Source organism: Ictidomys tridecemlineatus, chromosome 9 (genome assembly GCF_052094955.1).
Source record: "Ictidomys tridecemlineatus isolate mIctTri1 chromosome 9, mIctTri1.hap1, whole genome shotgun sequence".
Taxonomy (NCBI): Eukaryota; Metazoa; Chordata; class Mammalia; order Rodentia; family Sciuridae; genus Ictidomys; species Ictidomys tridecemlineatus.
In genome coordinates, this window is record NC_135485.1 from 129,973,806 (window position 1) to 130,117,984 (window position 144,179).

General features: G+C 38.2%; 2 protein-coding genes and 1 pseudogene across 3 annotated transcripts; 2 read left to right on the top strand and 1 right to left on the bottom strand.

Annotated features, from left to right (window-relative positions):
- Window positions 1-13,617: 13,617 nt before the first annotated feature.
- Window positions 13,618-76,080, top strand: Frem3 (FRAS1 related extracellular matrix 3). Of its 2 annotated transcripts, XM_005327583.4 has the most exons (8): window positions 13,620-19,502; window positions 20,887-20,976; window positions 50,310-50,456; window positions 53,823-54,053; window positions 56,983-57,108; window positions 63,633-63,884; window positions 73,528-73,677; window positions 75,530-76,080. In XM_005327583.4, exons 1-8 carry the CDS (start codon window positions 14,324-14,326, stop codon window positions 75,739-75,741), a joined length of 6,387 nt encoding a protein of 2,128 aa, XP_005327640.2. In that variant the 5' UTR covers window positions 13,620-14,323; the 3' UTR covers window positions 75,742-76,080. The 2 variants fall into 2 exon arrangements, with proteins under 2 accessions (XP_077878199.1, XP_005327640.2); XM_078022073.1 differs by lacking the exon at window positions 50,310-50,456 and having other exon boundaries at window positions 13,618-19,502.
- Window positions 76,081-83,499: 7,419 nt separating this feature from the next.
- Window positions 83,500-115,890, bottom strand: Smarca5 (SNF2 related chromatin remodeling ATPase 5). Its single transcript, XM_005327556.5, has 24 exons — window positions 115,249-115,890; window positions 111,623-111,697; window positions 107,288-107,454; window positions 105,006-105,106; window positions 103,597-103,697; window positions 102,710-102,889; window positions 101,507-101,662; window positions 101,295-101,426; window positions 100,316-100,384; window positions 98,531-98,640; window positions 96,414-96,640; window positions 94,949-95,070; window positions 94,716-94,868; window positions 93,715-93,847; window positions 92,209-92,357; window positions 91,882-92,001; window positions 90,850-90,960; window positions 90,416-90,529; window positions 89,942-90,064; window positions 89,236-89,368; window positions 88,291-88,409; window positions 87,664-87,876; window positions 85,361-85,468; window positions 83,500-84,778 (listed from the first exon to the last, which is right to left on the bottom strand). Exons 1-24 carry the CDS (start codon window positions 115,426-115,428, stop codon window positions 84,713-84,715), a joined length of 3,162 nt encoding a protein of 1,053 aa, XP_005327613.1. The 5' UTR covers window positions 115,429-115,890; the 3' UTR covers window positions 83,500-84,712.
- Window positions 115,891-138,883: 22,993 nt separating this feature from the next.
- Window positions 138,884-139,271, top strand: LOC101954646 (transcription initiation factor IIA subunit 2 pseudogene; annotated as a pseudogene).
- The last annotated feature ends 4,908 nt before the right edge of the window (window positions 139,272-144,179 follow it).

Here is a 144,179-nt window from a genome sequence, read left to right on the forward strand (position 1 = left end):
ACGGTCATAACCAGAGCATCACACCTTCCTTCACCTACTGTGCTAATTAGCTTTCTGTCCCTGTGACAAAATACCTGAGATAAGCAACATAGGTTATGATTTGGATCTGGCATGTTCCCAAATGGCTCTTGTGTTAAAGGTTTCATCTCCAGTGCAGCAATGTTCAGAGGTGGGGCTCTGGGAAATCAATTGGTTCCTAAGGGCTCTGATCAGATCTGTGGATTAATCCATGATTAGATTCATAATTTTATGGCATTATTGGGAGGTGGTGGGGGCTAGCTGGAAGAAGTAGGTCACTAGAGGCATATCCCTGGTGCCTCCCCCCCCACCTCTTTCTCTCTCTGCTTTCTGGCTGACATGCTGATGTGGGGTAAAAGCTCTCCTCCATCATTCCCTTCCACCATAATGTTCTGCCTCCCCTCATTCCCAAAGCAGTGGAGCCAGCTGGCTGTGCACTGAAGCCTCTGAAAGCATGAGCCAAAGTGAATTTTTCCTCTTCTAAGTTGTTTTCCTTGGGTATTTGTCACAGCAACGAAAAGTTGACTAACACAATGCATAAGGAGGAATGATTTACTTTGGCTCAGGGATTCAGAGGTCTTCATCCATGGTCACTTGGCACTGTTGCATCTAGGCCTGTGGAAAGACAGTACGTGGTGTACGAAACCTGCTTTGTGCAGTCAGAAAGCAAAGAGAGACGGGGTAGGAACCCAGCATCTCCTTCAAGGGTACAACTCCAGTGACCTACAACCTTTCATTAGGCCTTACCCCCTAAAAGTTCCACCACCTCCAAGAGCACCACAGGCTGCTGACCAAGGTTTTAGCACTTGATCTTTGAGGGATAGCTAAAATTCAAACCAGAACATTCGACCCCTAGCCACCAAAGGCTCATATTCATCTCACAATGGGAAATTCATTCAGTCCATTTCCAAGAACCCCCGAAAATTGTAATTGTTCTAGAATTGATGAAAAGTCCAAGACTAGGGTCTTCTCTGAGACTCAGGATAAATTGTTGGCAATAAGCTCCTGTAAAAATTTAAAAACAAGTTATATACTTCCAAGATATCATAGCACTGGGTAAACATTCCCATTCTAAAGCAAAGGAATAGGAAAATAGCAAGAACAAAACGAAACTGAAACCCAGTGAGCCAAACGTTAAATCTTCTAGCTCTCTGTCCAGCATCTGGGGCACCCGGTGGAATGATGTGAGCCTTGATTTAGGCAGCTCTGCCCTTTGGACCTTGGAAGCTGCAGCACACACAACCTCTCTGTTGAGCTGGCTCTGCTTATGGCCTACAGCTCCCCTTGGCAGATATTTCAAGTTCCTGGCATCTCTAATTTCCTGGGGTCTCTACTGCAGCATCAGCTCCACTGTCATAATTTTGCTTTTCACCCTATCAAGGGCTTCCTGTAGGGAATTCAACCCTGGCTCAAACTGTAAAAGCCAGTTACCCAAGCTTTCCTTTGACATCTCAGTGGAAGCTTCCACGACCACACAACTCTCGAGATCTGCATGCCTGCAAAATCAGCATGAGAGGGAAATTGCTCTGTCTTCCACCAGCTTCTGCAGTGGCCAGACTTACTTGTACCATGGCTGCAGCAGCCTCTGAGCATCTAGAAAGCTAAACACAGAAATGAATCCCAAACACGTCCTTCATTGGCTCTCCCTGAGTGAGCTGGGTATCATGGGTTCTCTTTTCAAACAAAGTCTTTGAGCTGTGATGAGTAGGATCTTGCTAATTCCTGATCTGCCCCCCTGTCATCTTTCCTACCATCCTCGTTCAATGTACTTAGCTTCTTTTGAATTGCACTAATCTCTTTAGCAACCATACCCACCTTGGCCATAAGTTTACACAAGTTCTTCTTATGTCCAAACTGCAAGTTTTCTAATTTTTTCCACTGTTCCTCTTTGCTCCTGATTCATACAGTAAATTCAGCTAAAAGCAACCAACAATACCCATATCACTGCCTTGCTACCTTGACATCTCCCCTGACAGATAAATTAGTCCATTACTTTTTTTTTTTTTTTTTTGGTACCAGGGATTGAACCCAGAGGTGCTTAACCATTGAGCCTCAGCCTCAGCCCTTTTTTATTTTTTATTTTGAGACATGGGATCACTAAGTTGTTGCTGAGGCTGGCTTTGAACTTGCAAACCTCCTGCCTCAGACTCCTGAGGCACTAGAAACTACCAGCATGTGCCACACTCAGCAGTCCATCACTTTTAAACTCAGTCTCACACAACACACAGTTGTCTTAGGGAATGGACAAAATGTAGACATGGTTCTATCCAAAGATTGTCATCTTTAGCCCAGTTCTGAGTAGAGTTCCCTTTCCATCTGAGACCTCATGAGCACAGTTTTTACTGCTCTCATTCCTCTCAGCATTCTGGTGTTCTGTGTTCTCACCACAACCACCCATTAAGCTATTCACAGCATTCTAGGATTTCTCTAGCTTGCTTCTCTACATTTTTCCAAAGTTCCTCCCACAAACCTAATTCCAGATGCTTCTGAAACACATCATCCCTTATAGTCATTATAGTGACTCACTTCTCAGTACAAATTTTCTGTGTTAGTCAGCTTATCATTATTGTGACAAATTACCTGAGAAAAGCAACTTAAAAGAAGGAAAAATTTATTTGAGCTCATGGTTTCAGAGGTTTCAATCCATGGTCACTTAGCCCTGTTTCCTTGGGTCCTGAGATGAGGTAGTACATTATAGTGGAGGGCATGTCACAGATGAAACTCATCACCCCATGGTCAACAAGGAGCAAAGAGAGGAAGAGGAAGGGACAGTGGTTCCAATATTCAGTCAAGGGCACACCCCCCCATGACCTAACTTCCTCCAACTAAACCCCATCTCCTAAAAATTCCGCCATTTCCAATAGTCCCATAGCTGGGTACCAAGCCTTCAACATATGAGCTTTTAAGGGACATTTAAGATCCAAACCATAACACTGAACAAATAAATTTTAGCATATTTCCTCGGTTTAGAATTCAGTTTCTTAAAATTTTGCTTTGATTGCAAAGTATGTAAGAAATCTAATTCAAACCGACACACAGTTGTAAATGATAACTGTTTTCAAAATAGCTTTTCTTGCAACTTCAGAAAAACACCAATTAAACAAGGATACCAGGAAAACCACTTTCTAATAACTGCACAAAAAAGAGTTAACCTGGCAACACAAACTATAGCATCGACAGTCTCTGATATGTTAAGTACAGAATTCAATTCCATGTGCCTGTTATTTTTATGGCAGAGTTTAAGTAGTGCATGTGTGTGTGTGAGTGTGTGTGTGTGTGTGTGTGTGTTTCTAGCATCCATTAAAAACATATTAGTCCATGAGGTAATTAAACTGGCAAAGAAAAAGATGCACTGATTGTACTTTGTCTGAAACTGCAGAATCAGAAGTCTCATAAGGCAGGAACACCATTTGGTCATGTTAAACATCCAGAGGAATAAAAAACATCCCGGCAATGGCGCCTCAGACCTCAGATTCCAAGGACGGGTAACCATGCCAGACATAAAACATGGAGACACCTTAAACTGTGTCACAATACAGAGAAACAGGAACCGAGCTGTTACCCAAGGATTACTACTCATTGATTTAGCTATTTTAAGATTTTAAAAATATATATTCCAAAATCAGATTATTTTGTTAGAATTGATCTACCAATTTTTCACCATTTTTTTTCCTAATGCTCCTGTGGGCTTTTTTAATAGAACATTCTCTAGTTCTGCCAAGTCTGAAAATGGTATCCATTTCTTTCTCAGACTGCAGTTTGCAAACTTAGCTTGCAAATGCAAATAACTAACTATGTAATTAACCAACCACATCTTAATTTACAGCATCTGATATTCTTAGGCACATTTGTGAACGAAACAGTATTGGACGCTATAAATGTCTTTATAACAAATAAACTGATAAAAATGTTACTCAAGATAATGTGCGCACTATGAAGACTCACAGAAGATTTAAGATATGCATAAAGCATCTACCCAAAACTTGCTTTTACAGTCACTATAAATGAATAATAAACAGGTTACATCACTAAAAATAAACTCATTCAACTATAACCACCCAGAGAGCAGCTGGGAAGGAATGCTCAGCTCTCACTACAGCTGTTTTCTATTATTAAAATTCACATTTTGCAAACAAAACTAAAGCAATCTAGACTTCTTAAAATGCTTAATTGGTTTGAGCTACTATACAATTTTCTCTCATAACTCAAAAGTATAACATTTTAAACTTAAAAACATGAATTTTAATCTCCATCTCATGATGGTTGTATGCGCTCAAATGAAATGAATAGTCAAAAGCTCAATAAACTTTACATGCTGCATACTCAAATCTGTTTACAAGACTTCTGTTGCAAGAAGTCTCCAAGTGAGTCAACAAAAATCTTCAAAATACAAGCTGTGTTCCTCTACATATTATATAGAAAATAAGGTCAAATCTAGAAAGATCTATACACAAAATAACAGATGATTATGTAAAACAGGATAACTGAATATAAACTATGGAAAAATTTGATCTTAAAAAAATCTTAGTAGACACCTGTATGTGTTGGGCCCCAGGGGAACACATAAAATTTTAAAGCCAATTCTTGCCCAAGCAAGATTGCCTGGATGCCTAGACACCAGGAACTTCCTGTGAATCATTCTATTTCTCACTCTGAGTGTTCTGTCCTGGAACCTTCTTCCTGCCTGTGATCTTTCTTTTTCTTTTAGTTGTGTCTTCCCCTCCAATTATCCATCTCTGTTTTCCTTTCCCTCTCTTTTTGTTCCCCTAAAATGTGCTAATTTTTCCCACACATCCTCCACAATAGAATGATAAAGCTCTGAGGAGACAGAGGTCCAAGTAGATGGCTTATATACTCTATTGAAGACGAATCCATGTGCCACAGCCCTGTGGAGCCCATTCTGGCTGACTGCATACCTTCGTGGCTTCTTTGCTACCCCTACTATGGAATCAGTACACACAGCTCTATGCAAATGGTCATTTCTGATGATTCCTATTTAAAATAAAATTGAACACGTATGAAGTTCCTTTCTCCCTGTACCGTGTTACAACATACACGCGAGTGTGCTAAATACTACCTTAATTCCTTAAAAAAGAACCATCCTCCAAAAACTCTCATATCTTGGAAAGAAAAAGTTACACTGTGAAACAATATTGTGTCCTTCAGATATGAAAACCACAACTGAATGTAAAGCGTTCACTTTATGTTAACTCAATAGAGACTGATACGTAATCTCTCTCCTTTAGTTTCTTTCACCCAGAGGCTTAATTAATATGTGCTATCTGTGTTACCCTGTAAGTAGTTGAAATTAGAGCCTTTTCAAATTCTCAAAAGACAGAACGAACATATCCATTAATCTTGGAAACCCTCCAAATTCCCAGTGTCACTTGATTTTAATGACTCAAAAATTAATTTCTTTCCTAAATCAAGATTTGTTTTGTTTTATTTGTTTGTTTGTTTTAGGTTTTGGTGTTTTTGTTTGTTTATATTATTTTTGTTTTATTTTATGTTTTTTTTTTTTTTTTTTTTTTTTTTTTACTCTAGTGCTGGAAATTGAACCCAGGGAAGCTCTTCCACTGAGCTACATGCCCAGCCCTTTTTAAAAGTTTTAAATTTTGAAATAAGTTTTCACTATGTTGCCCACGATGGCCTCAAATTCACCATTCTCTAGACTCAACCCCCCCAAGTCATTGGGATTACAGGCATGCACCACTGCACCTGGCCTAAGACAAGTTTTCAAAGTAACTCCAAAGCACCCACACCTATCCTTTAGGGAGGTAGGGAAGATGTCTGTTTGTGCTTGCCCCTCTTCCTGCCTTCATCAGGCCCAATATTCTTGTCCCCGAACCAGAAAAAGGAATGTGCACACATACCCACGTGCAAATTTAATCTCATTTGATCATCCTACTGCTCTTAGCATCTTCTTTGGAAAAATACTTTTGTCATGGCAATTATAAATTAATTTAACACATGATTAAATCAGTTCCCTGTGGAAACCTTAATAGAAAAATGTTTAATAAAACTTGTTCAAGTTTACTGAATGTATTATAAGTGCTCTTGAAATAAATTCACCATTCAGATTAATCAGAGTTCTCCAGAGAAACAGAACAAAGAGATTTCGTTCATTTTAAAAGATAGAAGGAATTGACTTATGCGATCATGGAGGCTGAGAAGTCCCATGATCTACTGTCTGCCAGCTAGAGATGCAGGAAAGCCGGTGTATAACCCAGTCTGAGTCAGAAGCCCTGAGAACCAGCAGCCCCAAAGGCAGGGCAAGATTGATGTCGCAGCTCAAGCAATCAGGCAGAAAGGGAAAGCGGTAACTTCCTCCACCTTTTTTTCTATTCATTCCTTCGACAGAGGGTATGATATCCAGCTCCATCGGGAAGAAAATCTATCAATTCAACTGCTGACTTCATTCCATGAAGAAACACGTTCAAAGCCACACCCACAAGTACTGTTTATTGAATCTGGGTACCCATGGTGAAGTCAACACAGAAAATTAACCATCATGTGGTTTTTAAAATATTCTGAACATCATGGTTAAAATTTCTTCGCAGCTACTCCAGATGACATTTCAAAATCAACATTCTAGGACACCTCCTCACCATTATCACTGGAATAGTTTATATGGAAAAATTACACTTGCTTTTAGTCCAACTCAGTGAGAACACATATATCTATAACTTGAGAATTTTCAATATGTCAACTTGGAATTGCTTAATAATTTGATTCTGTATAAGGAAATCATGGTAAAAATAAATGTGACTACAAGCCATACTAATGATAATTCTTATTGTCATTATTTCTGGAATGAGCCTAATAATAAATAATAAATTGCTCTCCTATACAAAGGCTTCAGAGTTGATTTCCTACCTGACCACTGAAACAGGAATTTATAATAAGGCTTAACTCTACACATAAGCAAATCAGCCAATTATTGGGTAGAATTCAAATTAGTTTTTTTTTTTCTCCTTCAACTTGCCTGGCAAAAGTTTTCCTACCATGTTAGAATTCTTTATATAACTATTTCAGAATATGGTCACATGCACAGTTTTGCATTTATATTTGCATGTGAATATTCTTTGGGGTATATATTTATGAAATATCAATAGTCAGTTTTGCTAACTATGTAAAATAAACTGGGAAAATTTCCCATTAAAAAAAAGAAGAAGAATATTGTCACATGCCCAACCAGGGCTCAGGGCAGAGGAAGTCTGGAGAAAGGGGCAGATTGAATACCCAAACAAAGAGGATTAGTCTCAAAACTTAAAATCTAATGGAGTTTTCTCCATCAAGTTCAGACTTGCTGGAGACCATGACCTCTTTTTTCTTTTTTATGTTGTCCTTTCAGAATGAAAAATACCTACTCTATGTCTTTCCACCATTACATTTTGGAAGAAGGTAACTTGTCTGGTTCCACAGGTGCAGAGCTGGAAAGAAATTTGGCCCAGAGTGAATCATAGCCCAAGTCTTATCCACCATTTTTTTTTCAGAGTAGAGATTAGAAATTTATTAAAGGACAGAAGAAAAGACTTCTCCCGGAGGAAGAAGGGGACCCAAGAGGTGGAATCCCTCCACCATTGATTTAAGTGATTTAGGGAAGATATTTCACACTTAGAGTTGATTTTGCATCTATTTAAGACTTGGGGTGAATGTATACTACATGTGAAGAGGATGACTTTTGAGGAGCCAGTGCAAGAGTGTCAGGGATTAAATTCTGTATCCCCCAAATTCATCTATTGAATGAAGTCCTAATCCCGAGTTTTTCAGAATGTGACCTTACGGATAAAAAGGGTCTTTATAGAGGGAGTCAAGATAAAATGGTGTCACCAAAGTAGGCCTAAATCAACATGAGTGATGTCCTTAGGAAAAGGAGAAATTTGGCCACAGAGATGCACATGGCAGGAAGACAAAGTGAAGAGGCAGAGGGAAGAGACCACCATCTACAACCCAGGGAGACAGCCCTCAGAAGGAACCAGCCCTGCTAAGACCTTGACTTTGGACTTCAAGCCTCCAGGACTGTGAGACAATAAATTTCTATTGTTTAACCATCCAGTCTTGGCATTGCTACGGGAGCTCTAGCAAGCTAACACAGCTTCATTTAAAAATGACAATTCAAACAAAGCACAGTGGCACACATCTGTATCCCAGCGGCTCTGGAGGCTGAGGCAAGAGGACCATGAGTTCAAAGCCAGTCTCAGCAAAAGTGAGGCCCTAAACAACTCAATGAAACCCGGTCTCTAAATAATATACGAAATGGGGCTGGGGATGTGGCTCAGTGTTCAAGTGTCCCTGAGTTCAATTCCCGGTACCCCACCTCAAAAAAAAAAAATGACAATTTAATACTAAAAAGTTGGTATTTTCCAGCTCTATTGAGATATAATTGACAAAGTCATATATACTTAAGATAAACAACATGATGTTTTGATGTACAGACTGTGAGAGACCAACTTTGCATGTGATTGAGTCACACTCCCCGGCTGGGTGCTGAGGCGCTCAGTCACAGAAATATGGCAGAGCTTTCCCACCCTTCTTGGGTTCCAGGGTCGGTGTCTTGTGTATGGGTGTGTCTTGCTACAGCCCCCTGGGTGAAGCTATGCTCACCTGTTCCTTTGTAATATAACCCCTTGCCCTGTTTAGAATCTTCCATGGAAGTGCCTTGTGTGTGTCCCCTCCTCTTACTGTGCCCTTGGGTGTGGCCTACCCAGGTGTCAGTCCACCTGCTGACAGTGGACATCATGAAGATACTCAGCCCCCTGAAACCTGACCCCTTGCCTCATTTGAATAGCTTCTCCTCAATAAAAGGGGTCAGCGTGTGCTCTCGCTCTCTCTTCCTGCAGACCCTTAAGGACAGAGGAGCCATCACAGCAACCCCAAAGAAAAAGGTCTTTGTGTCTCTTGTGTGGTTATTTTGCACAGCCCAGTTAGCCCAGTTTACCTGGAGTGACCCCTGAGCCTTTTAGTCTTGAGAACAGAAACCCGGCAACAGATATTATAAAGTGATCATCATAGTCAAACTAATTACCACTCCCATCATCTCACTTAGCTAACATGTGTGGTGAAAATATTTAAAATCTATTTTCTTAGCAAATTTACAGTATACAAGATTATTAACAACATGCTGTACATTAGATCTCCAGAACTTATTCATCCTACATAACTGACTCTTTGTATCCTTTAACTAACATCTTCCAAAAATATGCTAATACTTAAACCATAAAATTTATGTGATATTTAAACATCTATTCAACAGCTATCAATCATATTTTCCAGTAAGATATTGCAGAAAGTTTCATTTTCTTATAAAACATATGTAAAGAAGGTAGAATCATATACTCATGTTGTCCTTACTCATATTCTGCACTTTTATTTTTGATCAAAAATGGAAAAAAAAATCAAAGTAGAATACTCTGAATGGATATGCAAAAGAAAAAATAAACTGAGAAGATACTGAGCTTTTCTATTTGACAAATATACAAACAAGTCATTTTCAGAATTTAGTTGAACTCAATTTCAGAGCTAAAGTCATGACTGGAATATGCAACAAGTCCAATAAACATAATTCTTAATCAGATAAAACTTTTACACAAGAAAATAGACCCTAACAGCCAGGTTTCCATTTGAGTGACTCAAATTGGATTCATGGAAACTTCAGATACCAAGCAAAATTGTGTCATTTAAAAGTCATTCTGAGTTCAGATTCAACTAAGAGTTCTCCAAAAAAATACAATGACAATTACACAATATCACTATTCATCACAAGAGGTTTTACTGCCAATACTTATAACAATATTACAAGAAATAAACACTGTACCTATACATACAATAAATAGAGCAAAGCATTTCAGGTGGGTTAGAAAAACTCTCAACTTATTAATTTTGATTCTGGCTTACGTTTGTTCCTAGTGCCTCTCTTTGAAATAAAAAAAGTTACTTCTTTTATATGTTGTATGATTTAAAGTAAGATGATCGATTATCATGTCATAAATTAGTTCTGAAGAATCCCTTTCATTCTCCCAAGGTCTTATTGCAACCAGGAATGAGGGAGCTTGAATCGACTCTTTGTATTGATGCAGAGCAGCAAAAAAACCTCTTCTCCATCTGCCTCCCACCTGCTTCCCTGTTCTTGCTACCTGTCATTTTCCCTGAGCAGTGAGAGCCTGAGGAGATGCTCTGGAAATCAGGGATCATGCACCCAACAGCCTCAAGGATGACTCTCTCTTCCCGACGCCAGCTGATCTCTCAGAAGGACAGGCAAAGCATTGATTTCCCTTCTCCCTCTCCTTTTCCACACCATCTAGTCCCAAAACACTCTGACAGCATCAGTGTACCTTGATTAAACCACTTCTTTAAAGGGAATAGTTACAATTTCATTGGGAAATATTGGGGTACATACTGTGTGGTTATTCCCATTGGGGATCTTCTGTTGGCCCCATTGGATGGAGCCTGCCCTTAATAATGTCCTGTCACATACACAGGCACAGAGAACAAGGGTGCCATCCTGAAGTGCGTGGAGAACCTGGTCTAGATCTAGACAAAGACATGACCCTGAGATACAGTGACTGAAGTGCAGCTGTAGCCATTGCATTCTTCAGACTGGGAGAGACTAATCAGAAGCAGGTGTCCCCTTGGTTATGCGTGTAATGGGGATAAAGCAGATAGGCTGTGTGACTTGACTTAGCTACCTTCCCTTCATGCTGCAGTCCTGACAATGACCTACACAGCTCACAGATGCCATTGTAAGGTTTCACTTTGTTTTGTGTTTTACTCATCTCCTCCCTGGAGCACATGCTTCAATGTTTCAGAGTCCATTGGGGGGCCCAAGGCCAATTACAGCAAAGCCTCCAGGTGTAGCTTAAGCCAATTCAAGGTGATCGTCCTCTGATAATCAGGGTATAAGAACTTAACCTTCTTCCCCCTGGGAGAGAAAAAAATGACTTCATAGATGATCAGGTTGATTAGCTGGTGGTGGCTGCTTTCGCTTGGGGAGGTAAGAATCGCTGTTGTAGGTGTCCTCATTCCTGAGGCAGGAACGTTTCCCACCTGTTCTGTCACTTTCCAGAAAGCTGAATATGACTTTGCTAAAAATGGATCATCACTCTGCCAAAGCACATGCAGAATATTTGGACACATAGTCCCTTTTTTATTACCTCCTGAATGTCATTTATTCTGTGAACTTCAGGGCAAAGCCAATTATTTAAAAAATGGGACAAGACAGAAAGTCCCCCTGGACTGTCAAGGGCATGGAGGAATCCTTCCCTCTAGGTTACAGTTTTAGTGATAGTGGGATTAATTTTCAAGGTAAAATTTTTCTACTTATCTCCTATAAATCTCAATTTAGTACTTATCAACTTTCTACTTATCTCCTGTAAATCTCAATTTTCCATCTATAATTATAATAGTAACTTACATTTATTGAGTGCTGACTCTATGCCAGACACTATTCAAAGTCTTTTATGTGTAGTAATCCATTCAATTCAGCTACATAGAGTGTAGCTCTATTATTGCATATAAATTACGAATAAGACCCATAACCACCTTGCAGGGATTTTTCAAGGATCACTTGATGTAGAGCTTATGAAAACCCTGGGCACAGAGCATAGTTTATAGTTCTTTTCCTTCCTGCTTTCTGATACACTTGTAATGCAGCTCAGGCTTAAAAGATAAATTTGGGGTGGTGAGCTATATAAGAGCAATATGGGTAAATAAACTGCTCCTTGGAAAGAAGAGATTGATTATATAAATTTTGTCTAGAAATCAAATTTGCATTCTCTAACCAGAGCTGACAGCAACCCTAAAGAACTGGCATATTCTAAGGATGAAAGGAAGTTAAGCTTCACCTGCATCAATCCCTTCACTTGGCACCTAGACTGCATGATGTCAGTGATTATTTCTTATGCTCTTGCATCTATTCATTCAGTCAACACATATTTATTACATTCCTGCTACATGTATGCTACATGCCAGTCATTAGCATAAGTTCTGGGCATTGATGGTGAGCATTGCATATTCTCTGTTCTCAGAAATGACTCAAGACCAGCCCAAAAGTTTTCAGACCACTGCATGAATGGATATGAAATTAAACAGAAATTTAGTAACATGCCTCAGGGACCACATGGAAAAGTCTTCTTGAAGCAGTGGGACTTAACTGGAACATAGGAGAAAACCAGAAGGGTGCAGTAATATGGATCAGAGGAGAGGGTATCATAGTGTTTTGCTACATGTAGGTTAATAACTCGAGAAAGAATTTTGTTGGTGTGTCACATGTAGAAATCAGATGAGAGTGTCCTCAGAGGCAAGTGAAGAAATGGATACATTATGGGGTTGGGGGATCCTTTGAAGACATTAGATGGTCATGAAGGGGAGAGGGAATTATGCCAAAAAAGGCAAGCCAGAAGACCAAAATATAAATATAGCAATTTAGCAATTTTCTGTCTTAGCTGCTACCTCAATTTCTGTCTCTAATGAAAACAGCACATGAACAAGGTACTGTCCCAAAGTAAGTGGTGCTGGTTTCAGAAACAAAAACTACACTCACACAGGAAAATTTACTTGGCAAAGAATATGCGGACTAACAAATGTTCTTTCGTAAAAACTCATCCTTGAGCAAAGCAGTAGCTTTATGAAATAGCAATGCCTCTTTCCTTTGTAAGGGAATTTTACCTGTGTTTCAATTAAAAATATTTTAAAATAATATATTCTGGACACACTGGACTAACTAGGTTAAACATACTTTATTTCAAATATACTAGCTCTTAAAATTCTGTTATGTGAACAAATTTGTGTGCTAAAGAGTTGTACTAGCATTCTACTTTAGTGGATTATATAGAGCACGGCAATTCACTGGCTGATTAAATTTAATATTTAAGAGAAGATTAACTCTTTCAAGGTACTAGCACATTATTCTTGGAGAATTGGCAGCAGCTGCTGCTGCTACTACTAAAGCTACTACAGTGAATAAAACAGGCATCTGCAACATTGTTTTTAAAAAAAGGAATAAAATTTAGGGAGGATTTTGTATTCCTCTTGAAACCATTTTTATCAGTACAATTTTGTATGCCTCCATTTTTACTGTGACCAAAAAGTAGCCCTCGTTCATATTAATTGCATGAGAAAACACATTACCTAATACTTTTTTGTAAAGGAAAAGAGTGTTCTGCACAGTGACCAGACACTTCTAATACTTAAAAAATTAAGATGAATCTGTACCTAATAAGACACCCACAGAGGGTCTGAGAGTCCGATTACGGGTGTTAAATGGATTGATTCATAGAGATGAATGCAAGTGTCTGTGGTATTTTCTCTGCTACTGTTTCTCTTGATATCTTCCCTTCTGGCTACTGTATATTTTTTTTATACAAAGAAAGTAATTAGGAAACAACACGTCTAATAAACGGTCTCTGATGATCAGAGTTAGAAACCACATGCTGAAAAATGGACAAAAAGTGACCTGTACACTGGACTGCTTTATGTGAGACCCACTGATTAGAAACAATTACAAGCTATTCAAGTTTGCCAGCCTGAAGGTTGTTCCCTTTTCCCAAAAGCTGAGCAGGAAAAAAAAAAAAAAATGGCAGGGTTGTTTTGGAAACAGGGAATTACAAAACCTGGAATAAACTGCTTCATCAGACAGCTACAAAATCCTATTTGCAAAATAGCTCCCGCCAGCTTTTTTGAGGTCCAAAGTGAGACTCAATTTTGGCAAGAAAATGCACTCCTGTCAGCGATAAGGAAGAGGAATGGTGTCTCTCCGCTCTTCAGAAACACCATTCCCTGAATGAATGGACCACGCCACAAGAGCGGTGTCTCCCACGCGTAGGACTGACCCAGCTATAGTCTCTCTCCCTTTCTCTCCGACCCCTGAGGGACAACCCCTTTGTGGCACTCACTGAAGAGAGTATCCGGACCAGCTGGCCCGACGCAGGCAGTCTGGGGCTGCACCCTGGCCGGTCACCCTTCTCCGCGCCAAGGTCTGTAAGGTAGCGGGTAAAGCCACCCGGAGCCGAGGACGGAGCGCCTGCACCCTCTCTAGGTCTCCCGCGCTGGGGAATATCTGGGCGGTCCCTGGCGCCAGCAGAGGAGAGTCTTGGGACCCGGGCTGAGCAGGAGGTGACAGACCCCCCTTCCCCCGCTACTACCTGCCGCAGCCAAAAGGCAGCCGCTGGCTCTTGCTGGATCCGCGCATCTGCACCTGACCTGACAGCAGCCACCGCCTCCGCCTCCTGCACCTGCGGCTGAGTGGAACCCCTATTTGGAGAGGGCACCCTCCAGGCATCCAAAAGCCAGGGTCTCATCTCTGGTTATGGCTGGAGATTCTCGGACCCCCTCCGGGACGCCCCAAAAGCTTGTCGTGGCGCTCTCCTGCCTGCTGCTGAGTTGTGGAGCGCTGCAGAGACAGGCACCCTCTCCGGACAACGAGACGCAACCGGTGTTCTACCTGCCTGCCTGGGGAGCACTGGATGGCAGCAACCAGGAGGGCCCCAGCGTCCTGATTGCCAACCCCGGGCTCCGGGTGCCCCTGGGCCGCTCGCTTTGGCTCGACCCACACCGAGACCTGGAGATCCAGGTGCAGCCGGGAGATGGGTGCGAGGTAACAGTACTGGACGTCCTGCCGCCGTTCCAAGGCTCGCTCTCTCCTCGCCGCTTCCCCTGTGCTTTTGGGGCTCGCCAGGTCCAGTACACTCACTTCGGCGCGCGGAGCCCCAGACGCGCTCGGGTCCGGCTGCAGCTGCACTACGACGCCGGTACTCACGCGCTGGTGCTGCCCTTCACGCTGGCTGTGGACGTGGTCTTCTCCCAGCTGGAGCTGGTGACGCGCAACAGGCCTTTGACGGTGTTCAAACTGCGGGGCTGGAGTCAGAACATTGACAGGACAGTGCTGGACTTTGCCTCCCCCAAGTCTGGAGGCCCGGCCACCCGCAGGTGCCGGCTCACCCCGCTTCCTCACGAGGGTGACCCATTGCCCAGGTCCGGGCGCTTGGTGGATGCCACGGGAGATCCGCTCCCCAGGAGCAAGCCGATAGACTGTGAGGCGTTCCTCCTGGCTGGAGTGCGCTACCAGCACACCCCAACCACCTCCGGGCCCAATCGGGACTATGTGCCAATGATGGTGGAGCTGCTAGGACGAGAGGGCCCAGGTGCTGGCTCGGTGGAAGTGCTGATCCGTGAGCACTTTCATCTTCTAGTGAGGATCCAGAAGGGAGCGGAGAACACGGCGCCCAGGCCCAGCTTAGCGGCCCTGATGATGGTGGAAGTTGACCAGTTGGTGCTAACAGCCCTGACACCGGATGCCTTGGCAGCAGAGGACACTGAGTCAGACCCTGATGACCTGGTCTTCCACATTCTCAATGCCCCCACAGCCCCACCAGGGCACCGGAACCAGCAGGGCTACGTGGTCAGCACTGACGACCCCCTGGGAGTTCCAGTCTCCTTCTTCACTCAGCAGGAGCTGCGGGAGCTGAAAATCGCCTACCAGCCCCCGACAGAGAGCTCTGACCAGGAGCGCATCTTCCAGCTGGAGCTGGAGGTGGTGGATGAAGATGGCGCTACCTCAGACCCTTTTGGCTTCATGGTGGTAGTGAAGCCCATCAATGCCCTGGCCCCAGTGACTAGCTATAACAGGGGATTGCTGCTTTTTGAAGGTCAGTCAAAGTCCCTGTCCAGTAACCACAACCTTCAGATTAGTGATGGAGATAACATGGAAGAGGTGAAATTGACTGCAGTCAGAGGCTTGAGACATGGACAGCTGGTGATACTTGGGGCACCTGCAGGATACAAGTATTTCACACCGGTCGACCTGGCAATGGGGCGAGTGGTGTACCAGCATGATGGCAGCAACACCTACAGTGACAACATAATCTTCCGGATGGAGGATGGGCACCACCAGGTGGAATTCCTCTTCCCCCTCACCATTATACCTGTGGATGATGAGCCCCCAGTGGTCAGTGCCAACACAGGACTCTCACTGACCAAACAGCAGATGGTCCAAATCTCCCCCTTTGTCCTAAGTGCCAAGGATATTGATTCTGAAGATTCAACCATCCGCTTTGTGCTGGATGAGCATCCTCCGGAGGGAGAAGAGGAAGAGAGAGAATGGGATCTAGCCTCTGGTTCCTCAAGTCAGTACCTTGGGGAGATGTTGCTGCAGCAGGCTGAACCACCTCTGTCCCCTCTAGATGACTGGTACTATGTGGAAGAAGAAGGACTTTATGAGAAGGTTGTGACTGAGTGGCTGCAGAAAGACATAACAGAAGGGAAGCTCTTCTTCCGCCATCTTGGACCACACAGCCCTCAATCTGCAATAGTACGGCTGCCTTTCCATGTGCAGGATGACCACGACCCACCAAATCTATCCAAGCAGCACTTCTTCACCATAAATGCCCTGCCAATGGATAGGCTAAGTCCAGAGCTATATCCAGGAACTACCTTGAAAATGACTATACACGAATACCAACTCACACACTTTCAGAAGAAATTCCTCCAATACATTGACCAGAACTTAGATGATCAGAAACTTTGGTACACCTTACTTACACCCCCAACTGATACAGACAGCAACCACCAAGTCCAGGCTGGAGAAATTGTGCTTGCTGATTCACCAGATATTCCCATCATGCACTTCACCCAGGCCCAGGTAAATCACCACAAGATTGCTTACCGGCCCCCACAGGAGAAGCTGGGTATTGCACCTCGAGTTGTGCAGTTTACCTACCAGGTAGAAGATGCTGCGGGCAATAGTGTACCAGGCACATTCACGTTGTTCCTGCAGCCTTTGGACAACCAGCCTCCAGAAGTCATCAACAGAGGCTTTGCTATCTTAGAGGGAGAGAGCTTTATCCTCAGCAGTAATGAGCTGGATATTATAGATCCTGACACAGATATTGACCAAATTGTTTTCACACTAGTCTGGAGTCCCCAACATGGACATTTACAGTATTGTAAAAAACATATGGTCCCAGGGGAATCTTTCATGAGAGCTGATATCATTAATGGGAGTGTCTCTTACCAGCATAGCAAAGACTCGAGTACCAGTGATATCTTCCATCTGGAGGTAAGTGACGGGGTACACAGTATACCCATCACTGTCCAGATTTCTGTACATCCTATTGTAGCTAGTAAAAGTTCCAGGATCTCAATCCCAGGTAGTCCATTTTTGGATATTTCCATAGATGTACTGGAGAATAGTGCCACAGAAATCACCACAGGTGTTATTCATGTCAGAAAAGACATGAACAACTCAATGCTGTCTTTCATTGTGGAGAATGGTCCCAAATTGGGCATTATTCTGGTGAATGGTTTGCCCACAGAACAATTCACCCTAGAGAACCTCATCAGTGGGGCAGTAGCCTATGTCCACACTGGAGGTGAAGTTGGTTTCCAAAAGCAGCTTGATGTCTTCAGCCTCCTCCTCTCCAAGGGTTCTTATCACTCATTAGTGGGAGACGGCATAGTTGAGAGGATGCAGGTTCAAGTGACTGTGCTTCCAGTGGACAATGTGGCCCCCAAGGTCTTGGTGGGGGAGTCCTTCGTTGTCTATGAAGGTGGGAAGGTCCCCTTAACCTTGCAACATCTCAAGATTGCAGACGTGGACACACCCCATGATAAAATCCTGTGCATAATAACTGGTCAGCCAGCCTCGGGCTACCTGGAAAACATTGCACCAGCTCCTGGTTCAGATGTGTCACGGGTGGGTAGTCCCATCAGTGCCTTCTCCATCAGGGATGTCCAAGTGGGGCATATCAATTATGTACAGAGTATCCACAAGGGGGTCGAGCCACAAGCTGACAAATTAACCTTGTATTGCTCTGATGGCATCAACTTCTCCCCCAAAGTCTTCCTCCCTGTGATCATCTTACCCACCAATGAGGAGCAGCCTCAACTTTTTACCCAAGAGTTTGTGGTATTAGAGGGGATGAGCTTAGTCATAGACACCCTACTGCTCAATGGAGCAGATGCTGACCTGCCACCAAACAAGCTCCACTTTCAACTCACAGCCCTCCCTCGGCATGGACGAATCATACAGCAGCTGGCCACAGGGAACCAGCCTGTCTACAGCTTCACATTACAGGAGATCCAGGAGGCCTCCACCATTGTGTATGAGCATGATGACTCAGAGACCACCGAGGACAGTTTTGAGGTCTGGCTGAGTGATGGCAAGCATACCGCCCATAAGAAGGTCCCCATTGTGGTGATCCTGGTGAATGATGAAACCCCACAGCTGACCATCAACAGGGGCCTGGGGGTGGAGACTGGACACTCTAAGGTCATCACCAAGCAGGTCCTCAAGGCCACAGATCTTGACTCAGATGATAAGAGTCTCAGTTTTGTCCTCCATTCTGGACCACGACAAGGACTTCTCCAGAGACTAAGAAGGCCCAAAGGAGAAGTGAGGAGCAACCTCACTCTGGGGATGAACTTTACCCAGGATGAAATTAACAGAGGCCTCATCTGCTATACTCACACAGGCCAAGAAGGGGTGGTTGACCTTTTCAAGTTTGATGTGACTGATGGGGTTAACCTTCTGATAGACCGCTACTTCTATGTCACCATTGGCAGCTTAAACAGGGTCTTCCCTGAAGTGGTCAGCAAAGGGGTCACTTTACCGGAAGGTGGCAGAGTGGCTCTTACCACTGAAGTGCTTAACACCAGTGACATCCACAGCCCTGATGAACAGCTTCACTTTAGCATTACCGTGGCTCCTAGCCTGGGTCACCTGGAAAGCTCTCACCAACCTGGGGAGCCCATTGTCTCTTTTACTCAGCTACAATTGACTGACAACAAAATATCTTATGTCCACACTTCCGCTGACGGGATAAAGACAGATAGTTTCGAGTTGAGAGTGACTGATGGACACAACCCTGTGTTCAGAACCTTCAGGATCTTCATCAAGGATACGGACAGTAAGAGACCTATCTTGACCATCTATAAACTAACGCTCCAGAGAGGAGACAGGAAGCTGCTCACCCCTTCTGAGTTAACAGTGGAAGACGAAGATACCCCAGATGATCTTCTTCTCCTAACCATCATCCAGGTCCCCACCCACGGCAGGATTTTGTACAACGGTAGCCATCCTGTGACCACTTTTACCAAGAAGGACCTGAACGAGAATCTGATTAGCTACTGGCACGATGGCAGTGTGAACCCTGAAGATAGTTTCTCCTTGACTGTGACGGATGGCACTCACACTGACTTCTGTGTCTTCCCAGACACTGCCCAGGAGACACACAAACCCCAGGTGATGAGGATTCAGATAAGCTCCGGCAACGGCAGCCTCCCCCAGATTGCCATTAACAGGGGAGCCCCAGCCTTGAAACGCCTTCACACTGGACACACGGGCTTCCTCCTTACCAGCAAGTCTCTAACGGCAGAAGATCAGGACAGTCCCCACAGACTCCTGAAATATGAAGTGACCAGAGGACCAAAGAATGGCTTCCTCATCAATACTGGCCTTGGACACAAGAGCACGCGTGTGTTTACACAAGGTTAGTCACATCCTTCCCTGATTCTTCTGTCTGTCTCCTTCGGTGCATCAGATCTCTCAGCCCTGAGTAAAACTGTTCTGACCTCAGCTCATTTGCAGTAAGACTCTGGTTCTAATAAAACACAGTGGGATGCAAAATTATTCTGAAAACAAAACAAAAAAAAAGGCAACAAAGCTTGTAATTATACCTTAAAATTATGAAACACAGGAGAAGGCATTAGCTTCCGAAATATTGTAAGATAAAGCTGCATTCATTTCAATAATATCAGAATGGTTTTGAATGTTAAGAAGACATATTGAGAAATCCTTTGCATCATTTATTAGCAAGTTCAGATTTTTTTGTCTGCTATCTGGAGTTTGGATATAAATCATTATATTGCATTTTTAGTGTAGTGAATGTTATTTCTGCCTCTTAAAAACAAAGGATAGAACCAAGTCCCTCTGCTTTTCTAGGTGATGTGACACCTGGTGTCTTTTGGATATTCTTTGCGTTGTCCTACATCTTCTTTAGGTACCCCTGTGCATAAAGATGCATAAAATTTCCCAAGTATAATGCATTTAAGCCTGGATTCAGTATCAGTAAATTTATGGAAGGTGTTTAAAACACCATTTGGTTACATTTGCAGAATTGCTTCTAAAGCAAATGAAATCATGTATGGTTCCCTAAGAATTGTTCTCATAAATAAATTCCCCCTAAAAGAAAATTGTCCTTAAAATATTAATAATTGGAGCTGGGATTGTGGCTCAGGGGTAGAGCACTCAACTAGCATGTGTGAGGCACTGGGTTTGATCCTCAGAACCACACAAAAATAAAAATAAATTAAAAAAAGGTATAGTATCCAACTACAACTAAAAAAAATTTCTAAATATGAATAATTACCAATATGAAAAAATACAACTACTGATCCAAGGAATATGTTTTTTAAAAATTCAAGAAAATCAATAATAGGAAAAAACATGATTTTATTCTCATTTTCTGTTTTCTTTGAATATAACTGTTACTCTTATTTCAATTCATTTTGACAAATAGTTAATGCGTATCCACCATGATGCCAAGTTCTATATTCATGCTGAAAACTTAAAACCCAACAGATCTGACTTTCCACTGAGCCAGGATGCTATAAAGCATGCCAACTATAATGTCCTCCTTTTTGACATTATGCCAAAGATCATACACATAGTAGGTCTTTAAAAATTCTAAAGCTTTGTTTTTGTCATTGTAACTTTAAGAAACAGATTCATGTTCATTTTATTGTTACTTCAAATTTTATTTATTGTAATATATAATATTACAATATTATTTCTGCTGAAACACTGAAGTTGTTAAAATCCCCATTTTCTGTTGTGCGAGTGTGACTAAGTGTGATGTTTGCTCTGTCTTCAAGCTGACATTGATGAGATGCATGTCTACTACATCTTGAACGAGGGCAGCAATGCAGCAGAGGACATCTTCTACTTCTCTGTTGAAGACAATGGTAAGTCAACAGTATAACCTTAAAAGAGACCCATCATGAATTTGAAATCAAGACAAAGTGGAAAAAAAAAAACTATGTCTTTTATATAGGCAAAACAGCCAACGATGTCATACCTCATACCAACAAAGGAATTCTTTTGGTTTTATTTGTGGTCCTGTGCCCAATGCTTCTTGAAAAATCAATGTTTCAGAGGAGAAAGCAATGAGGAATTTGATGAAGGAAATGTGAAGAATGTTTCCTGGTAGCTGTCCTGGATTATGTGTGACATTCTAAAGGCAACTGAATCCTATCTTCAGGGGACTCTGAGAAACAGCTACTGGTTTCTATCATTTTGAAATAAATTAGAAAATCTACCTTTAGATTTCATTCAGATTTCAGCTGCAGAAATGAATCTTAGGGCTTCCTGACCTTAGAATCGTAATCTTGGGTGGGATAAAAAATGTGTTTATTGGCATAGAGGAGAATATGCAAAAAAGATGCCTGTTTCTGCTGTAGCGTGTCTGTCCACTGTATCTTGAAAGTCACATAATGGGTAGCAACTGGTTAACAAAAAATTCTTTCTTTCAACAGCTAAGGATAGGATAATTATGTGGTCAGAAGAAAAATCATTTTTCAGTATGACAGGATAACAGCAGAAATTATGTTCATGTGCTGCTCACCACTCAATAACCTCTTTCAGTATAAATCATTACCCAGTCCCTGCAGCAAGGAACAAGTGTTTTCTGCCTAAATCATGTAATCAGTCAAGAACTGATTTATTGCAAATAACCCTATGGGAGAAGCCAGATGGTATGCTGCATTTGAATCCTAACTTGCTCTATGTGACCTTGAATGAGTTACTTTGACCTCTTTGTCATTCATTCCCCATCTATAAAATGATGGTCTTCATGCCTAATTCAAGGGGTTCACTAAGAGGATCAAGTGAGATGATTTTATTAATGGCCCAAAGCAGGAAACCCTGATCCCCCTCTCCATCTTCTCACTTAAACTTGAAAACAAATCTTTCTTCCCTTCCCCAATTTCTCAAGAATCAGAGTTTTAAAGTGATGAATTTATGCATTTAAAATTGAATCAAAAGGAAATAAGAATATTTTATAGTGAATATTTTCCTTTCTGTTTTTGAGGATGACACCTTCAAAAATTCTGATGCTGCTTTGTGGGCAGTGCCAGGAGCAAGAATGATCTGTGATGATATTGTAATGTGAGTTGTGTACATTTTTTAGTGTTTTCTAGGAGGCTAATTTTGTGTGTGTGTGTGTGTGTGTGTGTGTGTGTGTAAAGTGACTTTTAATCCCTATGATACTGTGATGTGAATTGGAATCCTATTTTCACATAAAGGCACTAAGGTTGAATAACTTATCTGAAGTCATACAGGTAATAAGCAAATGAGCTGGAATCAAATCCAGGTCTCGCCAGTTCCAAAGCTGGGACTCTTCATTATTAATGCTACAATACCACTGCTTCAGGAATCTGAAATCTTGGAAAGTCAGTGAACATGTCAAAGGTGGCACTTTCTAATCCAACAAAGAAGCACTTTGTAAATAAAAATGATAAAAATGATCAAGAACAGACTCAAAAATATTTGAGGATCCATCTGTTAATAGTTGGTCTTAAAACAGATAGATCCTTAAGTATTGCACAACCATGAGTTAATTAAATATGTGTGCATTCATTTATTTGGGGGATTTTTAAATTTACTCTTAATGCCTCTTAACTAAGATCTATGTCTGCTACTGATGAGCATTCTTAAAACAGCTTCCACCAACTGATGAAAAACTCCCTTTAAACATTTTTTATCTGATATTTTCAAGTGTGAATTCATCTCTTAACAGTAGCCAACTTAACCTTTTTTATCCCTTTTAAGATATCCCCACTTTTAGATGATGATTCCCTACATGGAATGTTTCATGAAAATTACAATTTGACCTATTAAAAAGTACATAGCACTAACAGAAGGTACATTTCAGTCATTTAAGCTATTTTAGCTGGACAGACTTCTAGGGATGAATTTTTTACAATTAGGTGGAAGTAGAATATGGTGGTATTATTGTTGTTGTTTTCAGTACCAATACTCAAACTCTGAAGAGGTTATAAACTTTCTCCACGCCTGTGCATCAGGCTTATGTCTCGGGTGAGCTCAGGGACCCTACAGGTGAGGGTCCTGGCAAGATGATCCTAGAGCTGCAATTTTACCAAAACTCCTAGCTTGATACTCCAAAGGCTTCCAGTTCATAGGTCCTGAAGCCAGGCAGCCTGCATTCAAATCCCAGCTTCACCCCCACAGTAGTGGCTTAGCTTTGAGAAAATGTCTGTGCTTAGTGATCTGTGAACTGGAATCCTAAGCTCTCCATGGAATTATCAGAAGGGTTCTGTTAGTTTCCCATTGCTGAAGTATAACAAGGTATCACAAATGCAGAGGCTTAAAACAAAATCTGGCATCTTTCTGTTCTGGAGACTGGAAAAGCAAAATGGCTCTCGCTGCACTAAAACCAAGGTTTGGGTGAGGCTGCGTTTCTTTGTGGAGGTTTTCGAGGGGGGAGCCTTTCCTTGCCCTTTCCAGCCTCTGGAGGCTGCACCCTCCCCTATCCCCAGGGCCAGCTTGTTCATGCTGCACGACTCTGGCACCCACTCACTGTCTCTTTCACTTCTCTGTAGACCTGTGATTCCATTGGGCTCGCTCTGATAATCCAGAATAATTCCCCATCTTGAAATCTTTGAATCACATCTACAAAGTCCTTCTCGGTATGTAATGTGACATTCACAGATGCCAGGGATTATGCTGTGGATATTTTTAGGGGCACATTATTCTGCCTACCACAGTGCTAACAGAATCGACACACACCAGACACTTAGAAGTGTCCAGAACACAGCAATCACTCAATAAATACCATCTTTAGCATTTTCAGCTGGGTTATATGAGACTAGCATGAATCAATTGAATCAATTGCTCAATGAACTTCTGCTCTCTCCTTTCCTCTCACATGCTCTGAACACAACTATCCTCATTTGGAGAGTTTAGCAATTTAAATGAAAGATTTTGCCAATGTGACTGATTTGTAGGTTCCATCAATTTGTGCAGTTTTAAGTAATCTAGACTCAGGCTATTCCAGCGTAAACTCTCAGTCTTCTTTTTAACTTTGGAGGCAGATTTCATTATATTCAAGGTTACCATAAAAGCCACACGCAGAACGGGGAGTACATCTTAGACTTCTAAAGTTCTGAACTGTGCCAATTAAATCTACTGTCAGGTTCGTTAATCTTCCTCTCCCTGGGTCATCATGCTCAAAGATTCATAGATTTGAATTGAAATTTTGCCTATCTCTACTATACCTACACCAAATGGGTCTTTTCCACTTACCATATAATATTATCTTAAACCTGTACAGCACTTAATATTTCTATAAAGTGTTTTACAGTTTTCTATTAGTTTTATCCCATTGATCTCTTACCACAATCTCCAAGATAGAGATAGGAGTTATTATCTCAAATTTTAAGATTAAGAAATTAAAATGATAGACATGAAGGAATGACCTAAAGGGACCAAGTAAGTTCTTTTTAATAAGCCTCAGTGAATAGTTAAATACAAGTAAGATAATATTAATTTTTGATGTACTACAGATATTTAACTTTCTTTGTAAGACTTGAAACAATATTTTTAAAATTTTCTCTTATATTATTCAGTCTCTAAAGCCAATTCAATTAATGCTATGCATTTTGATATTTGAATCTCACCTGATACTTGCCTCATGGTCAATAAGAATATCAATTTTCTGTTCAGGAGAAAAGTATGAAAATATAATAATAAGACCCAAAGAAGTGTTAGGACTGACCATAAATCCAGTGAGTATGCCCATATAGTTAAGTGTCACAGTTATTTAGAATTTTTAACTCTCTAGAACACATCTGAGAATTCAAAGGCAAGACAGAAATGTCTCTCAGTAATCAAATTATCAGATCCATGGCCTAATGTTTTCACACTTGACCCAAAGAAGCCCTACCTTGGAGTCTGTCTACTATTATTTTCCTCATAGTTTTAATTTTAAATTAAAAACAATGGTAGAAAAGCATTTAAGTTATACCACAAAGATTATCTGTATGTATGAATATGTAACAAATCCCATTGTTATGTACAACTATAATGCACCAATTTTAAAATGTGGGAAAAGAAAAAGTATATAAGTTAAAAACAGAGAATTCTGGAGATGAATAGAAATGAGCAGATACAGCTTTAAAGAAGAATGAAACTGTGGCATTTACGGGTCAGTGGATAGAGATGGAGAATATTGTGTAAGTAAGCCAATCCCAAAAAACCAAAGGCCAAATGTTTTCTCTGATAAATGGATGCTGATCCATAGTGGGGGGAAGGGGCGAGGGAAGAATGGAGGAACTCTGGATTGGGCAGAAGAAAAGGAGGGGAGGGGAGAGGGCGTGGGGAGAGAGTGGAATGAGATGGACATCATTGCCCCATGTAGCGGTAGGATTGCACAAATGGTGTGACTCCACATCATGTACAAGTGCAATGATAGAAATGAAAAGATGTGCTCCACCTGTGTAAAAAATAAAATAAATTTTTTAAAAAAGAAATGAGCAGATAAACAATTAAAATGCATTAGAATCCAAGAGACGGTGTAATTAGTGGTGGGACAAAGTGCTCAATGTATTTCCCTCGCTCCTTTTAACGTGGGGGAAGGTGTAACTTTATTAAGATTCTAAAACATTCTTTGGGCCTTTGAAGATGATATCATAGTAAATCTGTGTGTGCAAATGTGGAAAGAGGTCCTCAGAATGTTACTAAATGAAGAAAAACACTTAGAAAGCATTGTGTAAAGGTGTAAGGAGATTACATGAAAACATAAGTGCACATATATGTATATGCATAGAAAAAGGTCTACAGCATCTATATAGCAAGACAGTAAAATTGACTTTTAATGTCAATGATGGCTTATAAGTTGTTTGTATTTTTTTTACTTTTTAAAAAATTCTTGTGTAAATGCTTTATAATAGCCACTCTTATTATTAGAAAAAAGCAATTTCCATTTAAGAAAAAAGGAGGGCTCAAATACTTCACATCCAACTTGGTTCAATAATATTGATTACTATGACTAACCACATTCTCCTGACTTGTATGAACCTCAGAAATGTCTCCCATTAATGATGTAATGGATTCCTTAACTTAAACACAGGCAAATCAGGATAGATTCTTTTCAGGCAGAAAGGAATCAACAATTATACTTGTTGCTGACACTTTCCTTCATAAAATAAAACATGGGGTTCTATTGTCACTATAATTTAGTTTTCTTAGTCATGTAATTCTATGTATGAAAATAATCAGCTTGAGCATGCAGTAACCTAAGAAAGTGCTGATACAAGAGAAAAAAAAATCTCATTTCCAAAAGTCATTAATGAAAAGAGAAAATAGTTTTGAAAGAAAAAGAAATATTGTGAATGATGTTCTTTTAATATTCTTTATTAGTAAATCAGTACATATTATGCCTAGATTGCCTGGTTGTGTTATCTTCTGCCTTTGTCTTCTACTTTCTAAATATCCTGACTACCATATGCATGAATTTAGGAACCATGGTGCTGCTTGAAAACAGAGCTTATTGCTTGAAAAACTCAAATTTATTCTTATTTTGAATTACATAGGCAGGATATTAAATAATCACTTCAGGGATGAATTTAAAATTAAACTTTGCAGGCCAGGCACAGTGGTGCATGCCTGTAATCCCTTGGGAGGCTGAGACAGGAGGATCACAAGTTCAAAGCCAGCCTCAGCAATGGCAAGGTACTAAGCAACTCAGTAGGATCCTGTCTCTAAATAAAATACAAAATAGGGCTGGGGATGTAGCTCAGTGTTCAAGTGCCCCTGAGTTCAATCCCTGGTACCAAAAAAAAAAAAAATGAAAAAAAAAATTAAACTTTGCAACTACAATATTAAGTCCGAAATTCCATGTACATACACATGTGCCAAGTAAATAATTATAAATAAGTAAATATGTGAGTGTGTACATGCAATATATGTGTGTATATTAATATTTAGTAATGTGTATACATACAATTCTCTTAAAAATAGGAAAAAAATGAACTCACTTGGAATGGCTAGTTAACATATATCAGTCTTCCTGATAATAAGGTAAAATACTGTTAAATTGAGGCTCAGTACTTCCTGAACACTTATCTCAGATGCTATGCCTTCCTTCTTGGTTATACCTTACTTCCATGATACATTGTGACGTGGGTGTTAGCCCCCACCTTATAGAGAGAAACCAATATTGATGAGGTTGAATAAAATGGTTATTATTCAAGGGATCTGCACTTAATCCAGGAAGGAATGTGGAAGGATAAGAAAATTATAAAATCTTTTTAAAAAAAAACATTTATTTTTTAGTTGTAGGTGGACACAATATCTTTATTTTATTTTTATGTGGTGCAAAGGATCAAACCCAGTGCCTCATGCAAGCTAGGCGAGCACTCTTTCCTCTGAGCCACGACCCCAGCCCAAAATCTTAATCCTTCTGAAATTAGGTCAATATTTAAAGTATCCTTCAATGTGCTGATGTACTACTAGCTCAAAAGTGGCATGCTTCTCTGGAATTCAAAAAGATAATTTAAAGCAAAAACTACAGGCATGCTGATGTTTGTATGTAGTACATGCACAAATTCAAGTCCTTGGGTAACGTTTTTTGGGGCAACAAACTGAACCAGGAAGGTAATTGGGTACATTCACTGGTGTTACATAAATCTTCCCATGAAATTAATTAAGAACTGAAAGAATAGAATCATAATCTGTATAAGAGAATTCACCATCATGCACCCCAGTCTCTAATATAGTTAGTTTTTCTATTTCATTAGCCTCTCAGCCTTAGTTTTTTTTTTCCTTAAAAAAAAAAATGAAGCCATTCCTGAGTTCTTGCCCCAATAGGCAAGTCACACAGATGCCACTGAAGGATGCCACTGTTTCCAATTAGTGTGGGTGACTTACCCTCAGCCTTGATTGTATGGCTTCGCTGGAAATGGTGTTTTTAATGAGAAAACTATTTGCGCATTGCATTCCGGCTGAGCTTCCCCTCAGTCCGCTGCTGGGCATTTTGCTTGTCATTCTTAATCAAGACAGACAGTGTGTTGTCCCCATGCATGACAATGATTCAGGCTCTGTTAAAGTAATTTATAAAAAGTTGGAATGAATATACATGTATCCATCTACATATTTTCCCTCAATATTTATGAGAAGGTAGTAGAGAAATTGAAGATGTGTAAGATGCTCAGAGTGGATATCAAGCCCCGGTCTCATCCGCAGCAGATAATATAGTAAGATATGCACACCTGGCGCTTCAGGATGGTCAGATTTCCAGAGGCCCATGCACTAGCAATAGTGCAATAAGGGGAAGCCAGTCAGCCACTGGAGAAAGCTCAAAACAGTGTTGAGGGAAGGCAGGGCCTCATCCAGTGGTCAAGGACACAGAGAAGGCGTGGCCTGACCCAGTGGTCAAGGACACAGAGAAGGCGAGGCCGGACCCAGTGGTCAAGGACACAGGGAAGGCAGGGCCTCATCCAGTGCTCAAGGACACAGGGAAGGCGTGGCCTGACCCAGTGGTCAAGGACACAGGGAAGGCGTGGCCTGACCCAGTGGTCAAGGACACAGAGAAGGCATGCCCTGATCAAGTGTCAAGGACACAGGGAAAGCATGGCCTGACCCAGTGGTCAAGGACACAGGGAAGGCGTGGCCTGACCCAGTGGTCAAGGACACAGGGAAGGCATGGCCTGACCCAGTGGTCAAGGACACAGGGAAGGCGTGGCCTGATCAAGTGGTCAAGGACACAGCACTTCGTTAATTAGGCTTGTTGTTAAATACCACATGCAAGTAAGTAGTTGCTTTTGCTTCTGAAAGTTGTTTGGAAAGTGAATTCAAGCATGGACTGTCATGCAGTGTGGCATGAGCAGTGGGCAGTGGAAAACTCATGGCCTCCAGATTTTTTTTTTCTTCTCCTTTTTATTTGGTACCATGGATTTAACCCAGGGGTGCTTAAACCACTGAGCCACATCCCCAGCCCTTTTTTAATCTTTTTTTTAAATTTAGAGACAGGGTCTTGCTGAGTTGTTTAAGGGCCTCACTAAATTGCTGAGTCTGGCCTCGAACTCATGATCCTCCTGCCTCAACCTCCCAGTCTGCTTCCTCTGCTTTTGATTCCGTTGGTCTGGCTTGTAGAAGTAGCCGTGCATGTTCATCACATTTATCCTGTCCCTTGGTTCTTCATTCTCTTTCCCACAACACACTCCACTGTGACTTTATTTACCTTCTGAATGCCTACTTAGGTCTTATTCTTTCATTCTGCAGAATAGTTGTTAGAAAATATAAAATCCCTTGATGTATTTATTAAAAAATATCTCTATAGAGGTAAGAGTTCTACTCTTAAAGCAGTCTCCATGTCATATACTCAACTACTTTTATTATATCTAGCCATAAATGTGCTGAGGAAGGTGTGCCATTATATTATTTCTAGAAATAAAAATTCTTTGAGTCAGAATGACTTGACATGATGTTTGCTTTAGAAAAGCTGAGTCCATAGGAAAAAACTCTACAGAAAAGAAATCCTACTGAAGGGAAGAAAATGGAATTCCCTTTGAGACGGGTCATGTGAAATGTTCATTCTCACAGTGAGTTTGCAGGAGCCAGACACCCTGTTTCTTCCCTTCATGCGGGAAGGTGCTCAGCTACCCTGGCAAGGGCACTGGGTAGCACTGGCTTTGTCACAGCTGGAAGGAGCCCGGCATGGGACAGCCAAATGAGTTACTCAACCAAAAAAGTTATGACATTGAAAATGGCCCATGGTCTCTGAATATGCGCCAGTTGGCCAGAAATCAGGAGGAAAGAAAATGAGTTTCTTAAGATGATGACTTTATAGTCTTTTTAAGTGACTGGATAGAAGTACAGGAGTTAAACCATTATTTGGGGGAAGACTGGCAATGGGTTTCCCATTTCCTTGTTTAAAGGTAGTTTGATTTAATAGCAATATTAAATATGTAAGTGCCACCCACTACTAGAGTGTCAGTTACCAAGATTATTTATGGAGATAAATTACAGAGAATAAAGGCAAATCAGTTTCCCGCTAAGTCTTTATTTTTAGTACAATGAATCTGAAAATCTTAATCCAAGAGATCTGTAGATAGACTTGAGGAAGGCGGTGAACCCGGATGAAATAACGAATATTTTTATTAACCTCCATTTAAAATGCAGCATTTCCCCTAATTATATATAAACATAGGTAACAAATGACAGTACTACCAAGAGCACCTTGACTTTGCAACCAGTAGAAATATCAAATTACAGGCACCATGGAGATGTCAAAATATCTATTCTCTTCATCATTACTTTGAAATTTTGGTAAGTACTCCATCATAAATTTATTTTTTTAAAGCTTGCGATATAATTCAAATACCATACCATTCATCTATTTAAATTATAAAATTTTATTTTTTTTAGTATATTAAGTCATTGTTTAATTGGTAGTAACCCTATATAACATAAATTTTCCCATTTTAATCATTTTTATACAATGTATATAACCATCTGGGTGTATCTCTTTTCAAAACTTTTCATCACCCCAAACAGAAATTCCGTAATAGTATGAATAGTAGTAACTCCTGGGCTAGGGATGTAGCTGGCCGGTAGAGCCTTTGTCCAGCATGTGTGATGCCCCAGGTTCCATCCCACAGAATAAACATAAACACAAACAGTACCTCCCTGCTCCTTCTCTCCTGGTAACCTCTATATACTTTATGCCTCTATAAATTTTCCTCCCTAGATAGGTCCACAGATGGACTCATGGCAACACATGTCCTTTTCATCTGACTAATTCACTTTGCACAGTGTCTTCAAGGTTTTTTAATTTGTAGCATGTGTCAGTACTTCATTTATTTCTGTGGTTAAACAATATTCCTTCCTATGTACACGCTATATTGTGTTGATCCATTTATCTCTTGGTAGACATGTGGGTCATTTCCACATTTCTGGCTACTGCGAATGATGTTATCATGCACATTAGTGCACAAATATCTTCACATCCTTGCATCCAATTCCTTTGGGAATATACCTAAGAGTGGAATTGCTGGATCTCATTTGGTAATTCTGTCTAGCTTTTCTGAGGAACTGCCAAACTGATTTCCATGACAGTCACAGAAATTCCTTTTAAAAGATTCTGACCTGTGTTATCATTGTTTTTGTATGGTTGGTTGGTTGATTGGTTGTTTGGTTGTGTTTTTTGTTTTTTTTTTTTTTTGTGTGTGTGTGTGTGTGTGTGTTTTACACAATCCTGTGCATTTTCTTTAGCATTTAGAAACATGCTTCCAACAAGGGGACCATAGGCTTTCCCAGGCTGCCAAAGGGCTCCATCCCACACAAAAGATCCAGAACCTCTGCACATTATTTTCTCTTTCATCTAAGTCAAAATAATTTAGATCTGAAAAACTCTATCAGTATTTACAGTCTTAAATTAAAAGGGGCAATCACTATAAATATAGAAATTTGGCATAATCTTGAAAGTTCAGAATAAGTAATCTATGCTAATCACAGAGCCAGCAGGCAGCAGAGCTGGGCCTGTCCCTTAGGGCTCCAGGTTCCCAGGCCGATACATACCCACTAGGCCTGTCTCTTGATAAATCATGTCAGCTGTGATGATCATGAAGGAAGTTTTCATTCATCACTGGAGTAGCAATCGCTACCGAAGCACTTTCCTGTTGTACAGTGGTTAGCAGTTCATAAAGGGTTTCCCTGTACACCATTTAATCAGTGCCTCCTCACTATGGACTGAGCAGGAATTAGCATCTCTATTTTGTAAAGGTGTTCAAAAGGGTTGTATGATTTGCCCAAGGCCACAGAGCTAGAAATGACTAGATCTGGAATGAGAACTTCATGCTCAACTTGTCCAAGCTGAACGTATTATTCTCTGTCACTTTGTCATCCAGTGCCCTTGCCAGGAACCTGGGGGCCACTCTTTGCTGAGGGCCATTGCCAAGTAGGAATGATGCATCGAAATTTCCTTGCCAACATACCCCATGTTAAATGGAAATTTGCTATGGCATTGCATGTATCTTTGAGAAAGGTGACCCTGCTCAAGGACCAGGGTGGATCCAGGTTTAAGGTGTATCCTGCAGGTTTTAGGAAGTATCCAGGTTTAAGACAATCTGGGTTTAGGGAAGTTCCAGGTTTAAGGTTATTGCTGCTGGGTATAGGGCGTTCCTGCTGCCTGAGTTCCCGTTGAGTTCTCGTGGAATTGAGAAAGTATTTTGGCTTGAATTGGTGGGCAGAACGGGGATTTCCCCAGAACGTGTTTGTACAGGGCTGGTGTGAGTTCGGGAATTAAGAATTGCTGTTTGAATCTACAAGGTGTGAGTGGCTCATGATCTTGTGCCCAGCCAAGACTGTGGCAACTCTTGACTCCCTCTTTTTCTTTATTTAAACTCAAAATCTTTTGATTCCAATTCCTGTAATTAAAATAAAACCCATCCTCTTCTCTCACCTCTCATTTTATTCTACACTTCATCTCCCTTTTTCTAACTTTGCCTCTGTCAGCAATCTATTCTTCATACTGCAAAAAAAAATATATATATATATATATATGTGAACAAAGTATAATGAGTGCTACAGTCTGAATGTTTGTACCTCTCCGAAATTCAGATGTTTAAATCCTGACCCCTAAGGTGATGGTGTTGGGAGGAGGCCTTCAAGAGGTGATTAGTTTATAAGGACAGAGCCCTCGCTAATGGGATTAGTGCCCTTATAAAAGGGGCCAGAGACCCCTCACATCTTGCACAATGTGAGGATATAGAGAGAAATCACCACCCATGAACCAGGAAATCGGCCTTTACCAGACACCAAATATGCCAGTGCCTTGATCTTGGACTTTCCAGTCTACAGAACTATGAGGGATAAATTCCTGTTGTTTCTAAGCCCATGTTTATTATCTTTTGTTATAGCAGCACGGACAGACTGAGAATGTCTAAACCTTTCCACTGGTCCTTCAGTGCCCTCAGGTGAAGTCTGCTGACAGCATTTGTAACATCACTGATGTTCTGAAGCCCGCTCACTCCCTCAGCTCCTGCCAGACCTCTGCTCTTGATCTATGCAGTCAGAGTGAATTCAAGCAGTTCCCCTAATTTCCTGTGCTCTTTCTCCCTTTATTCCTCTGCACTCATCTTTTTCTTTGGCTTCTGTTTGGCTAACTCCTACTCATTCGGGTTGTGTCCAATTTGGGGATATTAGAAATCATGCTGTTCAGAATAATCATGCTCAGATTTTTGTGTAGAGGTGAGTTTTACATGGATTTATTTCTCTTGGGGATACACTTGGAGTGGAAGGCTTCCTCTCAATTTTAAGATCCCAGGACTTCTTGATGTCTACTGTCATGGCTGCCCTGGGCAACCTTTCATTCCAGTGAGAAGAATAATAAGAGTCAATTGATAGAAAATCAAAATTGGATTTCTTTTGAAAACACATTTAGACTTGAGCCCTTTTTTAAGTTTATAACTATAATGAGATGAGAAATTGTTAGTGCTGTGCATTGGATGGGTTTCCTAGGAAACTTCATAGCTTCATTACCAAGTCTTCTAAGGAATATTGGTCATTTCATATAGGGGTTTTATCCATGAGATGGTGACTGTGGGAAGACTCAGTAAATCTGACACATATTCCCTAAGAAGAGTTTTACTTTCATGTTAATACAAATGCTTATATTATGAAACAGAATACAGAATTCACAGGGAATTTTTAAGGTATCTCTGAGACTTCAAAGCTCAGAGCCTCCGGCTGTGCTTCAAGCCCCTAGGACTCGCCCCTCCTCGGGACAAGTTCACTCTCACTTGCTCTTAGCAGTATTTCAATTTAGGGTTGGAGAAGCTCTGATGGAACGAATCTTTTTTTCACATAGTTTTGATATGAATTCCAAATAATTTAAGTGCTGTTTCCTAAATGGAGCGCTATGGAACTAGCAGTTGCAGAGGTATTATACTAAAAGAAAAAAAGAATCTTGTGTTTATGCAACTTTGAGGAATATTGGTCTCTCAGAGTTTCTTTAATTTGAAATTTGTGGTTTTCTTAACTTAGAAATTTCTCAGACACCAGAGTTCTCTCATCTACTGCTCAAAATGAAAGATCTAGAACTATCTTCTACAATCTTCAATCTGTGACCTCTGTCCATGGGTACTTAAGCATATAGAGTGTTTTGGCAAAATTGCATTTTAATCTCCAAAATTAAATTGTGAGGTGATCAAAACAATCAATTAGGAATCATCCTAATGTTAGTTTTAGAGACTGAGAAGAAATTCCTGAGAGGGCTCTCTCTGGGGGCAAAACACTCCTGTTTTGTTAACCACTGAATACAGCGGCATAGGCCTGCATGGTTTTCCTCTCACTTTCTCAAGTGTAGCTGAGTTGGCTGGGCAACCTTGTGTCCCTGGCTGTTTAATCTGAGTTGTTTTCTGATCAAATGGCTTCTTTCTGGCAGATATATTTTCCGTGATTAATTAAGCATGAATAGGTGATATTTTTCTACGTAATTTCACCTTTGATGTTTTTAATTGACTTTTCTCTGCAACCTCAGTTTTTTCCTCCTGTGAGCTCATTTGTAGGAGAAAGGACTCCTAGGCAGGACACTGAGCAGGTGGAGATATTTGGATCTGGCTGTCAGATTTCTACTGGGGCTTCAGGTCCTTTCCACAAGCTTGCTCCCACCACCCCACCCCTCCTCGCTGCCTCTCCAGCTCTGTGAGGCTCCTCCCGTCAGCCACTTGTCCTCTGTGCCCACGCTGATCTCTTCACTTGCTGTCAGCTCTTTAACTTGTTTTCTTTCTAGACTCAGTGTTCCCTCACTTCCCAGTTCCCTACAAAGTAGGATGACATAATAGAAAAAAAACCCACAAGTTTGGAAACCCAGTTTAAGGGTCATTGTATGGCAAGGGGAGTCTTTTCTGTCTTTGGCAGGAGTTCTAATTGCCAAGGAAAATGGAGATATTCGAGTGCAGTGGGTGCCACTGCTTCATTCTCAGAAGTTGAGTCTGCCGCACGACCAGCACACTAGCTTCATACCAGAGGTTCCAAACATAGAAGTTAACTAGTGAGATCAAAATAAAGACACATAAAACTCAATTTACCCTCTTCTTGCCCAGCTCAGAGACGGCTTCTCCCGGCTCCTGCCTCCAGCCACCTGGCGGTAGCCAGGTTCACACAAGAGACCAGCAGGAGAGAGGAAGAAGCACGCCAGAGGGTGGGCTTTTACAGGGGAACAAAAAATTCAGGGGAAAATTCCATCCAATGAAGGTCGAGGGGAACAGCATTCCAAGGTCAGGGTCAGTGATTGGTTTCCAGGTCAATGGTCAGTCACACCCCCACGCGGACAGGCCCTCGCACCTGGAAAAGGTGGGGAAAGCTCTGACAGCTGGCCTGAGCGCCTCACACCCAGTCAGGGAGGTACCCAATCACATGTGAGAACAGCTTCCCACAGTTTAGGAAGGAACTTGGGATGTGTGTGTGTGTGTGTGTGTGTGTGTGTGTGTGTGTGTGTGTTAGAGCAAGAAGTGCACACTGCGTTTAATGGAAAGTTAGTGTGGCTAGGAGATGTATGAGTCAGCCTTTGGTAGAGAAGCCCTGAATGAAGAGACCATCAGAGTAAATCAAGCTCTCCCTTTCTCAGACTTAACAAATAGAAGGAGTTTTCAAGAGTGAAGAAGCAACTGTAGAGAACACTAACGTGGTCACGCACCCCTAGGGAAGCCTTCTGCTTTCACTGATTCCTCACCAAAGGCCCAGGGCCCTGGGGTCCTCTGCTCTGAATGGGCTTCAGACCCGCGGTCACCCCGATGGGCTCATGCATACAGACAGCGTCAGGCTCTCACTCCAGAGATGAGTCTCCTCTTCTCCTCAGTGATCCATCCAGGTTCCTCTGAAGTCATGACACTTTTCTTCGTCCAGCGAAATATGTGGGAGTGAAGTGTTACCTTACAATTTTAATCAGAAACTTCCAATTTTAATTAGAAACAGGGGAAGTATTTATCTGGAAACCTCTTTGCAGGTGCTACTTATTAAATAATCATTCTTATATTTTAAATTTTTAAAGGAGAGTCCATACAAATACTAAATACTAGTCTTCTAGAAACTGGCAAGAGCTCACGTATTCACAGAGACAAAGAAGGTAATGCAGATATGTGGAAAGGGTAAAGATAAAACAGGAAGAAGGCCCGGCCCCGGTAGGTCTCCTGACCCATCCTGATCCACACTGTAGCAGCCTTCCATAGGCTGACTACAGTCATATCCTTTATACATAACAACAGGAGGGGTGTGAGAACCAGCTTTGCATCACTGTGGCCAAAATACCTGACAAGAACAACTTCAGAGGAGAAAAAGATCCTTTTGGCACACACTTTCAGAAGTTCAGTCCATGGTGGCCCAACTCCATTGCTTTAGGCCCAAGATGCAGCAGAACATCATGGCGGAAGGGTGTGGTAGAAGAGCTCTGCTCATCTCACGGGAGCTGGGAAGCAGAAAGAGGAAAGGGGGATGAGGCCACAGGGAAGATGTACTCTTCCAGGACATTCCCCCAGTGACCCACCTCCTCCAGCCACATCCCACCTCCCTACACTTACCGCCCAGTCAGTGCATCCAAACCAGGATGGACTGGTTAGGTTACCCCCCTCATAATCCAATGATTTTTTCCTCAGAATATTCCTGCATTAGTGGGAGTTTTGGGGGGACATCTCTTATCCAAACCATAACAAGGAGAATAAGCCTGAGGGAAAGACATGGACCAAGGGCCTGGATGATTGTTTTGTGTGATTTTCCCAGTCACATTTCTTTCCCCACCTGAATGTTCCTCATAACTGTATAATTCTATGCTGTGTCAAATAATGCAGCAGCATAATTCATAAAATAGTGTATAGAATCTCGTCTTTAAAAACTCTTTTCATTCTAGTAAAATATATTTTGAATCATTCTGAAGCTACTTGTTTACCGCGGCTGAAGGCAGTATCCAGGTTCAAGCTGCCACTGAACATGATTCAGCTGGGACCTATTCTGCCACCTCTCCTTCTTGCCACATCATCATTCAAAATGATGCCTGAGAGACCCAGTCTGTTTTCCCTAAGTATCTGTGAGATTCATGGATTTGATAGTGGATTGCTTTAGTGGATCCCACTGGGATCATTTATAGCTTGTGCTTTTTTAAAAGGCTCTTTTTTTTTTTCTCCTAGAGAAAAGAATATTTTACCCAAGAGTTTGTAAGTTGAGTAGAAGCTTTTCATTTATCTAGCCATTGTTGATTTGTGGTCTGGCAGGAAGGAATTGTTGGCAAATGGAATGCTTCCCCTGGAAAGAAAAGCTCAGTTTATAGTCTTAGCCTGATACGTGCTTGCCAAGAACTCGGCTAATGACATCTGTTGAATCCCTGGCTTGACCACTTTTATAGTGTATGGACTAACAATGGATCATTGCTGCAGAATTTAGCTGTGGCTTATTTTAGTTCCCAACCTTTTCTCCCTAATTATTATTTTTATCAAACCTCAAACTAGAGGTCATCTCTCCTCTTGGGCAGTTCTAAGGTTTGGCCGAACCCACTTACAACAGTTAGTGAACCCCCCCTCGGTTCCCAAATCTGACCTGTGATCAACAGAATTTTATTTTATGCCTCCCAAGATTTCTCTTATCTCCTTTGTTTCATGTGGACCTTCATGTGGATCACCTTTTCCTAACATGTGTCAATCAGATGGCTCTTGGAATCTTGTGCCGTTAAGTACACTATGCATATAAGCAGAGATAGGGATGTGACATTTATCTCTATGCTCTTAAGAGAATAAATGATTCAGGCTTGTACACCCAGTCCTTCAGAGCCACTAGTCACTGACATCAGCACAAACACACAGGGAGCATATCCTGTGTTAGACACCCATAAGGAAGCATCAAGACTTAGTTCATGGAGGGATACCACCTTCCTAAGATATACAGTCCAGTATGGCTTTCCAGAAAATAGGCATCTGTGAAATTCTCTCTTTTCTCATGTCAGTCAAATACACACTTACCTGACCAGGGTGACGTGAGCAATTTATAGAAGATTTTTTTAAAAAGCAGACTGTACACGGCCACATCAATGTTTATAGCAGCACAATTCACAATAGCTAAATTGTGGAACCAACCTAGATGACTTTCAGCAGATGAGTGGATAAAGAAAATTGGTATACATAGACAATGAAATATAATTCAGCATTAAAAGAGAATAAAATCATGGCATTTGCACATAAATGGATGGAGTTGGAGAATATAATGCTAAGTGAAGTTAGCCAATCCCCCAAAAAAACAAATGCTGAATGTTTTCTCTGATTTAAGGATGCTGATTCATAATGTGGTTGGGAGGGTGGGCATGGGAGGATTAGATGAACTCTATACAGGGCAAAGGGGAGGGAAGGGAGGAGAGGGGGTATGAAGGTAGAAAAGACGGTAGAATGAGATGGACATTATTAGTCTAAGTACATGTATAAAGACACAAATGGTGTGACTCTACTTTGTGTACTATGAATTATAATGCATTCTGCTGTTATATATAACAAATTAAAAATTTTTTAAAAAGCAGACTATGAAAAAACTTAAATAGTATATGCTATGGAAATTATATACATATCATTTTTAAAAGATTTCTTTAGAATAAAACTCAAAAATCAGTTCACAGCCTGAAGGTCCACACAGTTTTGTAGAAGCAACTCTAAACTAAGAATCCAGGAGCCTGGCTACAGGAATTCCCTATTGCTAACTAGAATAATCTTCATCTTTATACTATGATATTCCTAGAAAATTTTAACCCTCATTCACTTGTGAAGCAACACATTTACAAACTGTACATAGATTAAATTATTAGCAGTGCTCATTCCATATTTCAATCTATACTGAGGTCAGGTTTTCTCCAGGAAGCATTCAGTCATTCTACAGGCATTTCTGAGCCCCTGTTAACTGCCGGAACTGTGCTACGTGCTCCAAGATGAAAAGACATGTGCAGTCTGCTCCAAATTTAGAAAGAAAATAACATGCAAACAATGAACCACAGGATCCCGAGAGCTGCTACCAAAAAGGTCATTCAAAGAGGGCAGAGACAAGCCATTGCTCCAGGAAGCTTCCTTGACTGGCTGTGTTCAAATTGGGCCTTCCCAAGAAGTAAGCGCACCCACGGTTGCCTCTAGTTAGTGTCACTGAGGCTTCAACCCAGGTCTTCTCCCTCTGAGTCCAGTCCTCTTCCAGTCACCTCTCTATATGTGAAGATGAACCATGTGAAATTGCTGACATTCAACCATTTTTTTTAATTTGAAAAGATAGAAATTTCTGAGATTCACTTCAATAGGGCTCACCAATCTGCCCAGCTTGCTCCCCAAATCCTGATCTCCTTCCATGATCTCTGCCAATAGAGAAGCCTTCTTATCCCACTCAGAGCCTTACAAAATTCCGTTTAGGGAAATTCAAAATTTTCCAAAACTTCCACATCTGGCATCACTTTTGATCCTTTTAACAATCTTAATACAGAAGGGGAGAAGCCCAAGAAAAAAGGTAGCACCAAATTAAGATTTGGGAAGTGAGTGTAAATAATTTCAAACAGTAATCAGCAGAGTGGCTGTGGAATCGATGATACTAAGGCAATGCACCTGGACGGGCACTTACCCAAGCAGAACTGGTTCTCGGTGAGCCTGATGGGCATGCTCAGCTCCCTCTCAATCTAGCAGGCAGTGCTGTATCCCTGTCTTCTTACCAGTGATATTTCATGACGGTCATGGAAAAAAAAATTATTTTGCTAATTGACATAGGACACAGCAAGCCCTGGTGTCCCTGGCTCCAAAGTAGAAGGATCAAACATAGTCTTAACTTCCAATGTGGAAGAAAAAAGAAAACAGAGTGAGATAAAAATGAAGAAAAGGAATCTAATTCCATATATAAAATACCCAGTCACTTTCTCTGGACCAACCTAGACTACATCCAAAAATGAGTGTGATTATTTTGATTTCCAAATAGAAAGTTGTAAATATATGAAAAAAAAAGTCCAACGTGTTTAGCAATTAGAGAAATGCAAATTAAAACCACACTGAGATTCATCTCATCCCAATCAGAATGGCGATTATCAAGAGTACAAGGAACAATAAATGTTGATGAGGATGTGAGGGAAGAGGTATACTCATGCATTGCTGGTGGGACTGCAAATTGGCTCCAACACTCTGGAAAGCAATATGGAGATTCCTTAGAAACTTGGGACCATTATATGACCCAGCTATCCCATCCCTTGGTATATACCAAAAGACTTAGAATCAGCATACTATAGTGACACAGCCACATCATAGTTTATAGCAGCTCAATACACAACAGCTAAGCTATGAAGCCAGCCTAGATGCCCTTCAACAGGTGAACAGATAAAGAAAATGTGTTATATATACACAATGGAATACTACTCAGCCTTAAAGAAGAATGAGATTATGGCATTTGCTGGTAAAAAGATGGAACTGGAGACTACGATGTTAAGTGAAATAAGCCAGTCCCATAAAAAAAAGGCCGAATGTTCTTTGATATGCAGATGCTCACACACAATAAGGGGAGTGGGGAAGGGAAGAATAGAAGTTAATTGGATTAGACAAAGAGGCATGAAGGGGAGGGGGTGTGGATAGAAATAGGAAAGACAGTGGAATAAAAAGGACATAGCTTTTCTGTGTTCATATATGAATACATGACCAGTCTTACTCCAAATCATGTACAACCACAAGAATGAAAGTTATACTCCGTGTGTGTCTAATATGTCAAAATACATTCTACTGTCATATCTAAAAAGAACAAAGTTTAAAAGTTGATTTAGTTTATCATATAGTATAGTATATACATTCTCTGGAAGGAAGGGTTGTCTCTGTGTCCTCCTTAAATCCTGAGATGGAAGAAGGCACAGTGTTTCCCCTGTTCCAGTTAATCCACATGAAGCCCCAGCTCCCAAACAGACATGGCTCACGTATTAGTCGGGTTTCTCCACAGGAGTAAAAACAATAGAATATGTATGTGAATTTACTTTGGCTTCCACAATCAGAATCTGAATAATCCCGCAGTGGACGTCTACAGTCTGGAGAGCTGGGAAAATCAGTAGCTGCTCAGTCCAAGAAGTTGAAACCTCAGAACAGGAATGTGCCATCACACAGCCCCAGATAGAAGGCCGAAGGCACGGACGCCCCCTGGAGAGTGGCTGGTACAAGTCCATGTCCAAAAGCTGAGGTCTGTCATCCTTGGGAGATGGCAAAGCAAAAACCTACCTGCTCAAGAAGAGTCGGGCATGTCCACAGGCACGCTATTCCCCTTCCTCTGTCTTGGTGCCACTTACATTCAGGCGGGGACAGCCCCTCTCAGTCGCTGACCCACATTTCCTTCATCTCTGGAAACACCCTCACACACACACACACACACACACACACACACACACACACAGAAATAGGCTTGATCAATTTTATAGGCAGCTCTCAACTCTGTCAAGTTGAGGACCAAAGGTAACTACTGCTCATATGGCACCGAGAGGGGGACACTGCTACTTGCCAGCGAATGGAAGACTTCTGCCACAACAGTCTAACCAAGTGTTTGATTTTTCTAAGGTTCTGCTTTGAGGATTCTTGGGGTTTTGTTTCATGACAAAAGCAGCCTGCAATGCCCCTCCACACAAAACACGCAAAAGAATCCAAGAAAATCTGTGTTCTTCATTTCTTTCCACTGCTCCTGCTGTGCTCATGTTGAAGAACTTTATTTTAAGAAGGAGAAAAGGGCACAGAGAACTTGAATTGTTATGCACCCCAGTAGCATGTTGATTTTTATTCTTTTTTTTATATTTATATATATAATTATATATTTATTCTTATTTATATATATTATTTATATTTCTATATATTTATAATTTATATTTATAAATTATATAAATATATATAAATTATATATATATATATATATATATAATAGAGACATAATTTTTTAGTTGTAGATGAACCCAGTAACTTTATTTATCTTTATATGGTGCTGAGGATCAAATCCAGTGCCTCATACATGCAAGGTAAGCACTCCACCACTGAGCTACAACCCTAGCCGGATTTTTATTCTCTAAAATAGAGAGCCAAACATATCATCAAGACCATTTGGGACATCTCCAAAAAGAATATACCAAACACCCCTTGGTTACAAAATTAGAGCTGGGAAGCTTTGTCCCGTGACACCCCCTGATGTCCCACCCACCCACTGACCATGTGAGCACAAAGAATCCTCCCTGCTCAACCACCTGCTCCCGTATTTCCACAGGCGGCAGGAGTGGATTTGGGAGCCTAGTCTGAGGGTAGCATCTTGTAGCTTAGGATAGAACCAGAGAAATGACAGCAGATATCTCTGTTATTTTTTAGTTTGTGCATTAGGTTTTTTTATTTTTCCTTCTTTTCTGAAAAACCTGATGTGTAGTTGCATGAAATAGGTTATTGTTCAAAAATACAGTGCCCCTGTCTATAATGATGCAGACTCCAGAGGGCCACCTCTCCTGCCCAGCTCTGGGACCCGGGTAGTTGCACCCTGAAGCACCTAGTGGAAGGATTCACGCAGGCCCACGGCAGAGTTGAGTAAAAGTCAGAGAAACAAGAACGCATGATCAGCTGGAAGTGTATTCCTGCTCAGAAAGGAAATAGGGCATATTTCACCCAACAGGTTTGTTTTTGAAATTGCTAGGGGAAAAAATGGAGACCCAGCAGATATGCAATTGGGCTTTTCTCTTACTTGATTGGTAAGTCCTTCTATCTCTAGTTACTTTATCTCCCTCAATTTATAGCTCTATTGAGAAGAAATAAGACCATTATATTTATAATCTGTTGACATGCAACTGGAGCTGCAAATGTTGAAACCAATTCAGAGTAACATATTTTCTTACAATGAGGCCCTGTTGCAGTTTCTTCCAAATGACGCTGATATTCACTATGTGACAATGGTTAATTATAGACATTATTTCCAAATGCACGGTGAGTTGCTACTTTTGGATTTCAAATACATTTTTAAACTATACTATGGTGGGAGCTGAAGAAGTTAAATGCCTATGACAATGAAACTATTTGAAAATGTCATAGCGTATTAGAAAACATAAAGACCTATAATGTTACCCTGTCATTTTAATCATCAAACACTTAAGATCAAATAGCCTATCCTTTTCAATAAAATTTTTTCAAGCTCAAGGACAAAAAACATTTAACATTTGACAGTGATTACCATTTTATCATTTGGTATTCGATTTTATCTATTTGGAGTCAGCATTTATTGAATGAATTTTCAAATTTTTTATTAGTGATATGTAGCCCCCTTTTTAATTTTAATTCTAAAACTATTACATTTTTAAAAGAAGAGATCATTTCCAAAGCTAGAATTAGTAAATAAACTACATCAAAATTAAATCTCAAATACAATTTTTTAGAGTTTTTGAGATATAATATTTGTATATCTTTATGGGGTATGGCATGAGTATGATGCATGTATACAGTGTGAAACTGAATACAATATTTAGCTAAAATATTTCACATATTTTCTTACTCTTTATGAATTTGAGTGGAAATTGTAGAAATTTAAACGTCAGTGTACCCTTATTGAGAATTATAGAAATCAGGAAATGATCAAAGTATGATTTCACAAATTATATGGTCTATTGCCATACAAAGAAAATTTTTCTTAGGTCCACAAAGCTTAAAGAGGAGGAATAATGTAAACAAACTTTATAGAGAATCCACTTAGTAAATGAGGTATGTTAACCATATAGTGAGTCCCAAAATTATTAACCTAGTTGCTCAGTTAGGAAGGAAACCAGCTTCTACAGAAAGGAAATTAAATGAAGTTTGAGGAATAGGTACTATTGCCAACTGTATGTGAGTAGATGTTTATAAAATTCAAATATATCTTATATCCCCACATCCTGTCCATTTGTCCTTCATTTTTCTCTAACCCTCTACTGTCTCTGCCCAATGCTTAAGCTCATACTGTCTTGTGAAGACTGTCCACATCCTCTCTGAAGAAACTACACCCACCATGTCTTTTGGCCCACACCTCTTAGCAAAACCCATAGCCCTGGGCCTGATATATTGTTTGATTGCCCAGTCACTATTTATAGGTTGTGTAAATGAGCAAATAAGTGGTTTTCTGTACCTAATCAATTTATACATTCAAAAATATTGATTTTACTTACTTTCCCCTGGTTCCCCATTAAAATGTGTTTATTGATGTCAATATCACCTTAATGTTCCCCAGTTTCTTGTTTTAATCATTTGCAACTTCACTATCCAATGTAGCCTTTGCCACTCTGTGAGGAAGATATTATTACTGTTGTCATTATTGTTAATGTCCCTATTTGGCAGTCAAGGAATCTAAAACCCAAAAGTACTTTGAGGCTTTCTTGAGTTAATATAGTTCATTAATAGCAGGTGGCCATTTGATTTTATTTCCAAAATCCCTGCTATTCCTATCCCATGTAGCTTCCATTTGTTATGTGTATATTTTACTTTGGAGATCTGAATATAGAAGAATTATTAGAGACAAGAATGCAAAGGAACTTCCAGTATTTTCACCTGGTTTCTGGGTTCTCATGTAAAGATAGATGCAATTTGTGTTATCTGGTTTTGGGGGGAGTGGGGGATAACTGGGACTAAACCCAGGGACACTCAACCACTGAGCCACATTCCCAGGCTTATTTTGCATTTTATTTAGGGGCGGGTCTCAGTGAGTTGCTTATCACCTTGCTTTTGCTGAGGCTGACTTTGAACTCACAATTCTCCTGCCTCAGCCTCCTGGGCTGCTGGGATTACAGGTGTGTGACACCACACCCAGCAATTTGTGTTATCTTGAATCTACAGGCCTTCTTCTCTGAGAACTACCCTTCCCATACCCTGGCACTGTAGCCAAGACCACAGTTAACTGCACCTCAGCCAAGCAGAGCCAAGCTTGACCACTGAACTGCCAAGATGTTAAACTTTTTTAGCTGGTTATGTGAACCAGAAATAATCAAACTCACAATGAATGCGACCATCTGCATGGAGACATGGAGAAGGCAGGCTCCTCTTCAGAGATTGCAGAATGTAGCAAATGCCCACCGAGCAGTCTTAACTAGAAACCATGTGGCTCTAGGGGGGCCGAGATTTAGGGCAGTCTTTTACAGCCTAATGATAGTACATCCCTAGGCCCAGTTTCTTGAGAAATCCAGCTCTACTTACCCCCTCCCCAAATCTTCTATCTTGGGTGTGTGCCTTCCTATTCCTTTACAACCTCAACTAAGAGAAAAACAAGTTCACTGGTGTATGAATCAGGTTTCTTCGCTGTAAGTCTACTGTAGCTATTTAGGCCAAGAAATAATTCACAATGGAGTAGAAGTGAGCTTCAGTAGCATCTCTATGTCAGAGAGACAATGTAGACTATGCAGAAGAAAGGATGCCAGCTGCCTCGGCCAGTAGTCACAGTTTATGCTCTTGTTCCTGGACACCTGACCTCTACCACTAACACCTCTGAAAGACAGAGACCTTTACTGCAACCCTCTCCAGAATATGAGGTCCAGGCAGCTCCCGAATCCTCACATTGCCCCCTTCTGAACCATCATCTCAAGTTACTGGCAAAGTGTGTGTTATGTGCTTATGCCCCACCCTAACGAAGGGGGCAAGATGACACTCTCTGACCTCTTCCTAGAGGACGTGGGATTCATCCACAACAAATTGTCCAAACATAGACAGGGAGCTCCAAGGCTCATGGGTAACAGAAAATACAATCATGCTAACCACATGGCTATATTGAACACTAAAGGTCTGAAAATGATACTCTTCCTTTCTAAATGCTGATTGGCTGGCAAAGAATGAAAAAGAGATCAGAGGACACAGCTCCAGTAGATGCTGGTCATGACAGAATGTGGATTAGTTTTAAAATGTGGACATATTGATTTTGTAATTACTCTTCCCTCTGCCTAGAATATTCTTCCCATTTATTGATTGATTCATTTATTTTGATTCTGAGGATTGAACCCACAGGTGCTCAACCATTGAGCCACATCCCTAGCCCCTTTTTGCCGCAGTCTTTGCTGGGCACTGAGTCAGGAGGCACTCACAGCTTTGTAGATTCAAACAGCAATTCTTTATTCCCGAACTCACACCGGCCTCTACACCAACACGTTCTGGGAAAACCCAAAAATCTGCCCGCACAATTCGCGACCTAAATACTTTCTCTCCATGAGAACTCAGCGGGAACTCAGGCAGCAGGCACGCCCTCCTCCCAGCAGCAATAATCTTCAACCTCCAACTTCCCTAAAACTCCTATTGTCTTAAACAGGAACGCCCTAAACCCAAGGACTGGGATACTTCCTCAAACCTGCAGGATACACCCTAATCCTGGATCCACCCTGGTCATTGAGCAGGGTCACCTTTCTCAAACACACCTGCAAGGTCACAGCAAATTCCAAGGCAAGTCCATTTAACATGGGGTACGCTGGCAAGGATTACGATGCGTCATTCCTACTTGGTAATGGCTCTCAGCACCTTTTTCTATTTTATTTAGCATTAGGGTCTCATTAAAGTCAACCTCAGCAACTTAGTGAGGCCCTAAGCAACTCAGTGAGACCCTGTCTTGAAATAAAATAAAAAACGGCTGGGGATGTGGCTCAGTGGGCAAGTGCCCCTGGGCTCAATCCCTGGTTAAAAAAGAAAAAATTGTAGTTGTTGCACTTGTAACACCTAGTTCTGACTGTCCTTACGTGTTTCAAATTCTTTTGCCTCGGTTAGAAAGTTGGAAGAGTTATTTGGTGACAGAAAACAAGAGCATTCAATGTGAATCATCAGGCTTGGATCATCACTCATAAGAGATCTTAGAAGAAAAAAATGTATGTTAGTTGCTGTGGGCTTTGAATAAAGAATTTTTCCATTGACTTCATTGATTCAAACTTCATGACAAAGTTTGAAACCTTTGCTCAGAAATTTTAAATAGCTTCCTAAAGCTATACATGATTTTTAAAATTACTACCTTCAGATTTTACTCTAAGACTCCTGACTACCCATTCTAAGTTGTACCACAAATTACAGTTCTTTCAGGTGACAACTGTTCAATCAAATAATATTCTAAGCTTATTTTGGTTTTGCTCCTGTAACTTGCCAAGTGTTACAGAAAATCAGACAATCTCCAGCTTCCCAGTAACTGATCCAGCGATACACCAAATGAGGTCCATTTTTAAAACATATTTGGGAAGGAAACTATTTGTGTTGGAAAACAGTCAGAGAAAGGTGTGAGGGATAGCTGTGAATCCCTTCTGAAAGATTTTTCATGCTTTATCTCATTTTACTACAGAATACTGCATGACAAGTAGCTGAGAAGGTACTGGGCATTATATGACCCCAGACTCTGCTACCCACAGGGCTGCCCTCTTCTCCTTCTACATTAAGAAGGCCTCTACCTCTTGTCCACAGAGGAAATGCCACCCATTTCTCCAAGCCCACCCCAGCCCAGGGAGCCTTTCCTCATTTCCCTATTTCTATCCATAGTCGTATTGGCCTTGTGTTATCATTTAATGGCTTCATACGAGCATGTCTTATTTTCTGAATGGACTGGAGAAGAAAAGGGCAGTACTCACGATGAGGAAATAAACATATAGATATCATCATTACTATATTGAATGACTTTTACTTAAAGTCAGCATGACAATAACACAACCTTTCTGAATGTTGAGTTATTTCATGGGTAAACTGGCATTTGCAATGGTAGATCCTTTAGAACTTAAGTATTATGTACTAAGCCAGTCCCAGGATCAAATAATATTGTGTTTGACACAAATTCACATTTAATTCAAATATAATAATGTCTTTAATAATGTCTTTTTAATGCAGGGCAAGGAGTGGTATTTAAGATCAAAAAGTCCATCCATGATGGTGCATGCCTATAATCCTAGCTAATTAAGAGGCTGGGGAAGGAGGATCACAAGTCTGAAGCCAATTTCAGCAACTTAGCAAGATCCTGTCTCAAAATAAAATTGTTAAAACATGGCAGGGGGTGCAGTTCAGTGATAGAGTGCCCCATGGTTCAATCCTGGGCATTGGGAAGAAAAAAAAATCAATCTGTAGGATATGACCCATACACCAGAGGACCATTAATCTCTTTTTGAGTTGTTTTATAGAAAGAAGGAAAGAAAAAATACCTTTAAAAAACTTTCTATCACTGTTCAGTTCTTTTGACTTTTCAAAATCAGCTGTTTTGGTTGTTTTTGTTTTGTTTTTTCTATAATCTCCCAATGCATGTACTTACTACATGTTAGCCACAGTATTTTTAGGCCAAAACTGGTCTCAGACTCTCAATATTTTTAAAATAACAGTATAATTTCTGGTATTTTTTATTTGTCATATTTTTTCTGTATTTATCAGAATATCCAAACTAGTATCGATGATGTCATTTTTAAGAGATAGAAGACAAAGAGTAAACATATAAAAGTACGCATTTCTCCTGGGGTTATGCATCAGTGTGTCCCTGGCATGCCCAATAAGCTTCATCTGTAGTGAATCCAATTATAATTGTAGCTGTAGGTCTTTTTAGCATTAATTCAATGGTGGTAGCAGGAGGAAGAGTTTTTCCTTTCTCTTCTTTCTACCTTTCTAGTCACCATATCATGAAAAAAAAATCCTATAGTCATCATATTAAATAAAAATAGCAGTACCGATCTGACCATTAGAATTCACAGTCCCAGGCAGTAAATAGACGAGAACTGTTTTGTGTGGGACTTGCCCTGTCGCTGTGGGCCGGACCTGTGATATGGAAGGAGAGCCGAGGCCAGCTTCACCCTTCCCGTGGTCATGTTCCCCTAGTTAACTAGCAAGGGGTGGCCCCAGAGAGAGCAAGACAAAGAGCAAAGGAATGAGGGGAACAGCATAGCTGTGTGAGGAGTGCTGTTGCCCCCCAATATCAGGGCCTCCTGGGTGACCGCTGTTAAAGGGGGCTTTTACTTTTTTGATGCTTCACGGGTTCCTTGAAGATTCCTGCCTCCTTGCCTGTAGCTCCTTGTCCCTCACTGCTCTGTGGTTCATGGAATCTGGCAGTCAGGTCCCAGCATCCTTCCTGCTGGGCAGGCCACGGCCTCCCTGTCTGGCCCCACTGGATGGTGACCCACCTTGATCCATCTGCATGCTCCCTTGTCCCACCCCTATGCTGCTGAATTACACCAGTGCAGCCCCCTCACTCTCTCCCCACGGCCAAGGCCACTTCAGCTCTCTAGAGAACGAGTCGTTCACTTGGGTCTCCACCCACAGCTCTGGAACTGGTCAGTAAAGCTTTCCTCCATAACCTACAGAAGGTCATGGCGCGCTCTCTGAGAGGGTCATTGAAACCCACTCCCTCTACACTGGAGGTGGACCCTGTGGCACCAGCCACACCCTCTCCCTTCTGAGTGATCAGTGAGATCCCCTCCCGGAGCCCACCTTTCCTGAAGTATTCCCTTCACTCCTTTCTTGTCCACGCACGGCCCCCTTTGGCTATGTCTGATCTGACTAAGGGGTTCGGGAGTTCTGGAACTGGTTAGTAAAGCTTTCCTCGATAAACGTTTCACATGATGCTCTGTCCCCGGGTCATTTGGTTTTGGACACCTCTCATGGGCCCATCAGTGGACACTGAGTTATAGAGAGACCCATTTCAACATCATTTTGGAAGTGAGGATTTGCAGCCGACACTCATAGTGCACCCCAAATAAAGGGGCCAGGTTGGCCTTCCACAAAGAGGCGTGGTGTGGACAAGAAGAAATCACAGCCTTCAATCCTTGTCTGCTGCCTCTAGGGTAGTTTTAAAACATTTAAGTATCTGAGTTCAAGGCCCCATGCTAGGTCCTGAAAGTGATAAGTCAACGTAATGTGAGCGCTGCCTTCAGGGAACTCTAGATGAATGTGTGAGCACACGGATGCCTCCCAATGCAAAGAAGCACACACCAGAGAAGAGGAGGAAATGGGGAAGGAGAGGAGGAGACAGGAAGAGAACAGGGAGGCAGGAAGAAAGGATGAAAGTCATACAACCTGCATTTAAAGCTGTCAAGCTGTGGTTTCTCGGAGCCCTGGTGCATAAGTTGCTTTAAGAAAAAAGACACTAGCTCCCTTCACATCCAGTAGGGATAATAGGACTTAGGATGATCCCCTTGATGTTCTCTAGAAACCCAAAGAATCTTAGTCTCTCTTTCAAAAGAATAAAATGTTTTGAAACCCATGGCTTTGGTAGCGAAACACATACCCTGATCATTAATTTTGCCAAATACTGCCACTGAATTCCCCGTTACACCTGTCAACTACAGGAGGAAATAAACTGACAAACCAGCCTTTCCACCTACGCTGGGCTTGGATTTCTTTGGAGAAAGAGTACTACATTGTGGATGAAGACTCCGTGTTTTTAAAAGTGACCCTCCGGCGCAGAGGCTCCCTTGAAGGAACATCCTTTGTCAGTAAGTTACTTGGGATTGGCTGTTGGCAAACGGTCAGGGAACGATGAAATGCAGGCTTAAAAATAATTAGAAGAGAATAGATTGAAAGAGGATCAATAACCATCTTGGGGGAACCCCTAGCAAACTATATGTAAAAATTGTTCACTGTGAACTGCAGGCTCAGATAATATCGGGTTTTTTTTATCCTTTTCAATTTTCCTCTTTCTGGCAGTGTATATTCCTCACCTTCACCATCTCTCTTTTTGTTCCTTTGGTTCCAGGGATTGAACCCAGGGGCACTTAATCACTGAGCCATATCCCCAGCCCTTTTTATCTTTTGAGACAGGGTCTCACTAAGTTGCTTAGGGCCTTGCTAAATTGCTGAGGCTGGCCTCCAACTTGCAATCCTCCTACCTTAGCCTCTCCAGTCACTGGGATTACAGGAATGTGCAACCACACCCAGCTACATTCTTTTTTATAACTCAGTAGGATTCCAGGAAAATTAAGACATTGCCTAGCCATCTCACAATCCCCAAGTCACTCAATTTCTTTTAACATATCTTTAAGCATATAAGGCATTATTATGTTTAGCTCTAGCTATTTCTTCTGAAGAATTGTTAATAGTACATGATGCATTACTGGTATTTGTTTTATTTCTTATGATTATGTATAATTATTTTAGCCCTGCTATAAGATTATAACTTCTGTGAGGATGTACAGTATCGAAACTTTTTATTTTACAAGGACCTAGTACAGAAAAATATCTTTTTGGCCACACACACACACACACACACACACACACACACACGTAATGTCATGCCTGCATAATGAATTTAATTACCATCATTAATAATTAATAATAATCATTCTAATAATGCATTATATTTTGTAGCATCTTTACCTGCCAGAACTTTCAGAAATCATTTGCCTTCAGTTTCATATCTATTAAGGAGGCAAATAGGGGTGTGTTGCCTTCATTTTACAAATGAGCATTCTGGGCCTCCCAGACAAGCAGGACTCAAATCCAGCCAACGTATCAAAACTGTTGGAGAGAAGCCAAGAGGAAGTAAGCTAAAAGAAAATGGGCTCCCAAGGGTCATCCTCAGGCCCAAGGCTTCTGTACTAGGACTGTTCTCTTAGAAAGAGGCCCGCCCCAGTCTCAGGCCAAGTCCCAGGTTTCTTCACCGACTCTTGGTGGAACTGCTACCCAGAACTTCAGCTCAGGTCTGCCTCCTCCGAAGCTGTTTGTCTCAAGGTCTTCTTGTGAGTGCGGGTTAATATCATCCTAGCTCAGTAAAGGAAAAAAAAAATAAGTTGATAGAACCATTTGAACTTTTGCAAACTAACTAAAGCCCTCAGAAGAACTTCCAGTCTGGCTAACCCAGCACCTCTGCCAGGCTCTGTCCCCTTGCCCTGCACATGGATCTTTGTTGCACTAACCATCCCCAGGCATGTTTAATGGGTCTGTCTTCTCAGTAAATTTCCAGCTACATATGATCAGAAACTCCATTTTAATTATGCCCCTTCCCCCACAACATAGGGCATATGACTGTCACCCATCATTTGCTGTGGCATGAGCTATAGTCAGCCTTCTGTTCTTGACAATACTGCCTAGAACCACATATGTGAACCTCCAAAGCATCTCACTCAGATGCTCCTGGAAGTCCTCCCAAGAGTCCCATCCCACCCCAGGCCAGGGCTAGTGGCAAAGAACAGAATCTAAATGAAAAATAGAAATAACCATGGAGTTTGGCTTCCTTTGTTGCCGATAACTCTTTTTTGCAATGATCCAAAGAACTTTCAGTTTCTTTATGTGTCAATTATCCACAATAAGATATGTGATATAATATGTGCATAATACATGATAATAATTCTAAATACATCTAGCATGGTTCCTGACTTTAATTTGGTAGCTACAGTTTATTGAGCACAAAAATAATACTATTATTATTCTATGGCATTGTCAAACAGAATTGGAACCACCTGGTCATCTGCTTATCTCCTCATATCTAGATAACATCTAGAGTAGTGGCTGTGCCTAATTCTGGGTGACATCCTCAGCCCCGTGCACACAGCCAGTGCTCAACAACTATATGCCTGTTTCGTTCCTGTAGCAACGCCAATTGCTCTAGGTAAGCTTCAGCTTGAGGACATCAATCATCTTCCTTATTTTCAACATGCGGCCAATAGAGATTCTTCCCAAACTGGACATTTACTCTTGGACATTTACCAGACTATATGAATACACACTTCCTTTAGCAGTTTTGCAAAGACAATACTAGCTGTCCTGCCTTAGAAATTACTTTCACACTTTACACCTTTGGCTATCTTTATCCAGGTTTTGGATTATTGGAGAATCAGACAAAGGGCTGTTAATCTCACTTTGTCATTTTTCACCATAGCTAGTATCAGCTCATGTTTGACTTCACACATTCAAATAAATGCAGACCCTAAACCTGACAATGATACCTAAAGTATTCCTGCTTCATTAAAACTTCACTAGGATGTTAAAATAAAGCAATGCTAGAATGCTGTTCAAACCTTCTATACTGAGGGAAGTATTTATTCAGTCTCGATGGGGTAGCACCTTTCATCTTCATATCCAATATTGGACATTTTAACACAACTTTGTTGTTGTTTATTCTCTTTGGGTACTCATTAGTTCCTATTTCTTAATTCAGAAATATATATATATATTTTTTTTTTTAATTGAGTTCCAACTATGTGCCAGGTTCTGTCTCAGGAATTCATAAGTGAATAAAACCACCAAAGATCCCCACCTCCAGAGTGCTCAATTCAAGTATCTTCTATTTAGACCATGAGCTTTCTGGCAGATGGGGTGGTATCTTATTCATCTCTGAATCCCCAGCACCCAAAAGAGTTGGTCACATCACAGGCCCTACTATACAGAAGCTGAAATAAATAAGCTCATCACTGTGTCCTCTTCTTTCTGTTACTCCTTCCTCCTGCTTTCCCCTCAATTTGGTTCACTTCCATTAACTTAAATCCTTTTAGCCAAGAAGCATCATTTATAAGTGTCTTTTGGAGCATTAACAGAAGCCATATCTGGTGGCCTGTGCCTGTAGTCCCTGCAATTTGGGAGGCTGAGGCAGAAGGTTTGCAAGTTCAAGGCCAGCCTAGTAACTTAGTGAGACCGTGTCTCATAATAAAATGTGTAAAGAGCTGGGGATGCAGCTCACTGGCGGAGCACTTGCCCATTATGAAGGAGGCCCTGAGCTCAATGCCAAGTACCACGAAAGAAAAAAAGAACAAAAAAGAAGCAATGTCTGTGTTATCTACTCTCATTAACAATAGAAACCACTTTGAAAGGAGAATATTCCTTCAGTCCCTTGACTTTATATTTATGGTTTCCTGATTCTTATTCAGGCATTGGAACCAAAGATGAAACTGCAAAGAAAGATAAAGATTTTAAAGGAAAGATCCATCAACAGGTGCAATTCAACCCAGGACAGACTACAGCCACGTGGAAGGTGAGAATTATACCCGACAATGAGTACGAGGCCTCCGAAACTTTCCAGATCATTCTATCAGAGCCCAGCATGGCTGCACTGGAGTTTCCAGAAATGGCAACAGTTGAAATTGTGGACCCTGAAGACGGTATGTGACATTGATGTGTTCTACCAGTCAGTCTGGGTTTGTGGGTCCATGTCCCACCTTCATGTCTTCCTCTGTCTGCTATCCTGTGGATGCATTCATACTCATTTGTGATTTAATGTGAGGTGAATCCCTTCAAGGCAGTAATCGCTTTCAGGAATTTTTCTCTTTTTGGACCAGAAATTGAACTCAGGGGCAATTAGCCACTGAGCCACATCCCCAGCTCTTTTTTGTATTTTATTTGGAGACAGGGTCTCACTGAGTTGCTTAGGGCCTCACTAAGTTGCTGAGGCTGGCTGTGAAATCGAGATCCTCCTGCCTCAGCCTCCTGAGTCACTGGGATTACAGGCATGCACCACTGCTCCCAGCAGAATTTTTTAAAAAGAATGTAGAATCTTTACCAGGACTCCTTTAACATTCATAGGGTCCTTGCTGCAAGCTTCCAGCATACCACTGGTTTGGAGCAGCCCTGGCCCGAGAGGGTTAGTCCACAGGGCTTATTCCAGGCCTCTTTTCCACAGGCTCATTTTTTCCCTGCAGCCTCTGCAGTCCACTCAGCAGCTCAAGTGGAGACTTAGATCTCCAATGTCCTCGATGTGGCTGCTGGGTACCTGCCAACCCATTAATTTTTATATGTGTTCCACAAAGTTCTGTTAAAATTGTGCATCATATTCTTGAATTCATCAGCCAATTTTATATATTCATTCATTCAGCTAATATCCAGAGAAATTAAACAACCAACCAAACAAAAATACTAACTAGTAATCATACTATTTGCTGTCCCATTTTGGCCAAGTAGAGGATTCCCTAAAGGGGGCTTTTAATATTCATCTTTGAAGTAATACTCAGACATATTTATTATCATAGTAGTCAAAAAAATCTAAGTGCACCTGCAAGTGCAGAACTTACAACCAGGAAGCTGGCCTTGTACTCCACAGGGCTCTGGGAGAAATTTCCTGTATTAACATGCTCCTAACCACATCAGCAAATGTTAGCATAATAGAATGTCTGCTTCAGAGGGGTGGAAAACTTCCCAGAGCAAATAAGTCTAGGAACCATTTCAATCCTCCTCACTCTTGAAAAATCCTAATTCACATTAGCATATTAAGGATTCTGAGATACTCTCTTGCAAACAAATCTGTTTAATTGTGTCTAACCTGGTTTCCCCAAATTGCACTATGGATGTTTTGTTGTTGTTGTTTTGTTTTTGTCCTCTCCAAGGAATATTCTTTAAATTCTCTGAGCTCTACTTTAATGGAAACACAATTTGAAAAAACATCATTCTCTATGCTCTGCATGCACTTGGGCCAACACCAGAGAAAACACAGCCCCCACCACCCTGTAAACAAGTGTCAGGTCGGTGTTGTTTGTAACGATGCTTAGAAACATGAATCAATTATGAGCCAAATATAAGACAGATGGGGAAAGAAAGGATGTGGAGCATTCACCATGGTCCAAGTATTAAGGTTCATGGAGGAGACAGGGTTTGAGGAGAGGCTTGAAAAGCAAGTGGGCTTTGATTACCACAGTGGGTAGGAGCAGGTTTTCCAGATTGGAAAAGCAGAATGTGACTGAAGAACTCGTTCCTCTGCCCATCAGTTTTGTCATATGACATCATAACTTTAACTTGGTTGAGCTCCTTTCATGATGCTAACTTTTGATATTGAGAAATGTAGAGGAAGTGGGCCATGTCAGGGGGTATTAAATGGAGGAAAGAAAATCACAACTGGCTTTTTTCCCCTGTAACTCAAGACCCATGTTCTCCTAAAAGCTGATAGCAGTACTGTTAAAACTAACTTAGGGAAGAAAGTAAAGAGGAAAAAATGTAATACGTGATAAGTAGATAATTTAGCCCTGAATTCTAGATTAGCATTATTTCCAAAAGGAGGAAGGATGATCTCCTACAATATTTTCCCTTCTTGCTCATGTTGCCAAGGGGAAAAAAAAAATCTAGCTACATACTTGATATGGGGAAAAGACCTGAGGCAATTAAATGTGGTATGATCCAGATACCTACTTCAGTTCTCCACTGGACACTGTGGATCCAACCTTCTTTAAGTTCTTGTTTTTTAAAACAAACAGAATTTTTTAATGTTTTTTAGTTGTAGATGGACACAATAACTTTATTTATTTATTATCTATTTTTTAATGTGGTGCTGAGGATCGAACCCAGTGCCTCATGCACGGCAAACATTCTACCACTGAGCTACAGCCCCAGCCCACAAACAGATATTTTTAAGTGCACAGTGCATGCTTAATGAATGCCTTGGAAACATTAAAAAATACCAGAGAAGAATAGTGTAATCATTCTATCAGGGAGACATGACCAATACTCATATTGATATTTCATCACAGTTTTAATGGTATGTCAAGGTATGTGTACACACACAGCCCCACAAACAATGCACAACTCAGTGAATTATTTTAAAATTGAGGACAAGACCTGTAATTTATTTCTCTCTGCATACTAAGTGGCCCATACAGTGTCTTATCCACAGTGTCTGTTCAATAAATGTTAAATAAGTTACTTACAGAATACTGCAGAAAGGTATTTTTCTTTAATGGATTACCTGATTGTTAAAAACATATTTTTAAATGAGCCATAAAAGTAAAGCAAAGGCAACATATTAGATCTCTATTTAGGAGATAGATCTAAAATTTTACCTAAAAATCAATAAGAATTGCAGCAGGATTTTCCTTTCATTTTAAAAAGGCCTCTGAAAAACATTTTTAGCCTTTTAGAAGGAGTCCTTAAATCCAATTTCACTGCTGTTCTAGGGGAATAATACTTCCCACTCTCACAATATTTAATATTGTTGATCATGGTGGAAAATGCAGGGGTCAAAGACTACGTGTATTTCTGCTCAGATGTGTTAAAATATTACCAACCCAGTTTAAACCCTGTTGAAACATCTTCTGTCATCTTTTCTAGAATCAACGGTCTACATTCCTGAGGCAGAATATAAAATACAGGAGAGCGCTGGGGAGCTCCTGATTCCCGTGAGAAGGTCTGGAGATGCAAGCCAGGAGCTAAGGGTCATTTGCTCAACTCATCAAGGTAGGAGGCTCCATGGGGATCTTGGAGGCAGGAAGCAGGTTATTAGAATGAGACTGTGGTGGCCCTGGAGTTGTGCAGGTGCCAGTGAAGCAGAGGGCAAGGCGCCCAACCCCTGGGCCACTCGTCCTCCAGGGCTACGGCTAACCTCCCTTGCTGACCATTACAGGAGTCCTGGCTGTTCTGAGCTGGTCTCAGATGAATTGTCTTTCAAAATTGAGATGAAAACAACTTTTTCTACTATCTCACAAAATTTTTCGAGAATGAAATGAGACGCTGTATATGAAAACTGTTTACATATGATGGTGAAAATATAAATAATTTGTATTTATAATAGTCTGAATTGCCTGTGGGCAACACTGCAAAAGAGTCTTCATATACTATTCAGTCTCTTCTCTTCCCTTCCCATTTTACATCTACAAATGCATGCTTGCAACCTTGGGACCAGGTGTCCTCCCATCCCAAAATAAGCTTCCATTCTTTCTGACTTCTATACAGTCAGAATTCAGCCAACAATACCCTACCCCCTTAAGCTCTTAGTCTCTAACTTATTAGTAACTGCAATAAAGAAAAATTGTGGAAATAAATGAAGACCACCCAAATGAGAACAAAAAAGGCATTTTAGACTGCCTTTTCCCTGCTGTGACTAAAAAATCTGACCAGAACAATTTTAGGGGAGGAAAAGTTTATTTAGGGGCTCACGGTTTCAGAGGTTTCAATTCATGGACAGCTGGCTCCATTCCTCTGGGCTCAAGGTGAGGCTGAACATCATGGAGGAAGAGTGTGGCAGAGGTAAATGGCTCACATGATGATCAGGAAGCAGAAAGAGAGATGCCACTCACCAGATACAAATATAAACCCCAAAGCCACACCCCCCAATGAGCCAGCTCCTCCAGCCACACCCCATCTGCCTCCAGTTACCACTCAGGTGATTAATTCCATCAAGTGATTTTTTTTGAGAGAGAGAGAGAGAGAAAATTTTAATATTTATTTTTTAGTTTTCGGCGGACACAACATCTTTGTTGGTATGTGGTGCTGAGCATCGAACCCGGGCCACACGCATGCCAGGCGAGCACACTACCGCTTGAGCCACATCCCCAGCCCCATCAGGTGATTAATTCACTTTTAGGTTAAGGATCTCTCATAACCCAATTATTTCTTCTCTGAATCTTCTTGCACTGTCTCACATGTGAGCTTTTAGGGGACACCTCACATCTAAACCATAAAAAAGGGCTATTTATTCAGAGCTTGCTAGAGCAAGATGAGTCAGCCACTGTCACTTGCATTTGGCAGAGACTCAAAGGCATAAGAATGAGAAGTTATAGAAGAAGAAATAGAGGGTATCAGGCAAGCCCTGACTGGCAGCTGTTGACACAGAGGAAGGCAGGCTAAGAAGTAGCAGGGCTTCCATGGTTTGTAAGAACATATCTGGCCTGTTAGGAGAGGAACAAAAATCATGGAGGCTGACAGTTATTAGGGCCTGACTCTTTGGGGCTGATTGCTATCAACTGTGGCTTGGCTTCTGGGATCATTGCTGCAGACTGTGTGTGGGTGTCTGCCTTTATCAACAGTATAGCTCTTGTCTGCTCATATATTCAGTCTCGAGATTGATGCTCTTACTTACTGAAAAAGCAATATTGGAGAAATAATTCTTGTAGCTCTTCTTTCTCCCCCACACTTTTTTTTAATACTAACCCCCCATGTCATGGTCTGAAAGTACTAATGAGGGATATTTCCATCAAATAGCAAGTACAGGTTATGTCTGGGCACACAGAAATTTTAGTGGTAGGGCCTTGAGAGCCTATCAAAGCTGAGCAAAAAAAGAAAAGAAAAGAAAAGAAAAGAAACAAGAAACAAAAATCTTTGTTTCCTTTTTCAATTACCTATAGCCATGTGTGGTAGCTGTGCATTATTAGTAACATGCAAAGCATGAGCTCACTCTCCATTCAATCATTAATACAGCTCAAGCATATTTTATTCATAATTGTTAAACATTTATTTAACAAGATTTCCAAAGAGGCTTAAATCACCAAATTGTACTTCCATCCTCTGAGAGGGTGAAGTACCTACCCACAGGCTGGAGGTAAAGACAATGTCACAATGACAGGCAATATGAGAAGATTCACAATTATCAGTCTCTCATAATTCCACAAAATGTGCCAGGGTACTACCATACACACAGTGGTGAGTTCTCCAGGAAGGGCCTCTGACCCTGTTAAATGCATGTGGTTTTTCACTGCAAGTTTGACCTGGGGAATCCCAGGTCAAAGCTCAGGTGTCAGACAGTGCGAGTTGGGTGCCTGCTGTGCTCAGAGTTTTCTGGGAATGCCACCTTCGCCCCTGGAGACCTGTTGGCAAGTTGGGTCCTACAGAGGAATCAGAGGAATCCCATGAGAAGCTAAATGTGGGTGTGGCCCTGCCATGTGGTCAGGGGGTGGGAGGAGGAAGCCACTGCCCAAGTGGACACCAGCAGTTCAGCAATCTCCCGTGATCCACCAAATAGGCTGTTCACCACCTCATTTCTCCCAGTCACATCTGGGAGACCCTCTGGTTGTAGATAGAGACTGTGTCATGGTATCAAGCTGCCCAGCTTGAAGCCCAGAGAGAAGACAGTGTTTTCCACAAGAGCTGGGTGCGTTCTCCCTGGGATCCCTGGGCAGCCAGCTGGGGAAGGAAGGAGCCCACAAGGAGTACTGCACCCCACCTCACTTCCCTCTTCTTCACTTTCAATTCCCAAATAGAGTAAAATCAGGTTAAAACTGAGAATTGCTAAAATGTACATGATGCTGGCAGTACATGGACTTTTTCTCTGAGTCGTGCTAAGAAGGAGATGGGAAGCAGGTTGTTCAGAGAGGGTTCCAAGCATATCCAGGCAAAAAAACATGCCCTCTTCTGCCTTTTAAAACAAACGTGTGATATGTTGATGTATTTGGTTATGAGTGTGCTTTTAGATAATAGAGGTCATGCCTTGCATCTCATAGGGTACTGGGGAACCATTTTCTCTTTTCTGAAGTACAAACAATGTCATTTAAAAGTTCCTTTTCTGTAGGTCTGCTGGAGATAAACTCAGTTTTCTATTTATCACAATACAACTTTATCTCAACCCCATCTTTGAAGCGTCTAGGATGGTAGTAATCTTCTCCCAGTGTTTTGAACTCATTACTCCACTCTGTTCTGGCTTCCAATGTTGCTATTAAGAAGTTGTCCAGGGGCTGGGGATATAGTTTAGTTGGTAGAGTGCCTGCCTAGGATGCACAAGGCCCTGGGTTCAATCCCTAGCGTACACACACACACACACACAAAACAAAGAAGTTGTCCTTAGTCTAAAAGTCATCTTTGTAGCAAGGACATTTTTACATGTTTAAGATCTTCTCACCTGTATGTGATCAAAAGCTGTGGAAGTTCTGTGGGGCTTCTCTTGAAGACGTTTTTTTCTGAGAAGGATGTGATTGCTTCTTCCAGAATCCACAGGGCAACACTCAGAAACCCTCCTGCAGCCCCAGGTCCCCAGGAATCGTCAACACTCCACAACAGCTCCTTGAGATACCCAGATGAGGCCCAGGCACCCCTGCTATGCTGGTGTCCCACCTGCCCAAGGGAGGAGACCAGTTTATCCTTGAGAGACCCTGCTCTAGATTATCAGGCTCAGGTTTTGGGACAGTGGGGTTTTTTGTTTTTGCTGTTGGCCCTGGGTGATTTTCCTTGCTTCCCGGGAATACAGAAAAGCCAGTATAATTATTTCTAGTTGTTTTGTTGTCTGAGAGTATTGCAGGGTACTCACTGGCCAAAGGCTGGGAACAGAAGTCACAGAGCGTCTTCTGGATGGAAGCCCCCATGCTGTGCAGCCCGCCTCCCCCAGCTGCCCTCCTCATCCCTTATTCCTCCGCTTCCCTCCAATCACGGAAGAATTTTATCTCCACTCTGGGGATTTTTTAACTTGCTACCAATAAAATAGAAAATTTTTTAAACTTAAATAAATGTCAGTACTCTGTGTTCTTGACCACAGAATGTAACTGATCAAATGGTTTCCCCCAAATAAATTTTCTGGAATCCTAGGAGGAAGGGGTCATATATTGACAAAGAGATTTAATCATTTTATTTAATTTTATAAAGGCATTATTGACTACTATGTGAGCCTAATGTATGTCTGCTTTGGGTATTTATCTTGAAGAGCTAAGCACGCTGCTTCTGATAGGCATCTTTTTTTATGTCACCTGCTTGATGAGTAGGCACAGTAAGAACATATATTCTCCAACATAAAGAACTCCTGTGTAAACATCTAACTGTTTTAAAAAATATTCCAAATGATTACTATTAATCATAGGTTGTAAGACTTAAGACCTTTTTTCCTGTGTGTGTGTGTGTGTGTGTGTGTGAGTGTGTGTCCCGGAGTGACTCACCCCACCTGCTTTCCTATGTTGCTGGCACTTGTCCCCATTCCCTTCTAGTGGGAAAGTGCCCACCTCTGTCACTTAGCCATAATGCTCACCTTTGCCATCTCAAGAACCAGCCTCTCCTGGCTGAGGAGCTCAGAGAACTCTTGGAGGCACAGGTTTTTGGGGGAGACAGAATAAGGTTTCAAGGCCCCAGAACCACACTGAAAATTAGCCAACCTACCACCCAGTGAGAGTCCCCTGAGCCGGACATTAATCACAGTTTCTGCCCCGGCCCTAGTAAACAGGTTTTATTTTCTTCAGTTCTCCAGATTAAAACTTTGTATATGTTCCCACACTAATAAAACAATCAATAGTGACTTTCTGATTCTTCTAAAATCTGGTTTGGTTTTTTTAAAATCATTCTGAAACATTTTGTAAGTCGGTGCCCTTTTGAACAAAGCCTCTGATGTCATTTTGGAGACTACTTTTTAGCAAGCTGTCCTCCTCCCATGCAGCATACAGCCATAGATACCAGCTTGTATTCATGTTTAGAAGACATCAGGCACTGACAGTGCCTTGCATTTGTCCACGTACCATACCACAAACAAGAAAGGCCCTTACAAGACCAGAGTGTCCTTTCCAGAACCTTCCTGCCACATTCCCATTGCTTTTTATTAAGGAAAATTATGGTGGGAAATATTTATACTTTTCAAATATCACTTATCTAAAATATTGCACTAAATCACTTCCATTACTATGGCTGATTTTCACTCTTTTAGCTCTAAAACTGGGTTGCTGTTAATAATACAGAGTTGCGCTAAATCCTAGAAATCCCACTCCTGAGTCCTTACTACAGATAAATGAAATCATATACCCACTCCAAGACCAATACTAGAATATTCACAGCGGTGCTGCTCCAAACAGCTAAGAATGAGAAAGAACCCATTATCAGCTCCTAGATGAGTCCACAAACCGTAGGAAGAGGAGTCCACAGTAAAAGAGAAGGAAGTTATGATACATGAGTGAATCTCAAAGTGAGGGGCTAAATGAAAGAATCTGGCCACCAAAGACTAACACACAGAAGTACTGTGTGTTCCACTTGTGTGACATTCTCATAAAGGGAAATAAATCTTGGGGCTAGGATTGTGGCTTAGCAGTAGTTCTCCTAGCACATATGAGGCGCTGGGTTTGATCCTCAGCACCGCATAAACAATAAATAAAATAAAGGCATTGTGTCCAACTACAAATAAAAAAATATTTTTTAAAAAAATAATAAATAAATAAACCTAGGGTGACACAAAGCAGATCTGTGGTTTTTGAGGGCTGGAAGGCAGGGAGGGAGATGGACTGTAGAGGCTACAAGTCAACTTTTATGGGTAGATAAAAATGTCCCACATTATTATTTTGATGGTGATCTTATGTACTTATCAAAACTCATCAAGGGGGCTGGGGTAGTAGGTCAGTGGGAGAGCACTTGCCTAGCACATGGGCGGCACTGGGTTCAATCCTCAGCACTTCATAAAAATAAAGAAAGAAAGACACTGTGTCCATTTACAACTTGTAAATGGTGTATTGACATTGATGAATCTTCATATAAGTAAGTTGTTATAATAAAACTTAAAGTATAGTGGACCTAAACTGAAATCCCCCAGTCAGTCCTGCATGCCTCGTAAACTAACAAGTAGCTTTGTGGCTCTGTCATGGTGTCATACAAGGAACTCTAGTCAGAGTCAAAAATTAGATTATGTTCCTAGTCCTCAGAGCCATGTCTTGGACAGTGCAGGGGCAGAAGAAATTCTGTACCATTATCATGCTATGGATTTTCTAGTTTTATTTCTCTGCCCTGTAGTTTTTCCATCTATAACATGAGAGATTGGAGCTGAGCCAGCTCTGACAGCCTACGATCCTTCAGTTCATTTAGCCCTTAATCTAAACCAACCCTACTCAATACACCCCATTGAAAGAGCAGTAAATCTGGAACATGCCAAAATACCAGAGTCTATTCTGAAAGCTTTCTAATCACAACTTTAATATTGATGACTGGAAGAGATGCGTGCCTTGTAATTCATCTAGAAATAGTTTGAGGAACCAATAAGGAATCCCCATTTGGAATTCTCCTCACCTTCCCTGCTCCTTCTGACATTCCTGTAGGTTCTGCCACAGGCACGATTCCGCCCATGGCCTTATCTTTCTCTGACTACGTCTCACTACCAGAAGACCACACCAGCATCCTCCTCTTTGACAAAGATGAGACGGAGAAGAGCTGCCGGGTTCTCATCATCGACGACTCCCTGTACGAAGAGGAAGAATCCTTCAGTGTTTCACTGAGCCTCCCTGTGGGAGGGCAGCTGGGATCCAGATTCCCCACCACCAAGGTGATCATCCTGGCTGATGCTGAGGATGGTAAGTCCGTTTCCCGCTTCCCTACTCTTGGTCGTAGCTGCCTCCTGCTCATGTGTTCTTTCAACAGTTAAAAAGGAAATCTAACTTTATTTATCTTTTAGAGGAATGTTTGATGTTCTTCTTTCTCCAAAAGTGGTATCTTTTCAAATCGGTAGACATCACCAATATCGACAGCAAAATAGCAACATGGGAAGGGATTAAATATTTGTGTATAACTTTATTTTTAAGAGGAATAAAAAAAAGTGAATACAGGCCAAGAAGGTGACCCAAGACTTGGAAAGAAGTCAAGAAGTGGACCTGAGTCAAGAATCTATGTTCCCAACCAAGACAGCCCACAAAGGCCCTCACCTGAGCAGCACGGGGATCCTCTCTGACAGCAGTCAGTGCATGAGTCTTCAAATGGCACAGGGGTTATTCGTGCTATGAAGGAGCTCCGTGTGTAGGCATCTGGACCCCCTCTTCCCAGGGCTCTCTGGCAGGAAGTTTGGCTCCTGTCCCTGGGGAGCCCAGCTGAAATTCAGCCAGAGAAGAGAGGAGCTCCTCATTCCTCAACACCAGCCCTTCCCTCCCTGGTGTGATAAGAAGTATCAAGCCCAGTCACCAGTATCACCCTGGGTTTCCATTGCCACTTCTATAGGGAGCATTTTTGAAAGGAAATGGTACTCAAGATGGCCAAGATGAAACTATTTTATGATTTATCTCAGATTAGTGGCTTCATCTCTTAACCAACCAAGCCTCTGCCTGGATTTGAAAGGCTGTGGGGTGCTGTGCTCACATCTAGTCAGGATTAAACCAGCCTGCTACCAGAGATCCAAAACTAATGTGAGTGCTTTTTCTATAATCCCACACCTCCCATAAAACTGAGAGCTATGCCCAGAGAAACAGCCTGGGTAGAGTTTGAACAGCCAGCGTATATACTCTCAAAATGGGTATGACAAATTTATCGTGTACTATAGGACAATTCCTGCTTGAATTTTTTTTTAAACAACCATAGAACAGAGGTAAATATGAGTGAGGTTAAAAATAATTTTTTGTTTGCTGTTTGGTCTGCCAGTCCATGACCTGTCAAGGTCAGAGGTCCAAAATTCCATTTTGACAGCCAGCCTAGAGGCAAGATACAGACCCCTAGGAGATGGATGTGTGAGGACAAATGCCAAATTATAAATTACAGTGAACAACCAAAGTCAAAGAGAACTAAAAACCAGAGTCCTTCATTCTCTCTTGAAAGAAGGCTCTACCTGGATAGCCACTGTGTAAACAGATGATTGAGTCACAGGTGTGAGATATTAACAGTGCTGGCCGACCAAGACAGCCATCTCTACTGGAGCAAATAACTGCCCAGTGTCCAAGATTTGTTAGTAAAGATAAACATATAGCAATACAGAATAATGCACTATTATAATTTTGTAATGGTAGTGGGTAAATCATTTCTAAGTCTAGAATAAATATTAAGAGACTGAAATATTAAAAATAATTACAATTAAAATACAATAATGAATATAATTTTCATAGACATAAATTGTGACATCCATTCCATAAAGTATGGGGAAAAGTCAAAGTGTAGAGTTTTTGCATGCAATTGAAATTAAATTGTTACCAGCTTAAGACAAACTGTGATAATCATAAAATATCTCATGCAAATCTCATGGTAACCATAAAAATACTACCTATAGAAGTTAAGAGAGAGAGAGAGAGAAAGGAATCAAAGCATACCCATGCCAAAAAAAAAAAAAGGGAATACATTAAAAGACAAAACAAAGGAAAAAAGAACAAGAAGACAAGTACAAAACAATTAATGACAGGCAGGGGACAGGGGTATAGCTCAGCAGTAGTGCACTTACCTAGGATTCTGAGGCCCTAAGTTCAATTCCCAGCACAATAGCAGCAACAAAATCTGTTAGGACAATATTACATTTTTTTCCTATCAATAATTACTTTAAATGCAAATGGATTAAATTCCTTAATTAGAAGACAGTGGCTGGCTGATGTGGTGGCGTACACCTATAATCCCAGAAGCTTGGGAGGCTGAGGCAGGAGGATGGCAAGTTCAAAGCCAGCCTCAGGGTGAGGCCCTAAGCAACACAGTGAGACCTTGTCTGTAAATAAAATACAAAACTGGGCTGGGGATGTGGCTCAGTGGTCGAGTGCCCCCGAGTTCAATCCCCAGTACGCCCCTCCCGTCCCCCCCCCAAAAAAAACCAGTGACTGAAGGACTCACATAGCCTGAAAGTAATGAAAGGCAACAGATATTCCATACAAATGGTAATGAAAAAAAATGGCAGTGGAGGCTGTACTTAAATAAGGCAAAATTAAAACCTCTTAGTTAGAAACTGACCCAACAGACAAGAAGGGCATTATAGGATGATAAAAGGATCATTTCACCAGGTAGTTATAATAATTATATATGCACTCACCATCAGAGAACAGAAATATATTAAGAGAACATTGAAAGAACTGAAAGGGAAAATAGCCACACAATAGTAGTGGGAGACATCAACACTCTACTGTCAATAAAGAGGAAACAACCAGAGAGAAACCAACAGGGAACCCAAGCAACACTACAGACCAAATGGACCAAGCATTCCACCCAACAGCAGTAACAGTGAAATCCATGCAGAATATTCTCCTGGAAAGAGTAGATTCAGTTAAAGAGTAGACATCACAAGTTTTAGCAAATTTTAGGAGGTTGAAAACATGCCAAATATCTTTTCCCACCACAGAGGAAAGAAACTAGAAATCAAAACCAGAAAGAAAATTGGAACCTGGTGCAGAGGTGCACACCTTTAATTCCAGCAACTCTGGAGGCTGAGGCAGGAGGATCATGGGTTCAAAGCCCATGATTAGCAACTTAGCAAGGAGCTGAGTAACTTAGCAAGACCCTGTCTCTGAATAAAAAATAAAAAGGACTAAGAATGGGGCTCATTCATTAAGCTTACCTAGGTTCAATCTCTTATACCAAAAATAAAAAAATAAAATTGGAAAATTCATAAACAAGTGGAAATTTAGAAGTTCACTTTTGAAAACCCCAATGGAGCAAAGAAAAAAAATCAAATAGAAATTGAAAAATACTTTGAGACAAATGGGAGCAAAATACAACATACTGAAACTTATAGGATATAGCAAAAGCAATGCCAAGAGGGAAGTTTACAGCCAAAAATACTTGCCACTAAAAAAAGAAAGATCCAAAACTACTTTGCATCTCAAAGAATGAGAAAAAAAAGAGAAAAAAATTAAGCTGAAAGTTTACAAAATGATAGAAATAAATATCAAGCAGAAACAAATATCCCTGAAAGGAGAAAAACAATAGAAAAAATTGATTCTTTGAAAAGATAAAAAAGTGACAACCCCTTATCTAGACTAAGATAAAAAGAGAAAACTCAAACACATAAATCAGAAATGAAAGAGTAGCTGCTATAGCTGATGCCATGGAAATAAATATCTTAAGATACTATGACACCAACAAATTAATTATAGTTCAATAAACTGGGTAACCTAGAAGAAATGGATAAATTCCTAGAAACATAATAACACACCAAGACCAAATCATGAAAAAATAGAGTGTCTAAGCAGACCTATTACTAGTAAGAGACTGAATCATTAATTAAGCTTCCTAACAAAGAAAAGCCCAGAACCAGATAGCTTCACTGATGAATTCTACCAAAAATTTAAAGAATTACTGTCAATGCTTCTCAAACTCTTCCAAAAAATTCAAAAGGATGGAACATTTCCAAATTCATTTATGAAGCCAGCAGTACCCTGATTACAAAGCCAAAGACACTGCAAGAGAAAACAACTAGGACAAACATCCCTGATGAACATTGATGCTAACACTATCAACAAAATGCTAACAAGCTGAATTCACCAGCCAAGAAGGACCAGACACTATGTCCAAGTGGAATTGATCCCTGGAATGCAAGGATGGTTCAACACTGAAAATCAATTTAAAGAATACACTTCATTAACAGAATGAAGAAGAAAAGTCATGACTGTCTCAGTAGATGCAAAAACAAAAGTTCATTGTATAAAATTTATCACTAATTCATGATTAAGAAAAAAATCCTTAGCAAATAATAGAGGGAAATTACCTCAATGTGAAAAAGAGCATATATGAAATGCCCACAGCTAATATCATATTCAACAGTGAAAAACTGAAAGATTTTCCTGTAAGATCAGGAAGAAGACGAGGGTGCAACCCCTCTACTTCTACTCAAGATCATCCTGGAAGTCCTAAGCGGAGAAATTAGGCAATAAAAAATAAATAAATAGAAATCATCCAAATTAGAAATAACAAAGAAAAATCGCCCCTGGATCTTTTATAAAGAAAACTCTAAAGAAACAAAACAAAAGAAGAAAGAGGAGATAAAAAGAGAATAGGAAAAGTTGTTAGGACTAATAAATGTAAAATGGCAGTCTACCTATTAATATACAAAAACCAATAGTATTGCTTTATGCCAACAATGAATCACCTAAAAAGGGAATTAGAAAAACAACTTTAACATGAATAAATACTTGGGAATAAACTTAGGAATTGAAAGACTAGCATATAGAAAATTACAGTCATGAAAGAAATTTAAAAAGATAAAAACACATGGAAAGATATTACAGACTAATTAAAATGCCCATACTGCCGGATATGGAGGCACATGCTTGTAATCCCAGTGATTTAGGAGGCTGAGGCAGGAGGATTGCATGTTCAAGGCCAGCTTTAACAACTTAGTGATACCCTGTCTCAAAATTTAAAAATAAAAAATTAAAAAATGCCCATACTAGGCAATCTACAGATCCCATGCAATCCCTATCAAAATCTCAATGGTGTTTTTAACAGAAATAGAAAAAACAATTTAATATTTATGGATCCACAAAAGACCACAAATGGCCAAAACAATTGAGAAAAAAGAGCAAAGCTATCATGCTTTCTGATTTCAAAATGCTTCACAAAGCCACAGTGGTCAAATAGTACAGTACTGGCATAAAAACAGACAGTGTTGATCAAACGGGCCTTTGTGCAGAGTTTTCACTGGGCTCTACAGTTCACACCATGCACTGACCGTGTCCTAAGGTGCATCTTGATTCTTTTGCTGCTAATTGCCACTGTCCACTCGCACACTGCTATCTTCCTGGATGTGCGTGCTGTATTGACACCAGGGCTGCTCATTCTTTCCAAAATTCTCTGTTCTCTTTGTTTCTCTGCTTCCCCACACTGCCCCCCCACCCACCCAGCCATGTCTCCAATTATTTTTTGTTTGCTTATTTGTTTATTTCTTTTCTGGAGGGCTCCTGTCTGTCAACCTGTCTCCCTAAGGGTTGATGTCCCCCACCATGATTCTCTTTTTATTCATTCCCATTGGACGATCATACTTTCCTATATGAAATTTCGCCCTCAACCTTTGAGCTTAGCCCTCCCAGATCTCATCTCCAGTCCTAGCTAGATTCTTGAATTCTAGATTGACACATGATAGTGTTTCTGCAATCCATTTAGAGATTCCATAGGCAACTGAGACTCCACCTCTGTAACTGAACTCATCATCCTTCCTTCTCTACTCCCACTCAACATCATTTCTCCTCCCTTATTCTCAGCTGAGTTCCTATGGTGCCTCCCTTGCCCACTTTCCACACTTTAGGCTTTCAGGGCATCCTATACCCAATCACTGGGTGCTGCTCAAGTCACTTCTGCCACTCTCCTCTCCCACTTCATCTTAATACTGCTTAATTCAAACTTAGGGGATGCTCAATAGATGTTTGTTGAACTGAACTAAAAGAAAGATTGAGGGTGCTGTGCCACATGCCTGTAATCCCTGTGGCTCAGGAGACTGAGGCAGGAGGATTGCCAAGATCAAAGTTGGCCTCAGCAACGGTGAGGTGCTATGCAACTCGGTGAGACCCTGTCTTTAAATAAAATACAAAATAGGGCTGGGGATGTGGCTCAGTGGTCAAGTGCCCCTGAGTTCAATCCCTGGTACCAAAAAAAAAAAAGAAAGAAAGAAAGAAAAAGAAAGAAAAAGAAAGGAAGGAAGGAAGGAAGGAAGGGAGGGAGGGAGGGAGGGAGGGAAGGAGGGAAATAAAGATTGAATTTTATTTCACCCCAAACAGTATGTTAAAGATCCAGAATTGATTCGTATGCATTTTCTTTCTTTTCTAAGAATCCAGAACCTGTTCCAATAAGTAGCTCTAGAATTTTTCCAAAGACTAAGTTTACCAGTCTATTTCTAGAATCTGTATTCTAGATGAGGAACTGGAAAAGCATTTTAGTTCCCACCTTGTGATACTCATCCTGTTTGTGGTGGTTTCTCAAAGTTGACAGAGTGTTTCTGTCACCTCTTCTACAAGCCTTGGCATTAAATTTCTGTGTGACTATGGACACTAAACTCCTTTTAAAGCATAGCCATGTGTCTTTTGAGACCTTTACTTTTCACCTTGTCATATTGCTTTTCTCGGTTTCTCTTTTTAAAAATATTCTCTTTTCAGTGAGATATACCTATGGCTGTAGAATTCATTGAACACAGGTGTGATGTTCAGACTTTCAATCAGACTTTCCTAATTGCCTGTCCTGAGGAATCATTGCTAGTGTCTCAGATAAGGACTTTCTGAAAACTGTGCTAGGAACTGTTTTCTCCAATCTGACAAATCTCCTAATACAAATTAATATGGGGCATCTCAGAGGAGTTTAATGATTTTTTTCCAACTGACAATATCCTCCTCCCACATATTATATTTTATTACTCACAGAGGCTTGAGGGCTGGGAATGTGGCTCCGTGGTAGAGCACTTGCCTAGCATGTGTGAAACCCTAGTACCAAAAAAAAAAAAAAAATAAGGAGATGGAAGTGAGTTCTTACTTCTGCCCCCTTTAAACAGTGTCATAACTGATCCAAACTTTTTCATATCTTTTCTTGCTCCTTGCCCTTCCCCGCAACCACACAGTATAATTTCTTTTTTTTTTTTTTAGAGAGAGAGATGAGAGAGAGAGAGAGAATTTTTTAATATTTATTTTTTAGTTTTCAGCGGACACAACATCTTCGTTTGTATGTGGTGCTGAGGATTGAACCCGGGCCGCACGCATGCCAGGCGAGCGCGCTACCACTTGAGCCACATCCCCAGCCCCACACAGTATAATTTCTCTGTCAAAAGCAGGTTACACTGGGTCTGTAGCTCAGTGGTAGAGCACTTGCCTAGCATGTGTGAGGCATTGGGTTCTATTCTCAGCACCACATATAAATAAATGAATAAAATAAAATTCCAAAAAAAATTTTTTTTCAAAAGCAGGTTACTTTGTCCAAATTTTAAAACAACTTTGTAATAAATTTAAAATACTTCATAAATTAGTTAAAATTATCTATTCTCCACAAATGTAATGTATGTCAAGAACATTGTACTGTCATGTGTAACTAATTAAAACAAATTTAAAAAAATTATCTATTCTCCAGTGAATTCTTGAGTGCTGAGAATATTCTGACCATGGTGTCACTAAGTATTCAGGGACATGGGATGTGGCTCCTGAACTTGGGAAGTCCATAAGCCTTAATAAGAACACAAAACACCATGATAGAATGTAGCTTCAACAGTTTCCCTTTCTACGAGTTGCTAAATCAAGAAAGGAGACCAATTGGGACATCATGTGTGTCACCTGCAAAAAAAAAAAAAAAAAAAAAAAAAGTCATGTGCATGGAGAACAGGTGGACTGGAGTCTGGCTCTGCCTGAAACATCGCTGTGTGGGAGATAAGCTAGTTAGCTGCTGTCACAAATGAGCAAACAAAAGAGACTGCATTGGTATTAAGCAGTATTCCTAGAATTTATCAAGGCAAAGGAGGCAGGAAGGTGCCATCAATTAGACCTGAGCTGCTCATAAAAAGAGCCACAAGCTTGGGCTTATCTTAAGTCTTGGCCAAAAGCGCCATCTAGAGGGCTGACTGGTCCTCAGCGGAGGTGGTGCCAAATGCACAGGAATTGAGAAAGGATTAAATAACCAGCCAGAATAGTGACCACAGAAGAGATATCCAACTATGGGAGGGACAGGTCTCCAAAGAACCCACAAAAGTGCCCTGGGAAAACAGAATTAGCTTTTCTTCCATCTTCCAACACTAGAGAGTATTGATCACCATGAAGATACCCATTAAGAAAAGAACTTTCCCGCTATCCTGCCTCTCCCATCCCAACCTTGGAGACACCAGAAACATCGTTAGCAAGAATGGGGAGATGAAGTGGAAGTTCTTGATATGAAAAAAAAGAGAGAGATGACCTTAGCACCTTTGCCAATTGCAAATGGCAAACGGAACCCATTACCACAGTGGTAAAATTACGCCAAATGTTAAAGAGATATGGGGTAAAGAATGCTTAGTTTCCTGAAAGAGTTAAATGTGGCTTCCCTGGGACAGGTAACTCTATCAAATTCTTAAAGCATGAGTCAGCATTTGCCAAATTGTTGCACTCTAGCTCAGACAACATCACCAGCAAAGATAGAGGCTCCAAGCACCTGCTATACTGGGTGCATTGTGAGCTGTTTACAGCAACTGGAAAACAGGGCACAGTATGGGGCAAAGTTGCAGATGATTCCAGGAAAAAAAATGGACTCAATTCAGATTATGAGAGGTCTTGCATGTTGTAGTAAAATTTTTCTCAGCATTTACAAACTATTAAAATACATCCTAAGCAAATTAAATATGATTTTTACCCTCCAAATGTTTAAGTCAAATATGCTTCTTTGTGAAATATATTTGTGAAGGTGTCATCTCTGTAAGTTTGATTTTCCATTTTCCAATTTCAGGGTCATTCCTCTTAGAGGAAGCTGCTTCTCAATGTTTTTTTTTTGGCAGCGGGGGGTTAGAGGGGACACGTGTTTTGTTTTGTTTTGGTTATTGGCCTCCAGATGTCATAACTCAAATAAAAACATTTATTTCAAAATTTTTTTAGGACAGCATATGTCTAGTGTAACAGCTAAGCCTTGTAATCTTTAAATGGGCAAGTTTGTAGGCTACATTTTAGAACAGAATGAACCAGGCATATTTGCATATTTGCTTGGCCAAACCTCAACACTCATTGTCAAATGCTCCTGTCTTTTGGAAGACACACGTTTGCCGAAGCCGTGACCTGCTCTGGCCTCCTTCAGCTTTCTTTTCAGGGAGCCACTTCCCTGCATCTATGGGGAAAAAGCATCTGGCATCTCTGCTAACAGGATCCTGCCTCCCCCCCGGATTAGTGTCTGTCTCTGATCACCAAATGCCTTGGGAAAATGCACAGCAGCAGTCCCCAAATTCAGAACCCTGCCTCAACATCAAGAACAGTTTCTACAGAAGAAAAGACTCCCTAACTCCCCACCATCTTTTCCGAATCACTGACTTGTCCGTGTTACAGCCAATTGGCCAATTTCCCCTCCTTTTTCAAAGAGAGCTCTTAAAACAGAAAAAAAAAAAAAAAATGAATAGGGTTCCAACTGATTTTATCTCCAGGTACTTCCTGGAGTCAAAGTCATGGCATGTCGCTCTGACATGGCTTCTGGGGAGTTTCTGGGTTTTTTTTCTCCCTGAGCTAAATATTGACAGGACCTGTAGGATCTGTCAAGTCTTGCTGTTGTGATGAATCACGCCAGGCCAAAGAAGAGGGTTCTCCTGGGAGGTGGAAGCATTCTTTGTCCTTTGTGCCTCTGCAGAGCCTAACCTGCACTTTGGGGATGCAGAGTATCATGTTGATGAAGGTGCTGGCTACGTGGAGGTGTGTGTCAGGAGAGCAGGTGCTGATCTTTCCCAGGCATCATCTGTCACCATAAGCTCAAGGAAGACTGAGCAGAAGTCAGCAGAAGGTAAGAAGCCATTGAATGGATACAACATTATAATATGCGTTTTCAGTAGGGTCCAGCCTAGCCTTTCTTGATGGGCATCTCCTACCTGAACACAGAGATCACATGCGTATGTAACAATTTCTGCTGTCTATAAAATATATAGAATAGTCAAACATCACCATTTATGATTCATTCATTACCCACTTGCTTCTAATAAGTTCAGATTAATTTTCTAAAGTTCAGAATATTTGTAGGTAGTTAAGCAGTTCATAAAGAATATTTCAGATGATGGCACCCCCAGAAAAGCTGAGCAAGTCCCAACTCCTGGAGGAATCCAGTCACATCTGAGACCTTTGGAGCAAAGAAGTTGTTCCATCTGACTCTGGGGCATTTTCTTTGGTTTTCAGCAACATGTCCTCTCCTCTTGTCCCATTCACCTTTGTGTTTCCTGATTTGGATGACAAGGACCTCCAGCAGCAGAGCTGGACAATTCTGGATACTACTCCCTCTTGTGGACCTCAGTTGCTTTAGCAGAAAACTGAGAATAGTAGGACCCAACAGGAAGGAAAAGGCAGCTCCATCTACCCTGCACTTACATGTTCACATTTGCAGCTGGACCTTTTGGTCTCCTGGGACATGGACAGCGAGCATAGCTCCAGACTAGTATCTTGTGTATCCAAAACCCCTGAGAATATTTTAAAACAAAAGCAAAGAAAAAGCAAAACTCCTGTAAATAATACCCAGTAATCTAAAGAGCTGCACTAACTGATGAGGCATACAAAGAGTAAAATGCACATTTATGAATTAAAAATGTAAAGCCAGTTTCATCATGCATCCAGAAATGTTAAAGTAAATAAACATGGCCATTTTACTTACACTTGGAAGAATTCACACATTAGAACTCTAGCGAATTATCTCAGGACATTGTACATGAAACCAGTAATGATTCTTACCAGTTTCTTTTTCTCTTGATTTATTTCTCTTTCTTTCTTTTAATCTTCATAGAGGGTCATTCTTACTCTAGGTATATACATGGAACCAAAGACAAATAGACCAATTGATTCATTGTACTTTTTCCATTTAAATTTGTTTACAGGAGGTGTTAATTTTGATCACTTGATTAAGGTGGTATCTTCCAGGTTTTCCCACTATAAAGTTACTTGTTTTCTTTTCAATTAATAAGCATTTTATGCACAGTTAACTTGAGACTATATAAATATTCTCTTCCTCAAATTATTAATACATTCATGTTCCTTGGGGGTTTCTAGTTTCGGTTCAGCACTTATCACTGTTGGTATCATAACAGGTGATGACTTTTCAAAAAAGTAGCAAAGAAGCTATATGGTCAGGGGCAGCAGCTTGCAAAAGTGATTAACAACCCAGAATATGGCAGGCACAAGCTCTATGGCTGAGTAAAACTGAGCAGAAAGTTGCACAGTTAAACCAGATGTCTGGCAAAGGTGAATGAGTGAAAACACATCAAAATAAAATTCATAATGGTTAGCTTCCAGGTTAAAAATTTTAAAAGGAAACCCTTTTATTTCTAACTGAAGCATCCCTCAGAGAACTTTTATTATATTCAGTGCATTCTTTGTGAAAGTGATTGGAAAATGACATGCCACACTCACTGATTGGAAAATGATGTGCGAGTCAAGGATAGCACATGGACATGGGATGAGGAACTATATATATGGCATTTGGCAGGATATGAAAATTTACCCATTCTAGGGATTGAGCCCACAATATGATTTTGAGTGGGTGCTGAGGACAAAGGCAAATGCTGCAGAGTTGATGAGCCATTTCATTTTTCTCTGAAAAATACCTTACAACAATGAATTCTAGAGTCTCACCAGTGCCTTTTCCTTGCCCCTAGCTGGAGTTGATTATATTGGTGTCATCCAAAGACTGGACTTTGCCCCAGGAGTACACATGCAGACATTCCGAGTGACCATCCTCAATGACTTGGGACAGCCCGTCTTGGAGGGTCCAGAGAGGTTTGAATTACTTCTCCAGGTGCCTACTGGTGCAGTGCTTGGAGAACCCAATAAAACCACCGTTATCATCAATGACAGCATTGCTGACTAAAGAAGAGTGCCTGTAGTTTCTTTGACCAAGAGGCTTCCTGAGAAATATAAGCAGCCAAAACATGTGTCCCCACCACAGAATAAAGCTCCACTGTCGCTAGAGCTTTGCAACTCTGGGATAGTAGTGCTGTTGTAGTGCCATTGGTGTTATAGTTTTGGTGATATGTGCAAAAATAGTTTATGCAACTGCATGGAGATAAAAATATGTATATTCAAAGAATGGACTGAGCCCACAATAAGTGAGACTGTGCTTTTGTTGTCCTATTTCTATTTTCTTTTACTTTGTTTCTAAGACCAGTAAAACCCTTTATTGTCAATTAAATCAATACTGAGTACCAAAGATTGACCTCTCTTTACTGATTGAGGCTGAACATGAAATACTTCATTTATGAACATACACACACATGATTATTATCATCATCATTCTGTTTTGAATTTTCTGGGTTATTGGATGGGAGTGCAGATATCTGAAATTTGCAGACAAGTTCCTCTTGGCCATTTGTTCAATTTCCCTCCACAGCCCTTCATCAGAGCCACTTTGGTAGGGACGTCGTTTCATCAACAAGCCCTGCTTTTGCACCCCTTTGTAAAAAGGGTAATAAACAGCAAGGTGATAAAAATATAAGTATCCGAGAGGAGAAAAAAGAAAGTTTAAAGATTTGCATAGTTCTCAAACTGCCCAATTAGTTCTTAACTAATTTTGGAATGGCAATATTTATAGTCTTTAGTGTACCTCACGCACGTCACATAAATCATTTCAAGTTATTATGAAGCCACATCTTTGTACCCTATTGCTATTTTTGAGGTATTTATTGTGCATAACTTGTAAAAATGTGTTTCAGACATTAACCTATTTCTAAGCCAACCTGGTGTTCAACAGAAACCATTCAAGAAGTCTTTCTCCCAAACATGGAGGAGGGGTAAAAAGGCTCTTATTGTAGGCAACCTGCACAGATGGGCGGAGATGTCCTTGTTCACCATCTGCCTGGGCCTGGCTTCAGTGCTTGACTTCATTTCTCCCATCCAGAGAAAACATTTTTCTAAGCTACTTTGTAACTCTTAACTTTGCTCCTCCTTCTGTGAAATGAGATATTTGGATTCAACTTCTAAGATCCTTCCAGTTTTGTCTGATTCTTTTCTGAAGGAAGACAAATTCACCAAAAGAATATAATCCTCCCTCATCATACAATTTGCCCAATTACTGGGGTCAAAAATCTTATAAACTCAATTAAATTTAACAATCATGTTTTGGACTTTATCTATATATTAGAAAGATACAGACCCTTCACAAATGTTAGGGAAAAGCTATATACAAAATATACATGGGCCAGGATAACTCTCAGATATATTCCTAAGCCTCACAATGCTCTGAGTCAGCCCTGCCAAGGCCTAGACTTTGGCCCAGGGACTTCTGGAGACCTCCAGAACTATGAAAGATAGACTATCGTGATAAGTCATCAAGTTTGGGACAGTTTGTTACAACAGCCACAGGAAGTTAGTACCCAATGAGAGATCTGCAGAATTTGCTGATGTTGGCAAAGTAAACTAGAAAGTACAAAAAATAAGACACTTGGTGTTTGACTGTGAGGTAATGTTTGTGGAAGCAGTTGAGACCCTGTCTTGAAGACCTGTCTCAGCCCATTTGAGAGTGCTGCTGTTTCCAAGCAACATCAACACATGCACCATGTCTAAAAGCCATGGGAATCCCAGCCTGGGCCATGCAAACCTGTATTTAGAAAGAAGTTGTAGGGGGCTGGGAATGTGGCTCAAGCGGTAGTGCGCTCGCCTGGAATGCATGCGGCCCGGGTTCGATCCTCAGCACCACATACGAACAAAGATGTTGTGTCCGCCGAAAACTAAAACATAAATTAAAAAAAAAAAAAGAAGTTGTATGCAGTCCTGTCCCTAAGCTACTCATCATCCACATATTAAGGAATGTAATTAAGTGACAGGCATTGCTCTACTCTTAACAGTTCTGACACCAAATGTGTTGGTTTTCTCCCACACCAACAACAAATCCTCCACCTCTCTAGACACCTGCTGGGTGTCCTACAACATCCTCAGACGCCAGACATAAGCTCCAGACCTCTGATACTTCTGCCAGCTTGGCTACAAGTCACAAGCTCTTACAACCCCTTTCTCAGGTGTGATAGTTAGTTTGATAATTTGCTCACAAAACTCAAGAAAATACGTAGTATTTTGCTATTACTGGTTTATAGTAAAGAGTTCACATGAACAGCCAGATGAAGAGGCACATAGGGCAAGGTCCAGAAGGGTCCCAAGCACAGGAGCTTCTGTGCCCTGGAGTTTGGGATGTGCCACCCTCATTGCCCATGGTCAGTTCACCAAACCAATTCTTATGGCGTGGTAGATCACTCACCTATCACACTAGTTCTTGGGTTCCATCTCCAGCATTGCAAGGAAAACCAACAAACCCTCAAATGTCAGTAAGAGGGGAATACCATGGTCTCTAGGAGCAGTGCTTAATTCGTGCTGAAATTTTCTAGGCTTTTTGAAACAAGGGGCAGAACTTCTATCATGTTTAATGAATATTGTGTGTTCTTGTTAACTGGGCTCTGGAAAGACTGCTGTTGTCTGCAATCTGCCCTTCCCCAGCACCCGGGCACCTTTGTCCTCCTAGGGTCTGACCTTCCTGGGGTCACCTTCATGCTAAGCCTCTGTAGGTGAGACCCCCCACCTTCCAATTCCAGCACAGCACCAGAGTTGCGCCTAAGGTTTCACAGCAAATTGTTTTGAGGACAAAATTGGGTTTGGGATGAAAAAGAACTTTCTATCATCAAGTGCTTTTTATTCAAATTCTATTTTCAGTGACTAAAGAAGAAAAGCTTATCTCATGAATCAAAGTAGGAATTCACAACAGCTTAAGGTGAAGAAATAATCTCTATTTAGCTCCACTTCTTTCCCCAATTTATGAAACAACCTATATACATAAAAACACCCTTGGGTTATCTACACCCTCAAAGACAGTGTGCTTGAGAAAGAAAAATATATGCTTAATTATTGACTTTGCAAGTGTATTAATAGCCTTTTTGCTAATGTGGTGATTATCTTGTTTAAACAACAAAGCCTTCAGCATTGTCTCTCTTATTACTGAAGATGGATGACATACAATATTAAGCATTGGCATCGGACCAGTAAGACCCGTACATCTTGGATGCTAGAGAATTAATCACCTCCTCAAGTTCAAAATTTAGAGGCTGGGAGTGTGGCTCAGTGGCAGTGCACTTGCCCAGCCTGTGAGGCCCAGGGTTCCATTCCTAGCACAAAAACAACGAAAATGTAGGTGACTCTCAATGTGGGATATTCCCATGTATACAGAAGATGGGCACATTCCCAAATACAATCCAGAAAATAAGGAATATGGCTGTTTGGCCAACTTACCCTCACTACTCTACAGGTCCAAAATCCCAATAATTCTTGTTCATGTTCACTCTATTGCCAGTAGCCTACTACCTTAGGGACACAGAGGGGAATTACAACCAAAGAATATTGTTGCTACTGGCAAACAACATGGCTGGTCAAAGAGGTATGTTGAACACATTTATGAAATTGATTTAATGCTAATTTTTTAAATCAAAAGTTTAAGTGTTTAAGTCAGGGAGAAGTAAATTGAGACTATTCTTTTATAGTACTAGAGTTTAAAAACTAAAATCAAACACCTCATATCACCTGTAGGATAAAGCTCAATGAAAGACTCAAATCAGAAAATTTGGCAATGTGAATTTTGATGCTTGGTGAGCCTCAGACCAAAAGGATTTCCTGTGGTAAAACAGCCACAGATCTAATGGTTTCAGCTTGTCCTCTGCTACCCTCTTTCAGGCACATGTCCTATAATGCATTTTAACAATAGCCTCCAATTTTCCCACCGTTTACTTCTCATGTTTTGTGATCTTCCTCAAAGCAGATCTTTTCTTTTTCAAGGGAGGCAACTGGAAGAGAGTACTATATCCACACAATTTACAGTCACTGCTTGTTGAGGGTTTAGGAAGAGAAGCCTATTCTGTCATCAGACCACTGTATTCTTTGTTCTGGGCACAATCTTAAAAACATAAGGGCCAACAGGAGTGCCAACTCCATCTCCAGATGTAGGTGATTTTAAAAAACAACAACAACAACAACAAAAAAAAAAACTTACAAGACCCAGAGGCACTAATCAATCTCCAGTACCTCAAAATTGGGCAGGGAGACATTAATGTTCAACACATCATTTCTAAGCAATCTAAAAAAAGCTGTCCTGAGTCCTCATGTGTTCCCACGGGGCAAAGCTCATGAGCAAACAGGACTACAAGTTCTGGGTATGGATCTTCATAGTTGCCCAGGTGGAAGGGAAGATTTGGTGTCTTATTCTCAGGCTATATACTATATTACTGACTTTCTTCCTATTTATACAGTTTGGAACTCAAGACAAAAAAAAAAAAATTCAACATTAATAGCACCCAGACTGTAACCTTTCTACAGTAATGAAAAATACCTACAGATATTGAATAGCCTGCCCATGCCTAATGCATCAATATGGGAACATAAACTTCTGACTTCGATAGATCATGTGAGATATACAGCAGGATGTGCCTGAGAATTACTTGTACATATTTTGACTTAAAAACTGTCCTTCCTGGCTAGGGACAGAGGTACATGTAGCCCTAGCTACAAGGGAGACTCAGGAGGGAATCACAAGTTCAAGGCCAAACTGGGCAACTTTAGCAAGATCCCATCTCAGTATAAAAAATAAAAAGGTCTGGGTAGATGTAGCTAAGTAGTAATGTGCCCTTGCTTTCAATCCTCAGTAAGACAAAAAAAAAAAGTATCCCTCCTGTGAAAGAAACTAGACAAACATCCAAAGTCATTGTGTCAGCAAGTCTAATTCTTTAACCATCATTTGTCACTTCTGTAATAAAGTGGCTTACAATGCAACAGTCTACCAAATGTTGTTTGGCCATCATTTCATCACTTACTTGCACAGCATCATTTTATGATACACTGATTTGTAAATTTGAGCAACTGATGATGAAAAGTTCTGTACCACTTATTCCACTTTTAAAAAGGAAAACAATAACCAATAGATAAAATTGAGATGTTCTGATTCATTACTACTTGGACAGCTTAAATTGCTAGGCCCTGCCCACAGAAATTCTGATTCAGGAATCTGAGTATGGACTGAAGAGGTTTTCTGGGTTTGTTCTTTGATGCTAGGGACTGAACCAGGGCCTCTTACATGCTAAGCATGTCCCCTCAGGAGCTCTATCACTGACCTATACCAGGAGCCCCAAGAGAATTTTTTTTAGCAAGCTCCCAGTTGTTGCCACTGTTGCTAGTCTTAGGACACACTGGACAAATTAATCTTTGATATAATTAAGATATTATGACTTAAAAGCTAGTATATAAAAAGAGACCCTGGTAAATCTGCATAAATTCAAGAAAATGCATTCTGAAATATTCATCATACATTTTTTAAAAATCCAGGTTGACACAAGGAGAATAGCTCAGTGGAAAAGTACAAAAGGCCCTAGGTTCAGGCAACATCCACCCCAAGATCCGTATTAACTTGATCACCATGTTAATCTTGAAAATGTCTGGTTTCATTTTGCTTTGGCAAAATATCTTAAAACAAAGCTTTTTAAATTTTTAAAATATTTTAGTTTTAGGCAGACTCAATATTTTTATTTGGTGCTGAAGATAGCACCCAGTGCCTCATGCATGCTAGGTGAATACTCTACCACTGAGCCACAACTCCAGCCCCAAGCTTTTTAAATTTTATTGCTCATATTGAACACCTTTGAGGTGATAAAAGACTGATTCTAATTCAGCTCTGGCACGAGGCCCAAAGTTCTACATTTCTAACAAACTCCCAGGTAAAGGTTTTATGACATATCCCTGGTAGGCCCAGAGGATTACTATGACCTCAATTTTCAAAACACACTATACTTAGTGACTTTTTCTAGTAAAACTTGTAATGTTGAGTTAATGCCCAAGTTGTAAGCTACAAAGGTGGTTTTAAGGGAAAGCATACATGAAGATAGTAAAGCGCTACCCAAGCACTGCGCCTGTCAAGGTTTACCTAGGTGACTACATGAGGCCCCAGGCAGTTTAGGTCCAAATATACTGAAATACAAGTTTATAAAGTGCTGCTTCTTTCTTTAAAATGGTCATAGAAGGAAAAAAAAAAACTATTTTACTATGTCTGAAACAAGTGCATTATTTTGAGTTCACTTGAGTTAAACCTCTTCATATTTTTTCAACTCCTACAACTTGAGTCTGCCTAGTGAATTCATTCACCCACAGAAATACTTCATAAGAAAAAGTGTCAAATATTAAGGACTGTAGGCTTTTCAGCACGGGAGTTAATGAACATTATGTGAACTAAGGACTTGCAAATCTCTAAAGGGAAAAACAAAATTGACATGGCTTTTTAAAATACTGTATAAATATGGAATCCAACACCATATAATAGGATTCTATTTAAGAAAATTTGAAACCTACCAACAAATCAGTAGATTAATTGGTTGTGTGTCAAATACTTATATTCCTTTTTGCTAATACTTTTTAACTCTTAACTAGATACTAGAATTCTATCAATACATTTAACTAGACACTTTAGAATCTTGTAAGAGAAAAAATATTTAGATGTCCATGAATACAACTATTAATTATGACTGATTAGTGCAGAATTCCTAATAATTTTAATTCGTCATAATAAACGCACATAAGCATTGCTGTAACATTATGCATATTTAAAAATAAAGTTTGTTATTGGAACATTTTCCATTCTTTTTAAAATTAACATTTATATTGGGAGTAGAAAATAACAATTGCATTTTATTTAGTAGTAACAGACATTACCTTCCCAACAGAAATTATATACACAGTCTTACTCATTAAGTAAATGAAATATTCTAGATAATAGATGCTGAAACACATCACTATGTCATTACTATGTCAACACTGGCTCTTCTGGGTTTACTTCAGGCACCATCCTACCAGTATGGGATAGGCTTGTTTTTCAATTTTCAGTCTATCTTCACAGTTAGTTCTTTAAGATAGAGGGGTAATTTGAACTTAGTTACCATTTTTCCTTCCTTTAAATAGTAAATAAAAATGTGACTTATTTCATTCTAGATGAACATGCAACAGTGATATCTACATTCACTGATGAAATAATTATCGCCTGTATTGGCAAAACTGCAATGCTAAATACAGGCTTTATTAGTTTTCATGCTTTTCCCAAGTCCACTTTTCTTCATATTAATTTATTTTATATTTGAGTCTGCAAGCTCTCAAGGACTAGTATTTAATTCAGTCTATATTTCTCTTTTAACTCCTCCCAATTTTTCTTTCTCTGAAAAACATGACTTTAGTGACCTCTATAGTTTTCTTTCAGCCTTGCATTTTTCCCCCCAATTATTTTTTTCTAAAATGAGGTCACAACTCTTATTTAAGAATCCAATGTTGTTTTAGAAGTCAATTTAGTTTGGGGAACATGTAATAAATTCAAACTACTCTATAATTTACCATAAAAACTGTTTTGTTTGATGTTAGCATCAGCAATCCCATATTTCACAAAATTATGCAGTATGAGTAAAAGTAATCAATCAGAATTTTCAATTATATATGAACAGATGAAAATATCTAATAGAAATATGAGAGGAAGCAATCTAAGTATAGGGAAAGAGAGAATGTCCTAAGGGGAAAAAAGTGGAAAATTAAGTGAGAAAAAAAACTTTTAATGGAAAGAAAAGACCACTTTGAGGATTATAAAAGTTATATTTATTCACGATGCTACATTTATTGCATTCCCTTAGAAAAATGGAGAACTGTTTATGTACCCAATTTGCACATATAAAACTTTATACAAATTATGTGTAGCACATAAAGGCCTCTGGTACAGCTAAAATCCTGACACTACCGTTTGGGTATTCCTGCTTCAGGGTCTCCAGTTTATCAAGTCTGTTCCATAGAAAATAAAAACTGGAATTATACTCAGTCTTGCTGCTAACCCTTAGAAATTATTTTAAAATATAATAAAATAAAATTTTCATTTACTCTAAAACTCAAAAAATACTATAAACTGGGAGTGAATACACTTTGTTACCAATTTTAACAACATGACAAATTCACACCTTATTGTAGTTGGGTCTTTCTAAATTAAAAAAAAAAAATCACCTTAGTTCTGACATTATCTTTCTAAATTGTGGCTGTTTCAGAAGGTTATTTGTCAAAATATTTACCAAATACTTAAAAAAAATAATAATAATAATATTCCTTTTACAAAATGGTACAACACCTTAAGGAACCAGAAAATACTAAATGTCTTTGGCTATACAACTAAAAGGCCATTCTTCCAACAGAATAGGGCATATTCGCTTCAGAACCAACTATAAAACCAGAAAGCATAACAGAAATATGCATAAAAATTAATGATAATTTGACTTGCCTTTTTCCCCATTCTATAATAAGCAAGGAGAATGCAATTTACATAATCTTTCCAGATGAAACTCAATAGCACTACAAAGAAAATACCCAAATTTCTGCAAAGGCAAAGTGAATTAAAACAATTACACAACCAAGTGAAGACTGAAGGGACAAATGTTATTTGCAATTTTTTTTTTTACTTGTTTGCTTGTTTTAAAGCCTTACAAGTGTACAAATCATAGCGGATAAACAAAAAAATCACAATCTTCACAAATGGAACTATAATAGAAAAATAAATCAAATGAAACATTTATTAATAAATGAAGCCTATTTTATTACTTCAAGTGTTAACGATAAAAAAAATTTCAGCACAGCTGTTGCATTTAAAAAAGTGAAACTACATACTATATTTCTAGCTCAGTAAACAGATGAACCTGATGTCTTTGAATGACATAACAATTGAGCATTGTACAGTACATCTTATGAAGACCCGTAAATTAAAGAACTACTGGTTTAAAGTTAGTGATTATGAAACAAATATGCATTCATAGTTTCAGTTTCTTTTTTCTTCCTCGGCCATCAGGTGCTCCGTCCATTTTACGTTTCTGTGTCTACAAACAAACAGAAGGATTATTTTTCATGGCAAGACTAATACCAACATGAAATAGACATATGATGGCACTTTAGTTATCACTGCTACATAGTAACAGTTAAGTACAAGAATTTTTCCCCCCAGACTATCAAGTCCCCAAATAATCATATTATTAAGTAGCAAAGTAATTTTTTTCCCTTTATAATGCTTATCTTAACATTGCTAAGATCTCACTAGGACAATAAACCAAAAGTTAAAAGCTAAAAGCAAGGGTTGTGATGCCATTGTTTTCCTAATATTTCTTAAATTATTCTAAAATTATGACCTGTATTCCCCAAACGACTGTGCACTCTGGGCATCCATGAGACATACCTTTGCAGATCTTCAGGAGCCCCTAAATAAGATAACATGATTTTCCCTATACAGTATAGTGAAGTTTCATTTATACTTTCAAAGAATTTAACTATTATTTTAAAAAACAAAACATTAAAAAATGAAAAAACTAACACATTAATGATAGTCAAGTAATATTCAAATACTTAAAAAGAAAATAATGAACTTTACATGGTCTGTACACCATCACATACTCATGAATACTTACTGAAGGCTTTGGTCCTCTTTTCTTTTTCTCTGCCTTCTCCTTTTCTTCTAGTTCCATGTTTTCTCTTTCAATTAGAGTAATTAAGGTATTACACCTCCTTTGGAGTTCCTGAGTTATAAACATAATTACATGATAAGCTTATATTTTCCATCTATAAGTTGTTCTAATTTCAATTTTTAAACTAAGGTTATGTCTTAGTAGAATATAAAATCACTCATAAAAAACTGACAGTTTAAACAAAAACAAGCAAAAGAAATTTATTTTCATGTAGAGTCCATGCTGAGGATTTAAAAAAGTTATGTGATGTTTTTACATCATACGGGTGAATACTCTTCACAAATCCTTCCTACATTTAGAAACTGAAGCAGTGAAAACGAACATCTCAGAATATATGCAAATATATGCAATAACTGTTAACTTTACTATGACTGAGAACTCCATGCTATTTATACCACAAAATTTTTAAAAATCAATAATGCATAATCTGAAGGTGAAAATCAGCTGGAACGTTAACATATGCATAACCTTTCACTTCAAAGCATTATCAGAGCCTGGTGTGGTGGCGCACACCTATAATTCCAGAGGCTCAGGAGGGTGAGGCAAGAGGAATATGAGTTCAAACCCATCCTCAGCAAAAGCGAAGTTCTGAGCAACTCAGTGAGACCATGTCTCTAAATAAAATACAAAAATAGGCTGTGAATGTGGCTCAGTGGTCAAGTGCCCCAGTTTAATCCCTGGTACCTCCTCGCCCCCGCAAAAAAAAAAAAAAAAAAGAAAAGAAAAAAAGGCATTATTAGAATTAAAGTAGTAAAAGTAGCTCATGCTACCTTTCCCAATTTTGAAAAAATGACCATGGAAGCCTTATGAGTTCTACCTCTCTGTCTAGCAATCTACACATCCTCCAGAAAGGGTTTTAAGTCTAATGGAGTAGTAAACACTTCAGGAAACCTAAATCCATCTGAATCAATGGTAACAACTCCATTACTTACGGAGCAAAAGTAACTCTGTTCCTGTAATAAACTTTTACATAGACAACCACGATACAATAATTTAAATACTACATAGAAGATACCATACAAAGCTTAGAAATATGTGCAATAACATATAGAGATAGAAGGTAATAACATTAAAATTGTTTCCTTTAACAGCTGTATCAATGTATTACAAATATGTGTATAAATCCTCTGGGCTTCTAGACAAGAATTATTTATCAGCAAGGGGCTATATATATCATGACTTTTGTGTGCTTTAATAAGAGACATGCTAGAAAGTAATGCAGTTTTTAGACCATAGTATTATGTGGTATGTGACACTCTGTCTCTCATAACAGACACTATACAATCATTATTCCTAATTAATCATCAAACTGTTTCTACTTAAAAAGACACTGAAGAGCTTCCACCTAATTACATGTTTATATAGTGTTTTTTTACCTTCAAAGTAGATCCATGTGAATTACAACATTACCCTAATTTGGGTATCACAAAATAGTAGCCCTTCTTGTTACCCTGTGAAAATTTTTTTCCATTGATCAAATATAAAAACACTGAACAGTACCCAGTGTCATGTAGAGTGGCAATATACCTCAAATACTCTGAGAAATCCTACTACATATTTAGAGTTTGCTTCTCCTAGCATGTCTCAAACCTAAGACCAGAGAACCTATTTTTACATTTTCATCATGTTGCAAAACACTAGTTAAGGTTAAAAGTTCAAAGGTGATGAAACAATGGAAGAAAAGGATCAATCCACCAAAGCTAAACTTTTTTGAATTCTAATTTTAGGTTGTTAGAAATGGAGAACATTAGTCAGATACAGCCAGGCACTGGAAATAAAAACAAAACTGAGCATTAAATCAGTACTAAAAAATAGTGCCTTACTACATTCAGTCATTTAAAAATAACCCAGATTCAGTATTTTGATGTACAAATGCCTGCATGCAAAAAGTCTTTCTACAGAAATATGTCCACTTTCAAAATCAAAGACATCACATTCAGAAGTTGAAACTGATGGCAACATTGCCTCCCACTTTGTACCAGATTAACATTACTATCAAAAATTAGTTCTATCATATATTACAATGTTAAAAAATGCATATTAAAGAATTAGACCAATAAACATTTTATGATGCTAGATTTTTAAAATGTGGATGTGATTAGTTTTCTAAGAAAATGGTTTAACTTCTGACAGTACCAAAAAATTACGATATATCAACAAGTCCTTTTAAGGTAACATTTTAAGTTACCTTAAAAGGACTTTCAGTCTAAACTCTGCTACACTACACAAAAATCCTGAGCACTCACCATTGCAGTTCTGGACTTCAGAAACCAATCAAATCTGAACTGAGGAGAATTGCGAATACACTGTCGCAATTCATCATAAACATTTTCCTTGTCAAACCCAAGCTTATGAAGCATACAAATGAGAAAACGATCCTCTTCTTCTGTATAGTTTTTTCCTTTGTTAGTACCATATGATATTCTCAGCTGATGAAAAGGTGCTTTGTACCGTCCAATCTATAAAAGATATTATATATAAAATACAAATCCTACATAATTTTATTCCAAATTCAGCTTTACTCTAATTAGCTTGAAATATTATATCTCAAATCAAAATTTTCTATCCAGAAAACCTCAAATGCATTATATAACTTGTGTTCTCAAGCCTTTATAGTCCTTATTATTATTACAAAGAGAAATACAGACTCAGACTTCCTTACACTACTTAAGAAGGAGTCAATCTTGGCACCTTTGACCCAGGTTAAGTCAGTCTAATACTACTCAGGTAAATTACAATAACATCTATAACGTTTGAATGCTTTACTTTGAGGAAATTTTAAATGTTAAAACTTTCACTGCTTTTCCTTTTAAAAAGTTACTTTAACTTTCCTATATTATAGATAGTACAATTTTTATTAACATACAAAGTACCTTTGTATCAAGTGCTTTTTTGATACTTATTCTTCTCTGAATTCTTGCCTCTCCCCTTTCAATCTGAGCCATAATCTTTTCTATGTCCTGGAGCTCATTGCATCTTTCCCAGAACACAGCTTTAAAAGAATAAAAGTTGGTCAGATGGGATGAGTGGAGGAAGCATACATGTTAACTTGTTGTAATTTATTTGCAAAGGACTAAGAAACATTCCCAGTTATCCCACACTTAATACTAGAAAGCAAGTCACTTATAATTTTTCAATTTCCTTAAATGAAAGAAGAGATAAATGGATGATTTAAATTACCTACCAACTCTTTAAACTTCCACTCATCTAAAATTCTAAGCATACTCAGCACAGCATAACTACACATATTCAATCTGACATTTCCAACTGACCTCAAAAAAACAAAAGCATACTAATACTTGAGAACTGAAAGAAATAATAAATTGAAAATTAAAGCACACTAAAAAAAATTTTTTAAAGCACAATTATTTTGTGTCTATTTTAGCTTTCTTGGCTATAGTTTTAGCTATAGTTAAAAAAAAGAAAACAAAACAACAACAACAACAAAAACAGACAATTATTTCAGGGAGGGAGACATTTTTTTGTTTCAAAAAGCACAAAGTCAGGCTAGGGTTGGGGATCCATGGTAGAGTACTTGCCTAGCACATGTGAGTCACTGGGTTTGAGCCTCAGCACCACATAAAAATAATAAAATAAAGGTGTCCTTCTGCAATAAAAATATGTATTTCTCTCTCTACATTTATACATACATATATATGTGTGTGTGTATATATGTTCATATTCTTTAAAAAAGCACAAAACAAGGCACTAAAATGGAAACTTTAGCTGATCAAAACTATTCAGAATAAGAAAACAAGAAACTTTTAACAGCTCTTGCAAGACTTATAAAATATGTATTATAATAACAAAAGAATTACCAGAGTATTCAATGACTTCTTCTGGAGTTTTTCCTTCTACTTCTCTTGCTATATTTTCAATATCATCACGACCCCACTTCTCATTAGCTTTGATAAACTGGTTAAAATCTCTCTTATTCCAATTGGTAAATCCCTACATAGTAAAAGAAACAAAATATTTCATTACAGCATATTAAACATGGGAAAAATGCTATTATACTTTACCTATCCTTCCAAATACTACACAAAATGTTTCTAATTGCTTAGATACCCAAGCAATAACTCAAAGTTGGAGACAGTAAAATATGCTGTATGAAAGGGGAAATTTTTGCTGTTGTAGTTTACCAAAAGGAGTAAATAACATAAGGTAAAGGAAAGCTTTTGTTAAATAGCACTCTGAAAGACCTTGAATGAATCCCATGTTTTAAAAGTAGCAAGCAGAAGTTTATAATTGAGAATAACTTGGTAGCAATGTGGAAGATTCACAGGAAAGATGGGAACACTGAAAATAAGGTGTTCAAAATTACACACACACTCTACCAAGTGCAAATCTATAATCTTCTTGACCACCTCAACTAATGACAATTAAAATGTAGCATTTATCCATGTTTTACCATGTTCAGCTATTCTCTCTGTATAAGAAATATACTTTGTATGCCAACACGATCTCACAGGATATTTTATAAAATTAACAATTACTAACTTTTGAATTGATTGAAGACTATACCTGTGTCAGAAGCTTCTCTTTTTCCTCTAACTCTTCATCATTAAGGGGTTCAGCTTCATCAATTTTAAGTTGCTCTTCTTTCTGTGCCTGTGCTGCATTAGGAAGGTCAGGACTTCGAGGTACCTAAAAGACATTTTCCCATGCCATGAAACAATATATTTTAAAGAGCATGTGATGAATTACATTCTTAATCAACTAAATAACATTTCACAAATTCCAATCTAATCACAAGAGAAAACATACTAATACCCTGCATTTATTATATTAAAAATAAAGATTATTCATGAACAAAGTTTTTTCCTTTCCTTTTAATGAAGAACAATTCAAACATTATGTGCTAGGCCTATACAGCTAGGATACATAAATAATATTCTTTCCTACTAGGCTCAAAATAGTTTAACAAATAATAGTTAATGTTCATATATTTTATGGTTTCAGGGTGGAAGAGGACACAAAATGGAGAACTGCAATTACCTTGTACCCAATAGTTTTTCTGTAATACAGAATTTCTTTTTCCAGTAATTCAAACAAACGTGGGGGAAAGAACTGGAAATCCTGAACATTGGGTTGTTTTGGAGGTCGTGGAGCCTAAAAAAAAAAGAAAAGAAAGAAAAAAAAAAGGTTGTCCATTAAAAAAAAAAACTACACTTAGTTCTCTCATTTCATAAATCATAACAGCCAATTCTCCAAGCAACTCAGTATATCTTTCAATAAAACTGAACTGACATTAATCAAATTTTAAACACACAACTTAAAAATTAATTTTAAAAAGTGTTAATTAAAATCTGAAGAGGATATTCTATAAAAAGCATACAAAGTATAATATTCAATCTTATTTTATTGCAAGAATGTTAAAAAATAATTTATATTTTCAAATTTTAAGATACTTTGATGCTATGTCAACTCACCTTGGGTGCTTTAGGTTCACTAACACGAAGAGCTTCCCTGAAATAGGCATCAACAGCATAGTTGGCTTTTCTTTCGCGTTTGGGTGGTTCAATCCACTCCGTGAATGCAATCTAGCATGTGGGAAACGATTAAAATCATCAACTTGCATTATTAAGTGTAACAAATTATTATTGAGTGATGTTTATGAATTAAAAGATACTGAAAAAAAAAATCCTGCACTTTGACAAGGGTAGGAGCTATAATGTTTTGCTAAATACCACGTAATTACCACAGGACAATGTCTAGTAAACAGCACAGGTGTTCAGGAAGTGTTTCTTGCCCAAATGAATAATTCTGTTGGATGTGAGGGAAAATGCTGCAGAATGTTTGCTATGACCCAAATTAGGAGGAAAATGGAGAAACACATTTAACCTAGGAAAACTTCTAAGGATATATGTGCCCAAATGTTAATAAGGTAAACTCTAGATACGCTCTAGGTAGAATTATATTTTCTTTTCTATAGGTATTTTCCAATTTCTACATTAGCCAAGTATTACTTATGAAATTAAGAAATTATTCCTTTTCGTATTACCAAGCAAGTCTGTTTAAAAAAATCAGCTGTGACTTTTTTGACATTATTTTCATTTTCAAATATCCCAAACTACTATATTCTCTTGTTGCAAGAACATACTTCACTATAACCATATACAACTAAACTTCGTTACATAAACTTTAAAAACATTTCAGCACTTACAAACAAAATTTTCCATAATGAAAAAATTTTAGATACATTTACATACATCTAATTAAAAAACTATTTGAGACACAATTACAAGGTATTACATCTAGCACTTAAAAGTTCATGTTTCCAGGAAAATAAAGCTTCATTACTAAATCTTTTTTTTAATTAATTTTTTGTTGTTATTGATGGACCTTTGTTTTATTTATTTACATGTGGTGCTGAGAATCAAACCCAGTTCTGCACACGTGCCAGGCAAATGCTCTACCACTGAGCCACAACCCAAGCCCCACTAAATCTCTTTCTAAAATACCTTTTGTTTTTCTCTGTAGTCTTCTCCTTCAAAGTTATAAACACTTGATTCTGTATCCATTGTAAAGTTTCTAAGAGAGCTTTCACCCATCTTGGAGAGTTTTTCATTCATCTCTGCAGTCTAGACAAAAGAAACATCAGAATGAGAAAGGAAAAAAGCACTAGACATGCAGTCAAAATGAAAATGACTTTACCGTACACAAAAGCTGCTTTTTATAGTAATACAATAATAATAAAAATCATCTATAAATTCACAGAACAATAGTCCCTCAAATAGTTTTGGTCTGTAACACTCATTAAAAGCATTATTATTTAATCTGCATCTCACCTTCTTTGCACCTCTTTCTAAAATTCCATCAATATCTTCATCAGTGATCTCACTTTCTTTTGAGGCAAATACATGCGTTGCCCCATGTCGAATCATTTGAAGCATCTCATCTTTCCCAATTTTGTTCAGATTCTGATCCACGAGCCTCCCTGAGATAAAAGTTTGTATTGTATAAGGTTAGCCAAACAGACTTTATTTTACTGGAAACTTGAAATTCTAAATGTTAGATGTAATAACTTGTACTTTTGTCTCAAACATCAATCATTTCTGTTTACTGGTAATTCACATCTGATCATTTTCCTATTAAACTTAATGCCAACTTTTCAGCTTTGAAATGTTCTAAAGCTTATGACTTATGTAATGTCACCTACTATATATTATCTCAATGATATTTTCTTTTGTGGAATAGATACACTACTTGAGAATCAAAATTACTGGGGAAGAAAAAACTCACAAATTTAAATATAAGTGAGCATTATAAACAAAAGTTTCTGATGAGCAAAAAAGATATCATTGCAAATCCCTTAAGACAAGTTTTTCTCAGAAAAGTGAAATACAAAAAACCTTCATGAAATCAAACTTTATGTAAAAACTGAAATATGTAACATCAGTTTCTAAAAACTTCTCTATCTGAAGAATTCAAAACTCCTGAATATTTATTTTGATCAGAGATGAAATTTAGCATTAATAAAGACCTTCAATTGGTAAGTATTGGCCAATCTGTGTAGTTCATGTTTTCAAAAAATATAGGCATCAATATTGTGTCTTCCTTAAAAACACTAATCTAGAATGGGAATTTCGAGTTTCATTTAATCAATTGAAAATAAAGTTCGATTTTTACCCTCTAATCTACTCAGTGTCTCACTCCCCACACTAACCATAAAAGGGTACTCAACAAGTAGTTTTTTAGTCTTATAAAAACAAGACTCTCTGATTTTAATTTTTACTTCTTCAGTATCTCCCCAAGTAAGCAACGGTGCTTACAAAGCATAATCACTCTGCTCTATTTAATAAGTATTTTGCTGAATGTTAGCTATTTTATATACACATTCTATTTAATTCTTAAAAATTCTAAGCAAGGGACTGGGGCTGTAGCTCAGTGGTAGAGCTCTTGCCTTGCAAGTGTGAGTGAGGCACTGGGTTCAATCCTCAACACCAAATAAAAAATAAATAAAGATACTGTGTCCACCTATAACTAAAAAAATAATTTTAAAAAATCCTAAGCAATAGTTATTTTTATTCTCATTTAGTAGATTAAGAAACTGACTCAGGTAATAGAAAAAAAACAGCTAACTAGCAGATCAATATTCAGATCTCAACTTTCCTGAGCCCCAACCCATCTTCTTAATAACAAAACTAAGGTTTAATCTTTGGAATTCAAACCATCTCTACTGGGTGCTAGCTTGACTCAACAGATGAGATTTCTCCTTTAAAAAAAACAATCATACAATCAATCACTCATTCTATCAATCCAACTTAGTAAATTTTTAAAGTTCTAGGGCCCACCTTGTTGAATAACAATTGAATCCAGTCTGAGTTTCATCTCAGCCCTTTCTACTATTCTTTCTTCTACAGTATTATCAGTTATAAAACGGAACACTCTGACAGTCTTGGTTTGTCCAATTCTATGTGCTCGGTCCTAAGTGAAATAACATTATTTTGAATATATTTAAAAAGTCATATAAATAATATATGAAAGTATATACTGATAAAATATTCTTAAGTAGAAGATACTTTCTAGCTTTAACTATTAAAGATGTGACATGAAAAAAATAAATTTCACCAATATAAAGATCCTATTCTTTAAATATTACTAAATTTATAAATAGAGAAATTTGCACATTTGAAAATTTCTTTGAATACAATTTTCTGTTTAACATCTAGTAAATCTACAAACCACATTCCAACAAAGCATTTCTTATTTGTAATAATTATCAAATCTTCTCCAGTTATCAGATTTAATAAAGTTGGCTTAATGGTCACGAGTATCACAGACTGAGTCATTAGCATTATCAAACAAAAATCTTTAAATCTTCATATTAATCTATAGATCATAATGCTGAGCATAATAATAATTTCCTGATCCAGCCAGACACTCCCATATACAAGCATGAAATTTAAGCATGTAAAGTAAGAGAACAGCGAGGTGTTCTAAAGTAAGAGAACAGCGAGGTTCCCAAAGTAGTTAAGTTATGCTACATTTCAGTTTTGGCCAATCAATGTGGGAGAACTTTCAGGTCTGACCCACTAAACATTTCCAGGGCAATTCTTTACTCTTCCCAATTCTGCTATCAGGGTACAGAAGATACAGCAGATGACTCCTACATCCCAAGTTAGGACAGAGCCATAAGATGAATATACCCTTAGATGGTAATTCAAAACACCCTCACTAAACCATTGGATTAGAGAAAAAAAATCAAATTTACTGGGTTAAGACACTGACATTGGAAGAATTAGCTTGCCTAACTATGAAATCTATTAAGCACAGAATGTTTGTTTTCTCTTACCATAGCCTGAAGATCTACTTGAGGATTCCAATCTGAATCATATAAAATTACTACATCAGCAGTTGCAAGATTGATGCCAAGACCACCAGCACGTGTACTTAACATGAAAACAAACTTTGAGCTATTTGGTTCATTGTATGCATTGATGGAATCCTATGGATATAAAATAAAGTCAGGATCAGAAAATTGTATCATCTGATGTTTTTTTCTCTCCTTCCCAGAATTTCACTCACTTGTCTCTCATCATGGGGTGTCTGCCCATCCAACCTGCAATACTCATAATTTCTCCACATACAATAATCTTCCAAAATGTCCAATACTCTGGTCATTTGACTGAAGATTAGTACTCGTGACCCTGTTAGAAAATATAATAGCCTGTTATTAAAGGCTTCAATAGCAGAAAAATCTATTCCAAAAGTTAAAGCTAAACAAAACTAACATATTACACCTTAATTTCAAGTTATCTACTTGGTTTCAGGTAAAAAATGACATGATTTAACTATTCAAATCAGTAATTTCTTACCTCTTTTCCATCATGACACAAACAGAAAGGATAATATTTGGTTAATGCACTAAGGCAATCAAAAAGGCTATCTTCTCCAGTTTGGGAGATCTTGCCATCACAAAGCCTGAGAGAATCATTCATTAGCTTGTTACCTCACAGATACTTAAAATAATCTTCCACTAATCAACAACAATTCTTCCATTCACAAAGCCTCCCATATTCCACAACGGACACCAAATATCCCTGATCTCATTCTAGTTCCAATCAAAGGACCATAAACTTATGCCTCTTATCTACACTTAAATCCTTCTACTTATCTACCATGTCTCAAATTATGTGGCTGCCTATCATCTCTGCAATCTTTGTGACATTCCTCATCTTTAAGGAAGATCCTTAAGAGCTACATAATGAATAATTTGCTTCAAATAATCTATAGAGTAGGTATATCATAGATAAAACAAGTTTTACATAGGTGTTAACTGCTAAAGCTGGCTTCACACTAAGTTCTCCATATTCATGTAATTTTGATATACCAATATAAATACCAGAGATACACATCTATTTTTGTATTTACAAAATCAGCATACTACAGATAAAAATGTTGAGTCTATGTAAACTATATTTGATTAAATTTTTAAAACCAAATAATTGAAAAACAATACCATGATACCATTATCTAACAAAGGACCTGGGATCTGTGTAGGGGTAGAAGGAGAATTTCTAATACTTTAAGATTAAAAAGCTGAAATTTCTAGGAAAGCATATATAAAATGGAAACTCAACTGGGCATGGTGGTTCAAGAGGCTGAGGCAGAAGGATCAGGAGTTCAAAGCCAGCCTCAGCAACTTCATGAGGCCCTAAGCAACTCAAGGACACCCTGTCTCTAAATAAAGTATTAAAAAGGGCTGGGGATATGGCTCAGTGACTAAGTGCCTCTGGATTCCATCCTCATTACCCCCGCCCCCGAAAAAGAAATACACCCAAATCCAGGAATTGTTTCTGCCTCTACTACTTTATTACCTGCTAAGAGACTTAAGGCTTACTAGGAAGTGAGGGGAACCTCAGATAATAATGGACAGAAAATTTTAGAAAAGTGTCAGAGCTGTCATTTCAAAAGTGTATTGTTCCCTTTGTTTTAACACTAGCATTTTAAGTTTCCATTATTTCTCAATTTATGATGCAAGTAACAATACCTTGTTCTTTTAATTTAGGAAGCAACTTGTCTAATACCACCATTTTGCCACTATTGGTAACTAGATGCATATCTGTTGTATAAGGTGGACCAGGTTCAGCTCCATCAAAGAGATACGGATGATTGCAGCATTTCCTCAACTGCATCAGGATGTTCAATAACCTCATCTTGTCCATCTTCCCTGCTGAGTTTAGTATATCTATATCCTTCATTAATATCCGAGTATACCTATTGAAAAGAAAAGTATTTTTAAGGACTCAAATATTCCCTGACTAAACCCTGCCACTTGACATATTCCCATTCCCCAACTCAACTCTGAAATACCTGTTAAGAAACAAGTCATCAACTTCTAAGGTATGGTTTAGAATCTATCATCTGAAATCTCTTTTCTGCTTTTTCTTTATAGCCCATAGTGTGCTGCTATCTATACTTTATGCATTGGATTTTGAGGACATCATTATTTTAAAAATACAAAATGGTCTCCTTGGATGGGATTAAATATAGCAATATAATACAACATTTTTGAGTAATTATAATTTTGAAACATAATTTTAGTTTCTAGTCTTGCAACAGAAAGTACCATTACTCATTTATATTTATGCACTACATAATGATGTTTCAGTGAGCACAGGCAGCAGTCCCATGAAATTACATCATCTAGTGAGTTCAAAGTTTTGGGCAAGTACACTCTATATGATATGTACAAAACAAAATCACCTAAACCACATTTCTCAGAACTTATCTTGACATTAAGTGATGCACAACTACCTCACATACCATGTAGCTAGTTCAGCATTAGAGTAGAACCCTAATCTGAGAAGGAAGAAACATGAGAGGGTAAGGCAGGAGGATGAAAATGATATGAATACAATGTGATTTAAACATCTGCTTAAACACATAGGGAGAGGGAGATATGAGATCTATCAATCTACAGCCACAGGCTAAGGCAAATTACTAAAAAAGGCATGAATGCATACACAGAATTTCAGTTTACTGCAAGAACAAGTAAACACTGAAGTTTCAGTGAAACTTTGAATCCCTTGAGCAAATACTTTGTAATAGCCTTTCAAAAGTGTTGAGGACACTGAGGATAGCTCACTTTCTATAGTGGACCTCTCTTTCTCAGAGAGCATGCTCAGATCTCTATATATCCCTTTAGCCTTTTTGCTACTCCAATATTTTGCAAATATGTTATCAAATACATTTGAAATATGGTAAGACTAGTAAAGAGGGTAGGTCTTATTTCCCTCCTTTGAACACAACTTATATTAACATATGCTAAAGGAAGACTATCTTTTTCTATAGCCATTTCACACTGTTGAATTCATGTTGTATGTTCTACTTATAATAAAAAAAAAGATTTCATACATCTATAAAACTTTAAAAAATCAGGAAAAATATATTTTTTTAAATTAACTAAGGTCTTCAACTTTTAATACTGCCCTATACAAATATGTAAAAATAGCTATCAGGTTATCATCATCATCATTTCTCAAAAGGACATTTTATTCTGCCTAAAATAAAACTTTGGTTCAGAATAGTGTTTTAAATACATGGAGTCTTATGGGATAAAAGAAAGCACATAAGTTTTATATGTCTATAATCTACAATTTCACCAGAGGCTAGCTAGCCAAAATCCATGATCCAATTACTTATTAATCACCAAGTTAACCAACTCTTATGTCTCCCACTTGCACCACCCTACTCTCCTCTTAAAAACCAAAGTAGAGGATTAGGGTTGTGGCTCAGAAGTACAGTGCTTGCCTACCATGTGTGAGACACTGGGTTCAATTCTCAGCACCATATATAAATACATAAATAAAAATAAAGGTCCTCAACAATTAAAAAAAAAATCCCAAAGTAGAGGGTTTTCAATGTATTGTTGTTTAAGTCCCAAATTTAAAGTCTCAGTTCATAAAAAATGAATTTACTATGCTTCATCGTGATTCTCTCAACTGTACTTCAAGATTTTATATGATATATATGCTGAGCAAGCCTCTTTTCAAGATGAGTTCAATCCAGCAAACAACAATTCCATGAAGGCACAAATTAGTAAAACAAAATACTATATAAATGAAATTCTGAGAACAGTGATATCAAGTATCTTAGAAAACATACCATTCCCTTTGCATTTTGCTGAGACCCACATAGATTTTCACTTCCTTCTTGGGAGGCAAACTCTTTTCAACATCAGCCTTAATCCGACGAAGGAGGAATGGACGCAAAACCTTAGAAAAAGCAAAGAGAAACAGAGATGACCTTACCTATTATACTAGTATTTTTTCAAAATCTTAAAATCACCTATTAAAAAGATGGTGGAAGGAGATGGACATCATTACCCTAGGTACATGTAAGACTGCACATAGGGTGTGACACTACATCAGGCAACAACCAGAGAAATGAAAAGTTCTGCTGCAATTGTGTACAATGAATCAAAATGCATTTTGCTGTCATATGTACCTAGTTAAAATAAATTTAAAAGAACAAAAATCACCTATTAAATATAGACTAATGTCTTTACCAACATTTAGTCTGCTCGAATATCAAATGATTCTTAGGACTTTTCCATTCAAACTATATATAATTTATCACTACTAAGTTCCTGAAGGGTAATAATAGAATTTTGTTATTTAACCAACATACAATTACACTCATAAAACACTAAAAACAGTAGTACATTTTAAAGATGTTGTTTTCTACAGTGACTGCCTTCCAGGTTTAAAACTAGTTACTTGTATCTTTTTTCTGCAGCCACTTCACACTGCTGATTTCATGTTGTATCTTCTATTTAGGAAAAAAAAATACGAAGTATGGCCTTTCAGATTTCATACATTCATAAAACTTTTTAAAAATAAAGAAAAATATTTTAAAAATTAACAAGATCTTAAACTTTTTAATTTTGCCCTTATACAGTGCTTAAAATTTGGGAGGTCCACACTGAATTCTTTATGAATAGCTTTTAAATTTATTATCCTAATCTATGGAAGCAACCTATATGCAGGGTATACAAATCATGAGTGTACAGTTCAATTAATTTTCATCAAGTAAATATATTAGAAAGGTCAGGTCACAGGGGAAGGGGCGCAGAGCATGACTATGCTTTCTAGGGGACATTGGCAATGTTTAGGGACACTTTTTCATTGTTCATCTAGAGGCATACTATTACTGGCATCTAATGAGGAGGAGACATGTCAAGGGTGTTATTAGACATATTAAAATACACAGGGCAACCTTCTCTCCCCTACCCCTCCAATTCCCCATCCCGAAAGAATTATTCACACCAAAATGTGAAAACAAGTTCAAAGGTGACAGGTCACAAGGGGCTTTCCACAACATGTTTACAAGGTCCTGCTTTCTCCTGCTCACTAGGTATGTACCTTTCTTTATCTCAGATTTGTTAAGAGGAAATTTCTTTACCTACCAACTTTCACTTGTGCATTGTCCAAGAATGGAACAAAGCTACACATCAAAACAAAAACCACAATACCAGCTCTGCTCACACAATGCAATATTATATAATTTGACTTATATAATGTCACTAGAATTCCAAACAACAGATGGATCATTTGTCTTTTCAGAAGTAACTTATTAGATTCTATAGAATTTAAATGGGACTAAGCTTTAAAAGTAGTCTATATTGGCCATTAAGTAATGCTTTTTCCCTCATTATACCTTTTTTTTAACTGCAATTACTTTTTCCCTTCATTAAGTTAAAATCCCATCCTAGGTTCCAACACTAAGCCACTACACATCACTCCATATCCCCGTTATAAGATCAAATAAGATCCAAACAGATTTGATTCTATAGCCATTATGCTTTTGTTAACTAGAATATAATCTAATTTTAATCTTTATCATTTCTTCTCATTAGAAATATGCTTAACACTACTCCAAAATACTTACCATATGAAGCCTCTCAACTAGCTTTTGATCCCCAAGACAGTTGTTTGTATCAAACCAGGAATCAAAGTCCTAGATTAATAAAACAAATCTTAAGGTTAGAGACAGTGTGAACAAAAAAATTCCAATAATCCCAGATAAAACAATAATTTCTAGAATTAGTATAATATTTGAGTTGTGATCTGCTAAAACCATTAAGTTCAAGTCCATATTTTTTTCTTTTTTCTTGGTACTGGGAATTGAACCCAGAGGCACTTACCACTAAGTCCCATCCCCAGGCCTTTTAAAATTTTTTTATTTTAAGACAGGATCTCATTAAGAGATCCTGTTAAGAGGAAATTTCTTATTGGCATCTAATTTGCTTTAGGGCCTTTGCTAAGTCACTGAGGCTGGGTTTGAACTTGCAATCTTCTTGCCTCAGCCTCCCAAGCTGAAAGGATTACAGGTGTGCACCTACGTGCCTAGCTGCTACCATCATTTCTTAATGACTTAAGATAAATATTATGACTTAAAGATAAATATTAAGTTCTGCTTATTAGAATATCACATAACAAAGGTTAGGCAGTTTTGTCATATTTGAAAGTCATGTCTGAGCCTTAAAACATAAGCAATATGAGATACACAAATTCACCTGGGAATGCTTAAAGCAGCACCCTGAAAATACAGTCAACCCAGACACAATCCTTCAAACAAAGTCAGACCAACATGACTATCAACTAGAATCGTCATGCCAATGGCAACCTATGCCAATGCACACAAAGAAAACAATAATTTGAAGTGAGACTAAAACCAAAAGGCTCAAAAATAAATTCTAAGAATGCACAGACAACTAATAGGTAAACACCAGGTTTAACTACATAAAAGCATGAGAAATTAATGACTGCCTCAAGTAGCACTAAAAAGCAGGCCAATTCTATTATAAAGACATATAAGCATTAAACAAAACATAATTATTAACCAGAAAACAATTAGAAATACTTACATCAGCTGAATTAAAGACATCAGGCAACAAAAAATTAAGAAGTGACCAGAGCTCATGTAAGTTGTTCTGAAGAGGTGTTCCAGTTAGTAATAGTCGATTTGTAGTCTTGAATTCCCTCACTATTTCTGATAACTGAAAGAACCAATCACATCATCAGAATATTTGTAATATGGATTAAATTCTCAGACACAATGTTCAGAATATCAAATTACCTTGGATTTTTCATTTTTGATCCTGTGAGCTTCATCTATAACTAAGTATCTCCAGTTAAATTTTTTGAATACAGACTTCTCTTTAATAAGCATTTCATAAGATGTTACACAAACATCCCATTCTCCTGGTAACAAAACATCTCTGACAAAAGCAGCCTGTGTAGCAAAATTAAAAAATAACAATGTTCAGAAATCAATTATACATTAAACTTCTTGACGACAAGTAATCTAATCCATAAAAGGGAGTAGGAATTTTAAAAAGGGATTGAGTTGCTGTATCATGTAAACATTCAGAACTAGCTTTCCTACCACTGAAATAATCAGTCATCATTTAGATTTCAGAATCATTAGGTTTAAAAAAAAGACAAGGCTGATGAATACAAACTTCAAAAGGTCTTCGTTCTACAATTCCACTAAGTCCTGGAATACTTAGGAGACAAGTTTTTAATATGAAGAAAGGAAGACTGAAGGACTATTTGCAGTAAACATGTTCATTCCCCTCTTCAGATTCTTAAATGTATTAACACAATTGCTATTTTTACTCTCATTTCACAAGTAAGAAAACTGAAGCAAAGAATGGTTAAGTAAGTCCCAAACAAAAAGCAATCTGGTAACTTAACATAACCCTTTGGTTACCTATAAGGGAAAAAAAGCAAATTCACACTCATCACTGAGATAAAGGAAGGGAAAACAAAGTAAGCACAAAGTCATTTAATGCAGTATGAGTAAGTTTCCAAATCTGTCCTTTACATTCTTCATGGTGTCCTTATTTCCACGTCTTCTTCCCAAAAAGATGTTATTTATTAATCAACATTGTAACTTATTCAATAGATATCAAAATAGCTGGCTCAACTCATCTTTAAAGACTACTGTTCTATATATATATATATAGACTATCACTATACACTAATCTAAAAATCTGGTTCCTTAAATTTCCAATTGCATCTCACATTCAAAACCATTTGTTTTTAAAAACAAAATACTGCTGAAGGGCATAGGCTTTGATTTTATACAATCACCCTCCAAAATGTGAGGAAAACCATATTCTTAGTCTCTAATGCCTTCTCTCTGGCAAAAATTTTAACTTTCTAGACAATATTACATTTATAAATTACTAATATTTCTGAAGACCCTTTCTCTTTTATCCTTCCTCCAGCAATTCCTGACCCCAAACTCCTTAAATATGAAAAATGTAAATCTTACTCTTTGTTCTTTATCTCCTATCAAACAAACAGACCGAAGTGTTGGTACCCATCTCTTGAATTCACTCATCCAGTTATGTAATGTAGACTTAGGAACCAAAACCATATGAGGACCAGGAATGTTTCTATAATGTTTCATGTAGCCAAGAAGAGAAATTGTTTGAAGAGTCTTTCCCAGGCCCTGAAAGAGTTCAGAGTAATCATAAAACAATAAAAAACAAACGCAGTGTTCCATATTTATACTGCCCAACATATACAGAACATTTAAAAGAAATGCTATAAGTTTATGACAGCTAACATATAACAAAAACTTAATATCTGAAAGCTCACAGTGTTATATCACATAATTTTCACAAGTCTATGACAGAGGTATTATTATCACCCCAGTGAGGCTCAGAAAATGTGATTCTCCCCAGATCATGTAGCACAGTTAGAACCAAAACACTTTTCCTTTGACACTATACTTTCTTCAACCAATTAAGTATTTTAGCCCTACAGTAATAAGGAATCTTTTTAAAGCCTTTATTATATAATTAATAGTAGTAAATAAGAGATAAAATCTTTTATGAAACAAAACTGTACAAGCTGCCATTCTAGAAAACAAAATTAATATTTACAGGTGATTAACATTTAATGACCTCAGTTTATTTTTCATAAAAATGAAGGGAAATGGTTACACAATGGTACTACAAAAGTTTTTTTAAAAGTTTCACAAAATGTGATAGATAATTCCTCACAAGTGAAGACTTCACTAATGCAACTATAAAATAGTCTGAAGGAAAATTAGTTACTAAAAATTCCAGACTGCCATCAACAAAACATGCTGTATATCTTAAACTTTCTATAAGTTACAAAACATGCCTTCAATCAAAACTACCAATCACATACCATTTCATCTGCAAGGATACCATTGATGCCATTTTCATACAAAGAAATAAGCCAATTCAGTCCTCGGACCTGATAATCTCTCAATTTACCCCATTTTACATCTGAAAACAAGAGAAAACCCAAGGTTACATTTTAAAGGCAGGAATACAAAGTAGCCCCCTTCATCTGATACCCAGAGCTTTAACTATGGCCTACATTTGCCTACTGATTTTGCTTTCTTTTCTAGGATTTTCTTACATGAATTCTGCAAATCCCAAATCATTAGAGGTAGCTGTTGGAGTCTGCAATGGAGTAGGAACACGAATGATGTGAAAGATAACCAAGTCCTGGTAACATGATTGGGCACTAGAGTATTCATCCAAATCATTAAATTTCTGTTCTTCATATATTGGTCCTAGACTCTTTAACCTCTTTCTCTTTCTAACCTTACCAAAAACATTTGTGATCGAACGCTTTCATCTTTCATAAAGATCAGACACAGATGCTCTGGAGATTTTATTTTCCTCCTAATAAAAATGAGATGATAGGAAATTCCTTTTCCTTCACCATTTCTCCTAAGCTACTTTCCCAATGCATCTTAGACTAGTAATACTCTTTCAGGATATACACATTACTTATTTTGCCTGCCAAGTCAAATCACTGCTGAAGGATGAAAAATAACCAGTGCTAGTTACAATGTAACAATGTGAGACAAAAATAATCCAAAATTTCCTTTCCCCCTATGCCATATATCTGGCTCTGGCCTCACTTCATTGGGATAGAAATAGACACCAGGTGCTAAGTTAAAAAAAAAAGAAGCCTGAAAGTGTACACCTTAAACCAATTGCTGAATTTCTAACTAGATGAGTCCAGCTGAAATTCAATTAGATAGGAGTTCACGTAAATAAAGCAGCATTAGAGGAGGTTTGGAGGGGTGGGGGGTGGGATGGATACTAGGCTTCAAGAGAATGTGTAAGTCTCTAATGCAAACAGACAAGAAAAAAGACTATACAAACCTATTTAAATACTCTTCCTTTTAGAAAACCACTGAAAACTAATATATGTCAAAAAAAAAATTAAAGCTACTATAACAGCATGAGATGAGTAAGCAAAATTCTTCATGAATTTTGTTTTCTTTTTACAAATTAGTTTTCTTAGCCAGAACAGGTAAAACTTTTACATGTATCTTAAAACAATAATAAACTCAATGGCATTTTATACACCTCTGAAATACAATATCTATTATATAACACATTACTACCTCCGTTTAAAAAAAAATCTGAAACTTATTCACAACCAATGAATATATAAGATTATGAAAAAAGTCCCTGTACAAATTATAGCCAAGACAAATCCAAAACATTAACTGAAGGATGTCTCAAAGTGAGATCTTTCAAAAAAATCAAGTAATTTAAGTATGTTTAACATACATGATGGAGAGTCTTCAAATCGAGTGCAAACATTGGTTGCTTTGGAGCTTTCTGTTAACAGTTCTTCATCCTCCTCTTGCTCTGTTCTACGATGTCGGTAGCTATCAAATGAAAATAAAATCAAATGATTTGACTTTTGGCTTTAACTACCAGCTACAATTCAACATAGTAAGTCAAGTGGCTGGCCTCAAGAGTCCACAGTAATTTTTAATTAAAAAAAATTAAATAAAAATAAAATGAAGGACAAAACAATTGCTTCCACCTCTTAACAGGATGAACTGCAAAGAAACTGTGGCTATATCTAAATTATAACTGTTTAGGGAATATCTTTTCACTGATTGTGTAAATACTGCATTTTAGTATTTTACATCCTTGGTTACATCAGTTTATGTTATCAATTTATAGAAGTAGTTTTTTATATTTTTTGGTGCAGATGCAACCAATGTCACTTTTGGTTATTAAAACTGTGAGGATGTGGAATCAGAACAAGCTTCCAAATCCTCCTGATTTTCTCTTCATTGTGAGGTTCCGCTAATCTGTGAGATTACATGAATTCCTAAAACATCAGATACCCATATTTATGCTTCAGAAGAAAAATTAGTCTCATGGCAAATATCAAATTTGGGGGAGAGGTGTTACTGCCCTTTCCTTGTTGCTGTGTCTCAAATCTTACAGCCTAAAAAAAAAAAGTCAATTTTGACATCTCTATCATTTAGAAAAGAACTCACACAGAATAAAATAGGCATGGTTATGGAATTTTTGTGCTTTCCTTTTTTCCTTATTATTAAAGTACAATGAACTCACAAAAAATAAAAAAATAATAATAATTTTTCATAGGCATCTAAATTAACCTAGAAAGTGCTTGCCTGGCATTCACAAGGCCCTGAGTTCAATGCCCAGCACCACACACACAAACACACACACACACAAGTGAATAGTAAAAAGTTACTAGTAAATATAAATCTAAAATGTTTTACAGTTATCTAAAATATACAAAAGCTGAAAATACCATATATTAACTACAACTTCATAAGCTCAAATTGCTTCACCTCTATAGAGCTGAAGTGAATAAAACCACTTTCTTCCCAATTATGAAGCTTCCAACTTCAAGACCTTTATACTTTCAGTAAATATCTTGATCTAATTTAGAAAGCAGATTATGGCCCTACCGAGACCTCTAAATCATCTTCCCCAATAACACTATTTAATGAGCAAATCAAATTGAATAACTCATTATATATTTTCAGGGGGGCTACCTTTATCTTTTAGGTTAGTGATAGAAGGGTTTCTTTAATAATATTAATATCCCATAAAAGTATTTGTTATAGTAGTTCCCATTTCCAGTATATGACACTAATATATTTAAGTGGATATAAACTTCAATTCTAAAACAATTTAAATATATCTGATATACAAAGTTGACTTTTAAAAAGTTTCAAATATTAAAATAGCACTTTAGACACAACAGACAAGGTATAAGACATACTGAAAAAACAGAATACCTCAAATAAAATGAAGAAATTTTGTTTGCATGGTAATTCTGTGAATTTAACATTGATAAATTTTTAATTTCTTCTTTTAGATAATCTTATGTATTACAATTACTGATCACATTTTTTTCACAGTGGAAACTGCAGCCATTCCAGGGAGTCAAGATGCCCTAAATCTATTAATTATTACTAATTAAACATCCTAAGTTATCCAACCAGCACAAAAATTCTGAATCTGATAAATTCAACATGTATACTTATTTTCAATCGCTACCAAACTATGGCATACAACTTGACACTTCAATTTTTAGAGGAAGACAACTGTTTAACAAAAATGCTAAACAAACTTCTGTGGCATACATTATCACAATATTCCACACACCAGCACAAACTTCACATAAAAGTAATACCCTCAAGGCGTGTATATGGTTTTGGAGATGAGCATAAGCAGTTCAGATCCAAGTTCAAGCCTGGATTATTCTAAGTACTTCTATGTGATGCTAAATAGGATACTTAATTTATGCATTTGTACCCTCTGTAAGAAACAACATTAATATCTGACTTCCCTATTCAATATAACTGCTGCAATCCATAAACTATATAATGCTATAAAAAATAAGACACCATGCAGGATTTTAAAATACTTACATTTACGGCTACATCCTACCAAGCCAATGGGGCCAAATACACAATTGTATTAACTTTTTTTTAAAAATAAAGTAGCTTTATGCTTCTAATGAAAACCATCGGTAATAAACAAGGTTGAATTATGAAATATAAACTATTACTCACTCGCCAACTGAGAGCAAGTTCTGTTTCTCATCCTTTTTTATTCGTGGGCGCCCTGGTTTCATCTTCAAAGGTGAGGTTGGAGTCTTCTGAGCAGCAGGCTGAATGAAATGTGCAAACAACTCTGTTTGCTTTAATAAATATTCAAATCTATTTGCACGATCAGTTTGCTGCAAAAAAGTTTAAGGTACATTTCATCAAAACTTTGGAAATCAGTTTCAGTAAGCCTCCATATTATGAATTCAGGAATAAAAAGAAACTACTGACACATGCAACATGAGTCTTAAAATTTGCACTTTGTCAAGGGAAGAAAAAACACAAGTCTACAATATATGATTCCACTTACAGTGTATGAACTACAGACACAAAGCAGATGAAAAGTGGCAAGAGGTTGGGGCAGGAACTGCTTACAGAGGGACAGAAGCTTTTAACAGGATGGAAAGTATGCTACATCATGATTGTAGTATTATTTACGTGACTGCATATACCTGCCAAAACTCAAAATCATTTTATGTATGTTATACTTTAAAATAGTTGCCAAAAAAATACTTTTAAAGACGTTAAAAGGCATTGTGCATTACAAGTGAATTTATTAAAAAGTTGGAGAAAAGACACTAGTCATTCATCAGTTAGGCTGGTGTCAAATTTTAAAAACCATGAAATATTCATTAACTTAATGTAGTCCAACACTATTCCTGCCTTTCATATCTGCCATCTGCCCCTTTGAATGTTTCCTATTACCACACCAAAAGAATGAAAATATGTATAAACCAAAAAAAAAGGTAAGATCCTTAAGAAGTTTTCATAAAAAAAATTATAAAATCTCAAGACATTAGGCAACCAGACTTTAGACAGGATAGTTTGTTTAAACAAAGAGAAACTAGACAACTTCAACAGATAAACCAGTTACCCAACAATGCTGCCATAAAAATGTTTAAAATGTCAGTTTTAGAGATTTACAAAAAGACCCACCAAAGCAAACACTGAAGGTATCCATACACCATTTATGTTATAAAAACCACATACTTTAAAAGGGAAAACGGTTATCTTAAAAATCACAATAGTGTAAAAACTGAAGCTAAATTTGCCATCAGGAAGTGGTAAAAGTGTTTCAGTGGGTCATAGTAACAGTCATAGAAGCAACCTGATATGCACAATTAGAACAGGCTGTCAACATGTTCCTCCCTGGCAACATCCTATAAATGATGTGCCTTAGTTTATGCTTTTCAAGATTATAAACCATTTCAAGTACGGAACTAAGATATCAGGCTTAAAAACCATGTAAATGTGCACATATAAGTATGTGCACATTTACACAAAATTATATATAATAAAAGCCAATAACATATAACTGAAAATAGTCTACTCACAATTACTGTAATTATGTTTGAGATCAAAATATATAACCTTTGAAAACAAATCCACAGGTTAAATTCTAGACATGCAAGGTAAAAGCTATTGTATAGTATTCAAAATTTATCAAGTCACTATTATTGTCCCGAATATTAGGGGGAAAACTAGGCACCTTGCTGCTTAAGGGAATGAACAGGCTAAAATAAAAATAATTTTGAGATCCTAAAAGGTTAAAAGTGGTAAAAAGAAAAAAAAAAAAAAAACAATTGATCCTAAAATGCAGCAACTATTAATACAGTAAAATTAGGGAATTGAATGAACTCAATGAAGATTATATTGAACAACCATGGACCAGCTTTTTTCTAAGACAGAAAAAAACAAGGCATCAGAGACTATATATATGTTTGAAAATACACAGTAAATAAGATAAGTAAGATTTTGTGTGTGTAGGAAGCCTGAAAATTAGGGTTAGCAGAAATAGAGTAGAAAGATACATCCAAAAACTTAGGGGGAAAGGAGGGTACAGCCAAGTCAAGTTTTAGGTACTAAAAGCCCAAGAATAAAAACCATAAATCTGCAGGGCATGGTGGCGCACACCTGTAATCCCAGTGGCTGGGGAGGCTGAGGCAGGAGGACTGAGTTCAAAGCCAGCCTCAGTAACTTAGTGAGGCCCTAACTCAGTGAGACCCTGTCTCTAAATAAAATATAAAAAAGGGCTAGGGATATGGCTCAGTGGTTAAGCACCTCTGGGTTCTACCCCCAATACCTCCCCCGCAAAAACAAACAAAGTTATTCTGTCTTTGGAAGTAGTGCTCAGAATCCCAGATTCAAGAATGAAGAGTAAATAATGGGGACTTACCCATGCTATGGTTAAGAACTAGCAGATGACATGGGAGTTTATTTAGAAGAAAACTATTCAAAGGAAGATCATGTCACAAATGTAATGAAGCTCGGAAACTGAAAAACTTATGAGGCAAAAAAAAAAAAAAAAAAAGTGCATGCATGCAAAATAAAAGAATATTGAGCGGGCTGGGGATGTGGCTCAAGCGGTAGCGTGCTCTCCTGGCATGCATGCGGCCCGGGTTCAATCCTCAGCACCACATACAAAACAAAGATGTTGTGTCCGCAAAAAAAAAAAAAAAAAAAAAAAATTAAAATTCTAAAAAAAAAAGAATATTGAGCTAGGATGAAGGGGAAAAATGAAAAAGAAAGATTTATGACAGTAAACATGTAAGAAAATAAAAAGTAGGAGGTATTGTCACAGGCATCTTGGATATATATTGAGAAACTTTCATTCACTGAAATAACATTAAGTATGTGTGTAAAGTAACAATTGTGAATTCAATTCTGGATATTCTCAAATTAGAGGTCCCAATGTGATTTAAAAGTAAATGCCCAACAAGCAATAAGAGGTATCTGGGCTCAAAATAAAAGATTTAAAAGTATCCCATTTAAAGACAGCAAGTGAAATCCAGTAGTAAGAATCAAGCTGTCCATGAAGAAATGTTCAGAATGTAACAAAGGACAAAGGCACAATCAAATAGGGTATCAAGAGGGTAAAAGGTGTCTCAAGGTAAGTAAAGATTTTTTGGGGGGTGGTCAACAATGTCAAACATAAGTGAGATCAAGAACAATGAAACAAAAGCCAACAAACTTTAAGTTAGATTCACTAATACAATGTTAGTGTCAGAATCTAAATTGTAAAGGGTAAAAGGGGTATTTCCTTGAAAAGCACATTGTTTTAAAGTGTACCTATTTTTAAAGGCAGGCTATATGTATATTTCTTCTTTAAGTTGTGCAGCAAAACTGTAGCTGTTTGGATATACAAAATGTTATAGAAACCATATATAAAATCATATGTAACACTGCACATGTATTATGTATATTACATATGTACATATAAATTTACATGTATACATAAAACATAACAATTTTAGGATTCGTAGTATTTAAGAGGTTTAAGAATAGCTGCTGATTTTGAAGAGAATATCAAAGGACAAGGAAAATGTACATTTAAAAATATATATAAAGCTCTACTACGTGCCAGATACTATGCTGGGTGCTGGACACACACAAGAAAATTAGGATACTCTTGTTTAAGAAACATACTATAGTGTTATTAACTGACACATTTCACCTTAAGGATTTCAAATATTATTGTGTTTATGCTACATAAAGCCCTCAGAACAGGGTTTGATAGATCATAAGTATTTGCTGTTAAAACTCATTTAAAGCTCTGGTTATGTCAAGTCATGTTCCTGGGCTGGGGTTGTGGCTCAGCGGTAGAGTGCTCATCTAGCACATGGGTTCTGGGTTCCATCCTCAGCACCACATAAAAATTAAAAAATAAAAAAAAAAGTTATTGTGTCCAACTACAACTAAAAATTAAATATTTTTTTTAAAAAGTTGTTTCCTAAAACATATGGGATGTGAATTTTGTCTTTAAAAAGTTTGTCATGTTTTCTTTTTGTAAAAATCCCAGCCATGGCCTAGGCAGGTAGTTCAGTGGTACAGCACTGAGTACGTGCAAGGCCCTGGGTTCCACCTCTAATACAAAAATGGGGATGAATATACACAGAATAACTACTTCTCTGGTCTTCACTTCATTTCTTCTTCTTTTTTTAAAATTTAATCTTTATTTTATTTATTTGTTTTTATATGGTGCTAGGGATAAAAACCAGGGCCCTACACATGCAAGGCAAATACTCTACCACTGAGCTACAATCCTGGCCCCTCACCTCACTTTTGATGCTAAAATCTCATAGGTGTTAGCATAATTAGACAATTACATCACATTCACTAATTCACTGAATATATCAGATTTGGTTTATGTAGGCAAATAAAAATAGAAATTATAGTACTCCAGGTTACATACTTCATTGAGACATCTGTGCTCTAAATATAAAAGTTAAACATGGATATTTAGTATATTTAATCATCTAACAAAAAGTTTCTTTACATACTCTATACATATCCAGAACATACCATTTTTTCTTCATAGGTCGGATCTGGTTCTTGAATTTCTTTTTGCTTTCCAGGAGATGCATCATCAAATACTTCCTAACAGAAAGGAAAAATCATGGAATTGTTCTTCAGAATAGTCAATTCACCATTATACACTGATTTCAGCCCAAAGCACATTTCAAATAATATACTCCTTACCAAACTCCCTACACACTTAAATGGCTGTCATCTAACCTGAGAGGAAACCTGATAAGGATAAAATAAAATACTATGGGGATAATAATCTGTTTAACCCAATTTTGTAAGCTGTCTGGCTGCTGCCAAGATTGAAACAAAATATTACCATCAACATCATCCTCAAATAAAATTACTTATCAATGCAAGTTATATGGGCAAATCTACACTCCTTTTTTTATAATTTAGTTGTAGATGAACACAATACCTTTATTCATTCATTTTTATGTGGTACTGGGGATTGAACCTTGCTAGACGCCTCACACATGCTAGGCATGCCCTCTACCACTGAGCCACAATCTCAGCCCTATACCTCTTTTTTCTAATAAAATTATGAAACCAAATTAAAATAGTATAAAACATGAAAAAAGTTCCCCTTTTATCATAAAATTGCATCTACCTAACTGTGCTTTTACACAAATGTACACATGGAAGGGAGCATTAGTCACTCTAATTTCCATCATCTGGAATATTACAAAAAAGGTATCCTGAAGTCTAATTTGAATACTCTTAACTACAGTGTGATTACTAACTTAGTATTAAATGTTATCCTTACAAATGATTATCCTAGCATTCAAATGCTACAAAAAAATTTAGCACCAATTTTTACACTACAAAGTTCCATGCAATTGAGCTGGGGTTGTGGCTCAGTGGTAGAGTGCTTTGCCTAGTGTGTGTGAGGCAATGGGTTGGATTCTCAGCACCATATATCAATAAATAAAATAAAGATCCATTGACAACTAATACACACACACACACACACACACACACAACACACACACACATATATATATTTTTTCCAAGTTCCACTCAACCATTTAAAAAAAGTTAGCAGCTGGTAAAAGCATATTTTTTGTTAATAATGTCCAAATCTGTGCATGTCAATACATACTATTATAAAGTTATAAATGATCACAAAGTATAGGAGACAAGAGCTGTTGGAATTTAGAAGGGCCAAAATGACCTAAATTCAAGTCTAATTTCATTGCTAAGGCTTTTAAGCATCAGTGTGCCCTTATATCATCATAAATCTCTGGTCTTTGTATTTAAAAGTGACAAACTACCATCTAATTCAATTAACAAAATTCCTGCTGGAATACTACCAAAGGTATACCCAAAGAAAATCAAAGTGCTTTCCACAATTGTCATTCTTTCTTCTATAATTTAAAAAAAAATTGAATTTCAGTCCTCTTAAGGGCACACAATTATTGGCACACAGCATGTCTATCTATGTCTGGTCAATGAGGATGAATAAATAAGGTGAACACTATCAAAAACATAACAACTAAAAAAATGGAACTGTTCCTTGACGTATTACTGGGAAAAAAGCAAGAAGAAAAATTAACTGAATACATGGGAAAACTAACAATTGTTTTATGGGAAAAAGAGATTTGTCAGAAAAAAAGATCACCTTAAATTCTACTTTCAAACAAGAAAAAGGCATTTAGAATATCTTTTTTCCAAATGCATAACTAGACTAAGGTCTTCAGTCATGAAAAACATTCTGAATCTCAAATGATTCTGAATTCAGTTAAAGAAGCAGTAAAAACTGGTACATTTATTTTAAAAGACAAAAAAAAATCACTATGAAGCGTACATAGAGAGAAAAAAATAAAAAAGATAAAAAATGAAGTTACTGATATTCCTAACATAATGGTAAAAGTAACTAAGGCATTCCTCCATAACTGAAACTGCCAAGCATCTTAGGTACATGACAAAGCAAGATGTGTGGGAAAAGTCTCACTTTTGGAATCAGACCTGAGTTCTAGCAAAGGTTCTAGTGATCAGCAGATTGGATTTCCTCACCTGGCCAGTGAAAATACTACTGATTTCAGGAGTTATCACTCAAATTTAAACTTTAATTCAATTTTAATTTTAAAATGTGAACTCAAAAAGTCAAAATATTTATTTAAATTGCTCTCCTTTCTGATATTTAAATAAGGCCTCTGGTAAGACATTTGTTATCTCAAATTTGAACAGAAGTCCCTTTGGAAACCTGAGGATAACTAAGCACATCTCTTTGTAGGGGAACTACATATTTAATCACCCAATTGCTTTCAGCGTCAAAGGTTTCCAAACCCCTTACGCCTTGGAGCTGGAATTCAACAGACCTGATAATACAAGAGAACCATTTAAAACTTTAAAGGGAAAATAAAAGAACACTGAACACATTTTACTGTGAAACAAATCTTAATCACTGAAAACTGCAGAGTATTAGCATGTATTCCACTGAAACCTACCCTCATCACTTAAAGTTCTGTTTCTTTACCCTACCCTAGCAGTACCCCACCTCAAAAAAAAAAAAAAAAACACCTATCACTTCATGGTAAACTCCATTATCATTTCTTTATTGTGTTAATTTTGCATTAAGGCTCATTTTAAAAGCAGTATTACTTTCATTCTGCCTTAGTATGGAAAATCCCAGAAATCTTTGGGCTAGAGCTACAAAATAGCTCCAAACAGGTCCAAGGCCAAGAATAAAAATTGGAAACAATCACTTTGTTCCCAGACATCGCAAAGCCTAGCGGCATACCCATGAGACCCGCCTGGCAGGTCCCCCATCTTTCCACATTCGCACACACTCAAAACCATGGTACTGTCACCACCCCCTAGTCAACCCAGGCCTCAAAAGGCTCAACAGCGAGTGCTTAAGTTTTTTTCTTAAAGAAGCCAAAACCCAAAAAGCGGAAATGCCCAGGACAGAAAGCCAAACATCTGCCCTGATTCTGTAATACATTCATCCACCCATCCAGACCCCCAAATTAGATGGGGACTCAAGACGGCGGCGGCTGCTGCTGCTGCAGCCAGGCTCGCTTCCCTCCCGGTGCAACAGTGCCTGGGAGGGGCCTCCGCTCCCTTCACAGAAGCAGCTGCGCCCCGCTTATCCCCACTGCGCATTCGGCCATCCAGCTCTCGCCATTGTTTCTGCCCGGAACAGACAGATACCGCCTCCGCAAGGACCGGAACGAAGAAAGGAGGCCCAAGTCCTCGGATGCGCCGCTTTTAGTTGCCACCCCAACCGGCCTGCGTATCCCACTCCTAAAGGGCACCTCCCCCGCCCTCCCCCGAAGTTTGGTAGAAACTAAAACCTAGATTCGAGGAGGAGAGAGGGAATTGTGGAGGTGGAAGGAATAGGTTTCCCCCGACACAGTAATCAAGAACATCTGCTTAATAGGAGCGTTCGAAGATTTGGCAAGATTCGCAAAAGAAACACAGTTTAAACGTAAAGCACCATTTACTCATTTGGATCGGCTGCACTGGGTTAATGCAAGGGCGCAGGAGTTGGAACCTCACTCCGGACCACACTGGGCCCAAAGACGCGCCACGACTCTGCGCGCGATCCCCTGCACCACGGCGAGGGAACCAGCTCTCCTCCCCTCTGCGCCCTCTCCCGCGCCACGAGCCGCCCTCACCTCCATCTCGGCGTCCGCGGGGCCGGCGCCGGCTGCAGAGGGAGCCGCCTGGGCCGCGCCGCCCTCGGGGCCGCCTTTGTTGCTGCTGCTGCTGCTCCCGCTGCTGGCGGCAGAGGCTGCGGACTTGGAAGGCGCGCTCTCGGGAGGCGGGGGTGGCGGAGGCTCGGCCGCGGACGACATGATGTTCTGTCTGCGTCACCCGCTGCTGCCAGAGGCCTGGCCCGCAGGGATGGAGGAGGCGGCCTAGGCGCGGGTGGCTACGTCGCAACGGACTGATGGAGCAGCAAGAGGCCCACCCGGAACCTCGCCCGCGCCGCGACTCCGCGACGGGCCTGAGCCGGGCCCAGCAGCTTCCCTTTCCTCGGCGACCTCTTCCGCGGGGCTCTGGGTTCGACCGGCGATTACCTCACGGCGGGAATCACGTCGACGAGGGTGGGCGGGGCCACCCAGGTCACTGAGGTCAGAGAGGGCCGGCTGACTTAGAGGAAGGCGGAGGGCTCGGGGAGAGGGAAAGGAAAGCGAAAGAGAGACTGAGGCTGGGAACTCGCTTCACCTCCTCCTCTTCTTCCTCTGATAGATATCATCTACCTCGCTAGCATCCCAGACAACTACCTACGCCACCGACTTTCAACCCTCGCGAGATTGCTAGTTAGCTCATTGGCTGATCCCAAGCGCGCATGCGCATTCTCTTCACATTTGGCCACGCCCCCTTAGGACCTCTAGCGGGCTCTAGAGCGAAGGGTAGGAGGGGCCTGGAGGGAGCGCTCAGAGACGTAGGTTGTGCGTCGGGCCCTTGGCGTGACGCGAGCGTCGTAGTAGGCGCTTTCTTAACGGTTTGCTGTCTGCCGCTGCGGCGTCTTAGGGGCTAGTCTGGGGTACTCGGAACTAGTTGACACCTTTACTAAGTTCTCCGCTTCCTAAATTTAGAGGCTTCTGTTGGCCTTCCCACTTCCGCCGCCTTCACCATAAGGCGTGACGTTTTGGTTATCCCAAGTGACGTCTCCCTTTTTTGTTGTGTAAGAAAAAAAAATCCGTTTAAAGAGGAAACGCGCGTGTGTGTTGTGTGTTTTAAGTCTGTGCATTTAAATCTACGGCAAATCATTTCTAAATACCTTCTGCCCCTTAGGTACAAAGTAATATGATGTTTCCAATGAATTTTATCTGCTGGAAGTTGAACAGATAAGCTAATGTGCACACTGTACCCAGTAAGGGAGAAACATGCATATCAACAGATGAGAAAGACAGGTGATAGGATGTATCTTTTTTTTCAAGTAACATACATAAAAGTGCACATTCTTCTCCAGAAAAATGTTAGCAAGTCAGGTGTAGTGAAACATGCAATGTAGTCCCAAGGAATGGAAGGCCAAGGCAGGAGGATGGGAAATGCCAGGCCAGCCTCAGTAATTTAGGGAGACCCTGTCTCAAAAAGGTCTGGGGATGTGGCTCAATGGTGAAGCTGTCCGTGGGTTCAAGCCCCAGGAACACACACAGCACACATTGTGTTGTGTTTGATAACAAATCTGCATATTACAGTAGACAATCCGCACACTTTTCCCTACTCATCAGGTCTTTTTGTCTTATCCTCCCCATGTCCAGTATTATATCAATATTTGTTGAATAAAAAAGACATTTTCAAAAGTCGAGGGTTGAGCCAACTTAGTTATGTTAAATTTCAAACAGAAGGAATCTCCTTTTAATATATAGCCTGCAAAATTTTTAAGTAATTGAATCCTTTGATCAGACTTGAGATTTGGAAGCTGGTGTGGTGACTCTGTTGTCCCAGCTACTGGGAAGGCTGAGGCAGGAACATCACAAATTGAAAGCCAGTCCCAGCAATTTAGCAAGGCACTCCTTCCCAAAATAAAAAAATAAAAAGGATCACAGTTGGAGCTCAGTGGCAGAGTGCCCCTAGGTTAAATCACTAGTATCACAAGGAAGAAAAATATGAATAAAGAAAGAATTAAGATAAGGAGAAATGCACCCCCCTCCACTCCATTAGAAATGCTGTTTCTGAGATTGTTTACAAATGCCTATGTATAACATATAGAAATAAATAAGTTTATAAACATCTTCGTATAATAAATAACCATCTTCATATGTATTTGCAAAAACCTGACAAAAATGCTTGAGATTCCAACATATAATCCTAAAACTATTGCCCAACCATAAAATCAACTATTTACCTCTAACAACCATTAATACAGAAAAAAGTTTATTATGAAGTGTTACCTGAAAAAGAATTTTAGCAATTAGAAAATGTGTAAAAGTTTCCAATTATATTTATATAAAAGTATTGAAAATGAATGTTGTTGGTATGTATATCCTACTTTTGGTCTCCATTTATTTTTCTGAAATAAATTTTCATAATGTATTGGGAAAACTTTTGAAAATTTTTTCCAGGTTTATTGAGATATAATTGACAAAAAATATATAGACTTGAGGGTGTAACTCAATGGCAGAGCACTCTTGCCTCACATGCAAGAGACCATGAGTAAAATCCCCAGCACTGCAAAAGATAAAATTATATATATTTGAGGTGCATAATGTGATGTTTTTATACACAGATATACTGTGAAATGATTACCTCAACCAAGCTAATTAATGTCCCTCACCTCTCATCGGTACCTTTCATGGGGTGGAAGGATGAATATTTAAGATCTACTCCTAGCAAAATTTCAAATACACAGTATTTATTATTAACTACACTAACAATACTGTAAGGTACTTGCTTAGCATCTGGGCGGCCAACTTAAGTGACCACCTCCATTTTAAAATCAATATTCAAAAGTTAGAAGGAATATGTCCAGATTAAATGGCATGCTTCTAAATAGTCCACAGGTCAAAGAAGAAGCCTCAAGAGAATTCAAACTAACACATTGAATGGAATGAAAATACAATACATAAAAATTTGTGGAACACAGTTTAATACGCTGCTTAAACAGGAAATAGCACCAAATCTTACATTTTAAAAAAGACTTAAATCTAAGCTTCCACCTCAAAAACCTAGGGAAAAAAAGAGCAAAAAATAAACACAAAGTAAGTAGAAGAAAGGAAAGAATAAATACAAGAGTAGAAATCAATGAAATTAAAAATAGAGAAAATAAAATGTAACAAAGAACTAGCTATTCGAAATAAAATAAACTGACAAACCTCTAAAAAGAAAAGAAGACATAAATCACTATTATCAGTAATGAAATAGGACCCATCACTATAGACCCTGAGAACATCAAAAGAATAATAAAGGAATGTTGCAAACATAAATTTAGCAACTTAATATACTACTTCCTTGAAAAATACAAGCTACTATAACTCAGACAATATTAGATTATGTGATTAGCATTATAATTACATAATGTAACTTTAAAAACTCCCCAAAAGAAATATCCAAGCATAGATAACTCAATGGAGAATTCCAACAAATATTTAAAGAAACATTAATGTCAATTCTACACAATCTCCTACAGTATATCGAAGAGGGAAGTATATTTCCCAGTTCATTTTATGAAGTTAACATAACTCTGATACCAAATGAAAGACAATGCAAAAAAAGAGAATGAAATAAAATGGCAGACCAATATCACCAATGATTATAGGTGTAGAAATCCTTAATAAAATATTAGCAGATACAATTAAGCAATATAAAAATAGACTTAAGCACCCTGGCCAGATAATATTTAATCCATAAATATAAGGCTGGTTTAGTATCTGATAATTGGTCAATATTATTGACCATATTAACAAGTTAGAGAAAAAAGTCATATGATTATATCAATTGATGTATCAAAAAAAATTTGACAAAAGCTCAATAACTATTCCTGATAAATATTCTTGGACAAAAAAAAACAAAACCAGAATTGGAACTTACTCTACTTAAAGATCATCTACAAAATACCTACAGCTAGCCAGTCATGATGGTTCATGCCTATAATCCCAGTTACTCAGGAGGCTGAGACAGGTGGATCACAAATTCAAGGCTAGCCTAAATAACTTGATGAGACCCTTTCTCAAAATGAAAAGTCTTGGCATTTAGCTTAGAGGTAGGGTATTTGTCTACATGTGCGAGTCCTTAGGTTTGAACCTCAGTACCACCAAAAAAAAAAGAGAGAGATAAAACTTACATCTAACATGATGCTTAATGAGGTAATATTTTCCCTTTAACAACACAAATTGGTGAAGCTATCTGCTCACATCATACATATTCAGCACAGTCCCTGAAAGAAATAGCAAAACTATCCTTATTTGCATATGATGTAATCATCTCCATAAGAAAATCTCAGTAAATCTACAAAAATTCTCATAGCTACAAATAAGATCTGCAAAGTTTTATTATATAAGAAAAATAAACAAAAATCAATTGTATGGACTGTAGATGTAGCTCAGTGGTAAAGCACTGGCCTAGCATATGTGAGGCCCTAGGTTCAAAGCTCAGTGCGCGCACGTACACACACACACACACACACACACACACACACACACACACACTCAGTTGTATTTCCATATACTACCAATGAATACATGACCTCAGAAATTAAATTATCATATCAGTCAGAATTGCTTTACAAAATTAAATACTGCTTGGTAAGATGGCACATGCTTAAACTCAGAAGGCTGCATCAGGTAGATCACTTGAGCCCAGAAGTTTGGGGCCAACCTGAACTACATAGTCTCAAAAAAAATAAATAAATAAAAATTTAAAAAAAAAAATATATATATAAATGGAACAAAATATATATACATATATATAACTTGAATGCTGAAAACTACACAATACTAGTGAAAGAAATCAAAGACAATCTAAATAAAAGGAGAGACATACCATATTCATAGATTGGAAGGTCCAACATAGTAAACAAGTAAATTCTTCCCCAAATTGATATGCAGGTTTAATTCAATTCCAGCAAGATTTCTTAGTTATAAACAAGATTGTTGTAACCTGAAAAGTCAAAGGAACTACAATAGCTTTTAAAATAGGGCAAAATAATAATAATAGAGTAGGAGGAGCTTACCCAATTTCAACACTCATTATATAGCTACAGTAATTAAGAGAGTTCAATATTGGTGAAGTAATACATAGATCACAGATATTCAATGGAACATGATAAAAAAAACTCAGGTAGACTCATGCAAATATATTCCTTTGATTTTTGACAAATGTACAAAAGTAATTCAACAGAGAAAGAACCATTTTCAACAAATTCTTAAGGAGAAATGGCATGTCCACAGTCAGGAAAAAGATGAAAATGAAGACAAAGAAGAAGCTTGCTATCAGTCTCAAACCTAGTATAAAACTAACCCAAAATTAATAATAATCTGGGCATGGTGGCACACACCTGCTATCCAAGCAACTTGGGATGTTTAGTCAGACAGATTGCAAATTTGAGACCCTGTCTTAAAATAAGAAAACAAAAAGACTGGAAAGTATCTCAGTGGTAGAGAACTCCCTGAGTTTAATCTCCTGTACCATCAAAAAATTTTAATAATAGACTTCATTAATAAATGGATTTCAGTAAAACTGAAAATGGTAAAACTTTTACAAAAAAATAACATGGAAGAAAATTCTCAGGACATAGCACTAGACAAAAGGTTCTTTTTTATTTTAACCACCTTATTGAAATGTAACAAATAAAGTTGCATATCTTTGAGCTACCCAATATGATCTTTTGATGTACATATAAATTGTGAAATGATTACCAAAATCAAGCTTGGTAACACATCCATTACCTCACATACTCACCTTTTGTGTGTGTATGGTTTGTTTGGTTTTTGTTTTTTTGTTTGTTTGTTTTTGAGAATATTTAAGATCTACTGTTCTAGCAAATTTCACGTGTACAATACTGTATTATCAACTGCAGTAACCATGCTATAGTTTAGATCTCCAGAAATTGATCAACTTGAATAATACAAACTTTCTACCATTTATTTTTTAATTTTTAATTTTTAAAAAATTTTTAGTTATATATGACAGTCGAATGAATTACAATTCTTATTACACATATAGAGCACAATTTTTCATATCTCTGGTTGTATACAAAGTATATTCTCACCAATTCGTGTGTTTATACATGTACTTTGGATAATAATGATCACTTTCTATCTTTTAAACATCTCATTTCTCTCACTCCATAACCTCTGAAACCACAATTCTACACTCTACTTCTATAAATTTGACTTTTTAGGTGTCCATATGTAAGTAGGGTCATAATGTATTGGTCTCTCTGTACTTGGCTCTTTCATTTAGATAATGTCCTCCAGGTTCATCCATTGATGTTGCGAATGATCAATTCTCATCCTTGTGTTTGTGTGAGTATGAGCATGGGCATGAATACATGTCTGTGTGCATTTATGAGATTTTCTATATCCATTCATCCATTGATGGACACTTAGATTGAGTTTATGTTTTAGCTATGAATAATGCTATAATCAACATGGAAATATAGATCACTCTCCTAGGCCCTGATTTCATTTCTTTTGAATATCAACCCAGAAGTGGAATTTGGGGATCATATGGTAATTTCTAATTTTAATTTAATTTTTTTGAGGAACATCCATACTGTTTCCCATGATTGCTGGTATGGATTGGGTAAGTATCCACCAAAGGCTCATGGGTTAAAGTCTATGCCAGCTTATGGCACCACTGGGAGGTGGTGGAACCTTTTAAGAGATGGGGGTCTCATGGGAGGACATTAGGTCACTGGGGGTTCCCTTTAAGGTTGGAATAATAGTTCTTTCCTCTCTTTCTTTCACCAGCTGCTGTGAGGTAAGCAGTTTCCTCTGCCACATGCTCCCACCATAATGTACTGTCTTGCAGCAGGCAATGGGCCAACTGAACATGAGCTGAAATGTTCAAAAATGTTAGCCAAAATAACCTTTCCTCTTTTAAGTTGATTTATCTTAGACACTTGTTAAAGTAACAGAAACCTAACACAATTGCTGTAGTAATTTACATTCCCCATCAACATTTTACAAGGATTCCCTTAATTGCATGCTCTTGCCAAAACTTACCTTTTGTCTTTTTGGTAATGGCCTTTCAAATAGGTATAAGATGATATCTCATTGCTATTCTGACTTGCATTTATTTAATGACTATTAATGTTGAGTATGTGTTTATATGCCTGATGATAATTTGTGTGCCTTCTTTGAGAAATGTTTTTTCAAGTTCTTTGCTTATTGCTTTGGATTATTAGTTTTCTTGCTATTCAGTTGTTTGAATTCCTTACATATTTTGAATTGTGTGTGTGTGTGTGTGTGTGTGTGTGTGTGTGTGTGTGTTCTAGTAGTAGTAGTAGTAGTAGTAGTAGTAATAGAAACCAAACCCAGGGCCTCACACTCACTTGTCAAGTGCTATACCACTGAGCTATGTCCCCAGATCTGAGCTTGTTACATATTTAGGACATTAATCCCTAATCAAATATACAGTTGACAAATATTTTTCTCGTTTCATGGGCTGTCTCATTACTCTATTAATTGTTTCCTTTGCTGGACAAAACTTTTTAGTCTGATGCAATACTATTTATCTATTGTTTTCTGTGCTTTTTGGAAGAAGGGTCTTATAAAATAAAACCATTGTTCAGACAATGTGAGAAGCTTTTCCTCTGTTTTATTCCTAGTACTTTCATGTTTCAGATTTTTCATTTAGTATTAGTCCACTTTGAGTTGATTTTTGTCTGTGGTGTGAGATAAAGTTCTAATTTAATTCTTATGCATGTGAATATCTTATTTTCCCAACATCATTTATTAAAGATCCTCTCCTTTTCTCATCATGAGTTCTTGGTATTTTGGTTAAAGATCAGTTGACTGGGCATGTGTGGATTCATTTCTGGGTTCTGTATTGTGTTATATTATCTGATATGTCTGTCTTTATAACAGTACCATACTGTATTGATAACGATAGTTTGGAGCATATTTTGAAATCAGGTAATGTGTGAGTCACCTTTTTGTTGCTATAACAAAGATATCTAATAAGAACAACTTAGAGAAGGAAAAGTTTATTGTGGTCCACAGTTTCAGCCATCTTAATATGTGCTCATCTGATTCCATTGTCCTGGGCTCTAAATGAGACAGAAGATCATAGTGTGGCAAAGGAAAGCTGTTCAGCACATGGCATATGGCCAGGAAGTGTGTGTGTGTGTGTGTGTGTGTGTGTGTATACACACACACATCTATATATATATGTACACATATAAACATATATAGAAAGAGCTGAGGTCCAAGCCTTCAACACATAAGGCTTCGGGGGACATTCCAGATCCAGTAACAAACACCTCCTTTGTCCGTGGTTTTGCTTGAGAGAGAGAGAGAGAGAGATAGAGAGGAGAAAAGATAGTTCAAGGGTATGCCCTGAGTGACCTACTTTCTCAAGAAAGAACCCTACCTACAGTTACCACACAGTAGTCCATTCCAATTAATCCATCAAGTGGATTAACCCACCAATGATGTCATAGCTCTAATCATTGCTTAAAAACCCTACCTCTGAAACTTTCTGCATTGGGGACTATGCTTTGAAAACATGAGGTTTTCAGGGGATATTTCTAGATCCTAATCATAAAAGGTAGTATAACATCTAATTCTTTTCTTCTTGCTTCTTGTTTTGGTTATTTGGTGGGAGGGTATTGTTTGTGTGTGTGTGTGTGTGGCTCCACATATATTTTAGGATTTTTTTTCTATTTCTATGAATAATTCCATTGGAATTGTGGCAGAGATTAAATTGAATCTGTATATTGCTTTGGGTTGTGTGGACATTTTAGCAGTAGCAAGTCTTCTAATCCACGCATGTGAACTATGTTTCCATTTATTGGTATCTTATTTGATTTCTTTCATCAGTGTTTTATAGTTTCCAGTGTACAGATCTTTCATCTCTTTGGTAAAATCCCTCTTTTATTTATAACATAAAGCTTTGCCCAGTGTAGTACTCTTGGCTGTCAGCTTTGCTCTTTTAGCGTTTTGAATGTCTTACTCCACTCTCTTTTTCCTTCATGGTCTCTGCTGAGAATTTATGGAGTTTCCCTTGTATGTGACAAAATTATTTACTTTATGCTTTCAAAATTCTCTTGTCTTTAACTTTTGAGAATTTTATTTACAATGTGTTTCAGTGAAAATCTCTTTATATTTAATTTGATGTCTTTGGACTTTATCATTTTTTTTTGTGGGGTGAGGTAACAGGGATTTAAATCCAGGGGCACTTAACCACTGAGCCACATACCCAGCCCTTTTTTATGTTTTATTTTGAGACTGGGTCTCACTTAGTTGACAAGGGCCTCCCTAAGTTGCTAAGGCTCGTTTTGAACTTGTGATCCTCCTGCTGCAGCCTACTGGGATTACAAGTGTGTACCACCATTTCGTTAAATTGACTTTCTGTCCCTTTGATATTTGTCCCATGGTTTCAGAGGTTTTAGGCCGTAGTTGGGTTGCTTTTAGGCCTGTGGTGGTGCAGAGCATCATGGCGGGGAGTGTGTGGTACAGCACAGTTTCTCAGCTCACAGCAGCCAGAAACAGAAGTCAGAGAAAGAGAGAGGGGATAAAGTCCCAATACATCCCAAGGTCATACCCCTAGTGATCTACTTCCTCTAAGTATGACCACCTCCTAACAGCTGGACAAGCTGGGGTTCAAGCATTCAACACATAAGGCTTCGGGGGACATTCCAGATCCAGTAACAAACACCTCCTTTGTCCGTGGTTTTGCTTCCCACAGCTTTCAGTTTCCTGAATTCAACTTCAGTCCAAAAACATTAAATGGAAAATTCCAGAAATAAACAATTCATAAATTTTAAATTGCTTGCTATTCTGCGTAGCTTGGTAAAATTCTGCACTGCCCCACTCCATCCCAGTTGGGATGTGAATCGTCCCCTTTCCCCTTGTATCCATGTTGTAAATTCTACCCACTTATTAGTCACAGTTATCAGGCTAACTGCTGCTATGCTGCAGTGCTTGAGTTCAATTAACCCTTGTTTTACTCAATGATAGCCCCAAAGCACAAGGGTAGACTTGTTGGCAATTTGGATATGGCAAGAAAAACCTGTAAAGTGTTTAAGTGAAAAAAGAACATTGTCAACTTCTTAAGGAAAGAAAACATCATATGTTGAGGTTGCTGAGATGTGTAGTTAAAATAAACCTTCCATCTATGAAATTGTGAAGAAAAAAAAAAGAAATTCATGATAGTTTTGCTGTCATATCTCAAACTGCAAAAGTTATGGCCATAGTGTGAAAAATAGTAATTAAGACAAAAAAAGCATTAAATCTATGGGTGGAAGACATGAGGAGAATGCAATTAATAACAACACTTGGTGACCTAGACCCATCCTAGTGCAAATGGCACTAGCAGAACTGAGAAGCCTCTCTCAAATTTCCCCAGGAATGACTCCCATAAAACTCAGCTGACTGTTAACAATAGATAGAAACAAAAGTCAGTTTGACTGCTTCATCTTAAACACTTAGCAAAGACAGGTAAAACCAAACCACAGCCATTCCTGGACATTTAAAATAATAATAATAATAATAATAATAATAATAATAATAATAATAATAATAATAATTGCTGCAGTCTAGCTGGGCACAAAATCACGAGCCACTCACAGCCTTGTAGATTCAAACAACAATTCTTTTTTCCCGAACTGTCACCGGCACTCTACACACACGTTCTGGGGAAAATCCACACTTCCACTGGGCTCTGCATCCCAAAATACTCTCTGAATCCCGCGAGAACTCAACGGGAACTCAAGGAGGGGGCGGGCGCCTGAAGCAGCAGGATACGCCCTATTCCCAGCAGGATCCACCTTAAACCTGGAACCCCCTAAACCCAAGGAGCAGGATACTCCCTATTCCCAGCAGGATACACCCTAAACCTGGACCCACCCAAATCCAGCAGGATCCTCCCTAAACCCGGATCCATCCTGGTCCTTGAGCAGGGTCACCTTTCTCAAACATTCATGCAATGTCACTGCAAATGACCTGGGTCCAAGGCAAGCCCATTTCCACAATGGAGAGTCCTTCCTCTAAGCAACATGGGGTAGGCTGACAAGGAAATTGCCATGCTTCATTCCTACTTAACTATGGCTCTCAGGAAATAATAATAATAATAATAATAATATTTTAAGGTATACACTTTATGTTAGCCTCCCAAAATAAATAAGACTGGAGGCTACAAAGAAGGATTCTCAGACAGAAATGCCTGATAACTATCAAAAAGAATGCCAGAGTAGTTTTTAGTTTACGGCCTACAGCTATTTCTAATCTACACAGGTAGGCTTGGTGTTTGCTAGTATGATTATCCAGCCCTGAGTAACAAGATTAAAGGTTTCTCTATTAGACACAGAGGTCATACTACAAAAAAGATTTTGCAAGATCAGATGACATTGAATTATTAAACTGTATCTTAAGAAAAAGGACATCTATAACCCTAAAAGTTAAATGTTGTATTCACATCCCTGACAATTCTGGCAATGTGACAAATATCCTTAAAGATTTACATGCTCAGATAGAAGCTATGTCCTCACCAACTTTGTCATGGGAACAATATCTTAGCTCCTGATTCTCTGGTACTTCCTGGTGGAAAACATTGTTAGTCTCTGTCGTTGGCATCATACTCATTGGCATATTCCTGTGCTGTGGCATTTATTGCTGCATCAATCTGGTTCCAGTACTAATGAATTCTTGTTTCTCTTACAGACCACCCATCACTCAAATGGCCCTCCAGCCTATTACTTCTCAATTGGACTTCTACCATGGACCACTCGATAGACCCGATTTTTAAAGGGGACTCCAAACTGCTTGCCCAACATCGTCCCCTTTCAGCCTGAAGAAGCCAGAACGATCTTTGCCCCTTTCCTTACATCAGTAAGGAGTTCCCAAAATTAGAGGGGGAAATGAAGCCAGATTTAAAGTTAGGTAGTCGGTGTAGTTAAGTAAATTGGGTCTAATATCGAGTGAGATCTAAAATGGAGGCCATGAGAATAAATTCCTGAAAAAGTTGAGCAACTCTTGAAATGTTAATGAAGTCCCGAGAAAAGCCCTAGGCCCAAAGTCCATCCCAAAGAAATATTAATGAACAGCCCCAGCAGATTTAAAGAGAGCCCATCCCAAAGAAGTGTGAATGAAGTCCTTCCTGCCCAGATTACTTCTTTGGCCCACCTGTGTCCCAACCCTTTGGGCCTTCCCACCTACATTCCATCACCAAAAACTATAAAATGGAGAGACAACCACACTTCCACGGATTCCATCTCTTGAGTCCCCTTCTTCCTCCAGGAGAAGTCTTTTCTGCTGTCCTTTAATAAACTTCTAATTTCTACTCTGGAAAAAAAAAAAAAAACACCTGGTGCCAGAAAGCATTGAGCCTGTATGAAGACTTCAGCAGGGATCCCCTGAGATGAGTGACACCAAGCCATTTACTGCAAAGAAGGGACAGTTACGTGAATTCAGGACTAAGCTTTCAATGAGGAACATCCTGAAGCTGGTGAATCTGCTGATGAGGCTGCTGCCACCACATTTTTTTTTTTTAAGAGAGAGTAATGGAGGGAGAGAGAGAGAGAATTTTTAATATTTACTTTTTTTTAGTTATCGGCGGACACAACATCGTTGTTTGTATGTGGTGCTGAGGATCGAACCTGGGCCGCACGCCTGCCAGGAGAGCATGCTACCACTTGAGCCACATCCCCAGCCCAAACTATTGGCTTTTTTTTTGTGGTGGTGCTGGGGATTGAACCCAGGGCCTTATGCATGCGAGGCAAGCACTCTACCAGCTGAACTATATCCCCCACATTTTCAAAAGAGTTGAACAAGTCTGACTAAAGAGACAGATCATCAGAGGGTCGATAGCAGAACAACACTGTCACAATGCCCCATCTTTCAGCCCTCTCCACTCAGCATGTTGGGTCGCATCATCTCATGATGACAAGAAGGGTGAGTACAACACAGTGAGAATTCAGGAAAAGAGGGCCCATGTCCACGTATCTTTTATAGTAGTACATTGTCATAATTGCTTTATTTTATTATTAGTTATTTTTATTAATCTTGTACTGTTCCTAATTTATAAATTCAAGTTTATCATAGGCAAGTATATACAGAACACACTCACACACACATACACAGGGTTTTGTACTATCTGTGACCATCTATCAGGGGTCTTGGAATGTATCCCCCATAGATAAGGAGGGACCACTGTAAATCCACACTGAAGTGGATCTTCCCCACCTAATCTGCTTAGACTCACACACTTATTACTGCTAGAAATATCCTCACAGACAAACCCCAAAATAATGCTTTACCAGATTTCTAGGTATTTTTTTTAAAGAGAGAGTGAGAGAGGAGAGAGAGAGAGAGAGAGAGAGAGAGAGAGAGAGAGAGAGAGAGAAAATTTTTAATATTTATTTTTTAGTTCTCAGCGGACACAACATCTTTGTTGGTATGTGGTGCTGAGGATGGAACCCGGGCCGCACGCATGCCAGGCATGGCGCGCTACCGCTTGAGCCACATCCCCAGCCCTCTAGGTATTTTTTAATCCAATCAAATTAAATCACTATACTTTTATTTTGTCAAAAACTGAAGGGTATATATTGTTAACTGTATATCATACACTGGCATTTCAGCAGATTAGGAGCTCAGGAATACACATGACAATTTTAGTACAGCCACACACATACAACTGCTCAAAGTAACAAAATTAAGCACATTCACTAACAGACCCAAAGAAATAGCTTCTTTATGGCATTTAAAATACAAAGCAAAAACATATAAACTGAAAATTGTACTTAGCAACAAATGTGTCCATGTTGTATCTTACTTATGATGCAGGATTATAATGAAGACCTAAAAACTAATTTAGTGTAAGTCCAAGGTTTTAAGTTCCCTAAAGAAATTAGCTTCAAGTTGACTTACATAAAATTAAAATACTGTTGAAAGTCAGAATAATGATTCAATTTAACTAAACACAAATTTATAGTTTTTACAATCTTAAACATAAACTGGAAGTAAGGCTAGTTTACATAAATTTTGAAAAAAAACATTCCCCATCAGAATTAAGGCAGGATCAAATTATACTTAACACGGATAAGTCAGAGAAGACACACCTAATTTAATTAAATGAAAAGATATTCAATTAGTTTTCTTTGTCAAAGATATACTTCTGTGAGCTTGGTTTCTTGAAATGTTTCTTGCTAGTTTCAGTAAGAACAATTTTCTTTCCTTTTAGATTCTAGCAAGTTTATAGTCTTACAAATTGGGTGTGGTGGCACATGCCTGTAGTCAGGAGGCTGAGGCAAGAGGATCTCAAGTTTGAGGACAACCTGGACAACATATTAAGGAAGGCCCTAAGCAATTTAGAAAGATCCTGTCTCAAAAACATAAATGAAAAGAACTGGGGATGAGGGTCAATGGTTAAGCACCCAGGTCCAATACCTGAGGAAAAAAAGAAAGGAAGGAAGGAAGGAAGAAATAAATAAAGAAAAGTTTTCTGGGAATTTTAGGGTCATTTAATCTACTTAAGTTTTTTTTTTTTTGTATCAGGGATTGAACCCAGGGGTCTTAACCACGGAGCCACACCCCCAACGCTTTTTATGTTTTATTAGAGATAGGGTCTTGCAGAGTTGCTTAGGGCCTCACTAAATTGCTGAGGCTGGGTTTGAACTTGAGATCCTCCTGCTTCAGTCTCCCAAGTCACTGGGATTACAGGCATATGCTACCACCCCCAGCAAGTTCTTATTTACTTTTATCAGTCAATTGGAAAAGGCCCCTTTAATAATGACTTTATAATCTAATATATTGAAAATATGCTCAGATGGAAAAATATTACACACTTATGCAATAAAAACAAGTGTCTCTGAATTATAAACATATGTAGACAGAGGGCACTGAGGGTAACTCTAAAATTTCAACCATGGATCCAGAATAAACATAAAAAAAAAAAAGAACTCTAAGCACAGGGCAAGTTTTCAAGATAAAATTAGCCACATACTATTTACTTTTCTGTTCCCAGACTTTAAATTTTTTTTTTCTTCTGTGGTTTTAGAGATGGGGAAGAGAAGGGATTGGAATTAGTGACTCTCCCTGCCCCTTCTTAGTGAAAGATGGAAGGATGTGAAATGACCAGTGGTAAGCACAGGGGAAACCTCTTTTCCATTTGTTAACTAGGTATCCTTACAGATGGGAGCTCAGCTGCCAGGAGCCTGAGGAGGAACAGGCCTGTGGAGCCCATTTGTGCCTCCTCACTGAGGGCTGGAGCTCAAGCAGGCTGAGTCTGTCCATGGTCCCAAGCTTAACACCACATAATTAGAAAGGACATTTAATACAAACTATGTCCCAAGCACCAGAATGAAAAATACAGAGTCAGAAGAGAAATCACTGAAAATGAAGCACATCCACAGGGACATGTCAACTCTGCTCCAGGGCAGAGTAAAGACAAGACTCAGGCATCCCGGCCTCACCCTGGAAGTCAGGCAGCCCCTTATGGAGCGACTCTTCAAAGAGCAAGAAACAAGGAGATTCCAGGCCTGCAGTCTCCTTGGCTGAATGGAGCATGTTAATTGAGTGTGTACCAAGGAGTCCTCTAGCATTGCTGTCCCTGAATTCTGGGGCATCACCTGAGCCAGGTACCACACCAACCCAAGAAGGTTAAAAATATTAACAATCCATTCAGTTCCAAAAGAGAAGTCAAATGCTTAGTAGTTCTAAATTTTGATAAAACTATTCCCCCCAAGTTGGGGATATTATTGAATGCTATCTACCTTGGCATAGAAATGAATGTGACTTTGTGTTTCTTCTCTATAATGACCTTGAAATTATCACAGAATTCAAAATTTAGTGTGCTGATTTTAATTACTTACAACAATGCAAATATTTTGGCTAAACATGACCAACTGGTTAACTTCTCATTGTTTGATGGAGAAAAGTCAAAAAATTAAGTATGAAAGTTTGAGGGCATAACTACATGCAGTATAAATATAATTGCAACTGAAATATGTTATAATAAATGTGATTGATATATTATAGGTTAATCCTTATGAAAACTAAACAATGTTCCAAAAATAGACCTACCCAATTTGTTCTATTTAATTATTTTAGACCAGGTTTTTTGTTGTCTTAATACTAATTAATTATATATACTAATTAACTTCATTGGCTTTTAACAATTGAGCTAGTTGAATAATAAGATAATAAATATCTGGATTTAATAAAGATCCTTTTAAAATTTTGTGACTCAACAACAGTGCCATCTATAATAAAAGACCAATAAGCTTACCATGTCCAAAAAAAAAAGTTAAATGACAATGCAAGGTCTTGTACTTGCCTTTTTGACTATTCCATTGTTATTTTAGGTTAATTTTATGGACTTCTATGTAAAGTGTTGCTATGATATGATTGTACCACTGCCGTGCCGGTCCCATGTTGAAACTTAATCCCCAGTGCAGTGATGCTGGCAGTGTCATCTGGGAGGTGAACAAGTCATGAGTGCTCTGCCCTCATGAATGGAATTAATGGTCTTACAAACGCCCTGTTTATAGAGAGATTTTGTCTGCCCCTTCTCTCATTTGAGGACACATAGGAGGTGCCATGAGGAATAAGGCCAGACCCCAGATTTTCTGGCACCTTGATCTTGGAGGTCCCAGCTTCAAGAATTGTGAGCAATAAATTTCTGTTGTTTAAAAATTTCCCAGTATTATGGTTTAGATACTAAGTGTCCCCCCAAAGCTCATGTGTGAAACGATGCTAGAAATTTACAGGTGAGATGACTGGCTTATGAAAGCTTTAACCTAATCAGTGCATAATCCACCGATAGGGATTAACTGGGTGGTAACTGTAGGCAGAGGGGGAGTGGGTGGAGCAGGTGGGTCCCTGGGGGACATGACTGTGGCTTATATATTTTGTCCCTAGTGAGAAGAGCTCTCTCTTTCCTGAGCTACTTTCCTCCCCACACCCTTCTGCAATGTTCTGCCTCACCTCAGTCACAGAGCAATGGAGTTGGCCATCTTTGGACTGAAACCTCTGAAACTGTGAGCCCCATATAAACTTTTCTTCCTCTAAAATGTTTCTTGTTAGGTCTTTTGGTCACAGTAGTGAAAAAGCTAACTAAAACACCAAGTCTGAGGTATTTTGTTACACAGCTTGAACAGACCAAGACACGTATTTTCTGGTTTTGAATTCTCCAGTGTGTCCTGTGGGGAGATAAAAATTTCTTTTCCTATTTTAAGGTATAAGATAGTGTCTTTAAGTGCGAATAGGAAGCAATACTTAATATGCACCGGGCATGGTGGTGCACTCCTCTAATCCCAGCGGCTCGGGAGGCTGAGGCAGGAAGATGCGAGTTCAAAGCCAGCCTCAGCAATTTAGCAAGGCCTTAAGCAACTCAGCAAGACACTGTCTCTAAATAAAATATAAAAAAGGGCTGGGACATGGCTCAGTGGTTAAGTACCTTTGGGTTCAATCCTCAGTACCAAAAAAAGAACAAAATAATAATGTAGATGAAATAATTTTTTTTTAAAAGGTGGTTGAAATAGTAAGACATGCAAAACAGGAAAGCTAAATACATGCTGGCTGTGGGAATGACTGGGGGACTGAGCCATTGATCTTGTTGATAGCACTCTAAATTCCCTTGATTACATTTGCCTGTAAATATTTTTCTCTTTCCATGTCTCCCTAGATACAGAAGCTCCCAGCCAAGTGGTGTTGCTCTGACTGCAAACAACTTTGGGTCTTAAATATAGTACCACAACCTTTCTTGCTGCAAACAAAGCTAGTCCCTAACAAGTATTATTTTACACATCATGTTTCCAGAGCTGGTTACTGCCTGAAATATTGTGCTGTCCTGCCTGTTATTACAACTCTTATTTTTTCTTATCTTGCTCTGGAGTGGGTGCCCCATTGCCTTACTAGATGAATCTTTCATAAGATAGACAATTCACAGTTCTCTCTGGAAAATAAATACTACTTTGAACTGATGAGGCTTAATTTCACATCACAGATGATTTTGATCAAAATAGGTAAAACTCCAAACAGGAAATACAAAGATATAATTGCAACCAAATTATGACTTCAGGTTAGTTTTTTCATGTTTTTCCCTAACTCTGCTTCAGTTCAAGGGAAATACTAAAACAACTTTCAAAATGTTTTTTAAAAAATCCTGATCCAGCCCCTGTAACCTCATAAAATTGAATTAAATTTTGGGATTGTGCCCAGTGCATATCCCATATGGATCAAAACTTGTTTCTTACCAAAATAATAGCCAGGTTTAAATCTGGGCCCTAAATTTTACTGGGTTTTCTAATAGTTTGGGATTGCACTAAGCCACCCTTCCCTAAAAAGCTTGATATAACTTATCACGGAAGGCTTATTTTATAATTCAAGCCCCTGAAAGATTTTTGTCTCTCAATTGTTTACATTATAAATGGAATAATAGGGACACCATTTGAATATTCGGGTTGTTCTTTACCCAGATGTGATAATGTTAGGATTTAAGCTGCCTGTGGGTGAGGCACCAAGGCCTTCTGCCAACAGCCTTATGAGGGAGCAGCTCTGGAGGCAGATATCCAGTCCCAGGCAGGCCTCCAGAACACGGCAGTTCACACTGTGGCTGCCATCTCAGGAGACCTCTAGGATCAGTTAACTGCGGTCCCTCCAAATTCCTGATCCATACAAACTGTGGGACAGTGACTGAAGTATATTGTTGCTTCAAGTTGCTAACTTTTCAGATAATTTGGTAGATAGTTAGGTAAATAGCAAGAGATAACTTATACAGATGTTCTTAATCATTTCAGACAAATTGTATAATTGTAGTGATAATTTTCCAACAGATGGTACTAATGTATCTCATCCCACAAAATAAGTATAATTTTCTAGCAGACTAAAGTGAAGGGTTGTTTTCTAACTTGACTGATATTTTTCATTCCATTTTATGAATGAGGTGCAAATTTGATAATGGGAAAATCTCAATGATTTAATATCTAAGATAATCTGTGTTTATAAACAGAGAGCTGTGTCTTCTGGCTGATGTAATGATTATCAAATGTTTAGAAAATTAAAAAAACAGAAATAAATTTCCTGTTGTTACTGGTACTCTTGGCTAAATTTGATATTTCATATTGGAGTTCAGATCTTCCATTTGTTTGCTGTACCAAAATGTTATTGCTGAGTCAATGAAAATTAAGCCTTAAACCCATAAGTATTTCCATTATAAAATAGGTCATCAGTAATTAATTTTAAAGTACTGTTATAATATATTTATTCATAATATAAATTTAATAACATAGTGATATATTATCATTTATCATGTGGAGATAATACATGCATGTATAAACATGTGTATAGAATATATTTATTCATAAATATAGACATAAATATAAAATATATTATGAAATATCTTAACATGTTATATGTATTATATGTATGGTTTATAATAGATGTATGTCATATAAGTATATATTTATTTATAAACAATCTAAAATATGTTACTTTTTTAAAAATATAACATTGTAAACAAATGTTAATATTTCTAAATATACAGTATAAATATATATTTACATTATATAAATATTTTAAACTTAAATACTGACTTATAATAAGATATTGTTATAAATTTATTTTACAGATATGTTATACATAAACCCTTACTATAAAGTTATAAGTGAGTGATTACTATGTAATTGCAGGAATTTTTTATGTATATTTAACAGCAGAATGCATTACAATTCTTATTACATATATAGAGCTCAATTATTTCATATCTCTGGTTGTATACATAGTATACTCACACCAATTTGTGTCTTCATACATGTACTTTGGATAATAATGATCATCATATTCAACTCATTAATTACCCCATGCCCCCTACCTCCCCTTCCACCCTTCTGTCCTATCTAGAGTCCGTCTATTCCTCCTATGCTCCCCCTCCCTATCCCACTATGAATCAGACTCCTTATATCAAAGAAAACGTTCAGCATTTGGTTTTTTGGGATTGGATAACTTCGCTTAGCATTATCTTCTCTAACTCCATCCATTTACCTGCAAGTGCCATAATTTTATTCTCTATTATTGCTGAGTAATATTCCATTATGTATATATGCCACATTTTTTATCCATTCATCTATTGAAGGGCATCAAGTTGTTTCCACAATTTAGCTATTGTGAATTGTGCTGCAATAAACATTGATGTGGCTGTGTCCCTGTAGTATACTGTTTTTAAATCCTTTGGGTATAGACCAAGGAGAGGGATAGCTGGGTCAAATGGTGGTTCCATTCCCAATTTTCCAAGAAATTTCCATACTGCTTTCCATATTGGCCGCACCAATTTGCAGTCCCACCAGCAATGTATGAGTGTACCTTTTCCCCGACATCCTCGCCAACAATTATTGTTGTTTGTATGCATAATAGTTGCCATTTTGACTGGAGTAAGATGAAATCTTAAAGTGGTTTTGATTCGCATTTCTCTAATTGCTAGTGATAATGAACTTTTTTCATGTGTTTGTTGATTGATTGTACATCATCTTCTGAGAAGTGTCTCTTCATGTCCTTGGCCCATTTATTGATTGGGTTATTTGTTTTTTTTGGTGTCTAGCTTTTTGAGTTCTTTATATATCCTAGTAATTAGTGCTCTATCTGATGTGTGAGGGGTAAAGATTTGCTCCCAAGATGTAGGCTCTATTGTTTATTTTTACTAGCATATCTTTAGAACAAAATTCAGTTGTTATTAAATTTTCACCTGTATATTGCTTAGATAATATATTAAAATATTATAAATTCTAAGTTAAAATGCTTGATTAATCACCAATGATGTCTAAGATAGATGAAATATAATATTGGCATCATTGAATAAGCTTTTGGGAAAAAATGTGAAATACTTTATAAAAAGATTAATCTCAGGCTGGGTCTGTAGCTCAGTGGTACAGCACTTGCCTAGCATGTGTGAGGCACTGGGTTCGATCCTCAGCACCACATACAAATAAATGAATAAAATAAAGGTCCATCAACGTCTAAAAATTTAAAAAAAAAATCACTGTAGACAAACAAATTAAAAAAAAAAGATTAATCCCAATGGAATATATCACTGATACCTCATCAGTAGGACAAGTTAAGCTTTTAATTTCTACCTATATGTCAACTATAACTGAAAAATAACAAGAAAAACTCCAAATGGGGAAAAATTCAGACTAATCTTTCTAGGTAATGTCCAGCTAATTCGAGTGATAGATAATTGTTCCCTCTTGTTGAAAATTATCTACCTTGTGTACAGAATTTAAGACTTTCAAAATATAGTCAGACTGGGATTTTTTCAGAAACTTTCAGAATTATAGATCAGTTCTCCCTAATGGTGAGGGAACCAAGCAATGAATAACTTGATCCTTATTAATTTATTTTACTTTTTATCTTTACTGCAACATTTTTTGGGAAAGGGGGAAAAAACACGTAAAGAGTAAGAATGGACATAAAGATGAGTAGATTTTATATCACATTCTTCTAATCATGAGGGGAAGTGAACATTGCAATCAAAATTGATATAAAATCCAATGTCTTTGCAGCAGTAGAGATCATCCCAGTGTGATATTGTTAAGCGCATAAAATGCAGATGCAGTTTTTTTCCAAGGCTGTTCAACATTCAAAGGATCAGGTAATAAGCATTTGAGTGAGATAATGAGAGTTTTCTTCACATCACAGAAATCACGACAAAAACCGTGCATGTTAACATATATATTACATAGATTACAAACACTGGCATCAAGTAATGTACCACAATATAAAGGGAATTCAATACATAAACAATTTAAATTATAGCAACTGTGATTACTAAATCATTTAAATAAAGTAAACCATTAAATATTATCCAATTATTTTTCAGATTCAACCCTAAGTGTAGATAACTAAAAATTGTTAGATATGTGGGTTTTTAAAAAAATGCAGATATTGTTACATTGAATAGTTTGCACCAACCCAGAGGTGTTCTACCTCTGAGCTATCTCCCCAGCTCTTTTTATTTTGTATTTTGATACATTGCTCACGCTGGCCTGGAATTTGTGGTCCTTCTATCTCAGCCTCCCAAGTAGCTAAAATTACAGGCATGCACCAGCTTATCAGGCTCTTTTATAAAAATTATTGATGATATTAATAAAGATGCAAATTCTAGAACTCAAGACAGGTATGGAGGTTGGGGGTGGAGCTCAGTGGTACGGCATGTGCTTTGCATTTCATGAGGGTTCAATTCCCAGCAACAAGAAGAAAGAAAAAAAGAAAAGCTCTAGACATAAGTTGAAAATACACACTTTAAACACTCTCTTAGGACTAATTTGACATAACATTTTTAGTCAAAAAGTCAATCAAAATGATGCAGGACTGAACTCAGCATAAATGATGTCCTTAAAAACATCAAAAGAATTAAGAAATTCTATAAAGGCAAATAAAGTAATGATATTTACAAAAGCATATACTATTGTGCTTGCTTTGGCTGTATGTGCACTAAACTTAACAATGTTATTTGATGGGTATAGTTTCAGATTTATGAAATGAAAATGTTATGGAAATCTGTTTCACAATAATGTGAAGATACTTAACACTACTGAACTGAAGACTTAGAAATGGTTAAAGATAAATTTCATGTTAATGTTTTTTACTTCAATGAAAAGCACATATTGGGCTGGGTTTGTGGCTCAGTTTGTGGCTTGCCTTGCACATGTGAGGCATTGGGTTTGATCTTCAGCACCACATTAAAATAAACAAACAAAAAAAGCACATATTATCAGTTCTAAATAAAGCATTTGATATTGATGCCAATTTTTCCAGCATAAAAAATTTAGAAGGTAGCAGTCTAAACAGTCTATTAAGTCTTTCTTTTCTTTTCTTTTTTCTTTTCTTTTTTTTTCTTCCGTATCAGAAATTGAACTTAAGGGTTCTTAACCACTGAGCCACATCCTCTTTTTGGGATAGGTTCTAACTAAGTGGCTGAGGGCCTCACCAAGTTGCTAAGGCTGGCCTCGAATTTGTGATCCACCTGTTTCAGTTTCCTGAGCCCTGGAATTGGAGGCATTTACCATCACACTTAGTTTATCAAGCCCTTTTTGATCCCATATCAAATAACAATTTGTTTTATTTCTACATTAGATATAATATTATATTTAAAAGAAAGATTGTAATGGTGATTTCCCAGATTAATACATATGTCAGACTCAGATATCTATTTATACACTTTAAATACTTGTTATTCTATGTACATGAATTAAACATCAGCAAAATTGTTTTATTTTTTCAAAATAAGAGAAGTTTACAATACTGAAATATCATAGCTTGTATAGTTCACTGCTTTTAAAACTTTGAAGTACATGTGAACTTCCAGGGATATCATATTAAAAAGCAGATTCTGAGTATATAAGTACGATAGCAATGGTTCATTAATGTGTCATTATATAAAACCTTAACTTATTTTCTAAAGTCTAGTATGAGTCCTATGAATTATTATAAGAAGTCAGATGCAGTGGCATGTGCCTGTAATCATAGTGACTCTGGAGGTTGAGGCAAGAGGATCACAAGTTTGAGGCCAGCCTCAGCAACTTAGCTAGATCTTGTCTTAAGAGAAAAAATGAGGGTTTTCCTGCGGCATCTGAAGAGGTGGTTGGTGAGGTGGGCACCTCCAGCCAGGCTCCTGGCAGCTCCTCTCTGTGAGTTCCCCAGAGCGAAGAGCCTTGCCCCCAGGACATCAATGCAAACCTGAAGCAAAACCGGTTTCTTCCTCCTAAGCCATGGCATACCAGTTATACAGAAATACCCCTTTGGGAACCAGTCTTCAGGAGAGCCTAAATGAGCTCATAGCGTCTCAACAGATCTCCCCCAACTTGCCCTTCAAGTTCTACTTCAGTTTGATAAGGCTATAAATTCAACATTGGCTCAGAAGGTCAGGAATAGAGTCAATTTCAGGGATCTCTAAATATATAGAGATAATGTGTGGACTTTTGTATTGAACAGTGTTGAATTCAGAGAGGTGACAGAACTTTTTAAAGTGGATAAAGTAAAAAATTGTAGCCTGTGATGCTAAAAATACTGGCTCCAAAACTACAGAATGAATGGGGAAAAATTGACCTTTTCAGGCCATCTTCTGTTAATATTCATCACTTTTTGAAGAGAAGCAAAGAGACTTTTTAAATTTTATTCTAGCATTACATAAATGACTAAACTGTACTGTACTATCGGAATTCCAGCAAAAAGAAGCTGATAACTACATTCTCTTATATTACCTTTATTATACAGCATGAAGAAATGTAATTTTTTAAATGACTAATCAAAAGTTGTTGCCTTCTTAAGAACATTCTTTAACATACTCATTTTAAAACTAAATAAATAATGGCTGTTTTTTTAAAATTTTTTATTCTAATTTGTTATATATGACAGCAGAATGCATTACAATTCATATTACACGGGTAGAGCACAATTTTTCATCTCTCTGCTCCTAGACAAAGTATATTCACACCATTTGTGTCTTTTCCATAATGGACTTAGGGTAGTAATGTTCATCTCATTTCACCATGTGTTTTTTTTACCCTCTTGACCCCTCCCTCTTTCTCCTTCCCCTGTCTACAATTTGTCTAATCTTCCCATGCTCCCCCTGGAAACCCCACTGTGAATCAGCTTCCTTATATCAGAGAAAATATTTGGGATTTTTTTGGGATCGGCTAACTTCATTATATTATATTAGCATTATATAGCATTATATTCTCCAACTTCATCCATTTACCTGCAAATGCCATGATTTTATTCTCTTTCGTTGCTGAGTAATATTCCATTGTAGATATATACGACATTTTCTTTATCCCTTCATCTACTGAAGGGCATCTAGGTTGGTTCCACAGTATAGCTATTGTGAATTGTGCTGCAATAAACACTGATGTGGCTGTGTTCCTGTAGCATGCTGTTTTTAAATCCTTTGGGTATAGACCAGGGAGTGAAAAAGCTGGGTCAAAATGTGGTTCCATTCCCAGTTTTCCAGGGAATCTCCAAATTGCTTTTCATATTGGCTGTACCAATTTGCAGTCCCACCAGCAAAGTATGAGTGTGCCTTTTCCCCCACATCCTCAACAACACTTATTGGTTTTTGATTTCTTAATAGCTGCCATTCTGACTGGAGTGAGATGAAATCTTATAGTAGTTTTGATGTGCATTTCTCTAATTGCTAGAAATGTTGAACTATTTTCCATATATTTGTTGATTGATTGTATATCACCTTCTGAAAAGTATCTTTTCAGTTCCTTGGCACATTTATTGATTGGGTTATTTGTTATTTTGGAGTTTTGCTTTTTGAGTTCTTTATATACCTTAGAGATTAGAGCTGTATCTGATGTGCAAGTGGTAAAAATTTGCTTCCAAGTTGTAGGCTCTCTATTCACCTCACAGATTGTTTCTTTTGCTGAGAAGAAGCTTTGTAGTTTGAATCCATCCCATTTATTAATTCTTGATATTAATTCTTATGCTATAGGAGTCGTGTTAAGGAAGTAGGGGCCTAATCTGATATGATGGAGATTTGGCCCTACTTTGCCTTCTATTGGAGGCAGTCTCTCGTTTAATTCCTAGATCCACTTTGAGTTGAGTTTTGTGCATGGCGAGAGATAGGGGTTTAATTTTATTTTGTTGCAAAATGGATTTCCAGTTTTCTCAGCACCATTTGTTGAAGAGGCTATCTTTTCTCCAATGTATGTTTTTGGCACCTTTTTTTTTTTGTCTAATATAAGATAACTGTAATTATGTGGGTTAGTCTCTGTGTCCTCTATTCTGTACCATTGGTCCTCTATTCAGTCTAATTTGGATAATTTAAGGTCTGGTATAGATGTCACCTGCTTCACTCTTCTTGGAAGGATTGCTTTGGCTATTCAGGGTCTCTTATTTTTCCAGATGGATTTCATGACTGCTTTTTCTATTTCTATGAGGAATGTCCCTGGGATTTTGATTGGAGTTGCATTAAATCTGTATAATGCTTTTGGTAGAATGGTCATTTTGACAATATTAATTCTGCCTATCCAGGAACAAGTGAGATCTTTCCATTTTCTAAGGTCTTCTTTAATTTCTTTATTTAGTATTCTGTAGTTTTCATTGTAGAGGTCTTTCACTTCTTTTGTTAGGTTGATTCTCAAGTATTTTATTTTATTTTTTTGAGGCTATTATAAATGGGGTAGTTTTTCTCATTTCTCTTTCAGAGGATTTGTCACTGATATACAGAAGTGCCTTTGTTTTATGGGTGTTGAATTTGTATTTTACCCACTATTTTACTGAATTCATTTACTATTTCTAGAAGTTTTCTGGTGGAATTTTTTGGGTCTTCTAGATATAGAATCATATCATCAGCAAATAGTGTTAATTTGAGTTCTTTTTTACCTATCCATATCCTTTTAATTTTTTTTTCATCTGTCTAATTGCTCTGGCCAGTGTTTCAAGAACTATGCTAAATAGAAGTGGTGAAAGAGAGCATCCCTGTCTTATTCCAATTTTTAGAGGGAATGCTTTCAATTTTTCTCCATTTGGAATGATGTTGGCCTGGGGCTTAGCATAGATAGCTTTTACAATGTTGAGATATGTTCCTGTTATTCCTAGTTTTCCTAGTGTTTTGAACACGAAGAGGTGCTGTATTTTGTCAAATGCTTTTTCTGAATCTATTGAGATGATCATATAGTTCTTATCTTTAAGTCTATTGATGTGATGAGTTACATTTATTGATTTCCATATGTTGAACCAACCTTGCATCCCTGGAATGAACCCCACTTGATCATGGTGTACTATCTTTTTGATATGTTTTTGTGTTCAATTTGCCAGAATTTTATTGAGAATCTTTGCATCTGTGTTCATTAGAGATATTGATCTGAAGTTTTCTTTCTTTGATGTGTCTTTTCCTGGTTTTGGAATCAGGGTGGTATTGGCCTCATAGAATGAGTTTGGAAGTGTTCCCTCTTTTTCTGTTTCCTGAAATAAATTGAAGAGTTTAGTATTAGTTCTTCTCTAAAGGTCTTATAGAACTCAGCTGTGTATCCATTTGGTCCTGGGCTTTTCTTGGTTGGTAGGCTTCTGATGGTATCTTCTATTTCCTTGCTTGCAATTGATCTGTTTAAATTGTGCATATTATCCTGATTCAATTTGGGCAAATCATATGACTCTAGAAATTGTTGATGCCTTTAATATTTTCTATCTTATTGGAGTACAAGTTTTCAAAATAATGTCTAATTATCTTCTGCATATTTGAAGTGTCTGTTGTGTTACTTCCTTTTTCACCACATATGTTAGTAATTTGTGTTTTCTCTCTCCTTCTCTTCGTCAGCATGGCTAAGGGTCTGTTAATTTTATTTTTTAAAAGAACCAACCTTTGTTTTATCAATTCTTTCAATTGTTTATTTTGATTCAATTTGGTTGATTTCAGCTTTGATTTTAATTATTTTCTGTCTTCTACTGCTTTTGGTGTTTGTTTGTTCTTCTTTTTCTAGGGCTTTGAGATGTAGTGTTGTCATTTATTTGTTGACTTTTTCTTTTTTTTAAGGAATGAACTAAATGCAATGAACTTTCCTCTTAGTACTGCCTTCATAGTGTCACAGAGGTTTTGAAACATTGTATCTGCTCTCATTCACCTGTAAGAAGTTTTTAATCTCCTGTTTGATGTCTTTTGCAACTCAGTCTTCATTCAGTAATATTATTTAGTCTCCAGGTGCTGGAGTAGCTTTTATTTTTTTTATTTTATCATTGATTTTTAATTTCATTCCATTATGATCTGATAGAATGCAGGGTAGTGTTTCTACTTTTATATTTGCTAAGAGTTGCTTTGTGGAATAATACATGGTCTATTTTAGAGAAGAATTCATGTGCTGCTGAGAAGAAAGTGTATTCATTCATGGAAGGATGAAATATCCTATATATGTCAGTTAAGTCTAATTTATTGATTGTATTATTGAGTTCTATAGATTCTTTGTTCAGCTTTTGCTTAGAAGATCTATCCAGTGGTGAAAGAGGTATGTTAAAGTCACCCAGAATTATTGTTTATTTGGCTCTTGAACTTGAGAAGAGTTTGTTTGATGAATGTAGACACTACATTTTGGGGCGCATATAAATTTATTATTGTTATGTCTTGTTGATAAATGGTTCTCTTAAGCAGTATGAAATATCTTTGTTTATCCCTTTTGATTAACTTTGGCTTGAAGTCTACTTTATTTGATATGAGGATGGAAACCCCTGTTTGCTTCTGCAGTCCATGTGAGTGGTATGATTTTTCCCAACCTTTCACCTTCAGTCTGTAGATGTCTTTTCCTATCAGATGAGTCTCCTGGAGGCAGCATATTGTTGGATTTTTTTAATCCAATCTGCCAGTCTATGTCTTTTGATTGGTGAGTTTAGGCCATGAACATTCAGAGTAATTATTTCAGACATGATTTGCATTTCCAGCCATTTTTGTTTATTTTTGGTATTTAACTTGACTTGGTTTCTCCTTTGATTAGTTTTTCCTTTAGTGTAATACCTCCCTTTGCTGATTTTCATTGTTGTTTTTCAATTCCTCTTCATGGGATATTTTGCCGAGGATGTTCTGTAGCGCAGGCTTCGAGTTGTAAATTCTTTTAACTTTTGTTTATCATGGAAGGTTTTTATTTCATCAACACACATCTAAAGCTTAATTGTGCTGGATATAAGATTCTTGGCTGGCATTCATTTTCTCTCAGAGCTTGATATATGTTGTTCCAGGATCTTCTAGCTTTCAGGGTCTGGGTTGAAAAATCTGCACATAATCTAATTGGTTTCCCTTATATGTAATCTGATTCCTTTCTCTCATACCTTTTAATATTCTCTCCTTATTCTGTATGTTAGGCATTTTTATTATAATGTGCCTTAGTGTGGATCTACTGTGATTTTGTACATTTGGCATCCTGTAAGCCTCTTGAATTTGGTTTTCCAATTCATTCGTCATGTTTGGATTTTTTCTGATATATTTCATTAAATAGATTGCTCTTTCC

Excerpts from the sequence above, each read along its gene's own strand:
- Frem3 (XM_005327583.4), top strand. The coding sequence starts at position 14,324 with ATGGCTGGAGATTCTCGGACCCCCTCCGGGACGCCCCAAAAGCTTGTC. Across the intron at positions 20,977-50,309 it reads CTTCTCTGTTGAAGACAATG|GAGGAAATAAACTGACAAAC; the intron begins GTAAGTCAACAG and ends TGTCAACTACAG. Across the intron at positions 57,109-63,632 it reads CATTTGCTCAACTCATCAAG|GTTCTGCCACAGGCACGATT; the intron begins GTAGGAGGCTCC and ends ACATTCCTGTAG.
- Smarca5 (XM_005327556.5), bottom strand. The coding sequence starts at position 115,428 with ATGTCGTCCGCGGCCGAGCCTCCGCCACCCCCGCCTCCCGAGAGCGCG. Across the intron at positions 90,961-91,881 it reads ACTACAGAGAAAAACAAAAG|ATTGCATTCACGGAGTGGAT; the intron begins GTATTTTAGAAA and ends CCCACATGCTAG. Across the intron at positions 90,065-90,415 it reads GAAAAACTATTGGGTACAAG|GTACCTCGAAGTCCTGACCT; the intron begins GTAATTGCAGTT and ends AATGTCTTTTAG.